At 40.9% G+C, this 144,179-nt stretch overlaps 2 protein-coding genes across 3 annotated transcripts; both read right to left on the bottom strand.

Annotated features, from left to right (window-relative positions):
* Nucleotides 1-666: 666 nt before the first annotated feature.
* ntng1a (netrin g1a) lies at nt 667-111,038 on the bottom strand. 2 transcript variants are annotated; one of them, XM_083936106.1, is made up of 10 exons: nt 110,819-111,038; nt 101,264-101,931; nt 58,075-58,718; nt 34,298-34,470; nt 20,144-20,170; nt 16,219-16,263; nt 15,065-15,124; nt 13,218-13,385; nt 10,612-10,746; nt 667-2,251 (listed from the first exon to the last, which is right to left on the bottom strand). In XM_083936106.1, the coding sequence occupies exons 2-10, from the start codon at nt 101,510-101,512 to the stop codon at nt 1,995-1,997; spliced, it is 1,758 nt and encodes a 585-aa protein (XP_083792232.1). In that variant the 5' UTR covers nt 101,513-101,931; nt 110,819-111,038; the 3' UTR covers nt 667-1,994. The 2 variants fall into 2 exon arrangements, with proteins under 2 accessions (XP_083792232.1, XP_083792233.1); XM_083936107.1 differs by lacking the exons at nt 10,612-10,746; nt 13,218-13,385.
* A 15,777-nt stretch (nt 111,039-126,815) lies between these two features.
* Nucleotides 126,816-127,874, bottom strand: prmt6 (protein arginine methyltransferase 6; the record flags this gene model as incomplete). The annotated part of the gene is made up of 1 exon (XM_083936521.1): nt 126,816-127,874. Exon 1 carries the CDS (start codon nt 127,869-127,871, stop codon nt 126,816-126,818), a length of 1,056 nt encoding a protein of 351 aa, XP_083792647.1. The 5' UTR covers nt 127,872-127,874.
* Between the last annotated feature and the right edge of the window lie 16,305 nt (nt 127,875-144,179).

Here is a 144,179-nt window from a genome sequence, read left to right on the forward strand (position 1 = left end):
ATATATTTAAGTTAAGTTGTCGAATGATAATTCCACTAATTTCCCGTAAGTTTAAAGGTGATGTAATTTGTATTTCACAGGTCTGTCATTTTTTTTATAATTTGCAATAAGTTTCCTGGAATATCACAGTTGGTACACGTTATGTCCTTCGGAAAAAAGGCTGCATTTAAACCCAAGTAGTTTATTCATTATTCATGTATGACTTGAAACGCTATTCTCTATATTGAATGGCTGACCTTCTGTGCACCAACTAAGTCACTGTACGACACTAACATTGTCTCTACTTTCACCTAAAGTAGTAATGAAAATGACTTTTTAGAGGACAAAATTATTTTGACTTTATTTCAAAAGTATGTGGCTGTACATTTAAGTCTTATAAAATAATTAGTGGATTGGATTTGCTGGTTGGCACAACATTTCAAACTGTTTTCGGAGCAAAGGAAGACAACAGAAAAAACGTCCATCCATGATCTCATAGATTTAGAAAAAAAAAAACATTTCAGCGATGTATCTTCCTGCAACAAATCAACAAATGATCAACACAGTCTCATTTTCAAACTTTTATTCACTTAAATTCTCAAGTGTTAAAGCAAGAACAAAACATTTATAATGTCCTTTGGTGGGATTTTAATACACTTTATTAATACTGTATATGTAAACTGATATTCTTTGATGCCAGCACGTTGCCAATACAAAGGAAAATCAACTGCACAACTAAAAGTAATATCAACGAATAAAAGAAGTGAATGAAAGAAATGGAAATCAAAAGAAAAGAAAACCATAGATCATTTCTTCTGCATTTGGACGTTTTAAATAGATACATTGAAGATTGCCTTTTTTCAATCACAGTTCGGCAAAGATACAAAAGGACGACATGACTTTTTTTTTTGTTTGCTCTGTCGAGAAAAAAAACTTGCAAATACACGGATGGTTTTCTACGCACTTGTCGTCTGCTCAGGTGAAAACTCTCCTCAGACCATGATCGTAGGGAGCGTGGTGGCTCTAAGATAGGAAAAGTATCAGACAGCTTTATTGGAGTATCTTTTTGCAAGAGAGGAAAGGGGGGGAGGGGGGCAAGGGGCTTCTTACACATGTGCATCACTAACATCGGACAAAAGAATCTTTCAACCAACAAGGGTTTACAGCAACGTTCACGAAAGCACAGGTCTGTGGCAGCATGGTGAGGGGGTTTGGGACCGGAGGCGGGAGAGGGAGGGACGATGAACAGGAGGGAGGATGAGAAAGAGCTCGAAGGAGAGACAGATGCTAGAGAGGGGTGGACGTGAGTGAGGTTTTTGTGTCAAAAAGTGGCAGTCCGGACAGATTTCCTTCTATCCACAATGCACTGACAGCAAAGAATGCTTCCTGTGTTGTCTCCTCTCTTTGTTTGTCGTTGTAATGAAGTATAACAGCTATGTTTTGGCCAGTCAGTCAGCCATTCGGCGTAGACACTTTCTTTGAGATTTCTTCGGCATCAGTCCAGCCAACATTAAGTCGCAGAAGCGTCCCGGGGGAATCGGCGGCCGCTGCCGGCTTGTGCGAGAGCTGATTGGTCGCAGCTGTTGTTGCCGTGGCAATAAGAGAGGAAGTGAAAGAGTCTGTCATCTTCAGTTATCCCTTCTCAAACTGGAAGGAGCTTGAGTCCCTGGTATGGCTTAGAGGGGAGGGGTCTCATTGTTCTTTGCACATTTTACTCTTATTAGGCATTTTTTTTATAATAATATCTGGCATTTTTAGAAGTATATGTTTTTTTTTCATTTCTATATATTCTTTGAAATTAAATGAAAAGTTTTTGCACTCATTTGTCTGGCATATTCCCTTCATCGTCAGCGCAAGTGTCCATTGAGTCTGGCAGCGGAGAAGCACAGTACAGTACAGTCCAGAAAGCTCATGGTTGTTCTTGTTTAATGGTTGTTGATTATTTGAAAGGGGGATGGGAAGGTTAAGGTGGAAGTGGTGGGGAGTTTATCACTCCCACCAGGTCATGGGTCTCTTTAGAGTACGGCGGGCCAGGAGGAGGCCTCTCTCAGCAATGCCGAGCCCAGCAGCAGCAGCAGCAGCACCGTGGGGGATGATGGAGGCGTCAGGGAGGCCTGGCCCGAATCTGGGCCCCTGCAGCCCCCCAGCTCCGTCTCGCAGCGGGACTTCTCACACAGCAGGCCCGAGTAGTCTGAGGGACAGCTGCAGCGGACGTTGTTGACACACACCCCGCCATTTTGGCAGCGCAGGAGCTCGTTGTCACACACCCGGGCTGTGGTGGGAGCAATGTGAAGACAAGAGAGAGGAGTGAGAATCAGACATGCAACGCAGTTTTGGGTGACACTTTACTTGAAGTGCACTGTGACGCATTAAAAGAATATCATAATCAAATCAAAATAATTCCATATCATCTAATTATCTACTCAGCTGCCCCATTCAAGTTAAACTTAAATGATCCCTGTGGGGAAATGAGGAATTCGCTCATGCTCTGATGCCAACAAGTCAAAAAGTCCCAACATGTTTTCTTCAAGTAAAGTGTAACCACATTATATTCCAGATTTGATTTAGCTGAACTCAGAATGAACAGAATTAACAGGAATAGTTAGACATTTTGGGATTGAGTTAATAAAAATATCAATGCTGCTCTCAGTCCTGTACAGTAAATATGGAGCTAGAAACAGCAGTGGCTGTTTTACAAGTTGTTGTTTTTTTACGTCTGCTTGGATTCTCTGCTGGTTGCTTGGTATCTTCTCCAAGCCAAGAAACAGTCACAAACCTACACATAATCCTCTGTAAGATAGCCGTTTTATAGATTAAGCGGCTGCTGCATCCAGTTTCACATTAACTGTACTGATGTAAGAGCGGTATTAACATTCTCATTTTACTCTCCGCAAGAAAGCAAATAAGCCGATGGTCCAAAATGTAAAACTATTCCTTAAACATTCCACTATGCAATATACTGGATTTGCACCAAAAAAAAATTATCTGAATATAAAAAAATAATAATCCCTGAATATATTATTCATTTAGGCAAATTCTACAGCCCATGCATCCTAATTACATCAGGCAATATTTGACTATATCAGGTTAGTACGGTTAGTATAAATCTGTGGGTAGAAGCCATAGGTAAAAGCACTCAGTTAAGCCACCATGTCTACAATTTAAAGATTTCTAGTTCAAACTCTTGCCATCAGGATCATTTTAAATATGGCATTATTACATCAAAAACATACACTTAGTGGGTTTAAAGTAAAAGTTAAAGTTTCTAGTTTAAGGTGATGGCATTGTAAACTTTAAACTTCACTTCAAACCTTTCATATCTCCACATTTTTATATTGTGCAGATTTTGACTCATGTAAAAAATGAATCTCTACACAGTTCTACATCATCCGATACTAATGTGACATGCAATCAGACATCATGGCACCTTCAAAAGATATTGAATAATAAATAATGATCATCCATTGTAATGTAAATGTAATCATTCTATGTGTGCTGTAAGCTAATTTCTATTTTATTATTTCCATTTCTTTAATTACAAAGGTACAAATCCCTGTCTCATCAGCGATGTTACTGCACAGAAATCCTCAAAGCCTGACAGGCTTTCCCCCAAACAGCACTGTCTTTATACAAACTGAACATCAGGTGAAAATTGGTGTATATTTAGAGCTGGGACACCGAGGCCACTCCATTCCCAGTGGAGGCAAGCTGTCAAGCAAGCTGGAGGCAAACAAAGCAGCACCGCACAAACTAATAAACCAGCAGAGACAAATAAACAGTGATAAACACAGGGGCCACTTCTGCCCATTTCACTCCTTTATGGGAGTGGAAAACAATGTGGTGAGCAATCTATGAACTCTATGGGATATAAATATCACAATAACAAATATCAAGCCTCTCTCCTAATACTTGGGTTGGAAGCATGCTGTCTCCCAGGAATAGCCAAATAGGGCTTTGATGGGAGGCTTGTTAAGAAACATTGACTCTATGAATCCTATTTGTGCCATGTCTGTTTTGTTGGAGAAAGGGGAGCTGCTGTTTGGCTCAGTAAGTTTTGCTTCGGGCCACAACTCACCAATTACCATGTACAACTAGATCCGAATAAGACATCTGAACTCTATCTTTGTCTTTCTGTCTTTCTCCAATTGACACATCAATTTCAGGACCAATTCAACCCCTAAAGTTAAGGGTCAATAGAGTACAGCAGGAGTGAGTTCTAATGAGTCTGGAAGTGAGTTAGCATCTTTCATTTACGGTTCCCTCATCTCAAAGTCAACGTAGAGAGAGAGGGGAGGAAACGTAGCAAAGGGATTCAAACACAGGCTGTTGCCAGTGAAGGAGTCTAAATGGGGAGCATGTTCCACCCTGTGAGCTATAGAGGCCGCACCAATGGGTTTTTTAAATAGTTTTTTGGTTAGATGCCTGGAATAATGCCTGTGGCTAAGACATGCTTATGAGATTTTAAGGTTTTGTTCTACAACATGAAATACATCAGTAAATAGCCCATTCAGGAATTCTGAATGTTGTACCTCTCACAAAAAAGGTGGTTGCTAACAAGTGACTAAATGAACCTACAGACGTTAGTGGATTGTAATCATGCTTTAAAAATCATGGTGTCCATTTGTGAAGATGAAACACATCTTATTTTCCTGCATAATCCAAACTCCAATGGAAATAAATCAATGGAAAAATCACGTCCTTCAACATTTTTTGTTGACGGAAGCAGGGCGATGCTAACCTCCGGGTTGGCCTATAAAAATATGTTGTACTGTTTCTGTCTTTGAAAAGCAATTGCTGACTTGGTTTTCTCTGCATGATGAGGCAGCTAAACTTGGTAATAAAATGTCTCCTTCAAGATGACAAGGAGGAGTAATGTATTAATTAAAGAATCATCACCTCCCAAGAGGCCTTGATATTATCAGTACATGGGAGGGACTCCTTTAATTAGACAATGACCTTTCATCTTGTCTATCTTATACCTCCTTTGTGTATTTTTAAGGAAGTGGTTTCCTTATGTGCCCTACTTGTATCATAAAAACACACATCTTTCGAAGTAAAATCAACCCAAGGTCAACCATGTGTGGCTAGCTAGAGCATGAGGGACCTGGAAGCTATGCTAGTTTGATAAGAGATGCAAAATGATGGCAGCTTTAAGAATGTGCAGCCTCCCGCACCTCAAAATAAAGGAGATGTGACACACAAAGAGCTTTTTGACAACAGCATGCCATTTGAGTTCACAGTATTTGATTTCCACCATACTCAGCATGGCATTTCCTACTTGGAAGACGATACACCCTTGACTTGTTTATTAAAATCTATAACAGCTTGAAGAGTTGCTTTCAGCAAATATAATAGTCCATACAAGTCTTACCTAGCTAAACTGACCTACTGCTAACTTGAGCTGCTAGTCAACAAACGACATGAATTTAGTGTCAAACAAGTGCATAATGCCAGTGAAAATGAATTCAGTGGAGTTGATTTAAAGATGAATGTTGGCCTACAATAGCTATGTGGAAAGGCTGATTCATGGATGCATTATTTGAATTTGACCCAGCTCCACCGTTGAGCCTTGCGGCCATTTTTCCCCAGTGGCCACTTGCTGTAACCCAAGAAAAGTCCCCCACTGGCCCAAAAAGCATTTTTCCATTTTCCATTGGCCACTATTGTAAAAGATACACCTGTAAAACTGTTGATAGTTCACCTGGAAATGCAAACAAGGTCAATAATGACGTCGTCCCAATGTAAAGTCTATGAGCCGAGAGAGAACTTGCAAGCAGGGTCAGCATGGACATTGTATTGAATGGGTGCCATTTTGGGACCTGGTATCCAGTTCTAATAATACATTGAAAGGCTAACTACTATTAACTATGTTCATCAGCATGGACACTCTCTGGTTGCATTTAGCCTCAAATTAGAACTGGTTCACTGTCTTTCTGAATGTGGACAAGTAGTTTTAAAGGAGTCATTCAAATATGCAAATGTTGTCATTTGCTACTGTTTTTTCCAATGAGGGGAAGCAGCCTTTGATAGTTTGATGTGTATTATGTTTACATATACATGTAGACACTGAGAGTGCCTCTTCATTTAAGGCGAAACCACTACTGTTAATATTCATTTATGCATGATGCTCAACATGGCTTAGGATATTCAGGTGACTTCAAAGTAAAGCTCAGGCAATGGTCTACCTCTGCGGGCACAGCACATTATTTGCTTGCCACCAAGCAATGCTTAAGTAAATAATTAAACAAAGACAGATTTTTAAAAACAACCTTAGTGGCAAGTTTGTCAAAGATTATAGAATAGAGAATATCAAAAATATCAATTAGATTAAAGGGACAACACTGAACGGAACAGAATTAACTACTAGCAAAGGACATTGTCAGAATTAATTATTATTAAAGATGCGACTTGCTGCTGCTCAAGGGTGAATTGTTGGGTCTCTGTTAATCATAAATAAGTAATAGAGTGTGGTCTAGATCTATATGTAAAGTAAACTGTTGTATGATTTGGCACTATAAATAAAATTGAATTGAATATATAAAGATGAGTATTCTAAAGATGAATGAAGAATTGTGTAAAAAGCCAGAGAACTGGGGTAAAACATTGGTAGGATGAATTATTCCAAGAGCTCTGCACCTTTATCGCTCCTCAATCTCTCACATTAAGCAGTTCTCGGCATGTAAATAGAGCCAGCACAGGCAGTAAATGACAAGATTTGTAGCGTTTGCTTTTGATATGAGTGATAATATTTAGAGAGGGGACTGATGAACTAGGTGTGCTTGTCTGGAACCGTGATGTGTTTGACGAGAGATTTGAGTTTTAATTGCGTTTTTCAGACTGCATGCAGATAGAGTTTTGTCCATTCACATAAATACTGCAGCAGCAGGGAAGCAAGGGGAGGAAGACGGAAAAGTTTTCAATCTGTCAAAGAACAAGAGAACATCAGTAGCTCCTTGGGTCTGGCATTATTTAGTGATTTCCCATTTGAAACTTTTTGGAGAAAACATTTCGCCTACTACTACCTACCAAAACAACAAACACGGAGAAATCCATAGCAGAGGCATTTCTCCAGTGTGGCCTCAGTAGACCAGAATGCAATGCAGTCTGCATTGTCAGTTTAGTAGAGTGCAAAACCCAATGCACTATTCACCAGGGACAAATATAAAACCCTAACATTAGGCTGCATTCTCCAAAACCTTACTATGCTTTTGATTTAAATTTGTTCTTAAGAAAAGTCCTAAGAAAAGTCTACGTCGGATCCATAAGGTATTCTTAAACTGCTGAATTGTTTGTAGCTCTGAATGACGAATCCCATTTCCTCGTAAGTTGAAAGCACGCAGTTTATCCTAATTAGCCAAATAATCTAAAAAAACAAAAACAAAAAAAAAACAGACCTGTGGATCTCTTATTTTTTACTACTCTTTATTTTTAGTTTCTTCTCCAATGCTGGTAAATGTAGTAAAAGATGCAAACTGAAATAAAAAAAAGGGCACAGAGAATAAATTCTGATTAAATCACTAAAAAAATACGTATCTTTTATGTAAACAGAACAAGTATGATTTCCAAATTGTGTACATATGAAGTGTTTCACAATCCCCCTCAGTCTCATGTAGGAACAGTGAAAGATTTTTGAATCACTGCTTCATAACTAATCTGTGTCTTTTTGACTCAGCTCTTGATAAAAAAACTGTTTCTCTTCTCACTTTCTTTTATATTTGTAAACATTTAATTACTGCTTTACAGCTCGGCAGTGTCAATATTCCACTGAGCAGCGAGTTTGTCCTTTGGCATTTATCATATGATGGCGTGGAGCCATAACAACCCACTTTCAACTCTATGTCTTGTGCAGAAACAGATGTGCGTTAAAATAAAATAAAAAATAATGTAAAAAACAGATGCATGTGCTGACAGTAGGTTATTACATGATGCACACTGAATATATTTTTCAAAAACAGTGCATTTTAATGAACATCCATCCGTGTCAGGTACTGCTAAAACAAGATGATTATTCATTTCACACTGAATTTAAATCGCAAAACACCTGACTTTAAAACACTTTTATTTACATGCACACTTACAAAAACCAATGTGTTAAGCTGCATACTGCATCATATAGTGCACTGGTACTCAAACTGTGGTGCTTATACCACTGCTGGTACGCAAGCTCCCTCTAACGGTACGTGGAGGAATCTCCGAAATATTTAAAATAAATAAATATATGATGCTATCATAAAACTATCCTCAAAGCAATTTCAGTCAAAAGCAGCTGGACTGGTTATTTGTCTAGAAAGATGTTTCGGACCAGTCCCAGCCTGGTCGGATGCGTGCATGAACTGATGAAGCCTCTTGGATGAGAGGTGAAACGTCTTCCAAGACAAAGAACCAAGTCCAGTTGCTTTTGACTGAAATTGCTTTGAGGATAACGATGACCTGGACGAATGAGAACATTCACAGGCCTATCATAAAACTACATCTTAAATGAAAATACTTAAACCATGAGATCCATGAAATATAATTCCTGTATTATTTTGCTTCAATATAGGCCTGCTATGTTGTCAGTTTTGTTATTGTAGAGCACACACGTCTGTGATAAGTAATCTACTAAACTGTGATGGCAAGACACTAAGTGAAGTTAAAATCAGTGATTCAAAAAGACAAATGAAAACTATTACGAAGAGAAGTGCAGATTGACAAGAGAATATTTCGAGCAGCTCTGTTGAATTTGAAATTTGAAGTGGATGACTTTCACCCGAGCGCAAGTGCTAGTGGCTACTAAAGCAGTGCCAGTGAAATCTCTGCCACACCCAATGAAGGGCTGGCCCTTGCGGTGTAACAGGGATGTGTGGATGAGTTAAAGTGCCACTTCTTGTGCAACCCCTTTGTACAGTGTGGCTGTGGCTGACAACAGTCCTCTGAAAAGTGTAGGCCTAAGCTACTATGTTTTAACTACGGTCATCACGGGGGTACTTGGAGAGCCTAATATTTTGTGAGGTGGTATGCGATGTAAAAAGGTATTGTGCATTATTGTGGCTGATGAAAAGACTCCGGTGTCATTGCCTTTTCGATGATGATTTACTCTGTTGAACAACAATAGCGAAAAAAAACACTTCCTAAAAAAGCTTTGCTGTGTAATTTTGAGGGACTACTCTCCCAACATGTCATTTACGTATTTAGATTCACAGATCAATGGATCCACAATTGTTCAACAATATCTTGATCACGTTTTTATATTGTGGTATGGTATTTTAAAAAAAGAAATATTCTAGCTAAATTATGGAAGCCCTCCTTTTTTTCAAAATGTATACAAAAAAACAGTTTTTCAATTTAAACCAATGTACTCAAAGGATATTAGCATTTTTTTGTGCCAATGGCCAAGTGATTCCCCTTTACGTAATTCCTACTATACTTAGAAATATAAGTAATTTTCCTTCAATAGAAGCTATCTCTGTTTGAATAATTCATCACCAAACAGATGAAGCAGTCTTTTATCTTTTCTCAAAGTTAACGTTGCATTTATTCTGCTGTGCCTAATTTGAATGTTTTCATATGACAGGTCTTATTTACATACTTGGATTGACTTGATTGGATTAGGAGGTATTCCGTGCTCTGTGATTGGATGAATACATCATAGCAGACAAAACTTTTCACCAATAGCTGGCATTCTTCATGGTAATATTGCACTCACTCTCACCTTACATCCATAGGAAAATATAGGGCCCCACTAGAAATGAATCTCAAATCCAACCGAAAAATCATTTCAATATACAATGTTGAGGCACCTTATTTAGGACGTCTTTATTACCCAGGACAGAGATAAATGCTGGGGTACAGAGGAGGGCAAATAGATGTCACCACCTTGTGGAAAAGGTCTTTAAATCTGAAGCAACTTAACCACAGTTATAAACAGTGAAACAAAGATGGTTGGTCAATTACTAATTAGTAGGTCTGATAATATGTTATGTTGTTTTTAAGACAAGCCAGTGCTCACATGACGGCTACCTTCTGTAGGTTTGTCACTGAAGTTTGATTAGAAAAAAAAACGTGAAAAATTGGTGACATTTAAAAACAAGGCATGCATCTCAAAATGACTGGGGGAAATAGAATTAGTAGGCAGTAATAAATGAGCTGCAATGCAAAATGACCTGCATTCTCCTTTGAAAAATGTTAGTGTTGGATGACATTGTCTGTTGTGGACTGGAGAGGGGGTGATGGCTACTCAAACAGATCACAGGCAGCCTGTCAAGCAGTCAATATTGAATCAGCTGTGGTTTTGTTGGTGAGCGACATGGCTGGATAACTGAGTTACAGAGCAGCATGCGTCCTGCCGTGGCTTTGCTCTTTCTCTGTTTGAGCCATATAGGGCACCTGCTGATATTACATTGTTAACGTAGCAAGTGTGAAATACAGGTCCGGTTAGTAAATCAAATGACTTTGTTTATGGCTTGTGTTATGGGTTAGGTCTGTGTTTGTCGAGGCAGCTTGGCAGTCGTGCTCATGTGCAGCACATTCTTTCAGCCAAAGTTAAGGAATCACACAGAGAAGAGATCAGAGAGAGATACGTATCAGACAGAGACAGAGCTGAGGGGGGAGAACAGCCAGGAGCTGCGTGGGGAGGTTTGTGGTTTTACTTACATTTGCAGCCATCGTCCCACAAATAGCCGGGTAGACACTGCTGACACTTAGGCCCTGTAGTGCCCTCCTTACATATACAAAATCCTGTGCCATTACAGCGATCACTGACTGAGCCAAAGGGATTACATTTACACTCTGGAAAAACAAGACACACACATACACACACAGGCTGGAAACAGGGTGGTGCTTTGACTTCCCAGAACACCGTTCTAAGATTTTCACAGCGTTGACTACATAACTCCAACTCAATTGTAAGCTGAACTATTACAATAAGACGCTTGATTATTTTTTAACTGGTCAAAATGTCAACAGAAAAAAATGCTACCATTTCAACTGTAATGGAGACGGAATGAGAAAAGAATGACTTATGCTAGATGCTTTGAATTAATTACAGCATATTTGTAATCATTATAGAAATAATTGTACTGCTATACAGCTTTATAACGTGCAATGAGCAAATATGCAAAGCATTATCTGTAGCTTTGATTTAAGATGAACAAAGTGGGCTAATCTGCACATGCTTTTTTTTAATAAAAAAAAGTGTATTCATTCATAAAGGTAAAGATAGGAAAAGAGGGGGAGAGGAGACAGAATGTGTGATGAGCAGGTATGAGGTGAAAAAAGGAAAGAAACAAGGACAAAGAGGGAAGGTTAAGGAATGAGAGTATAGCACATTGAAATGGGCATTGTAGTAATATTTCTTTTTAATTCTGTCTAATTTTCAGATGTATGTAAATATTGTCTAAGAAATTGTCATTCTTCTTTATGGTCATTAGCCACTATTCGATTTGGAATAGCCTTAAAAAACCTTCTCTATATAAAAAAAAACAACCTGTCAAGTCTCTGGTGTCCTACGCTCAACTGACCGTCCAGCTTTCCACAGCGACTGGAGCACTCTGCAGTCAAAGTGACACCTATTTTGACGGTTCCTGACCATCACATTGCACCTTCTGTGGCTGTGCTGGTTGCACCCAAGTGACATCTGGGGGTCGGGCAAGAGGAGAGAGGTGACGGCATTGAAAAACGAGGGGGATCAGTGAGAGAGAGGCAGGGTGAGGGAGAGTTTGGCACAAGGTAACGCCTCGGTGAGTCTTAACGCCTTGTGAAGGGTTTCAGCTGCTACTCTTGAGGCCATTTCATGTATATGACATATGCACTTCTGTGGCACCTCTGACTGGCAGTGTGACATTTCTCTCAGAACTCTTGTTGCTTGTCAGCCTCCCCCCTTAGGACTCACAAATGCACCTGGCACTGAGCACTGAGAACTAACACTCCAAATGCTAGCTAAAGCATCCAAATAGAACCAAACTATTGCCTTAGGAACTAAATGAAATGCATTTTTTGACACATTTCTTCACATAAGAAAAACAGATGATGCAGTGTATGAATGCCTGCATAAAGGTCATGGACAAAATAATAGAAACACCAGATGAAAATGGCCTTTTAACTTTCACATCACAACTACAAAGGTGAACTAACAGGTGTATGACAGGAAAGTCATATTTAATTGACTACTAGTTGTTAATTTTGTGACAGTTTTTAGACAAGCATGACAACTAGCCTGGCACTATCTAGACTAGGGATCAAACAAAGGACATATAATGTGTTAATTAGTTGACTTAGGTGCTGGTAGGCAGATTCTGTTTCCAGTCAGACGGTTTCCAGTCAGTGCAAAGCTGCGCTTACCTGCTGCTGGCTCTAGCTTCATGTTTAACATACCATGGTGACTGGTTACGGTGTTTCCATTAGTTTGTGCACATGCTAAAATATATCCTCTATATCTATCTGCAAATCAGATCACTGTATATTTTAATCAATGTGTAGTTCACTTTATGATCTTTAAATACCATCTAGTAACTTGAAACCAACTGTAACACACAATCATTACATCATTCATACAAGCAAGCAAGTAGCTAGAATCAGTTGTAATGTACAACATTAATAAAAACAAACGAGCAGCTGGAAACCACCTGTAGCATACTAAATCAATAAATACAAGCTAGCTGCTAGACAACTGTAATACTTGTAAATTAAAAATTAATTTTAACACTTTTTCAGTGTAGATTGTTGACACTTTAGGGAGTGAAAATAGTTTTAAAAAATCACTCTAGAGAAGTGTTAGTTGTCTAATCCCTTAGTGTTACTTTAACTCTGTTCTGCGAGTTAAATAAGGAACTTTTGCAGAGTGTCAAATGTTTAACTCTTTTGAAAGTGTTAATCTAACTCTGGAGAGTGTGGAGCTATATAAACCCTCAAAAAGTGTTAAAATCAACTCTGTGGGAGTTAATTCAACACTGGACTTTTTTCTGTGTATCCACCTCAAATCAGTTCGCAGTTATTAAAGCCATGCCTGAAAGGAATGACTGAAAATCAAGCATTAAGACGGTGTGTGTCTCAATGATAAACACTCCACCATTGTGTGAAAGCAGAATAGGAAGATGTGGAGACCAGTGAAACACATGGGGACAGGAGGGTTTATGGATGATGAAGTGGTGGGGGATGAAAGATGACACCTTCTCTGGTGATGAGTCAAAGACAGAGGTGAGACAAGGAAAGTGTTTGTGTGAAAGCTTGGTCGGTGTGAAAGGGGCCGGTGGGGGACTAACCTATGCACACATTTTCATCGTCCAGTTCTGCTGAGGTATTGCGGTAGTAGCCCAGCTTGCATAGCTGGCAGTGCTGGCCCCTAGTGTTGTGCTTACAGCTCACGCAAATGACGGTGTTTAGCAGCTCGATGTAGCTGCATCGGTTGGAGTGGCCGAAGCATTCGCAGTCTTGCAAAGAGAATATGAAGGAAGGTAAACAGAGAAAGGGAAACAGAAAAAAGGGAGAGAGAGAGAGAGAGAGAGAGAGAGAGAGAGAGAGAGAGAGAGAGAGAGAGAGAGAGAGAGAGAGAGAGAGAGAAAGAAAGATAGAAAGAAAGAAAGAAAGAAAGAAAGAGACACGCGTGGGGGAGTGTTGATAGTGTATATATTGTTGCTGTTGTTGCGGGTGCTACGGCGGTGGAGTTAGCAAGAATTTGCACCATGGCATGCAGGGTTAAAAATGGAGACTGCGTTGTGATGGAGGAGATATTGGAAAGTGATGGCAGGGAAGGTAACTCATGATTAGTCTGACATGGACACAGCCAGAGTTAGAAGACATCACATAAAAAACACGGACTTAGTAGGACTCGAAGAGGTCACAACACTTCAAACACACCACAACACGAGGCAAGGAAGGCTCCGAAATGATGACACAGAGACACGGTCACATCGGGAACATCACACAGCGTAAGGCAGGTCAAACCATGAATGCAATGGATCTTTCAACTCAGGGAATGATTTTGGGAGTTTTGAAATAGTTGTCCAACTGTTCTCTTGAATATTACAGGTGATATGGTTTGAGGGATGAAACTCTTAATGGCGCTTCATATCACAACTCTCTGTAATGAAATGCATGATGAATTTCTGAATTTGAGAAACTCTTAAGTCATCCAACACATATTTCCAAATTGTTTTTACAAGCTTATGACAACCTAACTTTTACTGTCTTTTAAAGCAGTCAATATGGCAAGTGAACGTGTGCCGAGTTTCACTGGTAGAGAGTGTTTCACTGCCTGCTATGCAGTGTGATGTCATGCTAAATTAGATATGGGGTTGTAGCTGGACTGTGAAACCTCATGTTGCAGTCTATGATACTCACTGGCAGCTCTGGCCTGAGGGGTGCAGGATGGAAAGGGTGCAGCTTCAGTTTGGCTCTCAGTCTGCAATCACACTGAGTGACCACTGACACCATGTGTCACAGTGTAGACAGATGTGACCCTTAAGCCTCACTAGCAGCCGCTTGGACAGAGAGCCAACGGATCCAGAATAGGGGGGTGGTGGATGGGGCTTTCGCCCAAGGGATTGTGGTTATTAAGGATCTGTATTGAGGTCAGGTCTCTCTGTCCAGCGGCTAACCACCTGACGAGCCTTGGAAATGGAGGAGCAGCAAGTCTAGTCCACTCTACCTTTCTAAAGCAGAAAGTCTTGTCCGAGTGTAAGCGAAGATCTTCTTAGATGCCTCACTCTCGCAGACATACTCTCAGAAGACAAATAATCTCTCTTTTCCAGAAATAGGCTAAGGTTATAAATCATGCACGCATGGGGAATAAAATGTCTTGAGTCTCAGAAACATGTTTTACAAAAATAGTTTTCTCAAGCACCCACTTTATTTGCACTGACAGAGATATGATTCCAAGGGACTTTTAGAGTATTTAGAAATGTTTCCATAGATGAATGAATCCTCAGTGTGCCCTGTACAGTGAAAGCCATCAGTCCAGCACTGAGCTGGAGATATGTATACACAGTGCTCTAGCATTGGGTTAGTGCTGCAATGGTTAGGGGGCTTACAGTTAAACAGAAACATCAGTTCATACAGTGAGAAGACTTAGGTGTCATCTGGGGGGCAATATATGAATTCCAGCTCCTACCTCGCTTGCTGTTTGCAACGTGGACAGAGGGGGCAGTGGACAATGCAACCTGAGGAGCTACTAGACAAATTAAAAGAAGAAACAAACAAAAAAAAACCATGATATTGCAATTAAACAAAAAACATGTTATGTAAGAGAAGTACTGAGCATCATGCGTAATAATAAATGTAACTGTAAAAAACGAAAGAAAGGTACGGAATAATGATGAATGATGGCATTGGGAAATAAGGAGTGACATTGCCAAGTGAAGTTGGATGCATGTACAGTAGCAGCATCTGTTACAAATGCCTTAGATGCTGAACAATTCAAATATTGTGGTCCCTCTTTTATGCTTCATTTCATTAACAATTGCTTTGTATAATTCAAAAGCCTGTGTGTATGTTTCCCCAGACAGAAACTATCCCCTGACAAACTACTCTCCACCTCAGTGGAGGCCAGCCAAGAATTTTCACCCTATAAATTTGTGCACAGGAGCGTGGTCAGGGAAACTGGCTAACAGTGAACACATCAATCCCTCGATTCTTTTACGGTCATAAAACAAACAGTGGGAAAAAGAAATAACAGGCCCAGCCTCTGCTATTGTACTGGGTGACATAAGCCCCTGACACACACACACTGTGTGCGCTTGGCTGCAGTCATGGAAACACAGAGCTGAGTGGCTGTGTGCTAGTTGTTTGCAAGGAGACTGCACATCACATCTGCACGATGGATTAAGCTGAGATGAGCCTTACATCAATCTGCATAAAAACCACAGTGAAACCTCTCCTGCTTTTCTTCCTGATACGCTGAGATGGGACCGAGAATCCCTGGAAGCTCTGTACCTAATTAAAATCGAGTGCGTATGTATAAACGTACAGTGCACACATTGAGAGGATAATGTATGGCACTGCAGCATGTTGCAACATGAGTGCCCCATGAATGCACAAGCCTCCACTGAAGGTGCCAAAACCTTTTATCATGAGTAAGACAAGCAGGCTGAGGATGTTTTTTTTGGGTTTGTCAGGAAAATAACTAAGATTAGAAACGGGTGAAGATACTACCCACAAATACTCATAGCTATCAAAGAGATTTGTTTTTGCTTCTATGCAAGCACCCCTGAGATAAATTATGTTTGTGTGAAAAAACAGAGTTGTTGCATATTCTTAGAGGCCTACCTTCTTTTCGGTTAGCGACACCTAGGGATGACACATTCGGCCGAACTGCGTGCAATTGAGAGAAACCAGGAGTTATTCATGTGCACTTGTGTGATGCACTTACAAGTATTCTAGAGGAGGGGGGAGGGGGTGGGGGCTACGTGGTAGTGTACACACAACTGGAGACACGGGACATGTCCAGCATGACTCATATCAGTAAATCAGGAAACAGCAAATACAATGGGGCTGAGATGGACGAGCAAAGAGAATGCATCCAGAGACCCATTAAAGACATTGGAGAGACGTTGTATGTAATTTGTGTGACTTCCATGGGCTTGTGGTGTATGTGTTTGTTGATGACAATGGCAATGATGAGTGAAAAACTGAAGAAAAAAAAGATAAAACCCTCTTTAGCTTAGTATCTAAGTCATGATTAATGCAAGCGAGGCTAAGCTATGTATAGCAAATTAAGAAGTTAGGGGGCATTTTGTTTAATTCATTACATCGACTATGTAATCAATATCTAATTACAGTGTATTTCTGGTGGAGGAATAACAATGAATAAATAATGGCAGGTGTTGGGACTTGGAATGACGGACTGCTGTGGGTAGCATAACCTCATAATTACATACAAGTCCGTATTTCCGTGTCAGGGAAATACTTTGCGGTTGGAAATGGAGACGACTCAAGCAAAGGAAGAAATACGGATACGTTTCCTCATCGCGCCCCCTTCGTCTCTTCACTTGATCTTTCTGTCCTCTTGCTATTGACTCCATGAATCATGCAATCATGGGTAATTAACACCCAGTGGGGTCATGGCAAGAAGCCTGTTAACATTAGTATGTGGGAATCGAACATAAGACTGTGTTCACAAGGCTGAATCATTTTAGAAATGCCTTTTTTCACACAAAATAATTATTTTTTAACGACGGCACTGGAATTAAATGATACATTAGCTTTGAGTTTAGCATTTCTACACACTGTGACAATCACCTTTAAGCCCCCCTAACATTACAAGTCAAGTCATTGATTTCAAAACTGTATGAACAAAAGACTCTCATGCAGTATCTCATGTCTCATCCTTTTCTTTCATTTTTTAATCTCCTCAACGATGTTTCACAATGGATCCTGCTCGGGGAATTTGGCATTGGTGGTGACTGCAACATCTCCAGTGGGTTAAAGTCACTTGAGTCATTCGATGAGAGGCTCTTTGAATATGACAGATTAACAACTAAAGAGAAAAAGGGCACACCACATCACCACTCAAACTCAAGTTCTTATGTCTTGTAAAGTCCCTTTATTTTTTCTGAATTTAGATCCTCTGTTAAGTGTTTAGCAGTGAGGCTGTATGCTCAAAAAACAAGTGAGGACGTGAGCAATTAATCTATGACATGCTTTATCAGAGAAAAAAATGAAACACACGTGAGCAGGCTGCACTGTCCAGATCTATAACCTCTAATTGGTAAAGTAAGTTCATTTTTAATTATTCTGTGTTGGCAATTGATTGGATGTAATACACATCTGGGTTCCATTAATTATTTTGTTATGGGGAATATTCAGGTAAGGCGAGCTAAATGAGTGGTGACGGATTTTAATCAATGCCATAGCCATAATGAAATGCAATCTTGCGGAGACAGAATTGTTCTTTAAAATATTAATTTCACTTTAATGGTCCGCATTAGCCAATTCTGCCTGGCTTAATAAACTAGAAATAGAATTGAGAAAAGTCAATAAGGAATTCAATTATCATCAGAAAACAATGTAAAAGTGCTGTGCTGACTTTCTTTTTCCACAATAGCTTTGCCTCTACTCCATTAAACAACCTCAAGGACCTCCTAACCCTTTTTTGTCCACTATATATTTTAATAATAACGCAGATATAAAATTGCCTTGTGTTTGCTTGCTCTTAAATCCCTGTGGGCCAATCTGGGTGAGAAGTGAATACTTTGGTTTGTCAGAGTGTCCTTTCTATACAGCCCCCCCACAAACCTCCCAATCCCCACCAAACGCACGCTCACACGCCCAACCACAAACTCATCAGCATGCACACTCTCCCTGTGAAGGATTTGAGGACAGCCTTTGGACATGGTCTGGCCTGGCATTCGGATGGGACGGAGAGGACTGACGTGAATATGTATGCATGTATACAGTATATAGCATGTATGAGGAGGAGCATGCATGCACGCGCACATGCACACACAACCACACACGCACACACATTTTAAGTTTGTCAGGCCATGCGTGGAGTGGAAACATTATTTTTAAAAAGTGAGAGGTGGCGGTGAAGGAGGCAAGCGATCTTCTTGGCCACATGTCCATTTCTGACTCATGACATAGCATCAGACTGTACAACCAGAGTTCCCTTCCACTCTAAAGCCTGATTAAAAAGCACCTGGGAATAATCTGTTTTCACCCTGTGTATCCCACAGCACGTTTTGGGAAATTTGCCCAGCGATAATCTTAGCCCTTAAATGATGAACACAAGTGTGCATGTGTCATCCATGTGACCCTTGGTGCGTATAACTTGGCTTGGTGACACTTGGGCATTAACTACATACTGAGTGAAAGTAAGTCACTTGCATTATACTAAAAAGCAGCACTTATAACAGAGAAATATAGTTCAAGATTTGGGGAATTTTACATTTTTTATTGAAAGAAGACTGTCATGACTCATGACTTGCTATTTCCCCCTGTTTCAAATCTTTGTGCTAAGCTAACCGTCTCCTAGTTTCATCTTCATTTGTTTGATATTTCTTTTCCCAGAATGGCAAAGGCATGACCCGCCCTTCTCAGCCCAACTCTGATTACCTTACCCTAATATTATCACCCTATCCTTAACCAATCTCAATCCTCATGCCTTACCTAACCCATCCAACTAAGGTACCAAGGTAACAAGTGCTAGCCAATCAGAGGCAGAATAGGGTTTGTCATGACTTTGATGTCCTGCAGGGAAAAATTGGCATTGGGAATTGGTAAAATTCACACAACATATGACTCATAAGGATATTGTCTTTTGTACATATCTAAATCTAAAATGAGTTCACAAGGCTAGTAACAACAACTGCCTACTACTAAAGGTCAATTGTCTTACTCTGGATGAAAATAATGGACTTCACTCCTTCCAGTGTATGCTAAAGTATTAGTATTGAGTGCCAGAGCCAATATTGCAGCAATGACTTTAAATTGTGCTGTCTTAATCATCATTTAAAAGGTAAGTTGATCGCTGGGGCAAATGAATCAAAAACTTGTGTCTTTTTAACCTTCACTCCAGGGGCATCCAGGATGAGACTGGGAGGGGGCATTTTTCTAATCAATCTGCTGCCCCAAGAACAGAGGATACTCACTAAGAACAGGCAAATGAGAAAAAAAGATGAAGAGAATTGAGCCAGGCTGTGAATGCACTTTGACTTGTTCAATATAGTCCTATGGTTCCTGCTACACACAGCCTTCCAGGCAGCGGTAACTTGAGACATGGCACCTCTCTTCTTCCTCCCCCTCCTAAGGGGCTACTGGTTGACGAAGATAATACCAGCCGAGGCGCTTGTGGCTTATATTAAAATGACCTCCTGTGACATTATACTGCCAGAGAGGTCTTGGCACTTTAATAAAGTCTAGATGCCATTTATTTATAATGCATGGGAGAGAAGGAAAAAAACCCAACTGAAATTCTGCATGCAGAGCCAGGCAAGTGTTATCTGGTTGAGTTGAGTCTGAATAAAGTAAATTAATATGCCCACATCATGACAATATAGCCCCCCAGCTATTGCTTATCTGTCTTCCAAAAAAAACAAGCTAATTCAACAGTTGTTGGGTGATCCTTTGCAGGAAGACTGGAATCAGAAATGAACACTTTGCACCAAGTTCAGGGTTATATGGTGAAGGGTGGCAAAATAGGCAAAGCAAAGCATCAAGCATTCATAAAGTTCCTTTTGTAGCATATACTTACTAACTGGACCAATGTTATTAGGAATACCTGCAAGAGAGAAAGAGAAAAAAAATAACACTTCAATTTAGGCATAACATTGGCTTTAATGGAACAAATATTTGTCCTTGACAGCAGCAGTGTATTGTTAGTCCTGCCATCCTCCCTCACAGTTGATTTTGTTTCAGCCCAATACTCATGATTCATCTTGATGAGCTGTATACACTTGAAATGACGGATAGTCTGAGACAGTGGCATTTAAAGCATTGCTAGTCTTCACCGCGATTTGATAGCGACGTCTGCTGCATGTTTAGCTTCATGGTTCTTTGGTTTCTTCTGGTCATTGCTGCCCTTCCACATGTCAAAAACGTACATACCTAAAAATGTCCTAACATTACTGAAATCGAAAACAATTTCCGTAAACGCCAAAGGCTCAGCAAGTTGCATTTTTCTTTAAGGCCCTTCTCGATACGTCAGACTATAAAACATGTGGTGCAAAAGACACATGAGACAGAATCATCATGCACACAGACACACCATTACACACAAAATATATCAGATAACACCATAGATGTCAAACTCTGCCTCTGATGCCATAGGAGGACATGTCTTATCCTGCTGCCTGCCTGTCCGTCCAACCCTCCATCAAGCTCTCCCTTGTGCCAGACAGCCACTGAGCAGATAATACAGTCTGTCTCATCCCCATGGTGACCAGAACTCTCCCACACAAGGACGTTGGCTGGCTGTAGATCTGAGGAGTTTGAGACATTCATAGGTTTCTTGAGCCGATCACTTCGCCATCTGATCTAACCACTGACATCTTTGTTTGGTTATTAATTAGGACTGTGGCGGTTTCAGACACCGTGAAGCGCAGACAGCATTAGAAAGCACTTTGCCTTTGCATCTGTCTACTTCAAAGGAACGTGAATACATACTGCTTTTTTTTTGTCAGCATTCGTTTTTAGAGCAATTTGCTTTCAGGACATCGACGCCAGCTCCACTTTTTCTGAACATCTGTTTGAACGGGGGCCCTCCCTTCCATTCGCTCTACCCCCTGCCCTCAATAAGGCAGCCTGCCCACAAAAAACAAACAACCCCCTCACCATGGGAGGGGGAAGCATGCTGGGCAACAGGAGAAATGCGCCCACGTAAACTAGTGAATAAGAAATTAAATGAAAAGGGTGCTTTCTTCCTTTCTAGCTAAAGTCTCACCCACTTACCACCACACCTAGCTTCTGTGCAAGATTTTTGGGTGGGGGCCTTTCATCTAATGGAGCCATCACAAAATATCTCCAAATACTCAGGGGAAGCATGAGGATTTCCTATGTGTGTGCATGTGTTTGTGTACATGGACTTTGATCAAACTCCTGTCATTCAATCACTCTTCCTCTGATCTCTGCCTGCAAGCTGTATTTAGGAGCCAAATCTGTGACCCGTCTCAGAGCTGTGAAGTGCAGGAGGCTAGGCTGACATATGGAGGAGGAGTGTAATGGGTGTCAAACCTCAAGGGGGTGGGCAGATGCTAACCAGGAGACAGGAAGGACAAAGGCAAAGACATTCAGAATCACAATCACCTTATTCACAAAGTAGAGCTTGATCTGGCAGCACTGGCTCTGAGTACCACAATACACAGTGACACAACAGAACAGTGAAAATGACACTACAGAAACTAAACATCATTCTACAACAACAGGATATAGTTTTTGGATATAGGATATAGTTTTTGACTAGGCTATTAATTGTTTGTGAATATAATATGAATATTAGCTGGAATACGTTGGCTGAACCTAATCTTAAAATAGTGTCTAAAACCCAAGAAAACTAATTATTGTATTATTGTTGTATTATTACTAATACTGCTTTCTTTTTTTTACATACAAACATATTTAAATTATGTTTGATTAAGTCCCTTCTCTCACAGCTACTCATAAATACTACGGTAAAATATGTAACCATTATGTGTACTTTGGCAAGCTTAGCAACCATAACAGTTGCCTCAAGCAGTAAACTGAGTTGTGTCTTCTTTTTTTAGGATTTCTAAAACCAGAAACATATGACCAAAACTGTTATGAATGGGTTAAACAGTCAGTTTATATGCTCTAACATAAGATGCAAATATTAGCATTTCCGGCTCACTAGCTTACTAGCTACAGTAGTGCATCTTTAGCCTCAGTCTTTAAGCATGATATTGTGTAGGCCTAGATAGCTGTGAGGTTCATATTCAAGACCCTTTTTATAGGCTCATCATATAAAATGAGTCGGCTGGAAACGTTCAATAGTCAGCAGAAGACACAAGTCATTGAACCAATGTCAGCTTTAGCTAGCTAATAAAATATGCAAGAGACAATTGTAATAAAACTTGATACTGCAGGCGTACAAACAGTAACTAAGAGGTCAGGGTTTAGCAAACAAGGAATTATGTACAGTATATGCAATATGCTATTTCTATAGTAATATGTATAATCAATCAGTTTGCATTATTATATAAGATATGGAGGGGTCATCCCTATGTTCCCCGGTCACATAAGCCTCTGCCTTCGCGGATTTAATTCAGCATTTTGTTAAGGCTAGAGGTTAGGGTCAGGGTTAGGGGGTAGTGTAAGGGCCTACGTAGACCTATTTGCTGGGGAATTCAGCACTGATTGTGGAAAAAATAACAGATTGGGGAACATAGAACCGTTTCTGTGACAAGTGAAGAACATCAGACCTTTTTTCAGGAAAGGGGAACATAGGTACGCTCCTGATATGGACACCATACACATGTAGGCTACTGCCAAATATATTTATGCATGCTCCGATGAGCCAAACAGGAATTATACAAGGTTCCTCAAGTCAAAAATGAACTGCAAGTGTATTAGCTGTGAATTGTGGAAAAAAAGAAAAGAACACTAATGCAGTGCTAAAAATGGCCTTGTTAAGTAGCTGACAGTGCATTAATACATGCTATCTAGATCTAGTCTGGCAGATAAGCAGTTGACCCACTACATTAAATAGCAAGGGATACAAATATTAAACCAAAGAGAAAGAGAGCAAGAGGAAACTTTTATTAGTGTCAATCACCAAACTGTAAGATCACCATTTGAACAGAGCAGATATTCTTCATATAGAGAAAATAAACACAATGATGCACTGTATCAGCTGTACATGACTGCTGTTTGCTTTCAGCTAAATGTCAAACACAGCACATGTTGGACCACTGTAACAAAGAGTTATGAAGTGAAAATGACTACTGATTTGACAAATGGCCCTTCATCAACTAGTCTAGTTCAGGGACAAATAACCTTTTCTTCCAGGTCATGATTTGGAACACCAGTGGCCTGTCAGTGCAATTATTTGCTGCTTTATGAACAACCTGTGGGGTTCGAGCAGATGTCCAGGATCCCATGTCGGGTCATTCGATTAATTTTCAATCACCGTCATTTCCAATCCCCTTCACCTGCCTGGCCCCGCCATTATGGGGCACCGCTGCAATCTAATTTTGCCCTATCACACAGGAAGAGCATTAGGAACTGCTTATGTTGACTGTGTGCTCCATTGATTTTTATGAGCTGTGCAGGGATCATGGTTGCAAGTTGCTGGGGGGTGAACATGATCTCAGAGGGGTGTGCGATTCACTGAACATGATCTGTTTTTTGCATGTGGGTTCGGCACATGCAACAGAACACACCCACACACACACACACACACACACACACACAAATGTGGGGATTTAAAATACAAAAGAAACTTGAGTCATGTGGGGCATCAACTGATTTACAATAAGTCTCACATCAGAGAGCTGTGTGAAAGTCCCAGTGCTTGATGTTCATCCTCCACCGGTTCAGTTCCAACGCCACTGTCATCCATCCAAGACTATCACTGTAACATTGCTAATGGATTATCAGAAACCAATAATAAAATGTTCCCTCATGGGTGTATGGGCTTGAAATCTTTGGCATACATCCTATTTCCTTACTAAACAAGCAAATCTGTCATTTACTCACCCTCAACTGTCATGAGCACATTCAGTTGTTGGCATGGACGTAAGCTTGTGTTTGTGTGTGTGTGGGTGTCATTACATTGTTTTCTGTCAGTATCCATTCAGCTTTGACCTTCGATCTGTCTCACCTGTTTGCCTTGGCACTACCTGGACTACTCTGGAAAAGGGCTTATCTGCTAAATTTCCACCGCAGGCAAAGTCGGTAATTACTTTGTTCTGGCTGCCATCATTTTACAGCAATCCATCATCATCCAGAGCTCTTTGGCTTTATAGAGCCCAGTGATGGTGACAGGCATTGCTAACTGGTTAGCAGTGGAAAGGCTGCCAAGACACAAGCACGAGGCTTGCAACATGATTGAATTCCTCAGGAGCAAAATTACGGCTTGCCCCGCCGGAATGCCGGGCTCGCTTGCTCCCTCTCAATGTGTAGATCTGAATTGAAGGTGGCAAGTCTTAAAGTGCCCAGGAGCCAAGTTGGAAGAAGAACATTTAAGATTTCAGGAAAGGAATGAGGTGTTCGTCAGTGGTGGTAGCTATGGGGGAAGGAATAAAAAAAAAAGAAATCTGGAGATGGAAGAAACAAATATTTGAAAGAAAGATTACCGTCACAGCTGCACAGAGCCGAGATGTGGAAAAGACAGAGTAAACAAGCTTGGTCTCTGGGGTGGTTGGGGGTATTGTGGGGGAGAGAGAGAGAAAACGCAGGCATGAAACAAAACCAAGAGATGGAGCGAGAATAGGCAGAGACAGAAGAAGAAGAAAAAGAAAAAGGGGTTGGGGAAAAAGGGCAGAAAGAGCAACAGAATGAGAGGATGCATAACAACAGGCAATGAGTTTTACAGAGAGAGAAAAAAGAAAGCGAATTGGGGTAAAATGAAAATTCAAAGAGCTATGGAAAAAGGAATAAAAACATAAATGAGTGGGTGTTGTGTGTTCAAGAGCGGGAGAAGATGGAAGTGAAGCTATATGTGCGCAGCAAATGTGTTTATGTGAGGAGATGCATAAACACATGGCACTAAATGAATACACAGTAGCGCTGAGAGCCTGATGGGAGAAACTATTTTTTTTACACAGAGCAGTCTGTCTCACAGCATTTAGATGTAAAGAGCAATGACACTCAGATTAAAATGAATACCTCCTTTTAATCAAGCAATGGTAAAAAAAACACCAATCAAACATTCATTTAGTTGGAATTCTAAATGGAACTGGCACGCATCTGTAATGTGACTACGTGAGTGCTTTAGTAGTGCTTCATTAGTAAAGAAATGTGATTACCCTAATGTGCTAGGGCTTATTAAACCGTTTTAATGCATATAAATAAATATTTAAACAATTCATTTTGAAGGCAGTTTGCTATGTTTGTGCAAACCACACAAACTCCAGTCAAATATGAACCTCTTACACTGAAGGAACACATCTCAGAGACCCATATACAGTAATGGTTGTTTGTTTGTGTTCACTCACAAAAGAATGAGATTTATTCTCACAGTGGTATTATCAGTTCCTGTGGGATTTAGACTCGTCACTGAAATATGTATGGAAACCTACGTCCTATGCACAAGAGGGAACATTAATCAGGAAGGTCTAAATTTGTGTATGTATGTCTGCACAAATGAGTGTGAGGCATCGTGTGTGTGTGTGTGTGTGTGTGTGTGTGTGTGTGTGTGTGTGTGTGTGTGTGTGTGTGTGTTTGGTCACAATTCCATGAGCAGCACCTCCCACGTTGGACTAGAGAGCTGATAATAAGGCTGTAGCATCTGGTGGCTCTGCGTTGAGTACACTAATTAGAGGACAACTACAGAAAAATGCCATTTGTACATCATAAAATATTTGTTGTTTTTGTGACTGTCACCTCCAGACATGACAGCGCCTATTTTCATTTTCATCCGGGACCAAGAGCTGCAAGACTTTTCAGTAAGATAGTCGAGGGATAATGTGGATCTTCTCTACATGTTTCCGCGGTCCTTACTGCGAAATCAGCTGCATGTCCACGTGTTTTACTAGTTTGATTAAAGGAGATCTCTGATGCTGGCTTCAGCTAAATTTCAGTGTCTCCTAATCCTACCCTGACAAGGAAATCTATTCATTTGATAAAGCTGAACACAGGACAAATAAAGACTTCATCTCTAAAAAGTTTTAGAATATAATATTTGTTTTACTGAATACACTTTATTTGCAAAATAAAAAATATTACCGTCTCTCAATTTGCCTATGTCTGTACTTATAAGTGCTTAAGTGTGTTTGCACAAGTGTGGCAAAATGTTGAGTGTAAAACGTGAGGTAGTTGTGGTGATTCAAACTGCCAATACTTAACTGTACAAATATAAGGTAAACATTTTTTTTCCCATTAAGAACCAATATTCTGTGGTAAGAAAAAAAGTCTGCAGACATTTTGGTGGGTGTCGCTATAATGTTCGGCCTTTTTGCATTTCACCATTAAAAAGAAGAAAACGAAGAAGTGCTCAAATATTGCAGTCGTCATTTCCAGTAAGTGCATAATGAGATCTGAGACAACACTAGTGTACATAGTGCAAGTTTGAGTTTCTAACGAGGCTTTGCGATTTCAAAGCAATTTTGAGTTTCTAAAGCAGCTTTGAGTCACTTTAGGAAGACACTCTAATCATGAGATGTTCAAATAAGTGCACATATTTTGGTTAAATGGTCGCTTCAAGTGTCTAAATGAAGTATCTCTAATCCTGCAGAGATGCCTGATTTAGAACAGATAGGCAAACAGGCCGAACATTATAGCGACACCCACCAAAATATTTGCAGACTCTTTTTCTTACCACAGAATATTTGTACTTAATGGAAAAAAAAATGTTTACCTTGAATTTGTACAGTTAAGTATTGGCAGTTTTAATCACCACAACTACCTCACGTTTTACACTCAACATTTTGCCGCACTTGTGCGAACACACTCATGCACTTAAAGTAGTACGTATAAGTACAGACGTAGGCAAATTGAGAGACGGCAATACTCTTTTTTTCATATTTTTTGTTTTGCAAATAAAGTGTATTCAGTAAAACAAATATTATATTCCAAAACTTTTTAGAGATGAAGTCTTTATTTGTTCTGTGTGCAGCTTAATCAAATGAATAGATTGCCTTGTCAGGGTAGGATTAGGAGACACTGAAATTTAGCTGAAGCCAGATGCCTGGTCTAAATGCTGGCACCGAAAGAGTCCATTGTGTGTGATCATCATCTGCAGGGGACTGTTAGGATCTTATAGTATCAATGACATATCAGCCATCTTTCAACTCAACTCTTGAACATTAACAAGGCAGTCACCATGCAGTTTGGTCACACACCCCTCTTATATAACTTATAATAACTATAACTATATATGTCAAATAGAACTGCTTATGTCACAATTGATAGACCATAGATTCATGAACTTCAAGAGCTTCACACCACAATCCCAGCTTCTAATTATGAAGCACAGTTTATGGATCTGCAAATCAGGTTGACAAATACCTGCCCTATGCATCTGATACCGGCGCACAAGGCAACCTTTAGCATCTGTATGACAGCTTTCAACTAACTTCAATGTAAATCCACCCAATATTAGACATTCAGAGCAACTGCTCCAGGCGTCAGGTAGCGTAGAACCGTATAAAGAGGGCCAAAGTCTTGCATTGGTAGGAGGTTGAGGTGGATGGATGGGTCAAAACAAACAGAGGACTTTTAACGATTGTGACTTATTTACGGAGTCAGCAGAGAAGTCTCACAGCCATTAAGGTGAATTTATCGAATCAAGGTCAACACACTCTCATCCCAGAATTCCAAGTGTCTCTTAACAGAACGCCCCCTTCTTATACTAAGGTTTGTGTGTTGACAACGTTTACACGCCCCATCAGGTTTTCCAATACACTCATATATTGACCATCAGTAGGGTCTACTTTGTGTCCAGTTGTCATACATGCCCAAATATAGTTATATTATTCTCAACACAGGATGTGAGGTTATCAGGCCTATGTTCCAAGTACATTGTGACATCGTGGTTGTGAAATAGTTTCCTGTTATTCACTTTCTCAGTCATGTTTCTTACACAATATCAAAATTTCCAGATTACTTAGGCCCCTTCTGCCAGAAACTATACGGCCAAAAATCTGTTTTCATAACAGGATACGTTTAAAGGGTCAGGTCAGGAAGACCTTGGCTTGGACCATTAGGAACTGTTTAGAAAGTATGTGTGCAAGGCCATCTGTGTTGAGGACAGTTAGCGTCTCTGCATATTTGTGACAGAAACTATGAAGCTGGAATGGTGAATTCTTCCATGAATAAATCCTCAAATCTACAAACCCCCTTTTGAGTCTCTTTTTAGCGCTGCGACACTACATGTTTGAAACGGTGGTTTATGTGGACCATTATTGTTTGATGTGTAGGGGGTAACCAAAGTTAAGTCATGACCAAGCATCCGTAAGTGACAAGTTTGGAATGAGAACGAGTTGGAGAGTCTGTGTGTATGCCCACGTGAGTACTTGTTTGGGTTGTAGTTACTTTACTTGAAAACTTAATTTCGAGCACAGTTGCTACTGACCTCATAGACATCCAGCACTTAAGCTAAACTAAGATAATCTCCTCTTTCAGCATATCACAAATTGCAGACACATGAGTGTAAAAAATACAATTCTCCATCATCCATATCATTCAGAATACATTTTTACTATTTGAGATCAACTTCTCAAAGGCCAACCATTACTGCCCTCCTTCTACCGCCGGCTTCTATCTCCCTCCGTGTCCTCAGCCCTACAGTGAAATGAACTGCCATGGCTAATTCTCAAACTGATCCCTCTCCTTCTGTCTCCACAGAGGGAGAAAGCAAGAAGTGAGTGAGACTTGGGGGAGGGTGAGGGGGTTTAGGGTGAGAGGCATAGATGGAGAGAGGGAAAGCGAGAGAGACAGAGCCACCCCAGAAGGCTGAGTTAGCTGTGACAGAGAGTGATGCCCACTTCCCCTCCTTCTATCTTCGCCATCCTTTTCTCTCTTCATCACATTTTAAATCCTGTTCTTCTTCTGCGTGCCATTGACAAAAAAATTGCCCACTCCCTAACTCCACACCCCTCCGGATGATGATTCATCGATCTCCTTATCGCATCAGACGACTTGATGGGCATAGTAAAAAGAAATTAAATCTTAATTAAATTTTCATCTTTGACAAATTTGTCTCCGAAGAGCTGCCATATGCTCACTGGGTTTGGAGGAAAACACTGAGAGGGAAGAAGCCTTTTGGAATTGGAGCTGAATGGGATTGAAAATTACAAAACAGCACCAGGTGCATTTTTTCTGTCAGCCTTGTGCTGTTTTTTTCTATTCAGGAGGGACAGCCTTGCTTTCCTATAGATTTTTCACTGCTTTATTACATTATGGATTTTTTCCCCTCCAAGACAAAGTATAATAATGCACTTTATACTAAGACTGTTTTTCATCACTTGCAGAGCAAAGGGTGTGTGTGTGCGTGTGTGTCCTTCGGTAGCAGTTATGATTGTGTGTCAATGCTTTGAGGAGCAAAGGTCTGGATGAGCACCTGTGTGTGCGCGTGTGTGTGTGTGTGTGTGTGTGAGATGTTTTTAATAATGTGCTGTCAATCTGGGCTCTGGGAATGGCCATTTCACTAACCCTCCCTAAGTCTCATAACACGGACCCTCTGGGAGGGAGAATAAGTCATCAGCCGCTGGCCGAGAGTCCTCGAGCACCGCAGAGAAAGGCAGAAATCACAGCAGATGCAATAAGGGGACAGGGCGGTATAAAACTTAAAAATGAATGCCGGCACTCTCGAACTTATAGCACTGCCGCTCTCCTCCCTGGTGCTTTCACTGATGTATGGGATGACTTTGACTTCTTTTATGCTAAACGTGAATACTTCTTCTGCTCAAACGTCCGTCATTTATTCATTCATTCATGTATTCATTATAAGCGTATCTGCCCACTAGTGGCCATTAACAGTCATTGCAAAAGTCTACACTTAAGGATGTGGATCATAACTGCACTTCTCACTTCAGCACCACTGGACTACTGCATTTAGGAAATACTGTGTCATGGTGTCCTTGTTTTGTTAAAGAGCAGAATGTTGCTTGTTTCTGTTGGTGATCCAAATAAATCATAAACAGCAAGTGTGGGGGTATGTGTTGCAGAGAGAACCTGGAAATGGAGAGTATTATATATCCCAAATTCTGCACAGGGTGTAGAAAGCTTTGCATTCATCCTTCATATCAAAGCAGTTTTATCTGTGTAGCAGAATGTCTTAAAGGAAGGGCCTCATGCAAGAACCTTTTATAGCGTTATCTGAGAAGGTGGCGGCATTCACAAGATTTAACCGTAGAAACAAAAATATGAATTCATACAATATCAAAAAAAAAGTGCAAAGATGAACTTTACGCTGCAGAGTCTGAAATCAGAACATGGAAAGGAACACACTCAGCAGTGTTTGTAGTCATATTAGTCCTAAACAGTTAGATCCTAAACAGTTAGATCCTAAACAGTTATTAACACTGCATGAAAACCCAGATTATCGGCCCCGTGTATGCCCAATAATTCCCGCACAAATCCCTGATTCCGAGCGGTTATCAGTAGTTTACTGCAAAGTTCGCCATTGCCCGTAACGGGGGGACGCGTTCGCACCCCCACTAGGTGCGAACGGCTCTAATTAGCATTTCAATGTCACACTCGTCTGGCCTGCCTGAATGAACAACCATTGGATAAAACCTCAGACAGTTCAAAAGTGAAATCACCTGTGATTGGACAGCAAATCCCTCACGCATTGGTCAGCTTTGGGGCATATGGTCGTTTGCCCCTGCCATTTAAAAATAATAATAAAAAAAAAAAATAATTATAAGGATACTACTGTTACTACTAATAATAATATTAATAATAATACAACTAATGAGAATGCTGATACTACTAATTATCATTATTTCTATTACTATAATATTATTAACTACACCTGTCACAATAGCAGTTTAGAGACATAGGTAGAAACATATTGAAATAGTAAAGCTTTATTAAGAAAAATAAAAAACACTTTCCACTGTGTTCCCCTGGTCTAGGTCACACACTATAACATTTGTATGAAGGATCTTTCTGGTCTTTCTGATTAACTTGTATTACAATACAAGTTAATCACTCACATGTGCCACTGAACAAATCTGTTCATATGAGTGCTTCTTGAACAGAGCCTGTTGTCTCCTTGGGTTTAATAGACCCACATGAACAAAGGTTCCTATCTAAGCCTTAGAAGAAGACAATGTGATTCCTCATACGGTGTGACGTCAGTACGAGACATTAGACAAAAAGGCCAATGTAAAGCTGGCCTACTTTCTTCAGCTCAAGCATTAGTTAAATAACTGGTTCTGTCCTACAGTTGCATCGCAGCTGCAGCTGCACAAAATTATTTATGAACTCTAGTGTAGATTTAGTGTATCAGTGCAAAGCTATGCTTATGTCCCTATATCACGAGGCACTTCACTAGAATAACGTATGTTCATACAATGATTTGTGAAATATCTTAAGAAAATGTAGGCTCAATTTCTGGTGTGTTACAAATGTCCAGCAACATGAGCAATCAGTGCCCCTGTACGAGCCCCTGCAGTACAATATCCGATTAGGTAAAAACTAATTAAGTTGATTTGTTATGTAACGTACATTAGTTACAGTCAGCTCAGATTAAATAAGTATTTTTCTTTTATACGGAACAGCAGTCTCCAAGGTGAAAGTCCTGTGTTGGTCTGACCCATTCATCCATCCCGACCTCCTTCCTATGCCTCTTTATACTTTGTTGCTTGGCTTCTTCTTAGGGAGCCCTACACATCCTAGCTCACCATTACATCTATTACTGTACATACAAATTTTAACAGTGCATTGCTTCTCATAGGTATAAGTATGAACAGTGAATGAGAACGGCAAATAAAAAAACAGCCATTCTGACAATAATGATGCAAGAATGACTGGATCATACATTTAACCGTGGCTTTTGGTACATGCATTTGTAGTGGAATGTGTGTATTGTAGGTGGTTGCGCTCAGAGCAGAGCAGAAAATAGCAGTTTAGTGGCAGTAAATGTACAGTGTAGGTTTCAGTTTGTCTCTAAATAAATGCTGCAGCTCCTCGAGGCCCAGGTAAAGTCCCAGTGTCTTGCTTCTGAATGCAAGAAAACGAAATTCATGGTAGCACGGGGACAGTAGGAGAAACTAAAATCCAGACATTAGAGAGAGGATACAGGAGAAGCCCATCTATAAACCAATCAGCTACTAGTATTGGGAGATGCAGCTCATAGTTCTGTCATAGTTCTTTAGCGCACTTGCATAATTGCAATGTGAAACCAAAACTAAAACATAAACCTTGGTTCAGACTTTGTACTTTCAGGTGCAAAAAGGCCCTTAAATACAGATTTTAAAGAAACATGTGATTCAAAGTTAGAGTGAAGTGAATCCCTGACACTGCACTCTCAAGTTTGTACATATGGAGGAGAGCGTGCATGGTCTTTTCAGTTGGAGCACTGACGTGATGCTGTGGGTGTTTTGTAAAGGATAAAGATGTTAGCAGGGAGTGAAGTCAGAGGGCAAGGCTGTTACTGCTGTTTCTGGGCAGGTTAGATAGGAGGACTCAGTGTCTCAAATGCAATAAGCCTACTGAACCTACTGTACACGGCAACTTTCATTTCTAATAAATTAGCAGTTTTTTATGCATATTTAGTTGCAAATATGAGAAGGGCTTTTGTAACTGATCGGTCCAGTTCAAGTATTTTAATTCATAGACTTTGTGGTTATGTATACAGCTTTTACACTGTATATTTAGTGACTGCTCTTGTTGTGTGCTGTTCCACTATCAATGACTTATGGTATGACCTGCCAAAACACTGCTGCCTTTTGCTAATGCAGTTTTCAGTTTTTTTTTTAAATTGTTGGTCCAATTCCAGCTACTCTTGATATTTTCAAAACATCCCCGCATCCTGTTCATGCTGCATTCACTACATGTTAGACACATGTGTTTCGATTGTCAGGACTCTCAAAGATGACATGCAGGAGGCTTCTAATTGGGATTCAACTTTTCGCACTTCTCTGTGTAGATGCCTTTGTTATTTTGATTTAAAATGTAATGGGAAATCTCCATTATTTTGTTCTGTGAAGTAAGACATATACTTATACATGCTGTGGGTGAGCCATCCTTTTACAGCTTTTATCGATTGCTAAGACATGCTTCATGAAACTAGGATCAACTTGATCTGCAGAGGTCTTCTCTTGCTAATGTGTGTTTCATTAGTTTCACACATTCTTGGAAAACGCCTATTCAATATGATATTAACTACTTTCATAATTATCAATCTCTAATGCACCTGAGTAAAACTTCTTTGTACAATTCTTCAGTCCGCTATCACTCAAGTACAAATAAACTAAATGTGAAATTCTGAGTATTTCACTCCTTTATTTTCTGTTTTGTAGATATTTCTACCCAGAATTTTCTTTGGTTGCTTGAAGGTTCATTTTTATTCACAGTATTCAGCATGTCTACGTTTTAAAAAGATGGGAACTAGACTACCAAAACCTACTAAAAAGAACGACACAGGAAAATATGATGCAGTAACATAACAAAGTTTTTGAGTAGCCCTTTTTAAATTTGGGTGAAATTATTTTTTGGTGAAGGGAGAATGCAGTGCAAAAGCTGTATCAGCATAAATGTCTGAATTCGTCTAGTCTACGTAGGTGCTTACTGTAGGTCATACATGGAAATAGCAGTTCATGGGCTCAAGACCTGCACACATTTCAACAGGGCATCTCAAAAAAGTGTAAAGGGTTCTAAGTGCAGCAGGGTTTATTATCTCTAGGTAAATTAAAAATACAATTCATGCTGTGATAGGCTTTGTTGCCTTTTTGGCACATACTATGTAAAGTATCAACAAACACAGGCACAATGCTCAAACCCAGGTTGAACATATTGATAGCTGTATTTTATATTTGTTTGTCCATTGTGTAATGTTTGAAAGAATACATTCATTTGACCCCAAGCTGTGTTGTTTGATGGTCATATTCGCTTTTGTTGCTTGTGAAAATGTGTTATTTTTGCCAGAAACTTTCAGTGTAGGTCTGTGTGTGAACTGTTTTGAAAACATAACTTCTGAGTGGAACAATGTGTTCAAGCAAATGAGAAAAACTGTGTGTGTGTGTGTGTGTGTGTGTGTGTGTGTGTGTATGTGTATACTCACAGATATTAGCTGTACCCTTGGGGATGGGCAGGTAAGAGCCAGCACTCCACACTCGCCCCTGGTAATTCTTCTTACAGCGGCCACAGTCAGGCCCGGTGGTGTTGTGTTCACACTCGCAGCTCAACTTTTCTTTGTCATAAACACAGCTGTTGGCATGAAGGTTGCACTTGCACCTGTCAAAGAGGGACAAAGCGGGGTGGGGTAGGGTGGAGTTGAAAGAGGACAACCACGTCAACATGAGCACATTTTCTGGCACTGAATGAACAACAGACAGCTTCTTTTTTGTTGAACAATGCGGCTGAAGGGCAGCATGTCCTTGACTGGTGGTGGCATTGGAACACAGTTAGAACACCCAAAACAGTTGCTTCTTCAACTTCAAGAGGAGCTAGTTCAAAGGAGGCTGCAATTGCGCGAACAAATCTGGCATCATTATTTCCTGCCTTTTGTCCACCCCCCCAACCCCCCAAACCCCCCTCCACCCGGGAAGGTAGCTCAGTTTTAATTGTCCCACTGGAGGATGCACGATTGTAGTAAGGTCACAATTTTCAAGGGAAGATCAGGAAAGGGAGAGGGACAAAGAGGTGCGAGGGGAGGATGAGGAAAATAAGCCAAGTTAAATTGTGGAACAAGCACTAGGGAGAATGAAGGCATAGCTCTTCTCTGCCGATGAATAGCTCAGAGTTAGCCAGAGGGCAGCATGGAGCCAAAGCGAGGCTACATTCACTATGACAAATTAATATGAGATGAGATCTCAGAAGCATATTTCCAGTTTGGTGAGACGGACTCCCTTGAGGTGCACTAAATCCTCACTCACATCCTGCTCACCAGAACCTTCATTTAACAATAAACTCAGCATATTCATTTTCTGCTGTGGCTAGATGAGCATTGAGGGGATATCTATCTGTGAAATTAATTTATGATCCTCATGCAGCATGAAGTACCCTAGGAATATGGGGAATTTTGAAGAACTTTGCAATAGAGAACAACACAGCGTGAGTGTTGTGAGATCTGCAACGCAAGGGTCGTGATGGAGCTTTGTGACAAGGCATTTTAGGATAGTCCGATAGGTTTTCAAATGGTTTCACTAACATTACAAGATCCTTTTCTTTACACATAAACAGAAGAATTTAATATTCCTTTTTCTAAAACAAATTCTACTCAAAATGTCTAGATCTTTCCATCTTTATTCAATAAAGTCAAAATGTTGAGAATAAAGTCGCTACAAAAGACGATATCTTGAGAATAAAGTTGTAAAGTTGAAAAAAAGTCTAAATGTTGAGAACAAAGTGGACATTTCCAGAATCAAGACGAAATGTTGAGAATAAAGTTAAAATTGTCAACATAAACACTATTTTAAAAATATTAGGAATCTTCCTCCTCTCCTATTTTATGCCTATGACTGGCCCTAATACTCTTCCGTAGTGTCTTACTTTTGTAATTTTGATCAAGTGATATCAAAGTTCTGTTCCTCTTCGCACGATGTTTCCCACATGTCCTCCTAGAGTTTAGACGAGAACTGAGCTGGAATCACTCACTGCTTGACATCGAATGCTTAAACGTTTCCAAAGCACCCCAGACGTTGGACTTCCAACAAGTGTGACTCATTCTTAAGTAACGGTTTATTTTAGGATAAATGTTTCGACGCAGACAATATGACAGCATTCAAGCCTGCCTCCCTCCTTTGTAAGTGCCCTTTTGTTCAGCTATTTTTTTCCAACCACCGTAGGAGCAAAGACAGAGAGACAAAGGGAAAGGTGTGGAGGTGATGACACAGATAGCCCTACAGTTGTGTTGGCTACCGTTTTAGATAGAAACTGCGGTGACAGCTGGCCTCTGTCAACCTGCCCATTCTGCTTCACCACGGCTTAGCTGGACCCTCAAAGAAATATAATTATTTGTAGGAGAAGCAGTCTTAAACAGCTCATTACTCATTTACCCTGACCCTCAACATTTCTGCTATTCACCCCAAAGGCTTTGTGCGGACTCGGTATTTAGTTAGATTATAGACCCTGTTCCAGGTCTCTGAAAAAGAGACACCACTCTTTAACATCACTCTTTCATCTATGAGTTCACTGTGTGCTTTTATACATCAGCTGCACCAAAGGAGTAACATCCATTTCAGTCAGATGTTTCATGCATATCATATCATTTTTTAAGCTCATCAGAACATTGATTCTGATTTGGAGCATGAAATATTTGGAGTAAGTAGCTCATAAAATATAAGGTGTGCAAAAGTAAGTAGGCTACACCTGTTATTTCATCATCTGTGATACATTTTTAATCAGCATTTCATAGCTCATGCTGCTCATGTCACTTTCAGGTTGTAGCTACAGGATGTGAACAGTAATAAGGCTGACACTCAACTATAGTGCTTCTGCCTCCCAGGCCAACAGAAGCTGGTAATATACAGCACAGCGTGTTTGATTTGCAGTAGTTTTATTTTTTACTTTGCAAATGTTGAACGCTCCATTCATGGAGCCGAAAAGAGGTTCTAAGGATTTGGATTTCAAATAATCCAGTCCAGACTGTCCTTTTTATTTCAATTGTCCACATTTCACTGGTCTTTGTCACATTCTCACTCCCACCTTGTAACATGTGGATGCTAGGTCAGGACCCCTTGGTATCATTATTTTAACGCTCTGGGTAACCCTTAGGTATCATTCTTCAATGTGCAGGATGGGGTAAGGTTTAGGCAACAAAACTTGGTTAGGTTTAGGAAAATATTGTGGTTTGGGTTCAAATAAGTACCATTCAACTACTTTGTTTATGCTAGTCTGATTCACCAGATGTGAGTTAAAGATGTGAATGAGATAAACGCCTGCCATGAGTTTTAAAGCTTTACAGTAACGGTTGGTAACTAAAATTTAAAATAAGTAAATGTTGAATTAAGTTTTCCTGGGTGAAAGTCCTCTGTTTGTTTTGAACCATCCATCCAACCCAACTTCCTCCTTACTTGGAGTTTACGCTCACCGGCCACTTTATTAGGTGCACCTGTGGAACTGCTCGTTAACACAAATTTCTAATCAGCCAATCACATGGCAGCAACCACATGCATTTAGGCATGTAGACATGGTCAAGACAATCTGCTGCAGCTCAAAGCGAGCATCAGAACGGGGAAGAAAGGTGATTGAAGTGACTTTGAATGTGTTATGGTTGTTGGTGCCAGACGGGCTGCTCTGAGGATTTCAGAAACTGCTGATCTACTGGGATTTTCACGCACAACCATCTCCAGGGTTTACAGAGAATGGTCCCAAAAAGAGAAAAGATCCAGTGAGCGGTGGTTCTGTGGGTGCAAATGCCTTGTTGATGCCAGAGGTCAGAGGAGAAAGGCCAGACTGGTTGGAGCTGATTGAAAGGCAACAGTAACTCAAATATCCACTGGTTACAACAGAGGAATGCAGGAGAGCGTCTGTGAACGCACAACACCAGCGACTTTCTAGCAGAGAGGAAACAGCAGCAGAAGACCACACTGACACTTTATGAAGCAACAGGTGCACCTAATAAAGTGGACGGTGAGTGTATACAGCCCAATGGTCAGAGCTTTGTGTGTCTTGTCAGCCTCTCATACAGATACTAGAGTATCTTTTGCGTCGATATCAGACGCAGAGGGCCACTGACCAAGCTGTTGTGTTTTGACGAGTTGGGAGGGAGAACAGGTTGATTAGTGATGTTTGTTTGTTCATGGGATGGCATTTCTCTGACAGCTTTCCATTGCCTAATCTAGCTACTGAGCCTAAAAATTACACTACACAGCACAGATTGCAGTTATGTCCGCTGGTACCACGGGTCGATTGTGTGGGTGGGTTCATAAAAATATCATTCTGATTAACAGCGGCTGGATTGTGGTTTCGTGAAATAATACATGAGATGACCAGTCAACATTCATGTGAAGAAGCTGAGTGGTGTTTGGCTTCCTTAAGTGGTTCTATCTCACGGAGCGCTCGACAGGCTCTGTGGAGCAGTAAACACTCTTACAGGCTCCTGGTAGAGGGGGAGTGAAATGTCCATGTGGATGCATGGTTTCTTGAGTGGAGAAAATATTTTTTTTTCGGGGTCGTTATAGGGTGGATTATACGATGGAGTCCAAGTGGATTTGGATGGTGTCAGAGCTAATCCACGCATCTTTACTACTCAGTGTTTCATCTACCATTGCTTAAAGCAGTCAACTGAGGAGAAACAATGATACTATATTATTTTTAAAAAGAGCATATATATATATATATATATATATATATATATATATATATATATATATATATATATATATATATATATATATATATATATCTCCAATGAAAAAGAGTCTCTGCTCTTGTGTGTTGTCCTCGGTTGACTGCTTTGGACAATGGAAAGAAATAAATAAGAACAGAAACTCTTTTTCATTTGAGCTTCTCAGGAAGTCTATTTTGAGGAGCTAGACTGTGATGTCCTTTTTACTCAACCCATTAGATTAAATCTAAAGCACCTATCATAGTGATATCCAGTCGACACTGAAACGTAGTGATTGATTGAGAAAAAGTGGTTCCAGTTAAGTCAGCGTCCATTAGTGGCTAAAATCCAGCCCAGACCAGAATCAAGTCCTACACAGCCCTGTTCAATGCACTTTCTTTCCTACTCTGTTATAAAAGCCTGCCTTGTGTGAGAGGAATGGGTAGAGGATGTGGTGTGAAACGACTTCATATGGAGCCCTTTGTGGTTTAACCTTCAGCTTCTTTTAACATCACCAACATTTTAATCAGCGCCCAGAAATGATAGCGCCGTCGGCATAATGATGGAGACCGCCAGTGATGCCCTTAGGGTCTCATGCCCACCAGTGTTGCTGTACTGCCAATCAGCAGTTGCTCCTGAACGGGATACCAAGGGAGGTTCCCTCATCGCTGCAACGGTGACAACAGCTTCAGAGAAGAAGCAAAGTAAACATGTATTAGACAGCATTTTAAAACCACATTCCCACAAGGGTTCCCTGTGCGTACAGTGTTGTGTCTTCATTTTCTGTTGGGCCCATTTCCTTGAAAGCTCTGTCGGCTGTCTCACGTTGACTTTCCATCAGTCTTTGTATCATTCTGTTCATATCTCTCTTCTCGATCCACCTATTAGTCTTTCATTTTTCACTCCAGCATCGCCTATTAATAAATATTCTCGGAGGATGACGATCTTTGTTTTTGTTGGTTGCTCTCAAAGTGATATTGCTCGAGGCATTATTGAGTGTGCCAGCCACCGCCTGTGAGCTAAAGGTCCTGATATGTTTTCATAAAATTACCCATGAGGCTATGAGCTCAAATTGCTAGACAGACAAAAAAAGAGGGGGGGGGGGACCTTGACTGAAGTTTTGACTCCATTTTGTCTGAGAGAAAGCAATAAACATATTCTAATATCTGAACAGAGTTTAAAGTTTCCTTGAAATGTGGGAGACAGAAGATATTGTTGGTTGCCAATTTTTTATTTTCTTTATCCTGGTGGAAATGCGGGCAGAGCAACCCGTTGAGACTTGGCTTACCTGGAGGAGTGTGTCCATGACCTCTGCAGTAATGGGATTCTGATTGACACCTTGGGTGCAGACGACATATTGCACTTCCCACTGATGATGCCAGCAACAACAAACAAAAACAGAGTAACACAGTACCCTGTTTCTCCCAAAAAAGCTCCATTTCCTTCCTATCACTTCAGCCATTATCAACATAATTCCATTCAGCCAAGTTCATTCCCTGTATTTGCTCCACTTTGCTCATTGCGGCTTCAAAGCCAAAAGTATCAGCCACTAATTGATAGTAATTATCCATAATCCAAGCCTACAACATCCCCGACGCACAAGGCTGCTGATCCCAACAAATTGAGCAGACTAAACTCAACATGTTCCTTAAGTGGGTTAACTAAGTGAAGCAATTAAATTTCAATCTGACGCCCAGGTGTTTTCTTCTGCAAGCCAATTGGGTCATACACTGTTAATAAACGCTTTTTTTTTTTTTTTTGCGCCTGTCTGCATATAGCGTTTGCTGTAAATGAGTGACAACACACTGGAGGTTGCAAGGGGCGAGAAGTGGGCTAGAGGGAGGTGTGAGGGTAAGGGGCTGGGTGTTTCAGAGAATACTATGGCTCAATTATGTGTGATGAAAATGAAATAGAAAGCAGGGGCTGTTAAAAAGGCCTTAGGGTGTGTGTGCATGTGTGCAGGTGATTTGCTGTCTGCAAATGGATAATTGCGAAACAAATACAGAATGAAATTTACTGTACAATATATTTGTCCCACCTGATCTCCCCAAACTCGCATCCGTATTGGCTTGAGATAGATCAGCCTGTCTGCTAAGGTGTTACCTGCTAATTGCCTCCTCTACTTCTTTCCCCCTCGGCCTGCAATGCATTGTGGGAAATGGAAGGAGTGAGATATCAGCACCAGCTCTCCTGGGATGGACCTCAGCCCCCAACCTCCCCCTAATTATATCCTGCCAGCTCCCCTTCTCCTCACACTAGAAAGCGGGCAGTTAGAGAAAAGTGGAGACTGTGAGAAGAATCAGTGCTTGTTCTCTCTATTATTCCTCTCTTAAATGTCAATTTTTTGTTCGATTTGTTGGAATGATAAAAAAAACCATTTACAGGACCACTGCATGAAGAGACATTACAGGCCTATTCAGACTATACATATGCAGTAACAGACTAAGGAAAAAAGGAGATAATCTCGAGGGGAAGTAACTGAAAGAACTAGAGTTCTGTGGCTGAGCTTAACGGTAAACACACACACACACAATCAGGGCAACTAGCTTACGACTACTGGTACATAAATAAACCCAAATGGTCTAATTTGTGAGAAGGACATGTTTACAGAAAACATGTTCTGCGTTCTGTCTGAACACAATTACAGTTCTATTTGAATACGTCAGCACAGAATTATTTTACCCAGACCAAAACACTGGCTGATAGACAGGCAAACACACCATGTTGAGTATTTAGCATTATACTTTGTAACAGTTTGGTCTGGTAAGGCTGCTCTGACAGCTGGAACTGATGACAGGGATCTTTATTGCTTTTTTGGACTTCGAGCGGGTTTTTCTAAGAGCAGCCAGACTGTGCAGATGCGGTACATGGTTTTTTTTCAAAAGTTATTTTGAGTCAGGTGTTACTCACAGTTTACAGTATAATAGTTTGTGTAAATGCAACATACATAAAGAATTACTCAGACTATGCAGAAGCCACAGCCATACCTGCTCAGTTGCACTGCCTTATTATGACCATATTTACAACAGTACGTATTGGAAAAGTGATATGTTTATGTAGCCAATTAAGCCTTGGAGTGGCACGCCGAATGGAGACCCTGCTGCTGAACTACACCAGCTAGCTTAAAAACAGCAGCACTTTATATTGTTGTTGTTCATCTCAAAATAATTCATTATAAATTAAAAAAAAATCTCGAGATCTTGAGATTTATAGGTTTCCAAGGTTACAGAACAACATATTCTGTAATCCTTGTCAAGTCCAGTCGATCTAAGGTCCCCTGCATTGACGTTAATGTGCCGCCTGCCTGCATCAATCCGTCCGTGCCATCCATCTATTGAATCCTCAGCATTACTAATGTATGCAGTTGGACATGCTATCCACACAGGAGTCAATCAAGAGGTCTTTACTGCCTGTGACATGCCAGTTCAATAGAATCGACATGCTGAGCCCCACTGATACTGCTCTCAGCTAAAGACTATTGGCTGTGGACTTGGCGACAGCAAATGTACTGCAGAGGAGGGAGAGAGCTCCATCACTGGGAGGATGGTGTCATACAGATTCAAGGCAATGCCAGGTGGGGAAGAGATATTAAGCGATCTTGTCATTTCATAAGCGAGCCACACTGTTGACTGGAGCCCTTAAAGGAAGTAACTCCCCAAAGATCATGCAGCATTGATCCGCTTGGGTCGGTAGATAGTCCGCAGACTACAGAGGTTAGACTGCATTTGACCTCTGTGTGTGTGTGTGTGTGTGTGAGAGAGAGAGAAACAGTGTGAGTGTAGAAAGAAAATGAGTGAGTGTAATGTAGCAGGATAAAACATTTGACTCATACACAGCCACACATTGTCTCATTAATAATAGCACTTTAAAGGTTAATTTTTGGGCAGTTTTTCAAGCCTTTTTTATGGAAACGGGGGAGAGAGAGGGGGAGACATGCAGCTAAGCGCCACAGGTCAGAGTCAAACCCACGGCTGCTGCCTCGAGGACCTTCAGTCTCTTTAAACGGGGCAACTGCTCTAACCACTCAGCCAACGGCCGCCCCGCCCCGATTTATATAAGCCTTTACCGATTTTGCCCCTATAATAGCACATTTTTATACCTTTTGTACTAAGTTTCACCAATCTATTGTTTTTAATTATCAATAATAAAAAAAAAACTAAGTAGACTCAATAGTGGTGTCACTATTTGACTGACAAGGATTGTCAGTGAAGAGCAGTGAAATAACACCACAACATGGACCTAATAGCAAGAAATGTGGAAAATAATAAAAGCCACCACTTATTACTTAATTATTCTGTTATCTTGCTGTTCTTGTGGTTAATGGCACCAGCCATTAAACCTTGGCAACACTCTTCCTTGTTACATAATCCTTAAGACTGAAGCAGGCTTTAGCCATGGCTACGCCCACCAGGGGCCAGAAATTGAAACCAGGGTAAGACCCAAAGAGCAGGTGTAATTACAGAACATGTTGGCACTTTCCCAGCTAGCAGAGGGGCTAAATCTTAGCATCTCTTTTCTTTCTTTAACCACGGGTGAGGGTCGAACATAGCTCGGGTGGTAACAGTGTTCACTGTTGTGTTGAAAACACGGACTCCTGATAGAACAGAGTTGGCAACGTTTCCACTAAATTAACTTGGAGGTTGCATGGCCTCTGTTGATTAATGAGAACGGCATGAGATGTTAAGAATTGCTTGAAGAAACATATGCAGGAGTGTGTGTGTGTGTGTGTGTGTGTGTGTGTGTGTGTGTAGAGAAAGATGAAGATTTAGAGAGAAAAAACTTGGTCTGTGTGTTCTGCTTACATCTAGACCATATGGCCACTGTAGTTGTGCATTTTAGGTCAGGTTTTGTGGCAGTTTTTTAGGCTCAAACGAGTCACAAAGAGTATATCTTTAAAACGGGGGAAACCCCAAACTGCATATTTGGGTTTACATGATATGTACTGTAGGCTATTCATACAGACAGAAAACTATCAGTGAAAAAAATGAAACTATGTAGAAATTATCAATGAAACTGATCAAACCAATGTTTCTTTATTGAGCAACCAGGAAGAAGAGATATAGAGAAAATACTTATATAAAGAGAGAGGAAGAAAAAGAGAAATATTAGAGAAACTGGATGTTCATTATTTCAGTAGCAGCTATATTAAAATGCAAACTAAATCATAGAAAGACAGAATAATATAAACGATATATACCAATTGCATTTCACAGGAGCTGTCCATTCAGCACCACAAACCCCAATAGAAGCTAACAGGCCAGCAGAGCATGTATGGTAAAACAGTGAAATATGTGTCATTTTCAAAAAATGTAATTTGTTTTATTTGAGGATTAACCCCTTCAGAACCCAATTTTACTGGGTTTTTAGACTCTAATGAGTATATGCAGCCATGCAAAACCCTTTAGCTAGCAAAATGAGAGAAAAGCAGCACTGCTAGAAATGTTTCTGTTAATGTCCAAAAATACTTATATACTATAGTTGTTAGTGGTGTGAGTTTGATGGCAAAATATGAGCGATGGGAATTTTATACAAATGAACATTGAAAGTGATCTGTCATTGTAGTGTAAAGGTTGTGGCATATAATCACAAAGTCATAGAGATAAGAGACTATAATTTTGTAATTTATAGGAGCTGTCTGTCTAGCATGACAAAACAAGCCAAAAAGCATTAGCAAAGCATTAGCACCAGTCTGATCTGCCTTTTTATAGCAGATTCATTTTATATCCTAAATATGTGATTAAGTACAGGCACTTAATAGCACAGATAACACATAAAAAGTGTTCCTTCTCACAGCCTTCTTTCTCACCCTAAGCCTGTGTGATTCCAAAATATATTTTAAACCAATTTTTCAATTTCAGCAGCAGAAGGTTTCCTCCCAAATGTGTAGAATACACATCTTAAAGTCACAACCCTTAAAAGTGTCATCATATGAAACCCAACTCTTGACATTTATCCTGCTATTGTATGGCTATAAAGGCACAGGTTCTGAATGAGGTCTGGATGCATTTCTCTGTGGAGTGAGCATTTTAATTCTGACTTTCACAGTATTTGTTTAGCACCTCCACCTGCTTTATAATCAAGAAAAAGATGGAAATCTCACTTTTTAAAATATCTTTAGAGTTAATAAATAAACCAAGGTAGCACATTAAGTATTGTCAGTACATTCACATGGACTCAGCTGATGTACAGCAGTGCCAGTGAATATCGTTGATCATTTGCGGACAGCTTACTAAATCAAACCTATTGAACTTTAGCCCTCCAATCATCATCATCTAGCAAAATAATCACCATCATCAACACTGAGCCATCATGCTCCAGTAAGTTATAGGTCTGGGGAACAGCACTTTTTCTTTGTTTGATTGTTATTCTTTCCCTCTTTTGTCAGGTGAAGCTCTATTGTATGCGCCTGTTCTGCTTGAAAGCTAAAGCACCGTCGGATGGCCAAACATAATGAGCGTCTGCATTCATTGGCCTCCGCAAAAGATAACTCGCTCAGAATCGCTTTTCATGACTCAATGATCCCATTATCAAGCAGTCTTTATTCATCACTCCCTGTCGTCTTCAGATCAGATCAGAATATCTTGCTTCGGGAGGTTTGGGATCTAACCACATCGGCGCTGTCACTGTGTGTGTGTGTGTGTGTGTGTGTTTGTGTATTTGTGTGCACACAAGGTGAATTAGACAAACAGGAACAGTAGGATGACGCTGTCAACACTTCTCCCTCTGTTAGAAATATTTGCTTCGGCTCATGAAGGGGGAATACTGCCATATGGTGTTTTCCTCACTGACAAGGCTCTCTTCTGATCCACCTGTGTCGATATGGCTAGCTCAGTGGGATGTCTGACACTTTTTGCAATATTTTATTATGTACTTCTTTGCATCTCATCACTGCTTTATTTCACTTGGGTCAAGGTGAGCCCTTCGGGTACCCTTGGAGTTTCAAGTTCTTTAGCACATGAGTTCAGGTTTTTTTTTTCCACAACATTAGTCATTAATCACATTCATTTTGAGACACAAAACTGTACTGAGGTCCTAGCTGAGAGCTCTTCCTTTTGGGTCTCACGGTATTTTTAATCAACTTATATTTTTCAACTCTATTGCCAGACAAGAACATCAATATTGGATAATTTTGCAAAACCCTGGATTATTTTTCATGACTTATTCCTTTTGTTTATTTAATTTACATCAAATTGCAACTTGCTATCTAACTTGCAGATATTGTAAAACATGATATGGTTAGGGAGAGATTGTGGTTATGGCGAATAAGAAGAATATTATAATAATAATATAAGAATATTTGTATGGTATACACTTGGTTACACTTTTATCAGATTTCTTTGGCCACTTTTGTGAGGGAACTTGTGCAGACATATTAACACATGCAGCAGTTAAGGAACTTTATTAGCATTCATTTGTTTGTGTCCACCTGGAGAATATAGGGTCAATATTCACTTTCCTTTTAGCTTTAACGTTAACGTTTGAGGGCAACCTTTAGCTGCTAAGTGCTCCACTGTGATCACCAGTTAATTGTTTTTTCACAGAAAAAAAACTGCCTGCTGTGGCTTAAAACAACACTATAAGAACAATAATGGTGAACCAAAAACAGCAAAATGTTGGCTGCAAAAATACAAAACAATGAGCTGATGGGAGATGGTGGAAGGGACAATGTAAAACAATACTTTTTAACAGTGTGGATGATTTTATTTGGAGAAACATCTGCATTGTAGAGGCTCACAATCATTACCCCACGCAAAATCATATCACAATCAAATCTGAACCAAGACATTGGTTTAATATCAAGTACCTTTACAAATCCAATCATTCCCATGATATAACCAAGGTTAAAATACATAATAGGTTAAACATAAAACTATGTTAAAAATTGTGGGGTGTTCTATGATTTTTTTCCAGATGGCATTTGCTATGCAAGGGTCGCCAACATCTCCCATACTCGCTACCAGTTACCAAATTAATAGTGTAGTGATGGGGGCTGCAAGTGAAGGAGAGGTCAATGAGGGGATTAGTCATGCAACCCTGACAGGAGGGTCCATTATGAAGGTGGTTGTAGCCGACAAAGCAGAGGGGAAGAGACGACGAAACAGGCCTCTCCATTAATGAAATGGGTCACCACATGAATGTTGAATGTGCTCTGTCGACAGCGAGAAAGAAAAGAAAGCCTCTGAAATGGCTGGTTTCTGCGCCCGAGACCCCTTTCTGGCACAATGGAGGGAAATTGGCTACCCTAACTTGGAGATAAAAAGGCTTTATGAGGAATCAGATCAGAAAACAGCTCATTGTACCCATTGACATTGTCAGGATTTTAATGGTAACTCCATGGTAAACAGTTAGAAATTAATCATTTGGTTTGTATGGGGGGTAATTAATGTATGGATCATGACGGGAATCAAAGATGCTGCCTGCATTATCTTAATATGTGTGTGTGTGTGTGTGTGTGTGTGTGTGTGTGTGTGTGTGTGTGTGTGTGTGTGTGTGTTTGTTTGTGAGGATTTTAGATTGAATTGCTGCTGAACTAGATTTGGATTTATGGAACAAATATGGGATGGATATTGCCTGGAGGATATGCACACACAGACATGCGAGCCCATTTACTCTCTCTCTCACACACACACACACACACACACACACACACACACACACACATACACGTGAGCCCATTTTCACACAAGCCCTAGTTATGGAAATACTGTATATCGGATGCCACCACATACCACCATAGATACCAGTGGAGCGTGTGTTGTCTCGTCATGACGTGCACATCAGCAGTGCAGTCTTCCAGTCTGTGACATAATTCCAATCAGTTGTCTGCGCTGTCTGTGCTTGCTACTAATAATGTAAAACCCACTGGGAGAGTAATCGATGCACAAAATATAAGATCTGCATTGTCAGCAATGCAGCAGTCCATAAGAGAACAAGTGTATAAGTTGAAGAGGAAACTTTGGCTACTGAAGTGAAAAATGAATGTTGCTTCATCCCTGAGAACGAGAAAAGGATTTGTAGAGGCGACGCCCCTCCTGTCCCCCTGCTCTGTTGATAAAATCTCCATGTAGCTCTGCTTCTCATATCTCTGGACTCGGTCGATTCTTCTGGCTTGTGATAAATAGCAAGGGATTGGCTTGTACACCTTCTGTGGCTTCAATGTCAGTGACACGGCGGCTCATCGCTGGATTTTATTTGTACATAAAGCTCTCAGTGTACTTGATTTTATCTGTAACTAAGCTGTTCTGGACCATTTACACTGTAGCCAGGGTTTGTTTTTCATGTTGGTTGTCACTGTAAAATACTGACTCACTAAGAGAAGGTACTACTATTTTCTTTCAAATGTGGACACATCCTTTTTTTTATGTACCCTATGTTTTTATGAGTGGGTTCCCATTTAGGTTGTTATAATAATACATTAGCATCCATGAGAATTAGGGCACAACCAATATGGGATTTTGAGAACGAGACCAAGACGGATTTTTGATATTGTGGCTGATATAGTGAATTTTTTAGGCTGAATAAAAATAGACCTTTTCTATGTGGATTGTGCACTGATTTTGTACCGATATGACTGAAAAGGTACTCAGAAGGCTGCTTTCTTAGGCAAATGCCTTGTTCAACTGTCAAAGAATATTTAAGATCATACAATGTATTACACTGTCAACCAATTCAATAAATGGACACTGGGAAAATAAAGAAATAATACGAATGAAAAAAATAGCTAACTAAGCTTTATTTTCAGTACCAGTCAATCCCTGACCATTTAAATAAAGAATAAATAAAATAAAAATAAATAACCGTATGAAACCATTTCTAAATCACCCCAAGCGTTGTTTTCTGTTCTGTAAAAGAGCCAAAAGCTAATAAGTCGCTTGTGCAAGCAACTGATAACGACCTGTATTAATGTTTGTTAGGTAGCGACCATTAGTGGCCTTAGTAATTGTAGTAGGCGCAAACAAGAACGTTCGATGACACTGTAATAATAACAGCCCAAAACTCTGCATAAGGGGGACGGTTAGGGTGGTGGATGTGTCGGACAAAGGACATTCACACAGGAGACTTGGGTTTGTGTCCCACGTAAAGCCAAAAGTCAACCGTGACATTTTTAAGCTCACCAACTTGAGCTGTGACAAGGTTACGTTTGGGACTCATTATAAGCCAATCCATGATGTTTTTTCTAACCCTGACCAAGTGTATCTGCTGCTGAAACTCAACTGGCACCGTTTTAACAGCGTTTAATGCAACGGTCATTGTGAGCACATGTTTCAAATGTACGTGCTGCCGCTTCAATGCGTTAAGCCGAATGGTCTCATATGCTGTCCTTTAGGTCGTGAGGCTTTTTTAGTCATGGATAATGTCACCATTTCATTCATCTTTAACCGCTTGTCCCTGTCGGGGTCACGGGGGGCTGGAGCCAATCCCAGCTGACATCGGGTGTGAGGCGGGGTACACCCTGGACAGGATGCCAGTCCATTGCAGGGCACATAGAGACGAACAGAGACAGACAATCATTCACATCTACGGGCAATTTGAGAGTCATCAATGAACCGAACACGTGCACGTCTTTGGACTGTGGGAGGACCCAGAGAAAACCCACGCAGACACGGGAAGAACATGCAAACTCCACACATAAGGGCCCCAGCCGGGATTCGAACCAGTAACCCTCTCGCTGTGAGGCGTCAGTGCTATCCACCACAACACCGTGTGCTTTCTTTAATTTTATATGATTGAATAATAACTCATGTTACAGTAATAAGTTATTTTTATAACTAACAAATGACAAACAGGTTTTTTTGACTGACTTTCCCTGAAAATGTCAAACAAAAACATTTCAATGCATTCATTTGTGCTTTAAAATATTTCAGTAATATCGTGGGTTGTTTTTTTTTTATAGTATTTATTTAACGGCACTATCACAACTTTCACGTGGATGCCTTTCCTCAAACAAACTAAACTTACAGAGGTTTCTATAGGCATCATCCCTCAATGCACGCAGCAACTTCAATCAGACAGGAACAACTGAAAGCAAACACTGTTTTTGTTATGAATATTAAAAAAAATAGCACAGTACAATAGGTTTAAGCTGGATTGTTGTTGGAAAGTGGCAACTCAGCAAAGAGAGACTAAGCAGTCAAAATCCGTCCTTCTTTCATCCTTCCATTCGTATGTGAGAGTGGTAGCCATTGCGGGGAAAGACAGAGGAGGTTTTAAAAGGCAGCGAGAAGGATCTGTGCTAGGAAATGGTAGTTTTTACATGATGACGTGTGTGAGTTAAAAGTCCACCTTCGCACTCACCCTCACACTAACGTTCTAAAGACACACAGGATAAATAAAATGTGCTACTCAGACAGATGGCCTTGCACGGTGAGAATAAAGTTTATGTTTGCTGTAACAAAGCACAAAACACAAACAAGCCATCTTTTTCTCTCATAACTGCAGCAGCACTCAGAGCATTGCACGACTTGTTTCCCTTTGCAGAGAACTCTTTTCTGTCTTTAATAATACGTCTAAACACCATGTAAGTGACTAACTCTATTCTCCAAATTATAAGGAGCTCAGAAATAAAATTGAGTTTCAACTAAATTTGTCAAAAGTGCCTGATTTTATCGCCCCTTCGTGAGACGAGGTACTATCTCGGTGAGGAAAGCGAGACGCCTGCTTTAATTTGCCTGATTAATTTTATTATCTGTGCTTTTTACGCCTTAAGTTATGTAGATGGCATTCATTTCTTGAGCTCAATCTTTAATGTTTATCTTACAATAAAGTGTGCACTAGAATGGCGTACCACTTGGAAAATGACATCTTCGACAGGAATACTTTGAATGAACGTCTTTCATTAAATCATGTTCTAATCTTCATGTGATATGAAATCACTGTAATTAACAAGACCCTTGGATGTAACTTTGGCTGCAATGTAACCCTTTCTGAGTTCAACAGTTGAACAGCAACAGCACCAAGTTCAAACCTTATCAGTGTTTTAACGACAAAGTGACAAAGGCCTAATTCATACTTGCCAACATTGGGTTGTGAAAAATAGGGAGATTATTTTCATCGATGTATCGGCCCAAGGTGATCATGAATCCGGTTAAATAACAGGAAACATTAAATGGTCAGGTCGAGATGACCTTGCTTGGACAGACTGTCTGAGATGAAGACAGGTGACATAAATGGATATTAGTCAGTGTTTGTGAGACACTATTTAAGACTCAGATGTTGAATTGTTCACTCGTTCTTTCGCAAATAGATCCTTAAGTCTGCAGAGTCTCTTCTCTTGACTATAACATAATTGGTTTCGCTTCAACAGGGATCACCAAAGCCATTAGGGTTTCATCCTCTAGCTGCTGGCATGGCTAATTATAAGGCCACTCCTTAATGACAGCTACAGTAACATAGCAACTGAACAAGGCTTGATTGACAGGAAAAACATCATCACGCAAAATATCTCTGTCCCACCATCCAGGAATATGCCCCCATTTTTGTTCATTGCCTTAAAGGACACAGGCACGTCGGCGATGGTCGGATGTTGCCAGCAGCCATATGCAGAGGACTGTGTACAGGCAGCTGCGGCCTCTAGATATGGTGCACTAAGCTCTACTGCTGCCAACGCGATGCGCCTCACATTCTTCCTCCGCCAATCGCACGTTTCAAATCCACCGTCTGCTCACATTCATTCTTTTTTACCTTCACGGTTCACATGTGTACTGCTTGGGGTCGGTTTTTGCAGCTGGGAATATCCAATTAAGTGGACAGAGGGTCCAGCTTCTATATCAATACACTCACTCACACTGAAACACACCCACTACAGATGGGGACAGATGGGGACGTGTTTGAGCTGAATCGTCAAAGTCAAAAGCTCAAAACAAGTGGAAACAAAGTCTACATTATTTCATTATCTATATAAACAAGCATTCCAAAAAGCGAGAGCTGCATCAGGACAATAAGAAGACCTCGTGTGTTGAGAGGGGGTCAAAACTCCAAAAGGACAAATGGTAGCTTGCCCCCACTTCTCTGCAGCTGGAGGTCGGTCCCAAACACTGTAAGAAGCTCTGTTGTTGTTCAAACGCATGCATACTTTTCAAAGCCTTATCAAGCAGACACTCCCAAAGAAAAGGAACAGGGTGAGTAAAAAAAAAGAAAAGTTTCTGCCCAAACTGATAAAAATTTCTTTTGAGCTCTTCATCCTGGCAGACTCAAGCAGGGAGGGCACCAGCTAGAGACCAAACCAAGGGAGGAGGATCAAAGGTAGAGGGGTGGAGAAATGGCCTGGATGGAAGTCAGGAGCGACAGGTGATGTAGGTGTTGATGGAAGAAAGAGACAAAGGGAATAAAGAGGCAGCTGGGCCTGTTTGGGAGCATCTCAGGCAGCAACTGACTGGCTGATTGAGATCTGTCAATAACAAGTAACACAGATGCAAGGAGATATAATGCGGCATCCTACTGAGATCATAACAGGTCAACAGCAGAACACGTCCCCAGTGACATCAACCAAGGTCTCCAAGGTTTATTCAGTAGGGATGTGCGCGATGAGTCGACTAATCGTTTAAACACCGCAGTCACCAATTGAGTTTCATCAGATATTAAGTGACATCACACCACACACTGGGTTTGTGAGGTGCATTCTTCCAGTGACTGAAGCGCACAATGGTGACATTATTATTTCAGTGGTATAAAAAAAAGGATTTGGTTATTGAAACATGTGATTAACCGTTTCTAATGGCTTTTATGATATATACAATGTTTCACGGAAATCATAGGATCTTTTTGACTGTTTTCTGAGTGTTTTAACTACATTAACGCCAGGCAAATTAGACATTAGGGACATCCCTATACTCAGGATAATAGTAAATCCATTCAAAGTTGAATAAAATCTTGAAACAAACATTATATAAGTTAACTACAAACCTTCAATGAGAGGAGTTGGGATATTTCAGGAGCAAACTAGAGGTCAGCAGTTAATAAACCCTCCTACACTTCCTCTCCCGGTGGACCCACAAGTGTAAGAAGGCAGCTCACAGCTTCAAACTGAGCCGACTCAAAACCCAGCAGAAATAAATAGAAGAAACCTTTCACTGCACACTTTGAAGTGAGAGTGTGGATAAACAAGAGCAGAAGGCAAGCAAGGGTCAGAGAATAGCCTCAGGCCACGGAACGATTTAATTTTTACAATTTATGTTTGTTATGTGATCACAAACTTAATGAGTGTCGCTACGATAGTGTGTAGCAACTATCAAAATAAACTATGAAAAAACTATCTTTCAGTACTGTATGTGTCGAAGAAAAGTGGTGCATTTTCTTAAAAGACTAATTTTGAGGTATTTGTACTTAACTTGAGTATTTCTATTTAAATATATTTTATACTTCAACTCCACCACATTTATGATGGAAATATGTTACTTTATACTTTACTCAAGACTCCTTATATTTATCTTGTGACACCTTGGACACCTAGGTTATGGACCACAGGACTAAATATTCTATTTATATCTAATGAAGCCACCTTGATCTCATTCACTTTCATGAATGACAATCTGCTGCGCTGCATAATTATTTTATGGTACAAAACTGTAAGCACAGTTTCTTGAGCCCGATCAGTGTATGGAAAATGCGGCAGTGTGGACGGCAAAGCAACACATTGATACTCTGGCCTTTGAGTGGCAACCATGAGTCATCTTCGGATGCTTCACTTCCTTACCTATCATTCTGCAGTAAGTATGATGGAGACATATAGTGCACTCGACTTATATTTCTTATGTTTCAAATAACCCCCCTTAACTCATTTTTGCTGGACTAACAAAAGGCTGTGGGTCATTTGATTACAGCCATAAAACTAACATGTGGCGTGGATGTTAACAGTTAGTCTAAGTTATCTAAACCCCTCAGCTCCGCCTGTCCCACAAACGTAGCATTCTCCCACACAATAACTAATGCTGACTGCTGATTAAAAGAGATGCTAAAATGCAGAGCACAGCGGAAGGTAAATAGATGCTTGGTACAGAGAAAGAGAGAGAGAGAGAGAGAGAGAGAGAGAGAGAGAGAGAGAGAGAGAGAGAGAGAGAGAGAGAGAGAGAGAGATAAAGACAGAGACAGAGAATAAGGAGGGTAGACAAGTAGAATGACTTATTCAAGGGGGAAGTGGGCAGGGAGAAACATGAAATTAGCACAAATAGATTATCTGTCGACTACAGGCAGGCCTAAGAGCAAGCCAAGCACTGTGGAGGGAGAGGGGAGAGGGGAGAAGAGCAGATTGACTTCTTGTTTGTTCCTCCCTTAGGGGAGAACCGATAGAGCCATCACTCACAAAATAGCTGATCTGTAGTTGAAACGGCTGTATCCAAAGCACACATGCACTGAACTACATGCCAATTAGAAAGAACAATATTATGACCCTTGCACTGTGGGAGAGATGGACTGCCTAATCTTCCCCATCTATTAATGTTTGTGTATGCCTAGAATGAAAGCTTTGCTTTATTGTAATTTGGGGTATTAGTGGGTTTTAACAGAGTAGTAGTAGGAGTCCTTAAAGGAGACATATTATGATTACTTAATGGTTCAAACTTGTTTTTCTACTTTCAACTAGAACATGTTTACATTCTTTAATAATCAAAAAACACTTTTTTTTCATACTTACTGAATATACCTGTATTCACTCTAAGTCTGAAACGCTCCATTTTAGCGCCTGTCTCTTTAAACGTCTGTCGCCGGTGCAGAAGCTTAAAAAATGTAAGAAGAAAATGTATCAGTACTTGCCTGTGAATTGACTTTTACTGCGGGTTGGTGGCAAGGATTTCAAGAGATTAAATGTAGGTTACTGCATGTGAGCTCAAACACAGTGTACCCAGGTGGAATTAAAACCAGACTGGAAGCTTGTCCTTGGCAATATTCTGAGATGTTGGGGTCAGAGTGGGGATTCAAAGTCACTGAACAAGAGGTAGATGGGAAATCCAAACCAGGGAAGCGTTGGTACATCTTATGACCAAATCACCCTTATAATTAAATTTCCTGTAGGGATTAAAGTTAAAAAAAAAAAGAATAAATAAATCCTCTGACTGATATTTTTGTATTTTGCAGAGGAGGTCCTGACAAGTATATATATATCCAGCAGTCTTGTGCACACAGTGACCACGAAAAAACCTTCTTTTTAAAACGAGGAACGTCAAATAGACCCAGCTCTAGAGCATAACACAACAGTTCTGGGTTTTGTCCTTTTTAACTACTTTTAAATACTTTAGAGATGGGACTTACGACTCTTTGAATAGTGCCAGATCTTGTGGATCCATTCCTTTCAAAGAGCCATTCATAAAACTGGCTCATTTTTATATTTCTATATTTATTTTGGGGGTAACTCCTTTTTATCTGTGAAATAATCACTGGGAGGAATGATGGGGTAAGATTTGGATCAGAATAATTCAAACTTAGACATTCCACCAATTGGTGAGATATCTGAGTTTGAATTGTTCTGAAATATTGATTCTGATTTCATTTAGCATTTGTGAACTAGATTTTAATGTCTGATCTGCATTCATTGTAAACATTCCACAAGGAAACATATATTTTAAAAAATGAAAAAAATATTTAAAATATTTGCATATTGCATGTGCCTGACCTCCGTCTCACTCAGTGGAGTAGCAAAGGAGGAGCTGATTTAAAAAAAAGAAAAAAGAATGGCTCGCAATTGCGACTCAGTTTCCATCATTTCTGTTAAAGAGCCGAACAAAGTCAAAGTGGCTATGAACCATTAGGTTGTTTCTGACTCCCTAATAATGCACATACCATACTGTATATGCGTTCAAGCTTATCTTTCCCTATCTCCTTTTTTGCTGTACACAAATAGTGTAGAAACAAGTTGAAAATGTAGTTCAAGATTTGGGGCTTCAGTTATTTTTTATGCCCTGACAACGGGGAACAACTTTGGGACTAATTGCAAAAGTGCGCCGCTAGACTGGTTATTTAAAACTTTGGCCTATAAAAAAGGTTTTGGGAATCAAAAACCATGATATATCATGATAAAAAAGTAGTGCCACCTAGAGTTCTTGCTATGAGGTGTATTCTTTGGTTTGTGGTCGGATTAAGGGTGTTTTTTGGGTATGTAGTTTGGATTTATACCTTGAGTGGTAGTAAAGAGATGGAATAGGGCTTGGTCTTTGTATATAATTCAAGGCAGGGACCAAAACCCCTTCAGAGACAAGTCTACCCTGCACAGGAGAAATAGAGCGAGACAGGGAACGGGGGACAGAGGCCGAAACAGGGAAAACCGAGAGCCAAACGAGATAATTTAGGAGGCTGAATCTTCTTCAGCTTTAATTACACTGTATTGATCACAGGCGGGGGATGGAAGAAGAGGCGGAGATGGAGCAAAGCGGGGGGGGGGGGCAGTTGACCAAATAGCAGGCTGTAGTTACTGTAAGGACTGTAAAAAATAGAGGCAGAGCAATTATGCCAAAGTCATACAGTAGATAATTAGAAAATGCTCCCAACGATCTACACTTTCTCTCTCCACACACCCACTTAGCATGGCTGATACAATAAAACAGTGAGGGTGTCAAATTCATTTAAGTCACCATGCAGTATGCATTGTTCACGTCTCACAGCTCCATGCTTGGTTTGATTTGAAATTCTGTGCATCGATTCTTTCTCCCAAGTGCCTTTGGTCCGGTTCTCCCTAATCATCAACCATAATAGAATGGTCATGCATGACACCTCAACCTTCCCTGTAACAACTTTAGCTTCATGTTACACATGCAAAGAGGTCTACTTTTACAAAGTTGTGCTTCTTCCTTCTTTTTCTATCTTTTCTAGGTTGACCTACTTTGTCGAAGAGCTTAGGTTTTCGTCTTTGTGTCTCACACTGTTGTGGCAAGGCCAGAAAATCTGAGAGCTCTCCTACTGTATTTCCCTCCACACCCCTCTCTCTCCTGATCCAGGGGGATGGCAGCTGAGTCCGGCGCAGTGAAATATGCCAGATTCAACCTCACTGCCCCTGCAAAATCGCTCCCGTTGAGTCTCACATAACTGTATTCTGGGGGTAAAGGAGCTTATGTCTCGTATACGACGCATGGAGAAAGGGGCTGAGAAGTGATTCGCCATGGGAGGGGGAAAGGAAGAGTGAAGCCTCTCTGCGTAGAGTGTATCTCATTATGGCTGAACTGTGTGTTACCTTTGGTAAACATTGGGGAACATTTCTCAGGCGAGCGTCACTCCAAAAGCAGCAGGCTGGTAAACGACAGCAGCCTGATGGTGGCGCACAGCCATTGCTCAAATCTACAGCCCCACAGGGATGCATGAGTTTGGTCATGATTAGTCAGATAGAATAAATAATCTGTGCGTATGACAGCCCCCTTCATTTCAGCGAGTGTTGAATGAATAACCCGTCCAATGCTTTTGTGTTAGTAAATTCCCTCAAGTTATTTTTAATGAATGGCCTTCTCAATCATGAGAAAAGTCAAAAATTCAATTTCTGAGCGAGGCATTCATTATCATAGCCCCTTGTGCTCAAGGGTACCTGCCCATTTACAGAGCATTAAAGCCATGTGTGGTATGGTTGTACTTTAATGGCATATTAAGGAAATCAACAAATTAGAGATTCCTTAAATAGCTTGAAGGCATTCGTCAAAATTAATGTAAATAAAGACACAGCAGCAAACATATTATGACGGTGTGACTATAGCCAGTGTAGCATGAGATGACAACAACTGAGGTCTTTAAAGTAATCCTGGCACTTTTTTTTTCTTCCCACAACCACATTGGTTAGAGCAACTGATGTTTGCAGTGACTGAGCACTGAACACTCCTGTTTCTATTCACAGTCATATTCCCAATTCTTCGCATTGTTGTGACGTTCTGCCACTCCGCACTTTTGTACTGCGAGCCTCTCATGTGTGAAAAGCAAAACAAGAGTAATTAAATCCCCCTTCCTTCACCCTTACAACCCTATTCACTTCTGTTCAATTGAAAAACCACAGTGTAAAACAGATCCACTTAAGTCTAAGCCCCAGTGACTCTTGTAGTAGCGTCAAGAAGTGGGGGAAGCTTTTGTTGGCCTTTCCTCTAACAACATAATGGCGTCTTGTTTTCTTGTTATATGACCCTCTGTGAATTCTGCAAATCAAACACTAATTACAACGTGCAGTGACCTGACGGCTGAAATGCTACCTCCAATGTCTTCCACGGGCTAATAGACAGCTGAGTGATTCTTTGCGTTCAAAATAGAGTGCTTCAGCAAGCCGGAAGCAGCTTGGTTAATTAAGACATGCTGACAACGGGTGAACACTACACATCATTATAGATCTGCTGCCTAATTGGAATAAATGGTAATGGTAAATGCATTTTTCTTCACTATTGGGTAGCTGTACTGTGGCTGCAATAAAACCACAGGAAAACCACTGAGGTAGTGCTAAACGTGTTCCTGCTTCAGTTGACTAGTTCAAATTCTATAAGAAGTTTGGAATTGATCGAATTACCGTAAACAACTGACAAGCATACACAAGACTTTTAGGGTCCCTATGTATATGTCGCCCTGGAGGAGTTGCCTGCTTTGCAAATAGCAATAGTACAAAATAATTCAGGTCTTACCTGCCCTGGACTTTGATGTCGGAAATAGCATAGAAGTATCTGGACAGGTTGTTCTCGTCCACCATGGTAGCTCCTGTAGCAGGCCGGAGCAGACGGATTCTCAGGTCTGTGATGGTAAAGAAGTCCCGAAGATTCTTGGTAGTGTCCAGTTGGCCATAGAGTGAAGCCATGTTGTGGAGCCGAGGCCCAGCAAACAGTGCAAAGCGGTCCTTGATCTCAAAGCGCACTGTTTTATCATACTTCCACACATAACCACGTGAGTAGTCCTCAGTGCAGATGATGTCTAGCAGGGTATGCTGAGTCAGGTCCTGAACCGTTTTGGGCTCCATGGTGAAGGCGTCCAGGCAGTCAGTGGCATAGAACTGGTAGGGCTGCCAGGTTCGTCCATAATCCAGTGACTTTTCCAGGACCATCTGCTCGGGCCGGCCTGACTCAAAGGTGAGGACGATGTCATCGGTCAGCTCGATTGTCTTGCTCCAAGATAGTGTGATGTTGACCAAGAGGGCCTTTGGGTACTTCTTCCAAGATGTGGACTGCCAGAAGGTTGTGGGGTTACGGCCCTCAGTGTCAAACATGAGTTCAGGAGGGTGGGCAAGTTCCTCTGTGGTGGCGTCACATTCATTATTACACATGTATGGGTTCTCCTACATAGAGAGAGAGCAGAGGAAACAGAACAGAGAAGGAGGAAGACATGGAAATGAAAGGTTGTTAGTCTTGGTAAGAACAAATCTGTGGCTGTAATGACATAACATTTTATAATAGCGCCAAGAGCACTCCTCCTAAGAGCATTAAAAGTGCTTAGTTATGAAACATTTCTTAAAACCTATTAACAAAGCCTCAAAGACCAACTTTTACTAAGGAGTTGGAGGGACTCCTAAGCTAAGACTAGAGGGCGGGGTTGACCTTGTTACTCTGGATGCCATCATGTTCATACCTTCTTTGTCCACAGTGACTGGCTAAGAGGGAATGCGTCCCTAAAAGTGAATTCATGATAGAAATACTTCAACAGGGAAGCGGATGAATTGCAACATTATGTGGGCTCTACATAGGGCATCTATCGTCTGGTGCAAAATCCTGCTGACCGATAGCTGAGAGATGCCAAGATCGTCTGCATTTCAGAGCTGCATTATTCCGTGGCCAACTAGCAGAGTTGTAACAACTTTAATTAATGGTTTTTATTCGCTGATGATGTGATGGCATCGATGACCAACTCTACCACGTATATAAAGCCATCTTGATTAATGCAATACCTTTCTCTAAAAGCTTACTATCATTTAATCTTTCTGAAATGTTGACTGCAGCAGCCATGTTAGGTCTTTCCTGATTTACTCTTGAAGCTTTTATAGATTTAGGAGCTACTTTTAGCGCTAAAATGCTTTGTGAATTACCCATACCCCAAAAAATCCTAAAATTAGGAGTAAAATGCCCTTTATTTTTGAGGGTTACTCATAAATCAGAGAGTTAGGACCTACTCTTAGCCTTAACATGTTTTGTGAATACGGCCCAGGTCATTTTCAGAATTGATTATGAAGAGAACTCAATGTAAGCATGAACCGCCGTCATTAGGAGTCATTTAGGGATTTGTGAAGCTGAATCACAATGAGGACATCATGTGCATACACATGCTCTGCTGGGCGTAGTATGCATTCATGTATGAATATTTGACACCACGTAGATTTATGTTGCACATTCATCTTCTTCTGCCAACACCTCTGTTAGCACTTGTTATTACAGCAAATTTGCTGTACTTCTTTGTTGCATTGTTACATCATGTCACTACAAATACAACATCATACCCAGCCCTGAAATTGTTGTTGTCCAATGTTGGAATCACAAGTAGTGGAATCAAAAGACTGTGCTGTATGTGTCATGGACCAAGAAGCGTTCTAACTCATTTGTAGGCTGTTTCAAATAAATCAATAGCCTTAAAAAAAAGCAACACTGTCTCTTTTTAATCATATTTTTGCAGAATGAGCTCATTGGCTCCTTCATTATCTGCAAGTATCTTGGGTTTCTCTTGTACCTAATTAATTTTTTTCCAACTTCAATCGGACAACACTGAGCACATTCATTCTTCAAAACAAGTTGTGCACCTCAACCTTTTGGACCATTTAATCATTTTCGTCATAACTAATGATGGGCTAATAAATGTCTATTTGCATCCCTCGTGTTTGAATTTCGACTTGTGGTTTTCCTCACAATGTTTAAGTTTATTATGTCTGTACTTAAGAGGGCTTTCCAAAAACATTTGTCCGATTTACCACAAATCCTTATCAGGCGATGTTCTCTCCTTGCTCCCTGGGGGCTCCATCCCACTGTCAGGGGGAGGAGGCATTCCTCCAAGAGGACCTTTCAAGTGCTACAAGCTCCAATTTATCAGGACAAGATAATCCACTACTTGATTAGGTGGAAGATGTCACCCGGTGCATGTGCCTGTGTGTCTGTGCGTGTGTGTGGATTGTGGGGGGCTGATGGGTTAGTGAGTGTAGCGATGAGGTGAGAGAGAGAGGAGTAGGCCTCTGATGTAAGACACTCTAATGAAGCGTTGAGGCAGAGATCCAGTTAGTTAGAGAGAGAAACAGTTCCATTCGGCTAATAAGCTTTGCAAGATTTTAGTAGTCCTCCAAGGCAAGGTGACAATGAAACAGAGCTCTCTCAGGCCTTCAGACTGTTTGAGGGCCCCATTAATATCCTGTCTGGACTGTCCCCTACGGGCTTTTCCCAGCACTGGACAGCAGTGGCTGAGAGGAGGCAGAGAAGGAAGAAGACAGACCGGCAGTGGAAAATTCCACTCGGGTTTTAGTGTACAATCTCATGGTGGGAGGTTAGGTGTGCCATTAACTCTAGCATCTGGTGCACCGTGTATCCACAGACAGATGTGTAATAACTCATATGCGACAGTTATGCCTGCTTAGGGGGTGTGCACAGTCTCTAAAAAACCCACTTGGCATGCAGGATGACTGACTGTGTTGCTGTGGCTTGTTGGAAATGCGCATTCATCGAGAGAGACCTAAAACTGTTATTCAATGACGATGGAGCACTCAGCTCGGGGCACAGGTGTAGACTATTGTCCCCATTAATTATTGTAAATTATGCTGTGTTTTTACTATATCATACTAACTGAACAACAGAAGAAGTACTCTTACTCACATGCATTTTTATGAGCACATCCCTTTCAAATGGTGCTAATATGCTTAAATTCCTACTAAATGCTATTAGATACATTTATATTTTAATGGAATCGTGTTTTCTGTTACACAACACTCTATTTTTACATTGAGAAATTATCTCCTGACTCTCATATGTGCAGAAGTTTCTACTGCACTGTACTCAGATATAGTTAAGTAAAAGTACTTCACTACATGTAAAAGTCATCCATTCCATATTGTATCTAAAGAGTAATTTAACACCCCCTGAAAATATTGACATCCAGTGGTTTAACTTCTCACCTTTCTGTAGTGATGTACAGTTGGACTCCAGGACCCTGTGCCATCACTGTTGGGTGTGGTTATGGGCTGATCTGACCCAATTACACCTTTTTTTCTGCCTGGCCTAAAGTTACTCTTTAAGTAAAAGTACAGATTTATCATCAGAAAAAATTACTTTAAAAAGTATCAAAAAGTATGTATGCATGTGTCTTTGAGTATCATATAAAGCGGTAGGTCAATTAAATGTATTACTGTTAATATTAAAAATACTTAGGAAGAGCCGAGTGATGCCTGTCTGTTTCATATTGTTATATAAGATATTACTGGATGATTATTATTAGTTATGCATAAAAACATAACCAGCAATAATGTTTTAACTACTTTATATACTGATGGGGAAGTTAATCATGCAAAAGTAAGTCCCAATAGCTGTCATATAAATGAAATGTAAAGTACAAGATGTACTTAAGTACAGTATTTAACATAATTTAGAAGATGTATTCAAGCCACCGGCAACCCATAATAAGCCAAAATCTAATACAAAAAGTGAAGCTGTAGTCTTTGGCTAGAAGAGTAAAAGTAAGCAAACAATACATTGGGTGTTTTATGTAAGCAGTTATATCAAAATCGTCAAAATCAGGAAGATCTAGTGATCAGGTAACCCCCCCCCCCCACACACACACACACACACGGACTACCATCCTCACCAGCACATCTCTGTAATCAGACAAAGATGTATCCCTATCGATCCTTGTGGCTGAGCAGCTGAAAATCTGCTGTGTGTAGCACCTGGCAAACGCTGCCAACCATCCTGCGCTCCGCCGAGCACACAGGTTAAAAACCTTTCATTACTGTCTCCTCCGCTTTTCGCCTAACGACAAAATACTGCCTTTATTAAGATCAATAACCTCACTGGTAAGAAGAGAAAGGAGATAAAATGCTGAGTACGGACTCATGAAAATCAATGGCAGATTTCTGTGTTTTATCGTAGGGCACCGCTGAGGGCTCCGTTAGCCGATTAATGGTTTGGCACACATTAAAATAATTGACAGCACCCGGCGTGGCAACGCAGCATTTCTGTAATTACAAAAGATGTTTCTATTAATCCCAGTGTGATGATAAGTGGCCAGGATGGGGGGCAGCCATCGCAGATTACAAAGCCAGCGCTGAGGTTGCTGTAGCGGATAGGTCACGCTCAATTGGTGCTAATAGAGATGGCGCCAACCTGCCCAAACACAGGCTTAATCCGATTATTAGCGTTGTGATGCAGAGAGATCAAGTGAGAGAGCAAGTATTTGCAGGTGGGTGTTCATGTACCAACATGTAGTTGTTTATGGGTGGATTTCACAAATCATCAGGAAGCTCCTGTAAATGCCTTTGGTGTTGTTCCCATTATTGTCAAACTGTTCAGGCTAATTTTACCAGCCGACTAGAGAAATAAAAATCAACAATGCATTAATGTAGGGGATAATAAATGAGACTAATCCCATTCAGCTGCACTCCACAGACCAGCACATTTTGTAGTGTTTGGAGCCCTATGTGGACAGGATGAGTTTTACAATGGGACATGGGGTAAGGTAATTTGACCAGGGGTTTGAGTCCCGTCCAAATGTGGCATGTCAGTAATTATTTTGGAGAATGCCAGTAAAATGACGGCAGTTTTTACCTTCTGTAAAGAAGTCCGGAAAAAAATACCTCAGATGATACTAATGCCTTTCGAATAGGACCCTCTGTAAAACGTATGTCGATATTCTGTCATATCCTGTTAATATGTAGTTTCTGTGTTTTTTTTTTAGCATAGAGGCGCTTGAAGAAGAACTCTTTTCACCTTTTTTTTAGATAATGGATTCTGTCCTTTAGTTTCGTGATACCATGAAGGTACACAGCACGCACATGGCGAAAGGGAGATGATAAATTGAGTAACCCCTCCCACCACTGGTAGAATACAGGGATTTTTTCAATCCCCTGCTAATTGGCCATTTACGGTATATTACAGATGTCCTGAGGTAAGACTATTTTACCCCACCTTCCCACGTAAAAAACTAATCCTGTCTGAATAGGGCTTAGGTCACAGGTATGTTGATTTCCCCTGCTTTGCCAACCAAGGCTTTTCGACATGTTGCAGATAGAACTATTTGTCATCATTTCACTTGTCTGAAGTATTTTAAAGGTCCCATATTGTGAAAGTGAAATTTTATCTTTTTAAATCAAGCTTTCCGTAGAGCGCCGCCAGCTCTGGTTCTGAGTGAGTTCTTGAATGGCCTGCGCTTACATGGATCATTGCAGGGAGTGTTAACAGGAAGAATGGAGCCTGCCCCTTCAAGACCATCTGGCTGTGCTCTGCCCCCGGCGTGGAGACTCGTAGTGTCTCGTCAGGGAAGATTTGGGAGGCGTCCTTGCAACAGAGCCGCTGCCGTACAACCTCAGGTGTCTGCGCGGATATTCACCAAATCAGCGACTGTGGTTCGCCCTCTATCTCCACACCGGTCAGATCAGACACAGCCCGCAATCCCGGTTGAGCGGCAGCTGCACCAGAGACAGCCAAGGAAGACGCACGGGAACCAGGTGGGTAATCAGGCACTAAAATAATGTTGTTTGTGAAATCAGTTTGTATTTGGAAGACGAAGGAGATTGGATGAACTTTCTGTCTATCAAACTCTCGCCAAAGTCAGTTTGAAGAAAAGCAAAAACTTATTTAGCATTAAGAAAATCCCTCAGTGCAGTCTTTCAATGAAGAAAAACTCTCTGCTATTGCAGCATCTAATCTAACCGTTGTTGTTTTGAACAAGTGTCGATGTCACCCCACGCTCCCTCCTCAACTGCAAGTAGCTCTAACAGGAAGCTGATTGGCGGGATGACTTCTAGCAGAAAACACAAACCTACTTTTGATCATGACAAGATGGTTTTTCGTATGACATCTCGTGGAGTCTTGTGTTATAGCCAAAATGTGGCTGCTATGCAAGGTAAATTCTCTGGCTACTTAATTTAGTATCGAGAATTTTCCTCATGCTTCTGATTAACCATTGTTCATTAAAGTTACAAATATGCTTTTTTGCTGTACCTTTTGTAATCCATTTGAATGAAACGAGAAAAGTCACCTGAACTTTATCCACTGAGAATTTTTTCTTCTTTTTATGCAAATTCTCACATTTTCATGATTTATTACTCCAGTTGAATATGTGAATAACTACTGTACATACCTGGCAAACATACCACGCTGTAATGATTCTTTTTTCCCTCCATGTTTTCTCATAATGACTCTATATAAATGACAAGAGGTGTTCCATCTTCTGTGATTCAACCTTTACCTTGAACAAAAACAAGAACAAACCGTTATGTGAAGAGTTGTTCTGACAAAGGGGAGACGAGTATATGCGTGATGTTCAAATGTCCTTCAATATTGTATTTGGACAAACAATGAGATACAGAGGTCAAAGTTGTAATCCATGAAAAGTAGATATGGGTATACATACAAAGGAAGTGTAGCAGACAAGTCACAGAGATTTTGACCGTGTCTAGTTTTAAAATAAGATATGACCATGGAGGCTGACGGTCCTGGACACACCGTTACCTCTGATGGAGACTTGGGGGGAATATAAATTGCAAACTTCCGACCAGCCATCCAGATAGATGGGCTCCCACCAATCAAACAAAAACCAGTTTGTGCGACAGATGTCTTGGACTTGTAACCCAGATAGCAAATTGAATCCACCCTCCATCTTTTCCTCTTTCGACCTTTCCCTCTTCTCTGTGTCTTCTTCTATAGTTTTTGCATTAACACACATTTCATTTTAAAAGTGGCCAGTGTGCTCGAGAGAAATCAATCAAACAAATCATTTGGTTAAATATGGTTTTTGACTTGGCAAAAACATTTAAAAATGTAATTAAATAATGTATTTATCAGCTTCCTTATCACTGAAAAGAGAACTGGCATCCGGATTCAGAATGACAAAATACTTATATCCAGTCTCAGCGCATTTTACAGTTTCACCACTTTATAACTTAATCTGTAAAAACAAGAGGCAAGTTTCAATGAGCTTAGTGTACCCATCTGACGTAGAGTAATTCTGCACACAAAGTTATGACAACACTAACATGGGTAACAGTTACTCTGGCGTTCATGAATATTGCCAGACTGGGGTCAATAATAACATTTTCGTGGATATTTTAGAATTCATTTTTTTGTTTCCTGCCTTGTGATTGAACCCTGATCCCATATCGTACATACGTTTTGGTATAAAGTAGATAATGTCATTTACAATATAAAGTCAATTGTCAATAGTGCCTATTGTAAGGAGAATATATATTTCCACCAGACACCTTCATTTTGTCTCTGGATGGCGCTGCACAAACCACTTGCATTGTTCCTTCTGATTTAAGGATTTCAAGAGATGAAATGTTATGTTTTGTTCATTCAGATGCAATTTGGACCTCCAACCACAACAACCAACCAATCAACACCCACATGCAATCCGGCCTTTGCTGTTATTGTACTGCATAGGAGGCATAGGAGAGAGACAAAGACAGATGGAGAGTGATCGCAGGAGTTTATCTCTAATCACATATCAATACCAGAACCCTGGGACTCTTAATGAGAGCAACACATTGCTTCCCCACCACAGCTTTTGCAGGTTTGGTAGAACACACTCAGTTAATTGGAAATAAATTCAAATCATTTGTTGTTTCATTTGCTTTGCATCTTAAACGCCTTTAAAGATTCAATCATCCGTTACCGGAGTGGTTTTTAATTGACACAGAGGTTTAAAGTATATAAGTACAGTATTTTACAGCTATGAGACTTTTTGGAATACTTTTTATATTGTTTCTTAACACAGTTAGCACAACATCTGTCTATACAAGGCTATACAAATAATACATTTCCTGTTGCTTTGACACAACAGGCATAGAGTTTACACAAATTTGAAATACTTGAGCTTCTTTTACACACAAGCTCAACCAGGACCAAAACAATGGAAATTTTACTGCCAGATTTACAAATGCTTTCAGAGAATATGTCAGAACGAATACCACCATGTTCTGAACCTTGCTTTTAGGCTAGGGTTAAAGCTATTCATTCTGTAAATTGAAACACAAATGTATCCACTGTAACTGTATTTTTCTCAAATGCTATTGAGAAACAGCTGATTGAAGTTAAGCAAATAGATCCGTCACAGCTTATCAGAGAAGATATCAGGTGTGATTTTGATGAGAACATGTGGACCGATTGGAAGAGGACTTCTTTTATTCTTCTATGATTTTTTCTGTTTGTTTATTTTGTATTGTAGCATCGTCAACTTTTAAAATAATGGCCAAAGTCATATTTTTAACAAAATGATTTGTCATGATGCTGGCCGCCTCTGTCTGTATTATAATGGCCTGTGTCAAGAGTGTGAACTAGGCCGTTTTATTTTGCCCAAGTCACGAGACAGAATGACTCAGGCAATTGCATAAGCTTTTCAAGATGACGTCTGCTTCAAAAAGAAAGAAATTCTACCTATTTAGTGAAGGTATTGCCATGATGCAGGACTAGTTCCCCATTGGTCAGTGATTCCCCATGCTTTGTCACAGTAGAGGGAAAAAAATAAGTGCACAGTTTTGACACTTATTCCAGAAGTCATGGGAAATCAGGTTCAAAATTGCAGAAGTCATGTTCGTAAATTGTCATTTTATCCCCCTATGCTACCTAATAGACCGACAGCATTATTCGTATGTCAACAATGATCTATTGTCATGAACTTATTGTGTGAAATGATAAAAATATTATATACTCTATATTTTGTTCAGTTTTTTTTGTTTTTTGAAAAACTTGAAGATATAACTTAGGCCATGGGGGTCAAACTGATCCAGTAAAGGGCCGTGTGGCTGCAGGTTTTCATTCCAACCAAGCAAGAACACACCTGACTCGACTTACTCAATCACCTGAACTGTCTTCACACAGTTGACTTGTTGGACCAGGTGTGTTTTTGATTGGTTGGAATGAAAACCTGCAGCCACACGGCCCTTTACTGGATCACTTTGACACCCATGACTTAGGCCCTTATTTTAGTAAGAGGGTGACGACATAATGCAGTAAATGGCAGCTATATGACATATTTCTGTTATCTTGCAGTAATGCCCTGTTACAAATAAAGCTTTACTGCAGCACTTCTTTTTTTCATAACACATACATTCTATAACGCTACTCTGGGATGGGTCATTCATTTGTTGTATTGAATTTACCAAAGCGTGAATGCGTGAATTTACTAAACCCAACAAAACAAAAATGTAGAGGCTGCCAAAGAAAATGCAGTGCAAAACACAATCTATGATCAATACAATATAACGTCTTTTGTACAGTATAACGGCAGACATGACATATAATATAATGCAGTTCCTGTAGTTCCACCTGATGATAGTGTTTTTATGACATTGTGCTGTGATCGACTAAATGCTCCTGTCGGAAGAGACCATGTGTTATTGTTTTAGAAGAATGATTTGGTTTTGAGACATGATACAGTGTTTTGGTAGACATAGTGTATTGTGATGGTGTATTATTGATTTTTGAAAATTAGTGTTGGAGTTAGAGTTTGCAATGTGTGATTTTGAGCGTGAAATGAACTGTTTTGCCAAATGTGTGTGGTAGGTGTGTTTGTTGGTGCGTTAAGAGTTTAGGAAAATTGTTCAAAGTATGGCATTTTTTTCATAGCGATCGTAAAAAAATGTAAGATGAAAGATCATGCGCTGCAGTTGGATGTCCATGAATTATTATAACATTAATGTAAAGGAGACATAGGCATAATGCTTTGTGGCACAAAACAAGGCGAGCAGGCTGGCATTAAAAAGCCTATTTATCCATTACTTTAGGTTTTCAGTTCCTTCCAGTAAAATAAGGGGATATTTTGTTTCAGTTACACTTATTCCTAAAAGAAAAGGACAATAACAATACTTGTTTGAGACTACATTATAGCTAAGTATAGCATGATACCAAAAATGGTTAACTTTTATTAAACTACCCCCCATCCATCCATCCATAGTCATGGAGGACTGGAATCTCAGCATGACAAGATGCACACCTCACCCCGGTCGGCGGTCTCTTGCAGTGCTATCCATAATGTATAATCATACAAAATGTATCTATTAATATCAACTTCTAGGTGAATAAAAACTGCAAAGTTCAACATCAATAATACAGAAATTCGTCAAGCAAGCACATGCGAAAGTACTGTCATTTCTGTATTTCTGTTCCAACTTTGTACCACGTGTGAACATTTTATTGCAACAACAGTCTAGATTTTCTCCAACCTTCTCCCCGGACATTCATAATCTCTTCCCTTACATCCATTTCTCCTCCATGTATTTAACTCTCTTCCCTCAGCAAGGTGTGTGTGTGCGTGTTTATGTGTATGTGTGTAAAATGGAGGTTGGGGGTTAAAGCTATCCCTGCTGCATTAATGAGACCTTGTGTTCCACATAGATTTCTTCACTCCGACCCAGGGGCTTGATTGAAGCAGGGCTCTCTCAATTTCAAAACCTCTCTCCCTCTCTCCAGTCATGGCAACACCTTTACTGGATTCCCTCTCTCACACATAGTGATGGGTGGTGCAGACAGAAAGAGGGGCTTAACCTGGACGTGGAATGAATATTGGATGCCAGTGTGACAGATTACATTGGTAATAGACACCCAGGCCAAATCCTCACAAAGATTACAATCATATTTTCAAATGGCTCAGGGTCGGCCGGAGGTCGACCAGCCTCGACCATGGTCAACAAATATTTATACACACACACACAAGCACACACACACACACACAAACACACACACACACACACAAACACACACACACACACACATGCACACACACTCTAGGTCCAGCTTGCCAGCTGTCTTACAGCAGGACATGGTTTTTGCATTTATTTTCATTAGTTATTTTACATTAAACTTTAGGTCAACCAGTCAAAGCACAGAAACATACATTAATAATTAGAATGTGCTCAAGGAAAATGGTTGAAGATTAAACCCTGATTTAGGCATTTCAACCTTTGAACACACTCTCTTAGACGCTCTCCTTTACACGGTGCAACACTGATCAATCAGGACTGATATATTAATGTAAGAAGAGAGGATCAATTATTTGAGCTGGTCAGTTGACAGTTATTTGATAAAGTGTAATAACAAATGTGAGGATTTATTGTTTTTATATATACTGTATATATCATTGTTAATAGAAGATTTTGGCTGCTGGCTTAACTGGGAAATAATTGATGAGCAAGCTAGAATTAAATCTAGTGTATAGAGTAAAGTTGGTCTCACTGTGACATTTATTGCACTCCTATACACCGACACACAGACACACCGACACACACACACACACACACACAAATATACAAAGAGTATTGGTGCTCTTCCAACCCTCAGCATCTTTAAGTGGACTGCAGGCCAACGGCTCAAAGGGTTCCACAGATGAAATATGCAGTTTTGTGGCACACTGAGGAAATCCAATGGTGATATAAGGCAACCACCTTAAGCACCACAGCGTGGACCATCCAGTCCACTGAGGGGAAGTTATGTGGTGAGACGATGTGTAAATGTCCTTGTGTTGCGTTCATCGCAATCAGTGATGCCGATTTAGAAGATTCATGGGCCTTAAAACAATGATGCGGAAGGCCTTCAGCACGCAGCTTCTGCACATTCAGAGGATATAAAAAACAATTTTATATTCCATTATCTTTTTTATGGCAGTGAGAGCCCCACCGGTTGCCACTGCGATATGGTTTGGAGGACAGGACGATATCCCCTGCTTAAGAGATGGTATATGTGTGAGAGCAAAGCAAGTACATCAAGAGCAGCCAAGTGTTGTTTGATGGCTGTAAGTATACTTTAAACACAAGCTGTTAACTTGGCCATTTAATGCTGCAGTATAGTACATTGGCACAGAACTTTTTTTTTTATTATCATGTTGTTGCTGGTTTCAACCTACAGTTTTACATTTTATTATGTAAACATTTGTTTACATTTTGCTTTGGTTGCATTGTGCAATGACAAACAGTTTGTCAAAATAAAATGTATATGAATGAAACAGTCAATTACATTTTTTTTGGAGGAAAATTAATTGTTTACATTAACTGACTAATCGATAAAATTGTTGATTAAGCGATAGAAAAGAGTTGTTAGTGGCACAGTAGACCACAAATTTTGACAATGGTGTCTTCGTATACAGTATAAAATCAGTAGCAATAACGAATTATCTGTTAGAAATGTATATTAAGAAGAAGAAGAAGAATTACTTTATTAATCCCGCAAGGGGAAATTCAATTTTTTCACTCTGTTATTATACATGTTACACACACAGGCCCGAAATACACACACATGCACAAACAGGACCTATATACATGTAATTAAGGAGAGATGTTAGAGCGTGGCGGCTGCCAGTGGATAGGCGCCCCGAGCAGTTGGGGGTTTGGTGCCTTGCTCAACAGCATCTCGGCAGTGCCCAGGAGATGAACTGGCACCTCTCCAGCCACCAGTCCACGCTCCATTCATGGTCCACACAGGGACTCGAGCCGGTGACCCTCCGGTTCCCCAGCCGAGTCACCTATGGACTGAGCTACTGCTGGCCCTGAGTCTCATTCGGGGCGGATCATTATTCGTGATACTCCAGATGTCTCAGCAGCAGGAGCGGTAGCGTGTAGCAGGGATGGCTTCATCCTTGTGTTGATGTCTTTCCTCTCACTCCTCCGTGGACCTATTTGTGACTGTTCCTTGTGTGTTTTGCTCCTGTCGGCCGTTTCCCTGTCGACCTGTGACTGTTCCTAGTGTTTTGTTGTTCCAGTTGCCTGCTCCCTGTCGACCTGCCTGCCAGCCTGCTTGCCTACCTGCCAGCCTGTCTCCCAGCGTGCTTCCCTCCTGTGCTCATTCTCTGACCATTGTGACCAGTTTCCCCAGTCCTCTCCGTGTTTTCCCTTTGTTCTCTGTGCACCCTTTTTGTAAAGTAAGTTCATTAAATCCGTTAAAACTGACTCCCGAGTTTGTGTCTGCATTTGGGTCCAATCTGTGTTTTCCCCGTCGTCGTCCGTGACAGATTATGTTCTTTGTAATTTCAAATATATTATTTATTTTGGACGGCTACATTACTGCACCCATCAAATCAGGAATGGATCACTGTTATTTCCCACCATGTTCAAGACAAGTGTCATTCATCGTTTATTAAGATGACATTTCTCCACTGAGCCAATACACCAGAGTATAATCGATCTGTTGGCTGCTGCAATGCTACATCTCTCTATCAAACTGTCCCATCTGTAACATGAAGAATTTTTCTCTATACATTAAGACTTGAAAACAAGACTAGCCTGTAGCCACGATCACCCCTCATCTTATAGCTGAGGAATCCCTCAGGAGTTCACATTATGAGGCAGACGCTACATCAAACTCTCTCCATCCCCCACCGCCATTCCTCACCTTCTCCCCATCCTTTCATTTACGAGTATTTTTAATGGTATAATAACGCTACATATCCTGTATAGAAGCCCTCCAGAGATACATGGATCACTGTCACCTTGACCAAGCTCAGGGGCTAACCCCAGTGCAGGGAGCTGGCCCCAGCTTCCTCCCCACGGACACAGACCGAGACCTGCCTGCAACAATAAAACAACCTTAAAAATTAGTGCTAGATCATTTGCTGTCCTGATGTCCGTGGGGAAAGAAGTAAAAACAAAAGACAGCTATAATTGATTTGGCCAAGTGTGAGACTGAACATGCCGTAGCCTTAGCAAGTCCAATTTTTCACTTTGTTATCAGACATTAGAAATTACAACAAGCTGTGATAATAAAAAATACAACACTGTGATATTAAAAATGAACTAACCATCCCTTCATTTTGATGGGAAAATAACTGTTGTAGCTGTAAATGGCTGAGCAGGGAGATTGATTACATCAAAGTGAAAAAAGACAATGAAAAAAAATGGGAGCAATAAAAAAAAGATGATACAAATGGTGCAAGTACACCTCCTGTCCGGTTGTCAAATTGTTGTTGCTGATGTTTAGGATGTTTTCAGCACCTCCTTAAGGTTATATTTTCATGTCTACAGAGAGTAGGTGTTCTAAATCTAACAGACATTGGGCCAAACGTTTACAACCCATCTGTTCCTGTGCAGATCGTCTGTATTTATTAGTTTACTTTCATCACATCTACAGTATTTTTCCATATGAGTAGTTTAGTTATAAAATGAACTCATCTGTGTAATGTTATGCTATTTCTTGTATTAATGTACATTCGTTAGGATGCACTTGACCAAAAAAAATATTAATCAGTCAGCACTCATTGTCCCTATATTGTGGCAGGTTTTACTAAATACCCCCACTGTACATCCAGTAAGCCAGACTACTAAATTACAAACATTTACACAGTGTATACAGGCAGTTTGGAACTTTAGGTTAGAAACAGAGGCTGGTCAGACACAGGTTCCAGATGAAACGACGAGAACGTGAGGACCATGTTTGGGTGTGTATACTGACAAGAAGGAGACTATTTGATATTTGATTCCACTGCATATAGCTGCTTCGACCTTCAAACCAACAGAGAGACGGAGACAGTTGGCCTATTGGTTTTTGGATTTGCCACAGTGTTTAGGTTTCCGATGAGGGAGCATTGAGAAACAGACTTTTTACTGATGGAAATGAATGCTATCAGGAGAAATAACTTCTTATCTGGCCCGCTGCCACAAAAAAAGTTGCTCCAAAAGATCTTACAGTCATATAAGTGACTTCCCATTTCACTCCTATCGATGCCTTTTCAATCAAGCTCCCGTCATCGAGCTTCACCCCTCATTAGTGGCTCTACAGACCGCCGTGTGAACATGGACAATCTATTCCTGTTAATGAGCGCTTCTGTGACTCGGTCAGCAGCGGCCAGAGCATGGGGTAAATTTAGTACCTTATAATTATCTCCAAGGGTCCTGCAGGATGAGGTGAGGGAGCTAAGAATGTCACTGATGTCAAAAAAATTCAACCAGTTGTCATCTTCCGGATTCCTGGGTTTCTGCTTTCTTTTCCGCAGTTTATAGGATCTCTTATTTTATTTATTTTCTTCAAGTCAAAGCTTTTAAGAGATGATTAAAATCAATAGTGTGGTAATGCTCGGCATTCCCAGTGTGGATATTTAACTGTGCAGAACGTAGTTGGGATTCAGACCCAGGCCTCTCTGTCAGATCACTGAAGGTCTATTTAGTCATTCTGCAGGGAGACTTTCTTCTTTTCCTTTTTCCCCTTTATTCTTCTTTCTCACCCTCCAATTTTTTCTTACCACTGAATCTGAGGAAATGATTGGCAGATGACTCCTGGGGAAAAGAGCTGGGCCCTTTTCCTCTCTCCGAGCTCTCAGGATCACGACACTCAAACACACTGACAGGCAAAGTAGGCACACAGACACACACACACACACAGACACATACAGACACACACACACACACACACACACACACACACACACACACACACACACACACACACACATTTCAAAGGCAAGTCACACAGAACCCTTGGAAAAAATAAGGACAATATACACACACATATCAACTTGGCACTATGCCTCTGATCCTTGACAGCTTAGTATATTTACAGAAATGAGTGAAACCCCTAAACATGGCCCAGAATTGATTTTTTTGAACATTTTTCTCTCTGATTTTACATTAAAAAAGCTTAATAACTCGGTTTCATGAGCAGTTGTAACCACGGAAGATAATCTTGTACTCTCGCATTAACCACATCTAACTTTTGTCAAAGGATAAAAAAATAAATATATAGTGTAACATGGCAAATTATTTTAGTTTAAAAGTAAAGAAGATACTTAGGATCAATCGCAATAACAGCCAATACAAGGGCAGCAATCGAAAGTCATTTGAATAATTGTGAAATATATAATTCTCCATTATCACACGTGATTTAAACTGAGTGAAATAAACTTGTCAATTGCATCAGCAACAATGCACCAAGAGACACTTGATACAATGCTTCTCTGAAAGCCTGTCACAGTCTTTCCCTCCATCACCTGGCAGACAAACAAAAAGGCAGCAGTCCATGAAATAAAAATTAAAGGAAGACTCTAATAGCACACAGCCAGCAACACTGAAGCACAAGTGGATCCACTTGATTCCACGACAATAACTTCAAGCATCCGCCGCCATCGTAATCACAATCCACAAAAGGGAGTCAAGGGTGCTCCGCCAGCTGATTGCCTCTGAGCTCTTGATGAACCGCCATTATAAATGATGAGAGAAAAGTGAAGGGTGGGAGTGGGGTTAAAAAAAAATAAAAAATACAGAAAAGGAAATCAAAAACTTAACAGGGCCAGAGGGAAATACTACACTAATCAACTTCACTCTGCCGAAATTATAGATGAATTAAGCACTTTGTTCCTGATTAATTAAACCAAAGGATCCAAAGTAATGAGGCCACACAGAGCAGTGTGTGTGTGTGTGTGTGTGTGTGTGTGTGTGTGTGTGTGTGTGTGTGTGTGTGTGTGTGTGTGTGTGTGTGTGTGTGTGTGTGTGTGTGTGTGTGTGTGTGTGTGTGTGTGTGTTTGTGGTAGTGTGTGAGGGGTTTGGCCTGTAAAAAAATTGTTTACATTTCTGGCACCAGACACAGCAGAAGCACACCGGTTTCAGGCAGCAGCCCACTTTAAAGAGGGATTAGATGTGGTGGTTGATCTTGTGATCGCTGTACAGAGGCTGGGCTCATTAGGTAGTCAACAGATAAGATGAAAAAAAGAGCTGAAATAAAAGGATGTGTGCGAATAGTGGAATTGTTTACAAACACACAGACTATAAAGATGTAATACTGCTGTAAAGAAAAGTTAGATATAAGTATTTGAAGTTCATAATTTGCCTATTAAAAGAGAGGGCACTCAGGAAGTTACTTGTGCAGTTAGCAGGAGGAGGCGGAGGAGGAGGAGAAAAAATCACTGTATTTCATGTACTTATGTGGTAAGTTTTACATTCAACTTATTTGATACCAATTTACATCTACCTATGTATACTGTATATTGGGGGTGTTACACAAAGCTACAATCTATATCTGTTGATTTCACAAACATATATTTATATTCAGATAAATGCCAGAAGTGGGCGAAGCACACAAGAGGGTTCCTGGTTTAAATTCCAGCTGGGGCCCTTCCTTAGTGGGGTTTGCATGTTCTCCCCGTGTCTGTGTGGGTTTTCTCCGGGTTCTCCGGTTTCCTCCCACAGTCCAAAGACGTGCATGTGTTAATTAATGACTCTAACTTGGCCGTAGGTGTGAATGTAAGTGGTTGTCTTGTTTGTCTCTATGTGCCCTGCGATAGACTGGCGTCCTGTCCAGGGCGTACCCTGCCTCACGCCCAATGTCAGCTGGGATCGGCTCCAGCACCCCCGCGACCCCGATAGGGACAAGACTGGAGATGGATGGATGGATGGATGGAGTTTATGTGGGGTGGAGGGGTTACACAAATGACTTAATAGCTTATTGGGGTATATAGATTTTTAATCTGATATATCATAATTCATTATTTTAACACAGATCCTCTTACCCCTCAAAGTCTACACCTGCTGTTAAGAAATGTATAGTGCTGGCTTCAGTATGGGATCATGAGGTAAAAAGTAACACCTGTGCAATATCATCATATTAAAACCGTTTTCACCAGATTTGATGTGCAGGATACAGTTGACTAGAGTATGAACCACATTAAATGTCTGAATATTGATCCTAAAACAATCATGAGGTGTCAGGCTGCTTTGGAGTTCTTGTTCTTGTTGCGAAGATCATTAACACCTAGATTACTTTTGATGATTCTGAGTCTGATAAGAAAAGGGTTTTTGCGTGTCTATCGTCGACAGATGCCACAGATCCTTCCACCACATAGAGTGAATTGTCGCTCACTGAGTGTGTGTGTGTGTGTGTGTGTGTGTGTGTGTGTGTGCGTGTGTGTTAGTGCGCGCGCATGTGTGTTTTGACTGGAATTAGTTACTTGCAATCATTTACATATAAACTGTTTACATTTAACATGGCTGAAAAAAAAATAATTTGACTTCAGGGATCATGAAGTTAAATCTGAAAAGAAAAGTGGAAATGTGTTTTAATAAAAACTACATTAAAATAGTTTGGATTTGTTAATCTATAGTCCAACTGAACTGTCCAAGTGTAGTTGATTTAAATAAGCAGCTTCTCTACGAATGAACTGCTAATCTTGTGCCGAGTAGCCACGAAAGAGGAGAGTCACACTAAGAGAGAGCAGATGGGCAGGTAGACGCATCTAATGTCTTGACATTTACTAGAACAAAATTCAAATGGCTTAAGCAAGAGTGTTTTTTATAGTTGGTGACTGCAACATCGTTAGGCATTTTACTATTTCACAGTAAAAAGACACACAAAAAAAAGAAATGTTAAGAAGATATTCTTTTAAAGACAGATGTCCTGGGAATGTACTACCAACTGCCTTTTTCAGCTTTTAATTAACATACAGTCGGTGCAAATTACAGTATAGAGTATGATCTGGGAAAGAATAAAGTCATTTCCTTGTTTAAAGATGTGTTAGAAGGAGGTTTTTGTAGAATGAAAGAGAACAGTGCTGACTGCAGGTTACCGTGTCCTATTTTGGTACCTGACTATTTATGAACTTCTACAGAGGTATGTGCAATCCAAACGGATTTTGTGCAACCACAGTGAGATTTCAACGTACATTAGAAATTCCAAGGAAGGTGCTGGGAAAGTCGTGCCATCTTTAGGTTTTCAATATACACTGGAGATCAAAATTAGTGAGAAAATTATAAATACCTGGTTATTTCTGAAATACTGTTAATACTGACACGTCCAAATTTAACTGACGTCTATACATTACACACTTCTGCGTTCAGTCATTTCCAGTCCGACACCAAACAGTACAGTATATACAGTACAAAACAGTAATGTTTCCCAGCAGACCCAAATAAATTGAACATTAGCAATGTTATGTAGTGGTTTCGGAGATGTTTTCTGCAGCAGGAGTTGGGCCTCTTGTACAGCTACATGGCAGTGTGCAAATGCAAATGCAAATGTGTATGTGAACCTCCTTCGGCAACATGCAATACATTCACTGCAATTGTCTCCCTATCCGCCTGCAATTTGCATGCAAGACAATTCCCCATGTCACACTACAAAACAGGTGAAGCAACAGTATTTCAGAATAAAGTTTTCGTAATTTTTTTTCTATTTTCGCTAATGCTGTCGCCTCACAGCAAGAGGGTTTCTGGTTCGAATCCCGGTTGGGGCCCTTCTGTGTGGAGTTTGCATGCTCTCCCCGTGTCTGCGTGGGTTTTCTCTGGGTTCTCTGGTTTCCTCCCACAGTCCAAAGACATGCATGTGTTAGGCTAATTGATGACTCTAAAATTAGAGGTGTGAATGGTTGTCTGTCTCTCTTCGTCTCTATGTGCCCTGTGATAGACTGGCGACCAGATGTCAGCTGGGATCGGCTCCAGCCCCACCCGCGACCCTGATAGGGACATAGCGGTTGAAGATGAATGATATATATATATATATACACACACATATATCAGCTATTATGCATCAACCCTGTGTCCACACATCAGAGCCAAAGTAAGACTATTTTGCCTGTGACTGACAACAATAACAATGTATAGTGAAACTAGGGTGCAGTACCTTTGTTACCAGCTCCAACAACGTCTCAAACTACTTGCTATAAAAGTTCTCTCTCTTTCTTCTGTACGTGCCTCTCCCATCTTCAATCTACCGCCTCTTCCTTTACATCCCTCTCTGAAAGTTGATTTCATCTGACGGAGGAGGTGTTACAAATGCTCTGTCACCATGCTAAACATGGCAGAAAGCTAACACATCGACAGCTCTCGGATGCGACTTGGGAAATCCGTGAGGATGCTCTGCCTCGCCACCGCCTGTTTGACTTCAGCACTTTAGCTCTCATTTCAACTATACTGGCAAACTGTTCTGCGCCTACCCCGTTCAGCTGGCCTAGTTTCGATACTGGCGAGGGAGAGCATGCTGGCGGGGAAGCGGTGGCAAGGAGAAGGGAGGGGAAAGGCGCTGGTTGCTGATTGGAAACATTCCTAGTTCAAATGATGCATAAAAAAAGTAAACAGTTCAGTATTTGGATAAACAGTCCTTTTGTATGTTTGGAGTAAAGCACTTAAACACATCTACAAACAAGACACACTGTCAGAACGGAAAGCAAATAACAGCAGCATTTTATGATGCAACAGGGATCGACAATGTCAATACGACTCAAACTGGCGTTTCATTTCAACGTAAATAAGGAATCATTTAAGCGGTGGCGGAAAGAATAATGTTAATGCATATCACTGCGGAGTATCAGACTTCAACCTTTCCTCTGACTCGACAGTATTGGCAGAAATGAGGGCCGGCTGTAATTCAGCCTCCTTTATAGATCTAATCTCTGTGACATTATCAGACCACTGGCAGGATTTGTATAATACCTGTGTGGCTGTGTTTGTGTGGCGGAGTAAAACTGCTGTAGTGTGTGTATGCAGATCATTTGTAATTCAAATGTTACTAAGGACAAGGTTTTAGCTTTAGTTGTAGGAATACATGATGCACTCATGGCTTTGGACAGTTCTGTGCATGTGTGTTTGTGTACCTTTGGCCTGGGACAGTTTTTAACATATTGGGTTAAATGTTAATGATATACAATAACATTTTAGACAATAGTATCCTTCAAACATTTTGGCTGCAGATGGGGAAAACATTTTCCTTTCAAAATGACAATGAACATAACCAGTCCCATAAATAAGTAGCTTTCGACGTTTGGTATAGAAGATGTGTCTTTGAGTTCCAAGAAAAACGCTATATAAGACCGATCTATTAATATTATTATTATTATTATTATTAATAAAAATGGCTGACTTGCAAAAAACTACAATTCTGATGTGGATAATAATGATCACAAACAGTATGAGAACAAAGTTACAGTTTGTAGTCTGGCAGTGCGGTAATGCACTAAAGACATAAAACGCACTGGAGAAAAATGAATAAATAAATAAAGGAAAAAGTATGCACTCTGCAATGCATCAGTGTTTCCATTGGCTGAATGAGCACATCTTCTCAGTCAAAGGTGAACGAAGGTGAACTCTAACCTACCAGTCTGCTGGAGCTGGTTGGAGAATGATTGCAAGTAACAAGAAACACATTTGAATGTGTCTTTCACATGGGACTTAAATGGGAGATAAAGAGCGATTATTATAGTATCATACAGCATAGTCTAGTAACATTCATCGCCCGACATCATTATCCGACTCATGCTCTTGTGACTGAATGGGAACAAATCTCTGTCTATCCCATTCCAAAGCCATGGCCACTAATATGCCACTGTAACAATCAAATACAGTTGGTTCCTTTGTCCACATACTTTTGACCATGTAAGGTAGATGGACATTTTGGGACAATCATGTGTTATTGAATCATTTTTGTATTTTGGCAATAAGTGATACAAAAAAGCTAAATGGACATTCATTGACTAAAATGAACTTAACATAATAGGTAGTAACATTACTCCTCTAAGCCACAAAAAAAAAGCCTGAGCACATAAGGTGCACAGGCAGAGAGTGAAAGCCGTCTCGTCTCACTGACTCCACGCGATGGAACTGCAGGCAGACACACACACGCTCAGACTGAAACCCTTGGAGATAGTCTGTTGGCAGTGAGACAAAACAGCCCTGCCAAACCTCCTCACAGTTTTACCTTCTTAATGGGAATATGACAGCCAATCTACCTGAATTAATAAACCTTCTAAAAATCAATAAACCCCTGAAAACAAGTTGTGGTGCTGTGTGGACATTTAACATCATTGAAAACTGTATCAATTTAACTTGCAGACAGTCAGTTCTACTGACATACTATAAGTGCCACAGTACAGTTTGAGTAGTATTGCACGCTGTCTTCAAATAAACTCCAACCATGAATTTGTTGATGCTCTGAGTCTATCCAAATGTTTTAATGTGTAATTATTTTGTTGTGTTCATGTACAGTACTGGCAAAATGATCAGACCTCCAAGCTTTCCAAGTTGGCTAAAGAGCATTCCATTTATCAAATATTTCCCCTAACAATGAGGCAAGTAAACAACAAACCAACCATTAGGCTGACGTTTTGCAAGCTAAAATGGTTGAGTTGAGCACTTTCAAGTGCAGTTTCAAAAGAGGGGGCACTTGGTAAGTTTCTACTGTGGAGTTTCTTCTAAAGCATCCTTGCATAGAGGACGGAAATCTAAGCGATGGGAGTTTGTTGTGCATTGACCTTGGGCCTGAGCTCTGTAGAAAAAAATTGAATGGTTTCAAATGCAGCCAAGCACTTTCATGTGGGAGGAATAAAAGCTACTGTGTACAGGTGGTGTATCGTCATTTTCAATTTTATGTCAAGGCCTGGAAGTCCATTGTAAGCAGCTATGTTGCACTTTGTATAACACATGAACACAATCACAAAATGGTAGTCATTCCACGGACATTAAGTCTATTATGAAAGGATGGGGAAAGTCAACACTGAGCAGAGGCATGGATAGAGTTATAAAAATGATGGCTCGAATCAGGCAATCTGATGAGTTGTTAGCCGTGGTATAATTCCTGTATACCACAGCTATGATGTCCAATTCCTTGTCACAATTCTATATCGCTCCGCTTTCATCTTTTATATAATGTGGGGACTTAAACATAAAACTTGCAGATGATTTCAACATGTTTATAAATTGATTGGTTAGTCTTGTTTTTTAGTACACATTTATATGATTGGCAATCCTTATTTCTAACAATGCTCTCTGTTATTGGAAATGTTAATCAGCCAGGCCTGTGTGTCTGTGACATGGTGGGGACAGAGTGCTTTCTTTAGCTTAAGCCAACACTACTAGCAAATCCGTTTGGTGTTTATATGTTATATGACTGCAACTTTGACTTTAGACCAGAATCTTTGTTGGTCAGTGATGCAATTGCTTTCTATTGCCTCACGAACAATGGGCCACACCTCATTTTAAGGCCACCACGCTCATGGGTGCACAGATGAGCGATTGTGCATTTGCAACCTACACAACGTGGGCATGAAAATGACAACTGACAAATGCGCTGCGCCACACACCACGCGCCACGCACCATGCGCCACTTTGCGAAAGGTGCAAGATAGAGCCCTAAATATGTAAGTTTTATATCTACGGTATGATTATATACCTCTACAAACTTTTACAATACGGTAGAATTTCTTCCAAATAACAGTACGGTAGAATTTCTTGCAAATTAGAATATGGTAGAATTTCTTCCAAATTACAAAATAATTGGTGCAGTTGAGTACTTCTTACTTTTCTCTTTCAATTTGCCTTGTAGTATTGAAACAGCGTGAAGAGACGACTTGATTGGTAAACTGTTCAGCTAGGTAACATAAGGTTGTGTGTTTGTGTTCAGGAGGAGTTAAGATGTGGAGGAAAAAGGACGGATAAAAGATGGGATAGAACAAGGACAGACTGAGATCTTCAGAGTTGTGTGATTTTGTGTACACTGTTACGGTAATTAAGCAATGTGTGGGATTGGATATACCAAGTGGGGTCGCAGGTCTCCTACTTTGCTAAATTTTTGCTGAATTAGAAGCTGACCTTGTGTAAATCCTGTATTTGAATTAAAGGAAAAATGGTTTAACAAAAAAGAGATGCAGAGAAAGAGAGGTGGATAGGAGAGCTACTGAGAAATCCTGCTGTGTTTGCCTCAACCTGAATCCCCTCACAGCAGGATCTCTCAACCAAGGGAGGAGGAAGGGTGTGATCCGCAGCCAGGCTGAATCTCAATAATTCAGGCTGGTCTGCTCCTCACCTCAGTCTGCTTCACACAAACCAGCACACTTCCATATGCTCAGCTTTGGCTAGTATACTGTACCATCACCAGTAAAGGTGACATACTGTACCTCCAGTTAGCCTCTACACTGGGCGCATGAACAACCAAAGCCATAGGTCATGGCCACTGTTACAACTCAATGCTGCAAGCATGACTGGGGGTAATTGGAGAGGTGAGTGATTACAAGTTGGCACGCATCAGACCTGCAGCTCTGTCAGCCGTTTAAATTTGATTGTTTGTTGCTTTCAGAACATTAGCTGATTACTCCACAGGCTCCACTTAGGCTGTGTTTTATGGCCGACGATAAGCCTAAATCATTGCCATAATGCTGGCGTAATTCACCGTAATGATTGTTTTGCAATTTTACATGCAGCTGAGGTAAAATACTTCACCGTTAGTATTTTGATGCTGAACATATGGCATCAGACAGTTTGTACAGTGTACAATATACAACAAATGTGATGTACGTGTCTACCAGACAAATCCAAACCGAACAACTCAGAACTTCAATAATTGCCGCAGAAAACTGCAGCAAATGTCAAATCAAACCGCCTGTCAATTTTTAGCAACAAGAACAAAAGTCGCTCTATGCCTGGTTGCATTCCCTGAGGGTGTTTTTTCCTTTTCCAGAAGAGGAAAAACAAAGACCATTGTGAGAATATCCACTTGCTAATTTGAAAAGCAAACTACTCAGTGAAAACGGCTGACTTGATGACAGCTGTCAGTGTGACAAGAGGTATTATCAGGTGGGATTTAAATTGTTATGCTGGAGGCAGCCAGGCGGTGTCCAGAAGGGATTTGAAAAGACAAGGTTTGGCGGGTGGGGGTGTGTTCAGTGGCTGTCACTCAATGTATATCGTATTTCTACCAAGCCTTCATGTAAAAGTTTTGGTGCTGAATATTCATTCGGGTATGACTTATAACGTCCCTGAAAGAATTATGCCACAAGCAATTATATAACAAACGTAAACAGTAGTTCAGTGTACAGCAGCTGGAAACAGGACGTTTTAATTTTCACATCTACTGTAATTGCTTCAGGGAGCAGCCCTGGTGGTGAGAGGAACAACTGGGTCTGTCATGAGTAAATGATTTAGCTTAATACCTTAAAGTGCAAGGGTAACGTGGATATCATGGAAACATTAGGGACTTTCTCACAACTCAACAAGTTTCAAATTCAATTGTTGTAAACTGCAAAGAGGAAGCAATGAATTTGAAATGTTATAGCTTATTAAGCTTTTAACAGGACTGGAGCAAGTGAGTTAAAGAGATGAGATCATGAGCTGTGCCAATGAACCAAAGTGTGAGAAGCCCATTTGTTTGTGGACTCACAATGTGCTTTTCTAACCACAGATACTCATCCACAGAGGGCATAGCGGAGAGCAGTCTGGAAGAAACATTGGATTTACTAATTAGTTTCCTCACCCTTAACAATCATTTTAGCAAGACAACACAGGTACATCAGCTAGGAACGAAACCAGATGTGTATAAAAAAAGTAACTGTGGGCGGTATGACTCCTTCACAAATAAAACAGAGTCAGCAGCGTTTCCATGTCTCCATTTTAGGCGTTCTGAATGTGTGGATGCTGTTTTAATGTAGCATGAACGGTGTAAACATGTAAAAATGAACGTTAAACATATTGTATAGTGTGGATAAAGCCTGAGGTGAAGCAAAGCCCTCACAGCTGCTCTCTGCCCCCCCCCCAAAAAAAAAATGGAGATCAGCTGTCTTATACTACGGCACCTCATACACACAAAATATATACGTGGAATACACACAAATTGCTGTGCATTCTCTTCTATTTATAAATATGTTGAATAAACAAAATGAATACAAGCAATACGCACACATACTGTATTTGTGCATTACTTTTCATACAATATAATACCAAGTGTAAATGAGAACAGCCTGACAGCATCATCTTTGCTTCGACAAAGGCAAAAAACAACCTCAAGCGAAGGTTAAAACATTTTTGCGCAATTAAGAAAGTTTTATCGAATTCTGCCAATGTGATCCTGCTTTTCTAATGAGACACCTCAAAATTTGCATAAATATATGTGAATGCAAATACCTTTTTAACTCTAGGGGATTTAATTATCTCAATTTTGCACTCGTGAAACAAGCTAAAAAGGCAGCCCAAAGAGGGTAAGCACTGGTGAGGCAAAAGCCTGTGAGCACCGTCAGCCATATGCCAACCTCCGCCTACACTTCCCAGCAGGCTCTGCCCTCTCGTTGCAGGCCTCCTTGCTGACTGCTGCCAACGTTTCACTGGCAGAATTCTTCTGCAAGACATGCATCCAGTCAGCACAACAGTCTAACACGTTGACTTCAGGAGCCAGTCTCCCTGTGTTTCACTGTGCAATATGATACAATAACACAGTGGATTAAACAGCATCACCCACATAATCTTTATGGTGCTATGATAATGTAAAGTACTTAACATCAGAGCGCTTACATAATCAAAACAATTTCACCCAGCCTTTTACATGCTAATATTCCTAATCACCATGTGAAACTATCCTTCATCAACAATGCTATATGTTTGTTTCCAGCCCTTGCAGGATTTAAATTCTTTTTTTATTCTCTCTCAAGTCAATATAGCGCTCTGCAAAAACTGCCACTTTAGAAATAGAGCAGCCCTACAAGGTCCGACAAAGACAATTCAGAGGTGAAATCCAGTAGGCTGGCACAGCGAGCGGCTTACCCTGTGTTCTTATCTCTTGGCAGAGCAAAGCTGATTTGCTCACTGCCACATGGCACCCGGATACACAGCGAGACACAGTCACACACACCAGCACTCATATAGACATGTTGGCTCTTATGATATGTTCCCCAAAAGCACTTCTGCAGGTTCAAAAGAGTCAGTAGCAATGAAGCAGGGGCGCAAGCCAGGTTTTGCTCCGTTATATCATTACCACCAGGGTAATAGCTGGAGATATGGTTGTTTTCCCCTTAGTTTTATTATCTGATCTTTCATTTGTCTGTTTCCTCTCAACTCATTGATAATCTGTATCGTGGTGAACAAAGACGTTTTAAATGATTAAAAAAATTACAATATAGTGACGGTGAAAGCTGATATAGAGGAGTGAAGGGACAAGAACAGCTCCTAAAATAATAGATGGGTTTAAAATGAATGGCTTAACTAGTTTTCTCCATCAACAGTTAAAGTCTGGGTTTGTTCTGGAAAAATTAGCTCAGCTTAGCATACAGATGGAGCTTGTCACTGTGAGGCTGCCACCAATGGAGACCTCAAGTCACTACGCCTGACCAAGAAATCATCCAGCACATAATCTCCGGTAAAATCACAATTTGTCGTTTTTATACTTTGAACAGAGCCAGGCTAGCTGTTTGCCTCTGTTTCCAGTCTTTATACAGAGCTAATACAATAAGCAGATAGTATGCATGATAGTGGTGTCAATCGTCTCATCTAATTCTCTTAAGGAAAGGGGGAAGCGTAATAAATTACATCCTTTATCTGAGGCAGTGATAAAATCAAGCTCAAACCTGGCATTAAGTGAATAATAACTCAACAACAATAGAGGTAAACACATCAGCATGAAGTTCCATCTTCAACCGCTTGTCCCTATCGGGGTCGCGGGAGGGCTGGAGCCGATCCCAGCTGACGTCGGGCGTGAGGTGGGGTACACCCTGTACAGGACTCCAGTCTATCGCAGGGCACATAGAGACAAACAGAGACTCACATCTACGGGCAATTTAGAGTCACCAATTAACCTAACATGTATTTGAACTGTGGGAGGAAGCCGGAGGACCCAGAGAGAACCAATGCAAACTCCACACAGAAGGGCCCCAGCCGGGATTCGAGCCAGAAACTATGTTGCTGTGAGGAGACAGTGCTAACCACCACCCCACCGTGTCACCGGTCAACGATATGTAATCCACAACTGATGTATAATTGACATTAATACATGCAGAAGGAAGCCCTTGATGAGATCCAAGAGAATTCAGTTGAGGAGTGGGTAGCAGACTCATATCAAATGCCAACGTTTGATGCAACAGCATCTGCAGCTTGGCGTATAGCCCTTGTGTTTACGGTGGGGAATAGTCTGAAGCCATGTTGAATGTCGTTGAAAGAGAGCCTTCAATATGAAAACAATGTGTGTCCCAGAGTAATAGCTAACGCCAGGCACCTCTAACTAAATAATTTCATTTAGAGCCTCTGATGTGAAGACAGAGGAGATGTTAAATGCATTTCCACGGCAAGCCTCTCAATTGCTCCCTGTCCTTGCGAACATAATGAACAGATTACCGCTTGCACCCCTGTCACATGATACTTCTCTGACAAGTGCCTGGCACTGTGTGGGAGATGTTTTCATTGCATGTCCTCTCATTCCAGAGTGAAAAAAAATGGATGAAACTAGTTTGGCAACCACAGGAAATAAAACAACTTGCTAATTAGGGGAGGAATGGACTGAAGCAGACAGTATAGCCTGAGTGGATGGCCTGGGAGATGGAGAGGTTGAAATGCCAAGTGTCTACATCCCAGCATCCTAAGGCCAAAGTCCTGCAGACACTGCAAGTCTACACCCAATTTACCAATTACTCTCTCTGGCTTGACTGGGGTTAATAAAATGCTAACATTTCAATATCCATGACGGCACTTTGCTAACTACTTCCCTCTAGTTAAATTCAGCTTCCCTTGTCCTTTTCTCTCCCCGAGATAGAAACTGTTACTCCTGCCTGGGCTTAATCAGGAGGATTGCTTATTAAGGCAAACCTCTTGGGTACTTCCTAAATTGGGGGAGAGGACAGTCTCACCAGTGCGATAACTACAGATTTATGTCAGAATTAGGTGTAAATAGCTGAACTGGTTCTTCAACTTCTTTAATTAAGCATGCACATTTTCCAGGCCCCCATCTTGTGCGCTGACCATTCTGGTTCCCTCTGCTGAGCAGATGTTATCTTAAAAAGCAACTAAGCCATGTGTAGGACAGTGCACAGAGGAGCCATTTTACTGAACTCCCAGTTTCAGTGGCAGTTCTTATATTTCTGTAGATCCCTGTTTGGGTTTTGATGGGAAAGTTTCAAGTAGAAATGTCACTTTCATTTCCCATGTCCTGTCTCTTAACTAGTAATCAAGTGGGTTTGCAACAATCAGTCCAAAATGATACATGGCAGCAAATGTCAAATTACTTCCCAGTGTCAGATCAAGCTGAGCGCAGAGGAAAATGAAAATGTTCTACGAGAGTGTAATCATTTTTTAAGACTGCTGACTTTACTTTGAAGACAATTCCATCTGTGGCCTCTCATCTCTCTAGTTCTATTTTTGATGCTCCAAAAAGGTACACATCCCAACAAACTTTACACCTTTTCTTAGCTACGGCCCATATCTGCCAGAGAGAAAAATATCTGAGATGAGCAGCGGAAAAATGCTCTTACGCTGTTCATGGGGGGGTACTCAGCGTTCAGATTCAGCATTCAATTTCCATCACTGATAGTGTTGCTATTGATTCAGAGTTTGCCCTATGCTCAGTGTGGGCCAGACACAACAGATCTCAGGGTTTGGAAACTGTCAGTCAAAGTAATCCAGTCGACATTTTCAAAGCCTGTCAGGGTAAAATGTACAGCTTCACGTTTCCCTCAAACAAGGAGGACGACAGAATGGGTCTAAAAGCTGTCTAAGAAGAGAGGAACGCTCCTCAGAGACATAACTGGAAAGAAAAACATTAAACCTCTGTGAAAGTGGCTTCGACTCATTTCCCTTTACTTATCTTCGTTAAATAACTACTCATTAACCAACAGCAACAAATATACTATTTAGCATCACATATACCCTAGCTTGGGGACCAGATGGATCTGCTAGCTCATGTTTTATTTACTCTGGCAGAGACGTCTGGTCCTCCTCCCATTCAGACAGATTTACAGCCGACCGATCCTGGCCAGGCAAATCACAACCATTTATCTCGGGGGACGGGTTTCACACAACAGGAATCGCCAAAGTACTAGTTTTGAATTCTGAGGGCAAAAATGGCACCACTTACTCACAGACACGGATCTCTGCGTGCTGTAGTCTGTTTACATTTGTCCATCGCTCAGCGCTACGTCACATGATTCCTTGCTCTAATTGGTTAAAGGTCTATCCAATTGTGTCCGGAGGCATTTTTGTGTACGGCCGTTGATAACAATTCTTTGACATTGATAATCAACTGAGAGGTTACAAATTAACACCCATGTGTGATTTGGTCTGGAGATTGTAAGGCTGGTGATACCCCACTTTGCCTTTAAACCAGTCAGATTTTCTCTACCTCTGTGTGCAAATGATCTAGTTTTGACATGAAGAAATTATGCATTGAATCTCTTACCCTGCATTTTTAAAGGTTGCATCGATCCTGCAGATGAAACACTCTTTAATGTTTCTATTTTTTTCTTATACAGATCTGATGTTTTTCATTATGTTTGATATAAAAAAAGCTGCAATTTCTTTTATTTCTTCCAATCAATATGACATGGAAAACTGATGGCATGTGGCCTTTATGTTGTGCACAGGTGAAATGACAGCGTTGCAGTTTGGCTGAACTCAATGTTATTTTGGAATGCAGAATTTGAAGGCACACACTGGCGTATGTTGTTCTGAACATACTTTTGTTTTTCCACATCATAGCAGTTCACATTAATACTGCACATACAGTAGGTTACATCCTAAAATAGATGTGAGCAGTCATCTAAAACAGTGTGAGCTGCAGTTCAGGATTCATGAAAGCCTGCCGTGTGGATGTAGATAAAAGACATAAATAGAAGCAGACAAGGACACACACGGATGTGGAATACCAGCCGATTTGGACATTATCGCTCTACTGAATGCCCGTTATCAGTGGTCATCAGCCTTATATATGTAGGTTAAACAGGGGCCTGCTAAACCTACCAGGAGGTTTAGAAGGAGATTATCATCTGTTAGGAAACAAAACAACTTGAAAAGATCATAATTGCCCTACTTTTCATAATATATCATAGGAGTTTGAGAGAATATGTGAGTGTGTTTGACCCGTCCACAACCTCAACCTTCCGCCTTATGCAGAGTTTTTAGTCTTAATATTTCTTCCCGCCGTTTTAAACCGTACTATGTCGTCTTACTGCGCCGTGGTCGAGAGGTTGAGAGCAAAGAGAATGGGTAATTCAGCTTACCAATAGAATAGGCGAGCAATGCCCTACCCAGCCAACTAGAAGTAAGGGACATTCTGCCTGATATCGTTGGTAGTGATTAGCAACTAACAACAGCCTATCAATCGTCTGTGAAAAATATTTAAATTAAATAAAATTAAAAAAAAGGGTTTTATTGTTCTGGTAAAGGGGCATGTGGCCCTGCTGCTTTGAAATGCTGATTAGAGGACGGAGAGCGTCTGCCACGGGTATAGGAGCATCTGACCCTCCTGCCATGGATAAAAATGAGAGATGGAATCACTGGAATTGCTCCATTCACAACAACACTCCCACTTATTTGCTGCAATTAACTTTAAAAGCCCCCCCCCAACACAAATAAATGAAAACATGAGTGCATCTGAATATGAATGCCACGGAATGCCCTGCTTTGGGCTCTGTAAGCTTGTCTGTATTGGCCTGTGTGTGTGTGTGTGTGTGTGTGTGTGTGCTTGCCATTTGTTATCTGTGTCCCAAAATGGAGGGGGATATTGTGAAAATCTGTGTTCTAGTGAGTGAGCTCTGAGGGGAATCCACCCCAGAGGTTCAAAGAGCAATTAAAAGTCAACGGATCTCTCCAGCAGCCAAGTACTGTAACATTCTCCACCTATTCTCAGAGCCTCATGAACAGGGGTGGAAGGAGTACAGGGGGATGATTGAAGGGGTTCCAGACCATAATTTTCCATGAGTGACGAACTGTGAAATGCAACAAAAGCCCCCATTACCGGAAGAGGGATTTGAAGCCCACAGAGCAATAGAAAGAAAAGGGGTAAAAACGGCTTTGTCGAATAAAACACATAAGAGAAAGGGAACAAAATGTATGTGTAATAGCATGGTTCATATTATTCACAGGTCTTCAGATCCAATGTGCTGAAAGTATTTAACAATGAGACAATGTGATATTTCTGGGTGACTTGTAGTCAATAGCAAGAGCCTTTAAGATATTCAGAGGCTAAATCTGAGCTATGAGACATCATTCCTCCCTTGACTTATATTCAATACTAATTTTCTGGGAATTCATCTGTTCATGTCGGTATCTGGAAACCAAATCTGAATATAAGTGAAACGTAATGTGTTTGTTTCCCAAAATTAAACATTAGCCCTTCTCCTATTGATGTTCATGCGAAAGTATATTTTCCAAGTGGCACTTTTACAGTCTATCATATAGTTTTACATATAAATACAGTAGGGGAATAACAGAGGTTTTGATTTCTGCAGCTTCCCCAAGCTTTCCCCTCCATACTTTATGGCAAAGGAGGAAATGTTTTTCTCCAAACTTTTTAAAAAAACAAACGTCAACTGAAAACCCTGTGGGAAGCTGGAGTCAAGGAGGCCCCCTGTTATCTTGTTATGGCAGCGTAAACGGTGAGGCAACACTGAGCGCCTTGATGGAGCCCAGATAGACGAGTCACACACTCGCACAACATCACAGCAGCACCTGATGTTGTCTGCATACCAACTTTTCAACAACTTCACATTTACCAAACTTTTCTCCCTGGAAGTAAACATTTTCTCCTGTTTGCACTTTTTTGAAACAATACTCTCTCATTTCCATTCATATTTACCAGAGATATTCAGATATTGTTTTTGCCTCGGGAACCATCACCTTATCGTGGTGGAGAGGTTTGTGTGTCCCTGTGGACCTGAGGGCTATGTTGTCTGGAGCCTAGTGCTCCTGGTAGGGTCTCCCATGGCAGAGTGATCTCAGGCGAGGGGCCGGACTAAGAATGGTTCACAAAGACTCTATGGACAAACGAGGAAGAGGAAGAGAGACCCTGCCCGGAGGAAGCCTGCGGCCCCCATCTGGAGCGAGGCCCAGACGGAGGGCTCGCCCGCGAGCGCCTGGTGGCCGGGTTTGCTACGGAGCCCAGACTGGCACAGCCCGAAAAAGTGACGTGGCACCTCCCTCCTCTCCATCCTGTGGGCCCACCACTCGCAGGAGGAACCGCTGGGGCCGGGTGTGCTGCTAGGGTGAGAAGTTCAGCCATCCGCGAGGAACTTGGAGTAGAGCCTTTGCGTTGAAAGGAGCCAGTTGAGGTGGTTCGGGCATCTATTAAGGATGCCCCCTGGGCGCCTCCCTAAGGAGGTGTTCCATGCACGTCCAGCTGGGAGGAGGCCTCGGGGAAGACCTAGGACCAGGTGGAGAGATTATATCTCCACACTGGCCTGGGAACGCCTCGGGATCCCCCAGTTAGAGCTGGCTAATGTGGCCCAGGGAAGGGAAGTTTGGGGTCCCCTGCTAAAGCTGCTGCCCCCGCGACCCGACCCCAGATAAGCGGTTGAAGATGAGATGAGAATACCATTTCCGATACCTGAACTTGCATATCAGCCAGAACACAGTACTGATCTGACACCTGTTGGGGGATTGGTCCAGAGACTTGTTTACTTGCCGATACAGATTAAGGCAGTATCGGAACAACTAACACAATAATGATACAGTGGTGATCATGTTAAAGGTAATGCTACTGTTGGAAAATCGAGTACAAGGCAGCTAAAAGGCATTATGCACTGCAACAACAACATGTGGCACAAAAATTAAAACCCTCCTGGAATGCAATCAGCATCAACAACTAATAAATGTGATGTAAGAATATGTAAGGCTGGATGTTTCCTAACTCAGTCTTACTCAGCAAGGCTGGAACCCCAACATGCCCAAACAGGAAGTGTGGCTTTTTCCTGCCAGCACCTGTTTAATGGACTCCTCTTGAGCCTGGCCTGGGCTGGCTGACAAGTCTGTGTTGGCACCTGAAGACTTGGAAGAACGAGCAGTTGGAGGAAGTAAGAAAATCTAAAAATTCAGACGATGCCCAACCCTCATGCAAAGTTTATGGCACAGGATGGGTCAGAGAGAATATGATGAGATCCTCCCGTGACCGCAGTGTGCATAACCTTCACATTGGGCAGAGAGATAAAGTCTGACAGTTCTGTGCCGAGTTAGACAATATTCAACCTGTTGTTGTGTGTACTTTTAGTGTTTTAGCTAAATATATCAAGTTACAAATTAAACGCTTGTTATGTGTTCAGATCAGGGGACCCGCAGGGGGGCTACACCCCTAAAAAAAAGGGATAACAACTAAAATTTAGAGCAGACTGATCCAGTGTTTGCCAAAAAAAAATTAAGTTTGGAAATTTAGCATGAGTAAGTCATTTAATATCACTACAATGCATGATATTTTCGGCACTGGGGTGCAATGCCTGCCCACAGCGCATCGCCCTAACCCCCTACCATTACAAATCCTAACAAATTTCCTTGCATGTGCGTTGCCCTTATTATTGTGAGCAACACAAGCTTTCCAGATGGTTTCCTATAATAATATTTTGTATAATGTCTGTAGGCCTATTGATCTGTTGTGGCAGGAAGGTTTGCACCGGATTCAGAAAGCCTCTCCAACATGGACAAAACTAGGGCCGACCAATTTGGGAACTTTTGGTCCGATTCCAACTTTAGGAGGGAAAAATCATCTGGTTTCCGATATGAGTAGAAATGAAAACATAACTTTTCAATGTGGATTGTGCACACATATGACAATGCAAAAGCTACTCAGAAGGTTGCTTTACTAAATAAATACTCATTAAAAAATATTTGACAATATGCGTGGATTACATTGTCGACCCATTTTAGAAATGAACAATAAATAAAAAAACAGTTGCTGACCATTAAAGTAAACTAATAAAAATAAAATAAACGGCTATATGAAACCATTTCTAAATCACCCCAATAATCTTTTTTCTCCATTTGATGTTCTTTAAATTATTGTATTTGAGCTGATATTCTAATAAGTCTTGAGAGGGTATCTGTTTGTGTCATGCTTGCACCTATGCTTATACAGGTATGGCCTAATAATGACTACTGAGTACTTTTAGGTTTATTAAGTTTCTGATCCTGTGGCATGATATGTATTATTATTGGTGGTTGCATCACTGGTACTGTGACTGTAGCTTTAGTCTTGTTGAAATGCTATATGGTATTTTATGGCTCCTCAGAAGATGAAAAGTGCTCTACTGATAAATGATAGGAGTTATCTTTCAAGCACAATAATGAAATACACTCCACTGAAATTGAAATTGTTTGTTGAGGCTTGATTTGACTAATTAAATCACATAAAGAGACAGACTTCCCTTGAGCACAGATTAAGATCAGGTGTGAACAATTCAGTCAATTCTCAAACGCTGCCTGTATGTGAATTATGCAGAAATAATAACTCTCGCCTTGTTTTGCATTCCGGATAGCTATCACGAATGAAACAAAGAACAATAATTTATGCTGCAAGCATTAGTGAATTACACACACCCTTCAATTTAGCTTGTTTTGGTTCATATCCTGTGCCTCTGACACACTTTTCAATAAGCCTTTGATTAACTTTGGTCCATCAAAGATAAAAGAAGACACATAAAATGGATCAAGTTGACCCAATCTTCTGATGTTAAACAGTTCTGATGAAGGAGTAATTTGTTTTTCAATGCTGGTTAATTGCTACTACACCTGAATCTGACCTTTTCTTTAAGTCAATCAGCAGTTCTGAAAAAGCCACCTTTGTGCTTGTTTTTGCAGTACAACCTTCTCACAAAAAGGCCAATTTAAACAAGTTTATGAGACAGAATGGAACAGAAAACACCGTAGCCCTGCCAAAAAGCCAGCGTCACTTTTCTCCCTCCTCTAACCCTCGTACTGACTATTGCAATATACAATTAGACATGTTGCTGCTGACAGCGCACTGGTTTCTCAAGGAAATGTCAGCGCAGAGCCTGTTGAGAGATGGCACAGTTTGTGATTGTATTGTGGGTGGGATACGGGGGAGTTCAAACACTTTGTCTGAAACCTCTAATCAGCTTGGGAAAAGGTTAAATTGGTATATTGCCATGTATATCCATGGGGAAGCACCCCTCACATGCGTTTGTTGGCTTGTGGTGCTTGGATGGGTTCTTGGGAGTTATGCTGGTCATGGAAACATATTCTTGAAAGTTATGCTGGTCATAGAGACAGCAAACACATATTGAACATGTTGTGGCTTTAAATTACCATCATGAGAATCACTTGTCTGCTAAGCATGCTAGCCTTTGTCAGGTATAATCTATCACTCAATGCAATGTTATTATTTTTATTGCACTTCACCGTCTCTTACATGCAACACCCTTTAGAAATGTTTTTGTGTGTTTGTTGGAAAGGGATGCGAACAATGCAGCATCTAATGGCAGACAGTACTACAGAAATGTATGATTATTTATTAAGAAAAATTAAACTTGACCAAGAGCAAGTAAAATCAGCAAACAGGCACAGAGTTCTACATCAGGCTGCAAGCCTGTGTGCGAGTAGCACTGCTAGCATCTGAGCCTGAATTAAACTGGAACATACCATCTGCTCAGAGAAGCACAAGGGTGAGGTAAAAAGGTACTATTCTAAAACTTTACAATAACACAAATAAAATGATATTTATATTTTTCTGACATCTAAAGTTGGCTATAAGCACCGGATTGACAGAGTGGCATCTATTGTTTTTGGTTTGTCCTTCACTTGACAGTGCCAGTCACAGCTGAGGGATTATAACGACACACAACTGTTTTCATTATCACTAAATGAGCAGATGATTAGCAGCACCACATGCAGAACGCAGCACACCTCACATCTAATCTTCAACAATGTATTTGTTTTACCCTTTTGCCTGTTACAAAACTACACCACTTAAATAACCACATGTTCTGTTTGTCAACATTGATAACATAACTGTTTAACTAGCAAAACACAGAGATGACATCATTTTATTGTTATGCTCAAATAAAAAAAAAGATTATGTTGGACCTTAAACAGAAGGTAACATCAAGTATGCTATATCATTCTGCAATACTTGCTGTATTTTATTTAGCTCAAAGTATATGGTACCATCCATCAACCACATACACCATACTGTATAGCATCTTCTCTATCACAAAATGGTTTACGGATATGACACAAAACATTACCAAATTCATTATAAGGAACCTCAGTTTAAGTAAAAATAATAAAATAAATGTACACCGCATGCTTGAATATGGCTACCTTTACTGCTCATCCAGCAGTGCTGATGGTTGTTTGTTTTTTTTAACTTAACTTTGTGGCCATTTTGTGTCACTTAGTGGTCATTTTCTGTCTCTGTCGTTGTTTTGTGTCTCTTTGTGGTCATAACGTGTCATTTTGTAGCCATTTCATGTCTCTTCGTGGTCATTTTGCATCTCTTCATCGTTTTACGTCTCTTCATAGTGATTTTGTGTCTCTTCATTGTTGTCTTGCATCTCTTTGTGGTCATTACGTGTTAGCCATGTTGTGTTTCTTTGAGGTCATTTATCTCTTTGTGGTCATTATGTGTCTATTTGTAGTCGTTTTGTGTCTCTTTGTGGTTATTTTGTGTCTTCTCAAGATCACTTTGTGCCTCTTTGTGGTACATTTTTGTCTCTTCGTGGTCACTTTTGTCTCTTTGTGCTTAGTTTGTGTCTCTTTGAGGTCACTTTTGTCTCTGTGTTCATTTTGTGTTTCATGAGGTCATTTATCTCTTTTTGTGGTCATTTTGTGTCCCTTTGTTGTTTTGCGTGTTTGCCTTAAATGTCTCTTAGTCATTCTGCATCTTTTGGGCATCGGCACGTTGGGGGTTGGGCACATCTTATGGCTGCTGCACCATCTTTTTAATAATCTCCTTCGTTTCCTCATTTAGATTTGATTTGCTATGAATTGCACCGGTCTGCTGGGACTCGGGTTTCAGCATTCATCAGCATTTCCCTGTTGTAAATTGATGGCACAAATGGAGACATACAGTACTTTCACAGGAATGCATAAGGACATTGATACACACACCCACATACACAAACACACACACACACACACACACACACACACACACACACACACACACTCCAACATATATCTTTGTGAGGACACTCATTGACATAATGCATCCCTAGTCTCTTAGCGTAACCTTAACCATCACAACTAAATGCCTAACGCCAACCCTTACCCTAACCCTAACGTTAACCTAATTCAGACTTAGTCTTAACCCCAACAGGCTTTTGAAAAAGGGAAGACCAGCCAAGATGTCCTCACTTTCCAAAAATGTCCTGTCTGTAGGGAAATTATTCTTCACAAAGATAATTATACAAGAACACACACACGCATACACACACAAGCATGGTTAGTGCAAATTATGGAGTTATACCTAAAGGAGCTTCTTCTATGTTTAATGCCAATGCAAGGTTATGCTGGTTGTGTGTTGGAGTGTGGGATTAACTGAGTGGATGTTTAAACTTCTGCAGTAGAATAAATTAAACTGATTATTCTCTTGAGAGTGCCTTTATATACAGTATGGTATGAGGGCTATGCATTAGGTTTTGAGAAAAGACAATAATACAGTAAGCTGACCATTTGTTGATTAACAAAAATCAGCTGCAATGGTAACTGATGTTTGAATGAAGTTAAAGCAGCTCACCTGAGTCCTGCTCAAACTCAGTCAGCAACTGGTCAAGGCTCTGCGGCCTGTCCAGGCTTTTAAAGGCCAGTCTGAGTCGAACTGGAGGGGACAGTGATATCTCATATGATGGCAGATTTGTGTGCCAGAGTTCAGTGAATGCCAGCTTATTGCTATCGAAAAGGTCACTGGGCTAGAAGCAGAATAAAAAGCCTTTACTGTGGAGAGTGGTGTGTGTATGAATGTATGTGTGTGTGTGAGAGATGAAGGCCACAACCTGAGGTAACCATGCTCATATAAGCACCATGCCCCGGAGCCGCAGCATCTTCTCTCTCTCTCTCTCTCTCTCTCTCTCTCTCTCTCTCTCTCTCTCTCTCTCTCTCTCTCTCTCTCTCTCTCTCTCTCTCTCTCTCTCTCTCTCTCTCTCTCTCTCTCTCTCTCTCTCTCTCTCTCTCTCTCTCTCTCTCTCTCTCTCTCTCTCTCTCTCTCTCTCTCTCTCTCTCTCTCTCTCTCTCCTCTCATCAAGCCTGGTGTCTGTTACCTTCAGCACTCCAGGAAGCAGCAGACACGAGGCTTTAAACCCACCTCTAGAAGAGCAGAATCAATTACCAGAGGGATGAAATTCTCCGATAACGCGGCCTAATGATAACTGCCCCGAATCTGCAATAATCTGACTGACGATACGAACCACTATTGGCATTGCAGCAGCGTATTGGCAGCCAGAGTAGCTGGAATATCAATGATAATTGTTCTGATGTTGATTTGGAGCAATGTTACTGCCCGGAGTAAACATAAACCAATTGCAGAGAATCAGGCTCCATGGTGAGCGGCGGGGGTCATATTTCACTGATGTTTGTGTGATGTGATGAGTACAATACAGCAGAGAGAGGAAATGGTTATGAGGGAGCTAACCACTGCCTGTTTAATTGAAGCACTCCTATCACACTGACTGCCGGAGACATGAGGGCGACAGCGCGGCGCAAACTCCCACTAATTCAATAAGTGTTCATCAGACTGTTTAAAGGCTGGCAATAATAATAATAAAGTCAGTTACAACAGTGCATCCAGAAATACAACAGCTGCAGTGAAGCATCAGACACGGATGACCGCTGTTCATCCAGGATTCATCCAGTTGATCCACAACACGGTCGCTGCATAGCAAATACCAGACACACTTCAGGTTCAAATGTGGATCAATCGGAGGTCACGGGGCCGCCCAGAGGGAGAACAGAGAGTGACCCCATTTTGACAATGACCTCCCAGATATGGCTTCCTTCCCTCTCAACCATCCCCACCCCATAACCCCCTTTCCCTTCAACCAACCTTGGGTGATCACAGGAGTCAGCATTTTTCAAAAGTGCCTGAGAGATGTTGGGCTAAATAATGTGTCCTATAAATAAAACACATTAGCTACAAAACATGTTGAATTATTCACATTTCAGAGCCTCCATCCCACCCCACGCAAAATATATTAGTTCTTCAGACATCGTATGCTTCGCACATAGTCCTCCAAGTCTCTGTCTCCTCCATGTTCCCTCTGTCTCACTTCTTTCTTGATCATTCTCTCACTGTCTTTGTCATCTGTATTTTGTTAATCCCTCTCCGTTCCTCTGTGTCTCCTCTCAGCTGACTCTCCGCCTATGGTGACTGTCTATTTATACTCCTCAAGTTACTACTTTTCCTGGAACATCTCGCTATTTATCTAAAGAGCTCTTGAAGCTGAGGAGTGCATTTGTTCTGAGAGAATCTTTGATGACTTGGTAACACACGACGGCCCAAAATGGATTCATCATTTAGCGTTAATCCGAGGCGACCAGCTGTGAGTTTCAAAGTGAAAAGAACCCGGAATAAGGAGGAGGGTGCTTTGCTAATTAAATACTCGACCTAATATGCCTCTTTTGCTCATTTTATTTTCACTCCACCAGGAATTTGTGATTTTCATGATTGCAATGTAATTTGCAGAATCAACCACACCACAGGAACCTCAAAGGGTAAAGCAATCAACCAATCACTGCTTTTTAATGTGCTGTTTGACTATGAACTCCCTCTCATCCTACAAAATATCACTTTTAAGTCATTACGATTAAACTAGTGGGCCACAATGTGGATCCCGTCATCAACAAGTTGATCGTTCTTGAGACAGTTAAAAATCGATTAAAATATGTGATGATTCAAATGCTGCTATTTACTTTTGACTTTGTTTGTTGACAGTCAATTTTCAGAACCAACCGGAAGTTGGAGCGAAACTTTGTGCATACACACCGCAGACTGTAAGTACACAAGCAGACTGCAGTGAGATGCGCATCTCTCTCTCTGTGTGTGTGTGTGTGTGTGTGTGTGTGTGTGTGTGTGTGTGTGAACAAGAATGACAAGGAGAAAGAGTGCTATGTGGATATTAACGGAATAATATATTTCAAAATTTCATTGGAAAAAAACAAAAACAAACCTGGAATCAATGCGTGGTGCTCTGTGCGATAGTTACAGGACGTTTCCATCTTCAGTCTGACATTGCCTGCACTTGAACTGATTTCTATGGGAGAGAGGATTGGGGGTCCCCTAACCACTCACAAGAGACTTCCCGTCCAAACCAAATTCAAGTTTAGTGCTATGCTAACTTAAATAGGGGTATAATAATCAAAACTTGTGTCTCTTCTAGACTTTCCAAAATGTTATCACTCTGAATAAGTTTCTGACTTTGAAACGAGTCATTTGGCAGAGATTGCAAGACTCAAAAAATGTATCCACTGTTTTATAGCTGCAACAGTAGTGACCATAGATTCTATGGTAGCAATGGAGTCTGCAACAGAGTCTGCTAAAGAGGAGCACATGAAAACCTTAGTTTCATGTCACAATGTCAGACAGTCTGGAGCCAGGCAAGGTTGGAGGACTTGGTTGACAAGAAAGTGTAACATATTATATCTGGTTTGTGTGGGAACAGGACTAAGAGTCTACAGCAGGGGTGTCAAACTGATCCAGTAAAGGGCCGTGTGGCTGCAGGTTTTCATTCCAACCAAGCAAGAACACACCTGACTCTACTTATTCAATCACCTGAACTGGCTTCACACAGTTGATTTGTTGGATCAGGTGTGTCCTTGCTTGGTTGGAATGAAAACATGCAGCCACACGGCCCTTTACTGGATCAGTTTGACCCCCATGGTCTACAGCATAGTGGCTCCAAATGGCTGCAATTGAGCACAGTGGTGCTCTGAGCTAATTGATAACGTCAGCCTGGTCACAATGCTAACATGCAGGTATGTTTACTATATTAACAATCTTAGTTTAGTTTTTCAGTATACTATCATTTGCTAATTAGCACTAAACACCAAGTAGATTTAATTTAATTTTGAAAATAATTCATTGAGTTTGCAAAGGAGTGTATTGTTATGTAATTGTATTGTTATTGTTTAATTGTCTTTTACACGTTTGAAATTGAGCTGTTAGCAGGAGCACTGATAACCACTTTAGCTGCAGAGACACAAGAGTTGCTCCTCCTACTGCATCTTAAAGTTGATCACAAGGAAATCCGACAGACAGACAAATATCAATTTATCACAGGAAGGTAAATAACCCGAAGGCAACAGTCTCCAGATGGCACTTGATTGCCCAAATATACATTTGAAAAATGAAAAATTACCACAGAGACTAATATTAAATGCAGACAGTGAATATTATTATGTTGGGCTGTGTTTGAATGTCCAACTGTGCTTGAATTAAAAAAAAGAAAAGCAATGAACACTTGCAGCACTGCTTGTGCAAAATGTAGGAAAAATAAAATCCTTGTGTACCGGCACCTTAAATAGTGCTCCACTTAAGTTTTCATACATGCTGTTGTATTTTTAGTCCACCTGCACACTATTTCACCCAGAGATTGTTTGAATTTTTAGGCCGCCCACACATCCAACTGTGCTTAAAGACACACACTGACGCACCAGAGAAGCTGAAATTGCAACGAATGAGGGAACTGTATTTGCATGGGACTCTGATATATGTGGGGAGTGAGATGTGTGTCTTCATTACTAACGTCACATTGTACAGTGTTTCCTGCAAGTAAGCAGTGTAAACAGCACATGAGACAGTGTTTGCAGTGCCCACCGAGAATCAGCTCTCTAAACAGCAGAATGTGACGTCAATGGGCACAAACCTCTATTTCTTAAGCCCCAGCCACGTATCTGAGTCACACAGGCTTTCAAAGTGTCTGTCACGGCTGTGGGGTCAGAACATGCTGATAAACAGACAGATAAAGCTGCCTTAGTAGTGTGTGTGTGTGTGTGTGTGTGTTTGTGTGTGTACATACATTTTAAAAGGAAGATTTTAGGGTTTCTGCACTTTTGCATGTACTCACCAGGGCACAGTATGTTTCCGGAGGGTCTCCACAGGTGATGTTGGGGGGATCCAGAGAGACCTTCAGGTACTGGGTCATGTCTGCTGCCTCTGGCTGGCAGGCCATGTAGTCCCAGGTTAAGCCTTCATCTGAGTAAACCTGGGACTTACACACATCGTAGTGGCCCCATGCTGCAGGGTAGTGCTGCATGGCCGCCTGGCAAACACCAGTCCACAGCGCCTGCAGCATCAACGCTAAATGGAAATGCATGACTGCTCCTCTCTCTCTCTCGAGCTCCCTGTCGAGGAGCTGTATCTCCTACAGAAGCTTTACTAACAAGGGATTCCTCTTCTACTTCCACTCAACTGGAGTGAGGAGGCATGCCAAACTCCCTTCAGGTAGAGCGAGGGCCAGTTTAGAAGTGTTGCTGTTGTTTTTCTTTACTATTTCTGTCTCTTTCAGGTTTCTGGTGTGGTGGAAAGCTATGACGGATGATGAGGTTACCAGCCCATTGAGAAGATAAGAGGAGAGGATGGGGGGAGGGGGGGTGGTGGAGATGAAGGAGGAGGAAGAGGGGGAAAGGCGAGAACGAGATAGCCCTATGACACGCTGATAGGAAGATGAGTGACAGGTCTCCTCAGCTCGCCTGGCTGTCAATCATGGTCCTCTTCCTGTGCGGCGATGTGGCGCTGCAGAGAAACGAGAAACAGAAGAAGGGGTGAATATACATCGCTCTTGGGAGTAGAATTTGACAGCGAGAGAATATTAGCTGGCGCCATGGAACGGATGAAAGGCGTTTGTGTGAACAGAAAGCTGGATCGGTATAAGATACGGCTGCCATGTTGGTGTTTGTCATCAAAACACAGGAAATTAGTGAGTGAGGCCATCGGGGTAAATTGGATCCTGCTGCTCTCACACCAAACCCTCATCTCACTTAGCGGCATGAAGCCTACAGTGTTACATACAGTGTTCACCATCCTCTCACACTCCTCACACTCACACTCACACACCCCTCACACCCTACACTGCATGAGCTGGAAAAAGAGTTTGTTTTAAAAAGATGATGATAAATTGTGTGTTATGCAATCATGGACATCTAGTAATGAAGTTGTTGGTTGTTTTTTTTTACTTTTTATAACAGAATTGAATGTATGAACGAATTTGAATCTACTAGCTCCATTGTGGCACTTCAACTGTCTTTGTAGCATATTACAATTCAATAATATTGTTGAAAGGAGCTCAGCCAAAAGAGATACTCTTTAGCAGTGAATGACTATGGCTGTGTCTGAAATGGTTTACAAAATAAAACGTGGCAACATCAGTTATAGGAAACTACGATACTTGATCGGCTAGTGGTAGCCTAGGAACCAGACAAATCTGCAAGCTCATGTTTTATTTGCTCTGACAGAAGTGTTATCCCGGACGAGCCCCCATTTCCCATCGGCTGGAAATCTGTCAAAAACAGCGAAACACAAACATTATATCTAAAAGGGGGCATGTTCAAGACAGGATTTGGCAAAAGTTATATATACCAACTCATTATGTACAATTTCATCTCTGTGCGCCATAGTCTGTTTACATGTTTCCGTGACTCAGGCTTTATTTTTTTCCCACCCTAATGTGCTGTGATTAGGCATCTACACCGGGCAGACCTGGTCACTTGTCACTTAGTGGTACGTCATGTTATCCCGTTGACAACGCCCATTGGAAAAAGATAATTAAGTCAAAGGTTCAGGAATTTGCATTTGTGATTTGGTGTGCCGATGGCAGGTAAAGTGAATGGATTACCATCACTCATAGCAATGGTCCTCATGGTCCAATGGACCAATGGATGAAGTGATGATGTGGGACTTTTTTTTCAAAATAAAACAACTTAAAGCTGTGGAGTAATTAGTATAGGGACTTCATTTGAAATGATACTGTTGAAGATACAGCAGCATGAGTACACAAAGTTACAGACAGACAGGACATTGATACATGTCATAAAAAAGCATGACTCAAAAAATCATTGATATTTTTCATTAATTAATTAATTATTGTACTTGATTAAATGTACTGAAACCTGCGTTCTGATGATGAAGCAAATTTGTCAGTTTCTAACTATGAGCAACACCTTTCACCTAAAATACAGTCATCTGATCCATAGTTGATATAAAAATATTGATTATAGCAGCTTGAAATTAATAGTTGGTAAATTTCTGTTTTTTTCACATTTGCTGAAACTGTTACTGTATCCCAACAGCCCAATGAAACAGATGAACACTGACAACTAATGTTGCCCTACCACGATCTGTCTGCTCCTAATGGCATCTGCTAGATCCACTGCACCTGACTGAAAAACTATCAGTCTCCGACGCAGTGTCAATGACTGCTCATGAACTGCAATCAAACTGTGAAACTAGACAGCGCTGATCAAATATGAATCAAGATTATATTACTGTATTGCATATTTCTTGCATACAGTGTTTTCAGAAAGGTATTTTAAAGAACTGTTCGGCTGTAAAATGAGAAAGCTTGTCCAACCAGTTGTCGGGTGGGTGGGGCTTGGTTTTGTCCAAACTTTTTCACAAACTTTATACAACCCTATACACTAGCACTTTATGCAAGAAATAGGAAATGTGGTAACAGAATCTTGATTCATATTTGATCAGTGCTGCTTACTTTTACAGTTTGATCAGAGTTCAGAGCAGTCATTGACACTATGTCAGAGACTGCTCAACACTGAGTTGTTGTTTTTCTTTGGCGCGGTGGGATCTAGCAGCTCATGAAGCAGATGCCATTAGGAGCACACAGAGATGGCTCTGGAGCAGACAGGAACAGAGGGTGGAGGTAGAGCTACATGACTTTTTCACCGATTTTCTGTCTCATTGTGTCAGATTTGTGACAGTTTCAGCAAATATGAAAATAAAAACCATCTTTTTATTATTTTAGTTACCGATTTCAGCTTTAATTAATAGAGTGAACAAGTGAAAATAACTTTCTAAAGTGGCCACTCCTACTTGATATAGCCCCACTTAACGTAGGATAAAAACAGTCATGTGTTAACATAAATATCTTGTGACTGGTGCTGCTTTCAAGTTTCTTAAGTGGCAGAGCTGCCCGTAGCAGGAGCTACTGCAGTACATCACATACAGAATCCATTTATGTCTGCCAACCACTGTGAGCTGTGGCCTCACTTTTCCTTTTGCTAAAGTTTGTGTAGCCCATCATCATGCTCGCAAACATATACAGTACTCCTGCTGTCTGTATTTCTCTCCTGCTGCTCCTTCCATTGGCTACAATGTGTAAGTAAAGTCAGAAAGAGCTTCTTTTTTTTTTTTTTAGTAAACATTCTTCTTTTTCTCTTTGACCTTAAAAAGTCTTTTAAATCGGGCTGTAACAACCTGTCTAGCCAGAAACGCAGCAGTGAGCCAGTTGGCCAAGCCCGTGGATACAGGTATGTGGTATGTTTCCCACCTCCAACCAGCAGCATAACTGCAGGTGATTGATGGAGAGAAGAGTCAAGGGTTAGAGACAGGAGGGACGGACTGGTAGACATTTTAGTGCTGCTGCCGAATCAGTCAATCAACATATTTTCCTGCTTCAAACCTGACCAAGCAGCACCCCAACTCAGTTTGGCTACGTTCACACAGAATGCTTTTGACAGTGTGAGCAGCACAAGTCGCATTGAATCTGACATTTTCAAATCAAAATCAGGCCACTTTTAAATGTGCTACTGAATCGGATACGTAGCAGATTTTTTTGAGTGCGATCGCAATCTGAACAGCCAGGTTGCATTTAATGACATTATTCTGACCTGCGCTGCACTGTTTTGTAAATGAATGACAAATAAAGTATATTGACAATAAAAAAAGCGTGCCACAGGCGAGAGCCAGGAACAGAATCAAAACAAACATGGAAGACAGCAGTGAAGCAGGCGGCATTAGTATTTAAATAAAGTCCTACAATACCAATTGCCGTCGCCATGTCCGCTTCCGTAAACACGGTTGTGGCGGGGAGTCATCAATGATCAACTGCGCAAGCGGGTCATTTCCGGAGCGTGAGTTGTTCACACAGCAAATCCATAGACAGGTGTGAACAGCCAAACAGAAAATCGTATTTGAGCAATAAATCGGAATTGTGCATTAAGACCTGCAGTGTGAACATAGCCGAATTGGTTGCAGGTCTTATAATTGCATCAAGAGAATTTTTCGTCTGCATTATTAATAACGCCTCTTTGAAATCCAAAAATCAACTGAGAAGTTCCAGACTGATTCATCTGTAAATTTGATGTGTTGTACCAAAGGATAGTAGATATAGAGCTGCACCTGTGTCACACATTGTCACACTATGCCATTCAGAGTCATTTCAATCTGATGGAATGTAAATCACCATTTTCAGGAGCAGCCATGGTCGGGGGCAAAGGCTCAGTAGCATACAAATATGTCACAAGAAGGAAAAAAATGCCTACCGTAGCTATCATACTGGAAACAACAAAAACTAGGTAAAGGCGAGTCTTCTCGAGAACATGAACACGATACGAATACATATATTTTCTAAAACTGGATGCAAACTGAAAAAGAAATCTTATGGCCTGTGCAATATTTCTAGTGCAAAATAGTGATCTATCACATCACTGGAGCATTATCCACAGTTATGGCTGGAAACAGATTCAATTTTGAACAAGACAGATGGAGAAAGACGATGTAGTCAGCACGCGGAAAAAATACAAGAGCTGGTATTGAGAGTCAGAGGACAGAGGAAGGAGGAAGAAGTTAAGGGGGGGAAGAAATGAGGCACCTCAAATGTAAAATGTAAGAATGTCAATGGGGGATATGTCAGCAGGTGAGGAAGCAGCCAATTATCCAGAGGAACTCTTGGCACCACGCTCCCTGTTCCCATTAAGAGACATAATATTACCGTGTTAAGGGGGAGACTAAAGAGATGGCCGTAAAGTATCTGCATGTGTGTGTGTGTACAAGTGTGTGCCTGCGCTTTATGTGCAACCTCTGGATAAAGGGATGTTGAAGTCACGGGTAATGAGACAACAAGCAGTGGCGAGGCTTCGATAACAAGCAATAGAGATCACAAAAGCAGGGCCATTATCACTCTACCGTCCTGGACACTGCAGCCCCTTCCTTTCATTACTCCCTGCTCATAACCCTCCATCACCCCCAAGGAGAAGAGGTGAGGGAGAGAAAAGGAGAGCAGATGGAGGAAGTATGGATGTGCATTTTAAGTGAGAAAAGGGTTTATTTTAGGGCAGGTTGCTTCCTCCAACCATCGATCAAGGTCCGAGGACATCAAAGGAAGTCTGAAACTCTTCCATGTACAGGAATATATACTGCACCGTAGGCACAGAGCTAGGAGCGCTTACAGTAACAGTGGGAGGTCGCTGGGTGTGAGGGAGCGGGGAGGGGGGGGCGGTGGGGGGGGGCTGCTCGACAAAGTTTTTTGTGTTGAATTTTGGAAAGAAAATAAATCCATATAAAATGCTTACATGTTTTTTCAATGACATTACCTGCAGTGTTGTTCAACTTAAAATATATCAAAAAGTCACATGTAAAAAATGAAGGTTTATAAAAACGTACGTATAAAAAATGAAAGCTGAAATTGTGTGTGTAACAAAAAGGGAAATATCTACTTTTTGGAGATATTTACAACAGAAGAGTTGAGAAAATGAAAATTTTATTCCCTTCTGTGTTTAGGTTTTAAACTATTAGAAATAAAAAAACAACCTTCCACAGACGTGTTTTAAGACCAATAAAAACACATTTTAAATACTAATTAGTGCTGATATCATTTTTCCCACAAAAATGTTTGTCTACTGTGAAAATGCATTTTTATTTTTATTTTTAAAAGCTCAACTACTGGACTTATTACCAATTTAAAAATGTGTCTCAAGTTTCCACATCATACGTGTGTAAGTGGCATATTGGACCATGATGTGATGTGATGTGACAAAATCCTGCTCACACATGCACTTGTTAAGAGGAGATTGAAGGTGAGCACAGAGAAACGCATTAAAAATAAAGATGTTAAAGCAGAAATTTAAAGAAGTAAAGAAGAGGAAACTAAAAGAGGTTTCAAAAACATTTTAAAGATATTTACAAAATGGTTTTAACACTAACATTAACACTAAACTATATATATATAAATATATATAAAGGCCTTCACCGTACACAATAAAGTTCAGCACTAAAGTAGACCCGTTTTAAGGTGTGCACTCTGCTCGACATGACTGGGGACTAAAGGTACCAACCCGCTAGCGCTGCAAGCTGGATTTTATATTTAAACACATGAATCTTTCACAAGGCCTGGTCGACCCAGGAGAGGGATTGTTTGGAACTCTGCTGAGTTCATCCCACCCACCCAAACAGCCACCCGTGAACCCGACCACTCCCCTGCGTCTGGGGCTGAGAAACACCCCTCAGTGTCCGCTTCTATTTCATCCCTGGGGCCACTCGAGCATGACTGAGTGTTTGTCCAAATCACAAGGGAAATGCTACACGCGTGTCCCCAGAGCTGCTCCATACTACTAGTGGGGAGTTACATGTGATTCATCCATATCATCAAAATGAACGGATGAAGGAGCATGTCCCTCCTTTTCCAGCTTTTCTCACTTTAAGCCTAAAAGTAAGTGATTCAACCCTTTCAGTGGCATTTTTATCAAACTGCAAAATCATACCTTTACATTTAAAATGTCAAATTCACATTAAGAGCCAGGAGCCAGTGGTTTCCTCCCTGTCCCAAACTACTTCATCTTCCATCCTTCAATTTTTCAATTCTTCCCCATATTGATCATTTTATTTTTTATTGACCAGTGGTTTGTGTGGGTTCAGCATTTTCTCCTGCTGCTGGCTGTGTGGTGCCAACATTTTCAACTGCTCCAGACTGCATTTTTACTCTTACTTTAATCAAAAAAATGCCCTAACCCAGTCGGGACACCGCAGGAAAGAATTGTCAGGTCATAATCTCACACGAATCACCTACAGTGGCCCACAGGGGGCAGTACCCATCTGCCTGTCTATTTAAAAAAAGGCAACACATTATATTATTATTACGAATGTCCCGAAATTGTAAAAGAAAATGTCCACTTTAGCTCTAAAGGATGTGCTCAGCCCAGGGTAAGGTGGAATAATTACAAGGTTACCACTGATACCCATATATTTTTCCCCTTTCATTTTTAATTTCACGCATTTTATACACTTTATACACTTTCAAGGGCAATTTCTGACCCTGCTTCCGTCCTGTCTCTACCTGCTTTCATCTTTTCCGACTCTTCCTGTTTCATATTCCCCACCAGTGCCTTACTAAAAGTGAAACAGGAGCACAGGAGAGAGCATGCAGGGCAGACAGACAGGAGGGCAGACAGTCAGAAACAGATGAAAGATAAATAAAGATAGAAGCTGGCCCTGCTTCAGAAAAAAAGACCCTCCTGCCTCTCTGTGCTTCACTCACCAGATTTCTCTGTCTGTGATTCCAGGATCCCTTATCTTGCCCATTAAGAACATGCCAATAGGGCTGCTGTCCTCCTGAATAAACATATGGAGAGTGGAGCATGGCCCCACAAACATGACAGCCATGCGCTACAGTGGAATGGCAAGCACGCCTATGATGCATCCCTGGGGCTTGCCTCCGAGTCAGCCCATCACTTAGCGCTATTTTCCACTTCTTAAAACGTCGACGCCTTCAATCGGCAGGCTTATGATCTTTTAATAATGACGACAGGTAGCAAATGGCTGGAGTGCTGACAGCTGGTTAAGTGATTCCACTTTGGGGATGGGTGGGCAGCTTCAGAAGGAATCAAAGCTGTGGCTCTGCTCTATAGTCAAACAGACAAAACTGGTCTGTATTGAGGCGTGTTTTCCACATCTGATATGATAAACGACGACCTGTCTGTGAGAACTGCATACAATAAAAAATGAGCGTAAGAATTTCATTAGCTGAGAGTTTTTAGTTTATCATGTTTCAGGGGCTTTACCACCCACACAAGAAACTGAACGATTTAGGAGCATCACTGAGAAGGCTCTATTAGTGCTGGCTATCAAAAAGCCATGCTTGAACCCTGCTGAGGTAATCATTCCTTTAACGGGATGTGGCTGCATTCTCTCCTTAAATCCAGCGTCTGCTGCAGCCAGACAGGTCAGGCCTCTGAAGGCAAGCAAGTCCCTGACTGCTGAAGACGTGCTCCACTTGCCTCCACCAGCTGCATCTGCCACAATCCTCTATCACTCCCTATGTCCCTTCCTTCACCCCCACCCCCTTGCTGAAGCTGCCACATGCACTCTGTGTGCGTGAGAGCAGCACTTTTGACAGGGTGACTGTGCCGAGGCTTCCCCAAGTCGAGCTGAACACCCTTGGGCGTCAGTTACTCCAGCGCAACATATACAGCAGTGCACAGGGCACCCAATGAGACAGTGAGACAAGATCACGCCTCCGCCATCAAGCCTCCACCCTCCATCCATCTCTCTCTCTCTCCCTTTACCTCTCCTGGCCACCAAGCAAGCTTTCCTTTGCGACACAGGAACACCTTATGCATTATTAAAGACACTTTTCCTAAAAGGCTGCTCGCACATTATTCTGCAACCACAGTGACATGTCTGGATACTCAAAATGTCCACTTTAGCTCTAAAGAATGTGCTCACCCGGGTAGCTCTCTCATGCTGGAAATATAAGCAGGAACAGCCACATGGTTAAAAGCGGCAGCTGCTAACAACCGCACCAAAGATGACTCAGTATTACCTGTCATTCATTTATAGGATGAGTAAAATAATAACAAAGAGTGAAACCACAACAAGTAAGGCCATAAAAGATGACTACTGACTGTGAGTTGCAACTCCAATAGTAACTAATTCAGTTTTCTAAATGCTCAACTTTAAATGCAGTGTATTCATACCCATTCAGTATGCCTTTTAGCCCGTAACCCATCATGTTTTTATGATAACAGTTAAGAGCATGTCCTTAAAAGAATAATTGCTAGGTATTATCCAATACAAGGACAAGATAAAATCATTTGAATCTTCCAGATTATAACTATTATGAATAACATCTTTAGATAATGCACATCCACTGACTTCAGTGTAATAATATCTGCCTTAGGTCCAACCCACAGGGCAAAAAGCACAAAGGAGCATTGGAAACAAGCACATTTACATTAAATGAGAAGCCTAGCATGTGCAAGGAGTGAAGCAATATTGAAAGCATGTACCAATATAAACCTAACTGTAACAGGCTGCAAATACAATGACATAGGCCAATTGGCTGCAGCATGAAACAAATGAATGCGTGACAGGCAACAATTAGGTAATAAGATCCACAAGGGGGCGCCTCTACAAAATGACCTGAAGGCATGCTGTTAAGTTTTGGATGCATTCAAGGTCGCCTCATCTGTAAAAAATAAATAGTTCTTGCTTTGAGTATCTTAGATGCTTAAAAGTTGTTTATGCAGTTAAAAGTAAAATAAGCACCTAATCTGTTCACTACGGGAGACAGATGCAGCAGGGCCAGGGCCAAGAAACTACGACAATAGAAGTGCAGAGTATACACAAAAAACACACAAAAAAGTAAACTCCACAAGCAAAAATAAAAACTTACATTTCTTGTACGGGGTACTCCCTGCCCCCTGCTCTTTAACGTCGTTCAACAAGTTCCGAGCATCAGAATGAACATGAATGAAGAAAGAAGCTCTTTAAGACGCGCTCCTTGACGGGAATGTGATGAGTACGCACGTCAATCTCCGAGGAATCGCTGTGCGCACCATCTCTCACTCTTGTTTGGCGATCGAGTTGGGGGGGGACGATCGAGAGGAGGATTTTCCTGCCACTTCAAAACAAATGACTGATCACCGTCCTGAGGGCTCGGTCAGCACCGCGCCTGGCGTAAACGGAGGAATTTCTGAGCAGGAGCTTCGGTGCCAAAGTGTCCATCATCCTCTCTCCAAGTGTCATTCCATCACGGCGTCAATCTGAGGCACAGTGATGTCCGCAGAAAAGAAAAAGCCCACTTCTGCGAAAGAAACTTTGACCTGCCCGCGTGCGTCCCTCCTGTTTATAATCCCCTCATTTCCAAACAGTCCGGTTTGCGGATCTCTGCGCGAGTCTCGTTCCCACTCCCCGCTCTCTCCTTCTCCCTCGCTATGACTAGGTTTCAGCCACTCAAAGGGGACATGAATCACACCAATGAGACTCGGCGGCCGAGAATATCCGCTCGCATCAACAGATCTTCTTCTGGTCGTTTTCCTGGCACGGCACGGCACGGCGCAGCACCGACCGCCCAGACGGAGATGACGAGGATGATAATGCGCTCCGAGGCTCTATTAGATGAGAAACACACTCAGCTCCCCCACCCCATCCCAACACACCTATGGTTACTCTACCCTTCCCTCTAGCCCGTCTCCACCTCGCCTCCAACCCCCCCCCCCCCCCCCCCCACCCAGACGAATCCACACACACACGCACATCCTTTCACTTTCGGGACCCGTAAGACACTCAGGAGGGAGGAGGATCGCCTGTAGTTGAACCTCTTTTGATGGAGTTCACTCGAGTCGCCTGTTCGCGTTAATTATCAAACAAATGCGCGCGTTAATAGCCTCGAAGGAATTATTGCATCCAGGTAAAACAGAAGGAGGATAATATCTCTGACTCCCAGTTGGCGATTATTTCTGGGCAGCCAACCAACAACATGCTTAAAAATTCTAAGCTATTAAAAGTGTGAATGCATTTGTGTTTCTGTCGCCCGGGATGCCCAACCCGTACTGAACTTGTCGAAATGCCACATCCTACTGCCTAATTCTGTTAATTACTAATCGTTGAGTATCTTATAATACTCTCTAATAATACTATCTTAAGTATCTTATAAATCAAATGTCGTATTTCAAATCATTTGTCACAATTCAAAATGTTGCGGAATTGCTACCCAACAAGTTGTGTAAATAAAAAAAGCAGCGTTTCATGTAGGTTTACCACACATGCATCATTCATTCATTTGTTTTAACTCCAAATATGTGTTAATAGGAGTGTCAATCCAGAACGAAGGCGTCAGTAAAGGTGCCAAATACGGATGATTGGGTATAGGAAATCTAGAAGAAAGAGGGTTTTGCATGTATGATCATTTCACATAAAAACTCACAGATCTGCTGTTATAAACTCACGTGTCTTCGAACTAGAGGCGACGTTGCTTAACATAATTTCTGCATCACCCTACAAGACAACTGCTAATGAGTACAATTGTGTCAATCCTGAGAGCGCACCTTCTTTTCACACTTTAACTGATTACCACAGAGAGTGAAGAAGTGAGGTCATGACACTCGGTTAACCCCCGAGCAAGTTGACAAGCCTCTACAGCTGAATGTGTCGATGCTTACAGTGTGCAGCCTCTGTAGGCCCAGAGAGGCCCTAACCAGCCTCGCATATAACACCCTTCATTCATCAGATAGACAGAGCTCATTGAAAACGTGCGTAAAAAGTATTTTCGTAAGCAGACAAGTGTTTTTTTTAAAGATAAAAAATGGTTATCCTGCGTGTGGGAGAGAAAAAAACAATTGAGTGACAAGGGCGCTGTCTTCGTGTCATCTAATGACAAGTGACCGTGCGTTATTATGTGCACAGAGCATGACGGATTCATTTCAAATGACTTAGATGTGGATATGCAGAGCCCATAACGCCTTGGTTCTGTGCGCTCACAGCGCGTCCATGTGCCCTTTTATAGCATGGTGACTACACACAGGTGAGTTCAGCACAACATTGGAAAAGCACAGCAGTTAAGTCCAAGAAACAAAGCATCTCTTATCTTTACAGTGTCTGGATACTACAATATTTAAGCACCTGATTTATTATCGCGCCAACGTGCCATTTGGATGATTAGTACATTTACGCAAAAACGGCAGAGTATTGTATGAAAGCAGACAAAGAAAACCAGAAAAAGATGTTTTCAAAATAGTCAGCTTACTTTCTCTGATCACGACGCGCAATTTGGCCACCCACTCGCTGCGCGTCGTGGCGAAGCTTCAAAAGTTTACGCGCTCCGGCATTCGGCTGGAGATGAATGAAAAGAACAGAAATCCGCTGCCTGAGCCTCTCACCTTAGTCTTCAGTGGTTCATACCGTCGAGGACAGCCACTCATGTCGCCTGTTGCAGCCAAATAAATCCGCTTTAAAACGGGACATCTTAGCACGGCGCAGGAACGAGAGACTCGCCGTAGAAGCGACCAGTTTGTCTCTGCCGCTCCCGGGGAATGGAGGAGAGCTCCCGGTACCGGCGCAACGTCACTTAGAGCCGGACACACACACGTGGAGACGACAGGAGAAAATCCTACACCAATGCCAAGTGTAACGATTGTTGGTTAAAATGAAGCGGATGGTAGAAATACAATTCCAAGTGGCTCCGTAAAGAGAGAGAGCAGAGTGACCGGACTCACTGCTCTCAGACACAATGAGGAGGACAGGAAGGATGACTTTCACAGCAAGTTTATGTCGTCGCTGGAGCCCGTGAGCCGCAGCTGAGTCCAACCGTGTTCAGAGACATCTCGAACTGCTGCAATTACCCTAGTTTAGAAATCGTCCACTTGAATTTTACCACTGAAACACATTTTACTCTAACAAGTCACTGAGATCCCAGGTAAATCTTATCATCAGCAGCTGCATTAGAGGCAATCATTTATTGGATTGCTCCATGGCATAAAGGGAAATTGCTTTATTTCAAAACACAGAAGGAAAGATAAAGCTCTCAGTGAAGGCTGATGCTGAAATAACTTCCCTGATGTGAACTCCACCTCACAGAGACACAAAGAAGCAACAGGGGTGCACAGATAAGAAGCTGCCATGCTCCTTGATCATACTCTTGGATAGAGTCATTATACAGATGTGAAGCACTTGATCTGACAATAAAGTAGCAATGGTTAAAACTCTCTCTTTCTCTCTCTCTCTATATATATATGAGCCAGATGCTTACTTGTCTCCATTTCTGAGCTGCTCCTGGTGAGAGGGTAGCAGCAAGTTTTGAAAGTCAGAAATCTTAACAGCAAGCCAGATTGATCTGATAATTGGTATTAATCAATAAAGCCAACCAAACCCTGCAAATATAAAATACAAGAACTTGGTCATCCTGGTTTTTGGGCAATTCAGACCTCAGTTAACTCAACTGGAACTTTATTAGTGAAAGAGTGGACAGGTTAAGGATGCAGTACCTCAGCTGTGGAGACAGCTCTTCACTCTGCTGCCTCTCTCTCTCTCTCTCTCTCTCTCTCTCTCTCTCTCTCTCTCTCTCTCTCTCTCTCTCTCTCTCTCTCTCTCTCTCTCTCTCAAACTCTCTCCTCTGTGAGCCCAAGGGCAACTTGCCTTACATGAACCTTTTTTTTCTCATTCTCTCTGACAAGAAAGCAGAGTACACAGCGGAAAGCTACCAAAGAGCACATTTAATTCCCTCTTATTGACGCAATACAATGACACAGTATAATGTGTTCATACACAATACATTTTAGAAGCTCATCTGCAGACTGTTAAGCAGTTTTCTGTCTTTTCTTTAAGAAAAGAAAATCACTAAGCTCAGGCAGACCTCAGGGTTTGAACAGGGGCTTCGTGCATGGAGCGAGGCGCCAATAAAACGTTATCTACACCAGTAGATATCTTGTGTATCTTAACATACTCTTTATGGTCAGACTGAGTCAAAGAAGATATGCGAGAGGTCAAGAATAAACAGAGGATGAGTTTGAATGTGGAGGATTATTCACTCACACACACAAACACACACACACACACACACACACACACACAGGACAACAAGACCGACCATGTGTCTTCAAATCCATCAGTGAACCGTTCAATAGATGGCTCATTACTTGAGAGACCGATAATCACGTGGCCCCATGTTCCGATACCTCACTCCACTCTTGTGTGTTGTTAAGTTTCTTTTTCTCTTTTCATTCTTGTCATATCTCATGATCCTTATTAGAAAATTGATGGGTTAAGCTGTTTTTGCACATCCCTGTCTGGCGGACGCCAGACACAGAGGTATTGGATTTTACGCCTGCCCAATGAAGGGTAATGTTGCCTTCATCCGGAGGAGTGTGTGTGTGTTAGTAGAGGGGGTGGGCAGGTTATTCATGAAGAAATATTGTGTTTAAGCTTGTGCTCAATACACTTTTATGTGGTGAGATACAGCTGTGTCATCAACCTGAATCTGAGAGTGCATGGAGCTGGGACAGACAAATGCAAATTCTGCAAATCTGCAGAACGGACAGTGGTGACTTCTAGTAGTGAAAGAATATCCAGATCTTTCACAACTATGTATAATACTCTTTTATAAGTCCTTCATTCAAATTTTACTGGAGTAAAACAACAGAAGTATTAATATGTTATTTAAGCAAAAGCCCAGGACAGGCGTGGAGAGTTGGGATTATATCACTGCAAAGTGGCGTTGTTCGGCCCGACACACAAAAATGATTTTTGTTTGTGAACAGATTTAGCTCCTACATCTGTGAACATGTAGTGTTAGCTTAAGTTAGAGATAGCACTCTGTTGCCACAGTGTCACAGACAAACTGACCGAGCTGATCGATGTTTCCAATAACAGAGAGCGTTGTTAGAAATAAGGATAACCAATCACTTAATAAATATGTGGTAACATATAAGGATAACCAATCACTTAATAAATATGTGCTAAAATATAAGACTAACCAATCACTTTATAAATATGTGGTAAAATATAAGACTAACCAATCACTTAATAAATATGTGCTAAAATATAAGACTAACCAATCACTTTATAAATATGTTGAAATCTTCTGCAAGTTTATGTCCCTACACTGTATAAAAAGATGAAAGCAGAGTAATATAGAATTGTGACAAGGATTTGGACGGCGGTATGTGGGAATTATACAACGGCCAACAACCAATCAGATTGCTTAATTTGAGCCATCCATTTTATAAATATACATTTTTCATACATACAAATCCTGTATATGTCACGTCTATGGTTTCTCAATGAAAACTCATTCAAACATTTCACCACATGGTGAGATACTGTATATATACGGTGTGTATATATATATTTTTATATATATATATAATGATCAGAGCTGGGCAATATGGCTACAATCCTCCATCTTGATAGATAATTTAATTTCTCATTAACAATATTGCATAGTTGCTGGTACTTTAAGAAATAGTCCAAATGAAATAATCACATTATAAAGCCTATTATGGTATACTCTGGCGTGATTTATATACACTGGTGCAAAATGAACCGAACAATTTCAGGTGAAATTACAGAGACCGTCCAATAACTCCAGCTATACATCGACAATGTTTATGCATGCACATAAATGCATAGTAATTAAGACAGATTAAGACAATGGTCTGATTCAACTACACTGGAGAATTCTCATGAGCAGAATTCTTGGGTGAAGGCATGCAGGCACACTGCTGTTGGAAAACACTACTCGCTATTTATTTTAACCAACATCTGGGATCCAGGGTTCCTTCACACATGGTTCTCCACCAATATTATGCAGAGAGAACCCAGTCCTGGGCTGTACGTTGGAGGTTTTTAGAAGCTTGTGACTGGAAAGTTCCCATTTTCGTTAGGAGTCTGTGGTGGAAATTTAATTGGCGAGAGAAATAAACTGTGGACAAAGATCTGTATTTAAGAGTTATTCCAAAAAAGGTTTTGAGAGCAGATTCACACTTGAGTAGGGATCAGATGAGTGTACAAACTGTCTGACAAAGAGTCGTTGGAAAAATGATAAGATACAGTATTTCATACGTGATCAGACATCTCACATGATATGTCTAAACACAGGAAATAGCACTTGCAAAAAGAGGAGCTGTAACAGGGGAAGCTGGTTTAAATCAGGTTGATGGTTTCATTTGTGGTGTCAGATTTGATCTATGCAATGAACCACATGGTCAGTGAAAATTACCTGAGATGCATACATGGTGATAAATGATCTTACACAATGGCTTTGCCTGATTTCCCCTTCACAGAGTCCAGTTTAGGGAATCACATTGAACGGAGTGCCATTGTGACTTAAACACAAAAACCACAATCTTAAAATGGTATTTCAAATCAGATCAAATTTGTTTATTAAGAAGAAGAACTCCTTTATTCATCCCACAATGGGGAAATTCAATTTTCACTCTATTTTATCATTTTTACACACACACACAGGCCCGAAATACACACACATGCACAGACAGGACCTATATACATGCAACTAATGGAGAGATGTTAGAGCGTGGGGGCTGCCAGTGACCGGTGCCCCGAGCAGTTGGGGGTTCGGTGCCTTGCTCAACAGCACCTCGGCAGAGCCCAGGAGATAAACTGGCATCTCTCCAGCCACCAGTCCACGCTCCATTCATGGTCCACACAGGGACTCGAACCAGCGACCCTCCGGTTCCCAGCCAAGTCACCTATGGACTGAACTACCGCCGCCCATATTACGATATCTCAATGTGATTCCATCATTATACGATTCCATTGAAAGACGATAAACCATCATAAAGAACTATTGCCCAGCCCTCATCATGATTTACAATTAGCAAAATCACCTTCCATCCATACCACAGTCCCCTACTGATACAAAAATGTGTAAGAAAAAGTTTAATGTTATAGTTGAGACTAATTTGAACTACTTTATGTACTGTTTAGTTATCTACAAATTATGCATTGTAATTTATAGACTGATGTGGAATCTTAATCTACTATGTAACTAGCAACTGAAGCTGCAAAATAAATGTAATGCAGTAGAAGTATAAAGTAACAGTTAAATGGATAGTAAAGTTAAAGTACCTCCAAATATTACTTGAGTATAAATGTATACAGAGTTACATTCCAGTAGTGTTGCAACGGCTATTTATGTCTCGACTGACCTGCTGATTATTTTCTCCATTAATCGATTAGTTGCTTAATCTATAAAATGTCATGAAATATTGAAACATGTTCATCAGTGTTTCCCAAAGCCCAAGGTCACATCCTCAAATGTCTTGTTTTGTCCAAACTTAAAGATATTCCATTTAGGAGGAGGGAAGAAACCAGAAAATCACATCTCATCAATTTCTTAAAAATACGACTCAGTTTCTCAAAATAGTTTGCAATTAATTTAATAGTTGACAACTAATCGATGAACGATTAATTGCATCTTTGCATCTTTACAGTCAGTCAGGTTACTTCTGACTTGCAGAGGTATATCCGCTGGTGCAAACCTTATATGTCATAATGGTGATGCATAAAAATCGATACAAATACAACTCTCAGCTATTAATATTGAAGTACAATGATAAATTATTGAATATTTTTTCCCCTTCAATCTTTAGATTCAGTGAGCTCACATTTTGTGGAAAAAGTGAAACCTGCAGAGTTGAGAAAAATGAAAGAGACGTGTCTTTGTGAGCTTCTCCTGCTTGCGTGATGCAGACAAGGTGAATCAATGGCTTCAGAGCTGCTGTCTTTACTTTTTAAACGGCCTGACTATGCAAAGCCTCCTAACTTCTCATGGGAGGTGAGTCACTTAGCAAGAGTCAGGACAAATACAGTGTTCACATTGTGATACGGGGCGGCTTTAAAGGACCGAATCAGGTCAGTCTCAGCACCTTTATGCACCTTCTCCATTTGGACTTTGTGTCAAAGGTTTATCACCCTTCTTTCAGCCTGACACTAACCCTCCGCTCCAATCTGCTGCCTGCAGACCCCTGCTGCTTATCCAATCCTGCACGGTGTCCTAAACCCATAACCCAACCTGTCCACATTGAAATATCATATTAAGTTATAAAACAATACCTGAGAAGAATTACATAGAGGCATAATCCAAAAAGTGCATGATTGAAAAAGGATTAGCGCGGAGAAGTGAGGGGGGCGGGGGCATGTGGCCACACAGTTTGGTGGATTTGTACTTTGCTCACAGGCTGAGAGCCGTCTGCCTCAGGCTGATTGTGAATCGGGGCCATCCCGTTCTGATTTACGTGCCCCTGCGAGTGATTTGGGATTTACTTTCTTAACAGGCGCCGTCCAGATCTGTCCTTGTTGTACGGTGTGTGTCCGCCCGTGACGTCACGCCTCAGTGCTTTCAGCCGGATGCATTTGTGATAGGCCAAGGATTTTTTTTTTTCTTTTTCAGCACAGATTTACAGCTCAGGGCTAGAATAAATACGGTTTCTCATTTAAATAAGTGTACTGTTTTGTTACTGTTGAGAAGAAACATAGAAACATACAGAGTGAGTTATTTTGGGGTTTAGCAGCAGGCACAAGGGTCAGTTCCTGTTGCTAACGATAATGATGACAAATGGTCCGGCCTGCTGACTCCATCTCCCAGGGGGTTGGTCACAAAATTAGCTTTTGTCAATACCACATTCCCAAATTGTCCTCACAGGATATGCTGACAGAAATATTGGTTACTGTAACCGAGGGTGGGAATTGAATCCTATTGGCTTATTCGTGGTGTCATTAGCATACAAGGATGAATGAGCGGCCGTGATTAGATACTGTGTGCCACCAGAGTCCAGTCAGGTTTCAGCAGAGATCGAAAAAAAGAGATCTGTCGAAACATGTTCAATTAATTTCCCCCAGTTTTTAGTTTAGGGTTCATGCTGTATGACCCTAAGGACTTTTCATATGCAAGTTGGTCACTAAAAACATCAACAGGGCGTAATTAATGTACTAATTTAAACAGGCTATCTCAAATCGAACTAAATTGCATTATGGAGATGTAGATTGTTTCTCATAACTTCTGTCAAAGAGGGCACTATTTGAAAAGACCCTGAGATTAAACGCTTTAGGGCACCACTTATGTTCAATGTGTGAGCTGGTTTACATGTTTCCATTTTTGTAATATGGTAAATTGATAAAATATTGTAACATATTGTAACAAGTCAGGTTTTTGTTGTTGTGCTACAGTTTTATGAGCGTTGCTATTTTTAAATGGAGTGCTGTTAAGATAGACATCCATAAAATATTGTAATTTTCTGGGCAATACAGCGGGAGCCTTGTAAAACGAGCTGAATGGCTGTGGTCAACAGTGATGAGAGGAGCTGTACACTGTGTTCCCATCGGTCTAGAGGCTGACATCTCAAGGACAAAGCCACATCACCACAGTCACATACTTGACTTGAGGTTTACATCGTCACTTAAGTCTCAGGTGAGTTACTTGAAATCACTCATGTAACCACTGTAGTCTATTACAACCCTATTAGCAGTTCTGTGCAGTGTATATGATTCTACAAAATAGTAATGTAATTTCTGATTAAAACACTTAAATGTCTCTTTTTTCCCCTACAAACTAAGCATGACTTTCCCAGTCCAAAAGTTAAAACACAGGTTTTAAAAAAAAATTGAATTTCCTCTTGCGGGATTAATAACGTAATAATTCTTCTTCTTATAGACAACTGCACATACTGTGCTGGTCTGTACTGTCTCTCAGTCTCATTCACCAGTCCTGCATTGAACTATGAGTCTTGAAATCAGTTAGATTAAGCACATTTTCTATTGATTGGCTCTAAAATTGCTATACGATACAAGACAAATAATCCCATTTCAAGATTCAACACTTGTTTCTAATGGTTTCCTAACCATCTCAGGCAGGAATGGATCACAATTAGTTTAGCATTTAGCAGCCAAGAGTGGCCATGCATGCATGACCGTGATTCTGGGCTTAACAGCGGCTTCCTGCGCTGCATTTGACATTTCCATTCTCTAAACACCTTCCCATATGCTGTCTGCGGGGCTTTTTTTTCCAGGCACCTGTAGAAGGAGACATTCAGTACCTGTACGTGCACATTAGATCAGCTGCAGGTGTAGAATTTCATTTCAAGGAAAATCGTAGGGTTTTATTTCTGTCTCTCTCCCACATAAAAGTGCTTCTTGTGCAAGAAAGACACTGAACCTCATACTGTAGCCCTTTCACAACAGAGCAATGGACCAGTAAAAAAAACAGGTGCGACATTAGACAACATGACCCTGGTCTGATATGGTTACAACCAGGGCTTTAAGTCAGTCTGACTGCTCGACTTTTGTTAAGAGTGTACAGGGGTTACACACTGTAGAACGGCTGTTACTCTCTCAGTCATAAACTGAAAGCTCCTGTTTTCAAACATGCTTGAATTTAGAAAATTCTGTTTCATTAAATCAAATCACTGCTGTTACAATGACACTGAAGGACGTGTTTAGCAAGGGCATGCATGAAACAGTCGCAACGGGAGCTAATACTTACACACGCCAATACTATGACATTATACATGACTGGTATAAATGGCAAAAAAATGGGTTATTTCCATGTTGAATAACCATGTGAAATATCTGTTTTCCTTTCCACTGTTCTCTTCAGCATTATTCATCTCAAACACTGTCATCTTACACCAAGTTATGATTTGAAATCCGATATTCCTATAAGTTTCCAATGTCTGTATGTCTGCTTTAACTGACTATAAAAAGTACTTGTAAATTAAAAGGATAGTTCATATTTTTTGAAGTGCGTTTGTATGAGATACTCTACCGCTACCCTATACTTTGGTGTTTTAAAAGGGTGAGGAGTGACACGGTGAAACAAGAGGGTTCCTGGTTCGAATCCCGGCTGGGGCCCTTCTGTGTGGAGTTTGCATGTTCTCCCCGTGTCTGCGTGGGTTTTCTCCGGGTTCTCCGGCTTCCTCCCACAGTCCAAAGACATGCACTTGTTAGGTTAATTGATGATTCTACATTGCCCATAGGTGTGAATGGTCGTCTGTCTCTGTTTGTCTCTATGTGCCCTGCGATAGACTGGCGTCCTGTCCATCACGGCCAATGTCAGCTGGGATCAGCTCCACCCCAGCGCGCGAACCCGACAGAGACAAGCGGTTGAAGATGAATGAAAAAAAGGGTGAGGAACTAACAAAACCAGCTAACTTATCGAGTTCTTTCTTTCTCTTTAAAGTAAAATTACTGTTTTTGTCAATGGCATCTGGTGGCTTTGATCATAGATAGATTGAGCATAGATAACAGCTTCAGTTACCCCAGTGTAAACGGTATAGGTAAAGCTCTGAAAATATTGTAAATATATCGTACATTTAAAATGATATTTTTTCGCGCATTTTTTAAAAATGTGTTTAGCTGCTGCCCCCGTCCACAGAAGTACATTACTCAGCTTCTGTGCTAGCTCCCGTCTGCTTCTCCAAAGTGGGGGCATGCCAACCACCATCTACCCTCGGTAATGGTGGTAGGCATGACCCCACTTTGGTGCTCCGATAGATAAGTATCTCAAAAAAACCCTTTGAGACAAAAAGTGCTCCAAAGGCTCAAACTGTCCAGTTTGTTAGCTCCACACAGTGTTTCCTGGACACTATACCTGAAGCTCAGTTTAAGGCCAGATGCACACTTGAGATTTCTTCCAAGAGGATCTGATTTGGGTTAGGGATACTTTAGCCACCTTTTCTCGATTCATCATGACCCACTCACACTGTCCTTCCGCACCGGGCCAAAACCGGTTTTTCGGGTCAAGCCTAGTGCGTTTGGCCAGTGTGAGTGCACCCGCTCCGCACATAACTGCGGCCAGCTGGCCGTCCACGGCCCGTCTGAGAGAGGTGGGCTTTTGTACAGCGGTTCTGACGTCATTTATGTGCGCCTCTTCGGACATAGAAAATAGAAGGACGGACCATGCGGCGGCGAAAGGTTCACGTTGGTGTGGTGCGGAGGTGGAGTGTTTACTGCAGATTTGGTCGGATGAAAATATTCAAAAACAGTCGACAAGATGCACAAAAACTACGAGGTCTATGGAAAGATTTATAAACAAAGCGACGCATCGCAATGACGTCAATCAATGCGTGTGACGTGTTACGACGTGATGACGTATGGACAGCAAGAAGCATTCGCCGAGGCCCAGGTAGTGTGAGTACAAACGGGCCTGGGGCGCGGGGGGAGAGGGAGGGGGGGCAAGTACCCTAAAGCCCGGGGCACGGTACGGATGGACAGTGTGTGTGCGCCCTAACTAATAGTTCATCAGCTTGTTTTATGTCACTCAGAAAAGGCAGATGGTGTATTTTATCAGCTGACTCAGTCTTTGGATGTGCTTTTGTTTACTCTTTATTGGCTCAGAATCTTGCAATTAAGTTAATCCAAGTGGAAACCAAGGGCTAGACGTCTGCAGTTCAAAATGGGATTCAGCAATTATTCACTCTTTCTCATACTGACAGACAATGCCCTTGATTTGTAGACGCTTCTGTAGCTTGTGATTAACTCTCAATGTGTTCATTACAGAGTGGATTCACATTTGTACTGATGACGGAAACAAATGAACACCATATTTCAAATGATGATAGGGTGTGAAGGATCATCCAACGTTTTCAGGAATCTACGTGTATTTATTAACTGCAGGATAATTAGAATACAGGAAATGTGCATTATTCTATAAGACTCACTCCCATCTCATGGCTCGCATTCAATGAAAGCTGAGATGGACCCATTCAGCACAGCCCAAAGTGTCTACTTTAGTTACATAAAGGTTTAATCAACACTTTGTCCTTGGTGTGACCAGGGAACTTGTGTGTGTGTAAAATTAGACTTTAGGACAGATGGTTCCAAATACTGCTAAAGAACAGTGCAGTATTCAGGCAGGTCAGTGCCAATACTGAAAAGCTAATCATGCCTTTTATTAATTAGTAGAAATATAATTTGTACCTTTCGTTTTTCTAACTTAATGTCAGAATTTTTTTTTACATACATTAGTAATGTAAAAGGTAGACTAAAATCTTTATAAGAGTTAATATGTATAGATATGTAAAAGTTTGTTTGGATGTATTTATATTCATTTAACAATGAGTTATGTTCTCCTTTCAATAAAACCCAACATCCACATTCTTATAATCTCTATCAGTATTTGTAATAATGTCACATAAAAACACTTGCTGCTTTTAAATTCTAATAAGTAATAATTATTCCAATGAAATGCAGTTCTCCTGAAAAAGGACTTATGCTCAAAGCACAGTTCATCCTCAGTACAGTTATTTAATATGAATGTTTAAACCTGCAGATGTCTCGTGGGAAAGTTATGGATGTATAAATGAGGTTATAGAAATATAACCATAGTGATGTTGACATGCTCAGGATTCTTTATGTAGTCAGCTACTTTGTTTTCAGTCAGGCCTCATCACACATGAAACAGTCAAACATTTTATTAGTCTAGTTCCCATTTGTTCCATAATGAATGCAATTGATAAACACTTCTCTTTGACACAGTTATCAGTTCACCAGACTCCCTACAATATAATCTGCTAAAACCTTAATATTGTACACTGACTCTTGAGCAGTATACAAAGTAAATCAATGACTGATCAGTGACCGGATCACTTTTTACATGAGTCACAAATAATTAAACGTGGCAATCGAACTATTAACTTTTATGAAACAGATTTATCCTCGAGTGTTACAGATGATAGAAACTCATATTTCCACAACTGAGTCACTGGATGACAACAATGTCTGTAATGGCTAGGGAGGAAATAAATCATACAGTCTTTGATATTTTGCTGCGGTAGGATAACAATTTAAGAAAAAGTCAGAGGGTTCTGAGAACAGAGAACAGTCAGTGCTAGTTTTAAAACAAAAAAAATGAGCCAATTTAGTTTGTTATTAAAAACTGAAAAACAACCAATGTAAAACCCGTCCTGCCTGGCTGCAGCTAGTCCAAGTCAATATATCAGTCTACTCCTCATTTGAATGCAGACTTTTGATCAGATACTAGACAATATGCATGATCACATTTATTAGAATATCAGACGTCTGCAGCATGGTTTTGAATTTATTTAACAATTTGTAAAAGCTCAGATGAAACTTGCCTCACTCTGCTTTACAGAGCTACAACTACCCAAACTATGCATCAGTCAGGAGACATTTAGATTCATGTGATCGTCAAGTACTGATTCAAACGCTTTTCCACCCCAAAAATAAAACTGTTATAACCTAAATACTACAGCTGAATTGATTAGACCATTGACAGAAAATCAATCAGCAATCTGACCACTGTTCTATACTAACAACAACAGAAATAACCCTTTATTCAAAACGGGGCATTTTAATGCCACTGCCACTGCTGGAGCTGCCCAAGGCCTTGCAGCCAAACTCTGAGTTTCAAATGAGCTGCATACTTGAAATGACACGGTCGTCACGGGATACCTGCACCAAAACACGTCTAATATATTCAATTGAATCAGCAACATGGACCACAGAAGCCATGGAAGCCCGTGCAGCTCAGTTAATTTTACATGGCTCTTCCATGTTTCTCCCTCTGTGCGGCTACCCTCCAACAGGTGAAAACTACATAGAACTGAGTAAAAACACGAGTACCCTGTTTAGAAATTGCTAAGACACATGCCTCATTGTACCAAAGGGGCATGTGAGGCAGCACAGCTTTCAAACACTGCAGAACGAACTGCATTAAAACTCAATGGCACACAGTGATGCTGGCAGCAGCCACGCGCTACCAACAGAGTCTGTTTAGGTGGTAGTAAACCCCCCTGTGCCCCGTCTAGGTTTACCCTGTTCTAATTAGTTATGTATTAGGGGTGAAAACAAGTATAAAGAAGACATAAACAACTCCAAACTAAGAAAGAATTATCGTAGTTGCCGTTTGCATATTGATTGAAGTTGCCCCTGTGTGTTTAAAATGCCCTTAAGACAGAAGCCTAAAGTAGGGGGTCAAAAGCCTGACTTTAGATGAGAATATCGCGTTACACTGTATTAAATCTCAATATATTGAAATCTCTAAAACAAATCTCTCAATTTAACACTTTTGTGATGATTCTAGTGGCCCCTGCAACATATGCCTATATGTTGCAGGGGCTATTACAACATTCTTGTTTGTATTCATTAGTGGTTTCTATTGTCTCATCTCAATCATCTCATCTTTAACCGCTTATCCAGGGTCGGGTCGCGGGGGTAATAATTTTAAATTTGCATGTAAAACGGGAGAAATCCCAACCAGGTGGAATTTTACAAAGCCCTATTAAATCAAATCAGGCTGCGCACACAGGCTTCAAACTGCTGTTGCATGAAGACAATTCTGCTTACAGTCTTGCATATATGTATATCTTACAACTGACAGGGACTTTTGGACATCAGCTCATGCATAATAATAGTCGAGACTGTAGACAACAGGGAAGAGAGTAGGGCTAGGCTAAAGCTAACAGCTCATCGACTATAACTACCCAGCATTTTCCTCGCCAATGTACCGTCTCTAGCAAACAAAGTCGGTCGAATGGATCATGGTCTGTAAGATCATGATTTTCACAGAAACATGGCTCAACAGCGCCATTGAGCTAACGGGAAGCTGTGTCCTCTGGACGTGGATAACCGATGCCTGCGTTAAGAGGTAGAACAAGTCGGGATACATCAAGTATATCTGATATATCGCCCACCCCTACATGAGCATGTGTATGTGTAGATCAGTTGCAGTCCATTCAGGCATTTATCCAAGTGAGACCTGATGTGACAGTATGGTTTTAGACATGGATTATTTGTCATTGCTTCACTTCCTCCAAAACTCACATTGAGCAGCTTGGGAATCCCGGTGACACATAATAATACAACAGCTTAGGCCTTTGAGTGTGTCTCCTTGTAACAAACTGTAGGATTAAATGCTACTATGACTGTGCTTCGCTGCTCCAGTCAGGGATGGAAAAAGTCTTGGATTGTCTCTTCTGCCCTCCTATGGTGTAGTCCACGTGGATACATATATGCCTGGCGCTGTCCTCAGAGGGGAACATGCTGATCTCTCCTGTAACCTCTGTGTCTTGCACCACATCCACGGGAACATCCAGGTACAGCACCGCCTGCTTCCAGTGCGTCTCCGATTTGAATGGGGATGTGGAGAGCACCAGCGCCTGCGGTTTGTCCGGGCACGGAAAAGTCACCGTGAAGTACACACAGAAAGCGTTCACTGCCGCCGAGCCGAACGACTCGCACTTGAACTTGCCCTTCACCGACCGCAGCTCCTCCACGGTGACCGAGTACAGGTCGAGCTCGGCGAAGCGGGCCGGGTGGGAAAGCACGTCCTCAACGGTCACCGTGTTCACAGTGATGTCGGAGTTCATGATACATCTCCTGGCAAAGTCGGACATGCAGGACATGTCTACCCCGTACTGGTCTTTGACGGTGTACCAGAACTGTAAGCGGTCCTCCACCACCGGGTCGCTGATGGGTGCGATGTAGAGCTCGGCTTTGCTGGGCAGGATGATGCCGCCCGGCTTCAGCCACTTGTCGCGCGCGTAGAGGACCGAGTTGAGCATGGACTCGTGCAGGAGGGCATAACCCATCCACTCGCTCACTATCACCTCCACCGTCTCCGGTAGGTCCACCGTCTCCACTGTGCCTCGAATGACTTCAATTTTGTCCTCCATGTTGTTCTGTTTCACTATTTGCACAGCCTGCTCGGCGATAGAGCATGCTTCAACGGCGTACACCTTCTTAGCACCGGCTTGGACACAGAACATGCTCAAAACGCCGGTTCCTGCACCGACGTCCAGTACAACTTTACCCCGTATGGACTCACTGTTCCTTAAAATTGCCATCCGGTACGTGTTGGTCCGGACGTGGTCCGCTATCATCTCCTCGTGGATAGTCACATCAGTATAGCTGTCAAAGTACAGTCTGTCCTGTCGGCTTTTATCCAATTTTCTTTTCTTTACGACATGAGACATCTTCTCGGTAGTGTGCTGCAACCTCGCAATGTTTTGTTGTGCTACTTCCGCATTGTGAAATCTGGAACTTGTAGTTTTCCACCGCACAAAAAACGAACGACACACGTTTAAAGAGACTACAATCCCCACAACCAGGCGACAGTGACGCGGCGGTCGGATTGCTGCATTCACTGTCAGGGGGGAGATGGTACATGGTAGCTTCTACTGGGTATGGCGAGTAATGACAGAAACTGCGCCTCTCTTTTTTATCTAACCTGCCAATTAACGATGTGGCACTTGCTTAATAAGGCTTTTTTGGGGAATAAAGCCATCTGTAATGTCCTCAGAATAGAACAAATTTTGGCACAATTCACCCGGTAGTGTTGTTTTTTTTCTTTGAGAATAGCTTGAAATTATAATTGGACACAGAGAAACTCCCATTATGTATGTGTTTGATTGTTTCACTATTAAAAGCCTTTATTAATTAATCTGCTGTAATATTATATTAGTGTCCCTCTGTTTATGAGGCTACTATTTATTATTGGACAAAATATTACATTGGTTTATAGAGACAAGCCGTGATTGTGCCTCAGAGGATGAAAAAATCGAAAGGAATGGCAAATTTTTAAGAATATTAAAACACAGATTCATTTAAGTCCCACAAAAAGGCTGGTCCTCAACATAAAACAAGTGCATGAAAGGACAGGATTATGTGAAGACTTTCAATGGGGAATCTGGGAATACAGACAATTTGGACTGAAAGCCCACTCTGCAATGATTAAACCTCTCCTCAGCAGAAAGAATAAAAAGGTGAGACTTGCCATTGCTGAGGAGCATGTTGTGTGGACAGAGGACAACTGGTGAGGAGTGCACTTCAGTGATGAGAGTACATTCAATTCAGTGATGTCCTGTGGGTGCAGATGTGGTAAGTCATTCAGAGCACGGGCTTCTACACTTCTTATTCATTTTTGAATCCTATAGCCCGAAGGAAACATGGCTTAAATCTTCTCTTCTGACACAGTGGTTCCTGTTCTCTAATTTTGCAACTAAGTAAATATATATCAAACAAAGTTGTTACCAATATTGGAATATTGCATCAATGTGTGACACACACACACACACACACACACACACACACACACACACACACACACACACACACACACACACACACACACACACACACACACACATTGATTCAGTATTTCAAAATTTAAAAACTTTGTGTTTTATGCCAGAATAATATACATTTATGATACTTTGTGCTACAATTGATAAAATTGAATGCTGCTTTTGGCTCCAGTGTATCTGATCTATGCTAAATAATGTTTTCCACTAACCCCTCATTGCTCTGTTCAGTGAAATTGATTAGTGTTTCCTTAAATTGGTCCCTTATTTTAATCTCTTTACAGATGGAAACGAGACATTTTAGTTTAACCTGTTACTTCCATTTGGGCTCACTAATATGCAAACTAATTTAATGTTAATACTACTGTCTAGTGCAACTTTATGAACAGAAGACATTCTACTTTTCCAGGTCATAGTTTGCAATGTGCACCACATGATGCTAGATGCTTTATTCGATTTTTGATACAGTATCTTCTGTTGCCTTTGCAGGTGTTACACCTTAGGGCACAGATATGAAAAATCAACAGAAGCAATACATTATCTGCTGAATTTCATTCTATTTTTAATATGGCGTGCAATCAACTATAGTATATCTTCTGTACAGTGTCTATCTCATAACAAGCTGCACAACACAGCATTGTCATTACCAGTTCTGAGCTCTCCGAAGTTATGGCAGGAAAAACACAGCTGCTTCTAGACAGTCCCATGGGACCCTCTTCACTCTTTTTCCGAGATCTTTGGCAAAAGATACTGGACAAATGAGCGGGAGCTATATCCCATTTCATGAGGATGAGAAAAAGAGGGAAGCAGTAGTTTGCGAGAAGAAATACAGCAAGACACTCGGTATGTTGTTGTTTTCAAGACTAGCTTTTAAAGCAGACAGCACAGTGTAATGCAGAAAATGTGAAACAATAGCAATGAAAAAAATACTGCTGGCAAATGTGTGCATGTGGTGTAAGTGGGTGTATGTGCGTGCATTCACATTTACATGCCCCTTCTAAATTTGGATCCAATGCTGCCTTTCAAGCAGAGGCACTCCTGGGAAAATGTGTGCATTTAATAATTCAGCCTTTTCAAAATTATATAGAGAATAAAGCAGGGAAATAATTCAGCATGAACCGATATGTTTTCGGCTTGAGAAATGAAAACAGCAACTATCGAGGGGAAATGAGCCATACCTTTGTCGTAAACAGTGACTTGATATTCAAAGCTCTAGTTTTCCCTTTTGGATTTATTTGATTTATGTTAAACCAGAAACACAATCACACCGAACATTATCTAAAGATTCAGTGTAATCCTAAAGTGAGCCAAATATCAAAGCTGAGCACTCACAACCGACTGGTCAAAAGCAAAATTGGACTACATGCAAAGAAGGAATGGGAATATAAAATAGCATAGCATTACTGAACCATGAAATACAGACAATGGAATTCAGATTGTGAGTCTGTGTACTTGGCAAGAGGCATTGAAGCCAGTAGTCATAACAGACAGACAAGCAGCTGTTGGCCATGTTACCCTCTCCTCCTCTCAAGCTTCAGGTAGAACTGCTGCCAGGCCCAGACACAGCCAACACCCAGCACATCCCATGGAGATGTCTATACAACGTACTGCCATCTAGTCCCAAACACTGCCTGTAAATGTGAATACTTCCCCATTCTTAAAAGAGTGGAAGCTTTTTTTAAAAGCCACATATTTGCACAACTCATCATCTTAATTAAACTTGGCCAATTCCTGTTTGCACATCTAAATCAAAGCCCATCATACAATTGATGAGGATATGATCCGGTCTAATGAAGGGCAGAGGAGTGCTTGAGCGTGTCCTTATTATTGCATATGTGGCAGGGGCTCTATTTGTGCCTGAAGCATGTTGTGTCAATCCAGACATAATGCTGAAGGCAGGTGAGATGGTGGAGAAAGCAGCGCAGGCAAAGGTTGGTCAAGCATGGTGGGACGGATAGTAGCCCAATCAATTTGGCCAAAGTGGGGCATTGCGGAAAAAAAACGATAACCAGTTTTCATTTTTTTACATCTTCCATCTCCCTCAGTCTCCAAAAGTTGTGTGAAGAATTAATGCCGTGGGTTTTTCTTACATGGAGAGAAGGAAAATTTTCATATTGTAAAGGGAGAGAGACAAAGTGAAAGGCTTTATCAGTATAAAACAAAGAGACAATAAGTGAATAGATGTCTGAAGAGGGGAGAGAGATAAAGGAGACACACAGTATGGACTCTTTGTACTGGAAGCCCATCAGCAGCTGCTCTTCTTCTTGGCCAGCTGCTGTCAGCATGCACAGCCTCATGGGAACTTCCTGCATCCTGTCAGTATCACTGGACCTGTCATCTGCTGTAACAAACACACACACAACAACCCAACCTTGCATACTTAGATATGTACACACGCATGCAGAGGAATCTGCACAAACAGCATTCAGAGGCCACTTCAAAACACCTCAGCCCACAGTAGCACGGCACACACATGCACATACTGTACGGCATATAGTGTATATGCACACAAGTGTTTTCACACACAGCCACAATTTTTTGGTACCATGATCACCCATTTCAGAGGAAGGCAAACTGCTCAGCAACAAATAAAAAGGTGCAATGGCTTCATATTGATTGTTCCTGGGGATCGATACCAGGCTACTTTTATATCTCACTCCCAGAGAAAGAGCCCACATCTGTGAATGTTGGTGTGCCATAACAGGCTGCCATATTGCACCTTCCATCTCTTTTTCACCTCCTTATTCACCTGTTTCTTACAGCAAACATAACTCATCTCAGCCAAAAGACTGTTTCACGCATGGATCCATCTGGGTGCCTTTTCCAAGTGTGTGTTATCTAGTGTCCTGCTTTGACATCTCCCTATATGGACACAGTGTGTGCCAGTACTTATCAGTGGAAAAGTTACAAAAACGACTAGAGCAAAATTTCCTGCCCCAGGCATTTTCATTCCCCTTGTTTGTGCAGTCCATGAACCACCACCGCCACACACACACACACACACACACACACACACACACACACACACACACACACACACACACACACACACACACACACACACACACACACACACACACACACACACACACACACACACACACGCCACTACCAGTCCTACCTCCTTTGAATTGCCCCAACCAATCACTTTACAGGATCTTGGCCTGTCAATCCAGAGCCCCGGTAATCAATTCATTAATTACATCCTTTTCCCTGCAGACTCACTTCCCTCATGCCACCTCAGTATCAGTTACATTACACTGCAATTAGATTAAATTACGAAGAACAACCGGCATGTGACCGCTGTTATGGCAGGGGGGTATTATGCTGACTCCAACCCATTGCACAATTTATAAAATGGAAATATTGTCTGTTTGTTAATGGAGGTTATTTGATAAGTACATAACTGAGATACTGTAGTAGTCCCATCAAGATTCTGAAAATAACAATCCCAATGTCTGAGGTAGTTATGCTGCTTGGAAATAGTATTTTACAATATCATACATACATGAAACAAGGTCTATTATCACCCATTATTATATATAATAGCTAGGAATGTAGCAGACACCTGCAACACTGTATACACAACCTGTCACATCAATATATACAACGATGTATATTGGTAAATGTATGTAAAAGTCAAATTCTGCATATCTTTAAGACTTGTTAATTTTGGATGAATCATAACGCCACTGCAGAGCTACCCTACCACTATAAATTCGTAATAATGGATTATCCTGGTGGGACTAATATATGCAGACATAGATTTGTAGTAAGGCGTCTGGGACTTTCTGCTCTGGAACCAGTTGTGCTCAGTACAAGGCAGGATTACCTAATAATCCTGTTTTGTACGTGAGACTTTGACTCTTTCTACTTCTACAATAACATCAGGATGACAACTATGGATCACTAGCGAGCGAGCCACACCATCTGCAGACCACTGAGAAATCAATTCTGCCTCCATTCTTTTTCTACAAGAAGCAAGTAATTCACTTGTGTTGTAAAGCAAGCACGCAACATGAGGCAAAGGGCAAGGAATGAGTCAACTTCATGCAAATGCATGCTGTGTTTGCCATGAGAGGATCAATCCATTTGGCCAAAAAGGATGACATTTTGTGTAATGCTTCTTGCAGCTTTCACGCACTTTCTCATGACAAGTAAGTTAGAGTTGTAAGTGCCCTTTCTCTCTAGCTTTAGGGATAGCGGAGGAATGAGTCAGGCATTGCTAATGGAGTAACACAATCTGTCAAGACATATTTATTGGGAAAAATTATTAAATTAATAGTTTTGACATTTTGGGAAATATACTTATTCCCTTTCTTGCCACTAGTTGGATATGAAGATTAATACCACTCTCATGTCTGTGTGCTAAATACAAAGCTACACTCAGTAGCCAGTTAGCTTAGCTTAGCATGAAGATTGGAAACAGCTAGCCTGGCTCTATCCAAAGGTAAAGAAATCCATCTTCCTGCACCTCTTATGGCTCTATGTGATTACATCTGAGCCAATATATCAGATTAAGACAAAACATTTTTAGGTAAAGTTCTATTGTTCAAGTTGCATTGTCTTCATTCCCTCTTTGACGCAACGTTACCCCCTGTGTTCTTCTGTCCGTTTTAATTCTGCTCTTGTACTTGGGTCATGTTAAAGTTATTCACTGGGCGTTAATTCCTTTGGAAAAGCTTCACCTGCTATGATTTGGTATGATTTACAAACAGCCAAGGAAATTCTAAGTCTGAGGTTACAAGGTAAACTGAGAAAGAATATATACACAGGCGCAGAGACATTGGAAAACACTGAAATGCATAGCTTACAGCAAAAGCCAGGAAATGGAGATATGTAACATCATAATGCATTGTTCAATTTTCCTTTAATTCAGAATGCCTCGCAGTTAAGCTATTTGTTGCTCTGCCATTATGCAAGGTCACAATAAGTCAGACAGCTGTGTTCTCAACTTCATTTGTGTTTATTTTCCCTTCAATAAATAGACTCAGAGAGAGGCCTGTACTTCTGAGGTGATAAGATCCTCCCGGCTTGTTCTTCGCACTGACCTTGGGTGCTGTAGAGTAAAAATCGATGCTCTTTCAAGAGGACAGAAGACAGTATTCACTTTCTGTTAAGGTGCCGTGCATCTTCCACAGAAGGCAAGACAGGGGGAGAGAAAACTTGTGGTGTTAGTTAGTTAGTGCGTGTCAGTAGAGGGTTTATCTGAGCAGGTAGACACAGACACATACACAGAGACACTGGCACAGACATTAGAAGATAGGGTTAAGAAATAGCTTGCCAAAAGTGGCATAAAGTCAGGTGTTAGGCAGTTAGCTTCATCTATCTCAAATCAAGCCTGCCTCCCGCTGCCTTAAGGAGCTACTAATGCATACAAAAGAACCTCAATAGCAGCTTCAAATGTCTTCAAATCTAAAGGTTTAAATAGAGACTTTTGCACAGGTGGTTTTTGTAATGTGACGTTAAATGTAAATACATGTTTGATACTGTTATGTTTGATAGCTGACTCAAAAGCTGTAAAAGGAGTTGCATTATGCTGCTACTACTGCTTTTGTTTATGTTTGAACTACACTGTGAGCAGCCTTGCAGAATTTAATGAAAATAAAGATCATTCATTCATATGTTGGGGTAACCTGTGCTCTCATGTGAGATCCCACTTTTTACCTCTATTTGTACAAATTAAATTCTATTGACTGGCATTGCCACTTCACTGCCTGCAGGGCATATTTAAACATTTTAATATTGAACGATGCTTTGATGCTAACTAATTAATTTACATGGAGGCACCAAAGGCTTGAACGCTTGAAGAAACTGGCACTACTTTGTTTACATAGCACAGATAAGATCAATGGACAATACTAGGCACTTTAAGTCTTCATTTCCAAAATTGTTTCTCTAAAAAAAACAAAAAACAAAAAACAATTGAAAAAGTGTAAAATGTAATACATGACAGGATAAATATCCAGCTGTACCTCTGCAGGAATAATCACATGTTGCTTAAAGGTATAATGCTGTACTCAGGGAGAGGTGCTTTAGACCTCTCTGACTGTACTGTCACAGAGATGCTGACTGAGGACAGTTGGTGAAAGACTTAGCTCTACAGTATTGCTTTTCTCCGACCAAATCAGAAAATCCATTCAAGCACATTAGCACAACTGTTAATTGCTAGGCTCTGTGTGTCTGATTGCACACATTGATCTGTCCACAACCTCCTCCAGTTGAAATGGAATTGTGAAATTAAAGACCCTAAGTGGACAGATAAGGATTTTGTGCCACATTCAGCCTTGATATGATAGATATGATGAATGGAAATAGGTGATTTAAAGCCTGAATGTAAAGGGCTAGTAGTGGTTCTGCTATAGCATCAAGTCTTTTTTTTAGCTTAGAGTGATATATGCTGTTCAAATTCTGTATGAATAACTCCAGTTTAAGGCTATGAATATCTCAACATAATAAAATCCCTTCTGCAAGAAGGGTTATTTCAAACATCCTGTTCTCTAACTGTATTGGGGAAAAAAAGTAAAATCCATCGTCCACATGAAGCCAGAAATACTCTGGAACTAATTTGTTAATCCAGCCTCATTCATCTCATTTTCATTTTAGATTCAGCACAAAGGGTTTGGAACTGTGGTCCAATGCTGCTGTACTGCACTGTCAACAGTACTGTGATCAACATAACAACATCACAAATGGACATAACTATAATAACTATCTCACAGACTTACTTCTGTAACTAGCATATTCATTTTAAGCCAACCCGTGATCTTTTGCTAAAGCTAACAAAACACTTTTGTCGCCTAAACAACTCAACCAAGAAGTTCAGTTTCACAACACTAACCACATATTTAAAACTGACCATTTCACAAAAATAAAAACATGCATATATGTTTGGCGACTCTCTTCTGTCACTCTGCGGTTTCTTTCCCCAACGAGCAGCGAAAGCTGCGGAGCTTCTCCCCCCGTCACTCACACTCACAGGCGGTAACACTTCACAGTAGCCTGGCGCAGCAGCTCCAGCTGGACCAAGGCCGTTTAAGCAGCCTAGCTCTGCTGGCCATTGAGAGGACACTGGTCAAGTCCCTGGAAAAGACGCCTAGTTGGTACGGCAAGGCAACAGATCATTTTCTTGAAAAGGAACGAAGGGTAGAATTTACATATAGATAAACAAACACATTTATGATGTAGGCCGGAAAAAGGAGCTTCCCCTCTTGAAAGACCAGCAGCCGCCACTGGTCCTCATGAGCTTACTACTGTTACTCGCTTGTGAAATAAATGAACCATGGGCTATTACAGCTCACAATCTGGACACACAGCCATTATTAACGAAACCACACTTCAACACTATCAAAATTTCAACAATTTTACAAGGTTAACATGAACATCAATACAACCTTTGACCGTCCTCCTGAATGCAGGTTTGTATTATAAACAGACTATAAAACGGGTTTACAGCTCTGTTTGTTTACACGATGGTGGACGTACCCGCTGCCGTCACACGTTGTGTCATTGCAAGGACCTTGCAAGACACTTAAACCACCTTGACTCGTGTGAATGCGTATGGCTGCTGTATGTTCGAGGAGGTGGTTGGAGGGGCCGTAGGCGCTGATTAGCAGCCATGCTTTCGTCAGTCTGCCCCAGGGCAGCTGTGACTACTATCATAGTATGCCACCACCATGTGTGTCTGTGTGAATGAATGGAACCTGGACTCTGTAAAGCTCCTTGCGTACTGAGAAAGGCGCTATATAAATCCAATCCATTAGTGTCCGAATTCTCGTTTGATCATTCCCCAATAGTGCACTTTTTAATAAACACTATATAGGGGATAGTGAGTGATTGAATGAGGGACGATTTCAAACACAGCGATAGTGACTATGAACTTGACAAGATGGAGTGGCTCTGAAAGAACAGGCCTGCCTGCAGTAACATCGTACTGCCAAAGAGGCTGCTAGAAACAACGTATCTCAATTCTTATGGAGTACAAGATTAAGTCAGGCAATTAACCTACTGTGCTTTTAAAATATTAACGGACCCACCTGGACCCTTTCTTTCCTCCTGCTCAATAATAAAAGAGGACTACGTAAATATTCCTACTGGGCTATGACCCTTTAGAAAAATTCTCAAAATCTCTAATTGGAGTGCCTCAATAACCTTCCCTTTTCCTCTGAAGTGTGATGTGCGCTCAAGTGTTGTTAACCCATCATGTGAGCTTATTGTTACACAGAGTTGAGCCAAAGTAAAGTGTGCAGACTTGCCTTGAGTGGTTTTGATGTCCTTATTTGAACCTCTCAGGGTGAATCTGTGGGCCTCAGGCAAATATAGTCAGTGTCCTCAGGCAGAGTAAACAGTGCTACTGTCCACCCAAAAACACACAAATGTTTTCACATATAAAAAAAACTCACAGTAGTTGGTTTGGTTTAAAGCCACATATTAAATGTATTTTTTTTATTTTTGTGGCATGTGAACATGAACAGCGTCCATCCAGTGGAATACCCTGATTTCCTTTTTTAACATTTAACACGTCTGTAACTGCCTTATAGCAACACATTGGGTGAGATGTACTTGCTTCTAAAACTGTAGTGTTGGAAAAGCTGTTGCCTTTACTTTGAGCTTTCTAAAAAGTTGCACTTGGGGATCTAGTGAGCCGTGACTCTTCATTTTACTTTGTGTTCATCCTCAAACAATGACATTGTAAAGCGGTGCTCTGCACAAGTACCTCCATCCTGACCTCTAATTGGCGATGCAGTGTGTACCAGAGGGAACATTACACTGCATTCCTAAATGGCTACTCTGGGCCACTGCACAGGACATTTAGTAAAAGTTGGTCATTCTCCTTCCCTGGAGAGCCAGTAAAGAGTTTGCCACATTGCCTGCAAGAAAGTGCAAAGACATACAATGTGCTGTAGATGACAGGATTCTGCTGTAAGGTCCCTGGATGCAGTCAGGATGGCAGGCGGCACAGCATGGAGCTAAGTAATGCCCCACTACATCTGGCTAATAAGCTGTAAATAATCGCCTGTGCTCCATCCCCTCTTTTTCTCTGTATTCTTTTCAGCATAATACAAAACCCTTCAGTTGGATCAAGCTTTTTTCTAACAGCATGGGAATGGGTCTGTCATGGTCCATCCCTTGTTTTTCAGCAATGCCTTAACATAACATTGTTGAAAATTACAAACATCAGGACTTCAGCACACTCTCAGTAAACCTTTGTTTTTGCAATAAATCAGTATGAAGTCATGCTGGCTTTATCCTTTTCAGAAATATTGTAACTGAAACAGGACGCAGGAAGTCAGAACTGTCTGCTATACCCGTGATACGATATTTAGAAGTTAATCTTTGTAAATGTTTGGCATTTTTATTTTCACTATTTTTCACTCAATTTGAGTGATCACATTTGTTCATACAACATTGCTCGGTAGATTCATTAAAACCAAATTTATAGAATTATTTGTGTCTGAGTTTGCAGTCTGCATATTTACAGCTGCAATAATAATCAATAATTTTGTACCAACAACAGATAAAATAAATGTGTAACTATCATCTTTTATACGCTGCAACCTTACTGTTTAGTTCACTCTCGCCATTTTAATCAGGGTCATTTTCAGCAGCTGTTTTCAACAAAATCTCTGATATACGACAATATCTGCAATTTATCAGACAATAAACACTACCTGCCCAGCACCAAACAACAAACACGCAAAGTTAGCGACAGCTTCAATAATAGTTTACTAATCTAGACCAATTAAGCAGCAGTTATACGTGATATTTATTTCTGCGTCCGCAATTACTCTGTTCTCTGTCTTATGAGCTTTATAAAGCTCTGCTTTTACAGTCCTCATCCCACTTCTTATTTCCCTCTTTTAGTCTTCATCGCCTTCTCCTTCTTGACAATGCAGCTAGAGGAAAGCAGTAATGTGTCTGTGTCATAAAGCAATAAGCCTTTTTGAGCCATCTCCAACTAGACTGGAGTGAGGAGCAAACAGAGCATGCGCAGTAGGTGCGCTCGCTATGCGTACAGTCCGCACAGTCACTTTTTTTGGATAAAGACATTTACGCCAAGTGGACCCTCGCAAACACGCATTCTGTCATATTTCTTTATGACAGAAAAATCAAACCTTTACTTTAGATAGCAGTTATACTATAAACATGGTTTCCTCTTGAGATCAGCTTATCTGGTCATAGGCATATTGGCTTTTATCTACCTCTGACTCTTCAACTCAAACAGAGTGATGATGGGGAGCAGGAGGTAGACATGTAGAACCCCTCTCCTTTGACAGGAGGCGACCGGGATGTGGTCTTAGTTTTTTAAGAAACAACTAAAATGCTGCACTTAGCACCTTTCAATGTTTAAATTGTTGTGTAAAATTGGTTCGGACCAAGTTAATATAATTTCATACGGTGGCTCATTTGCAACCGTCAGCACTAGCATTCATAAAAACACCGTTATATCCAGCACCACAACTGTCTGTAAATACAGAGTGATGATTAAGCACTTGACACTTTTGGGAATCATTTATGTTTATATCAGAAAAGCTCATGCATTCTCTCCTATACGGCATAGTTGCTAAAATCCCAATATAAAAGTGTCTCCCATGTGAAGTTATTGGATCGAATATAATCCTGAACACTGAACTGGGAAATCATGTAATCATAATGTCCTCTTGTGTTTGCAACAGATAGTTTGACCCGCCCATAAATAATGAATATTATATTCACAAACTGCATTTATTTTTAAGCCAGTTAAATAATATGCACATATGGCTTTAATCTATGGAGCGTTGATGTCTTATAGATCCCATATGTTTTTGTTATAAGCACGTCAAGGTTCTATAAAAACATTGGTAAAGTATCAAAATCCACAGAGAAATGCGCACAGCTTGTTTTCAGAAACTGTCTTTAAACGAGCCGTCAGGACTTCTGTACCGTTGTAATGTCACAACTATGCTATACATAGGGGGACAGTGCTGCTACAGTGCTGTTTTAAGGCTCATTCATGCTCTACATTAGATACGGATACGGATAGGCCCTTTACACAAAGAGCGCCGTGAGTAGCAGCAAGTCATCAAAAGCCCTGACGAACATCCTGACGTACTGAAAGTGACGTTCATCGTCAGTTTCTCTCATCTGTAAAACCAATGACTGTAACACTCCAGGATGTATTTAACGGTTTACATAGACCCAACAATTCCCCCGTAGAGTACGGTGGCAACGAAAACCTTCCCTATAACAGACAGGAACGTCGGACGGACCCAGCTGTGTGGAGGACGGACATCTGTCTTGACCATAATGGAAACCAAGTATGAACTATGAGCCTGGACATGAGCATAATATGGGACCTTCAATAAATAATAACTGAAGACGTTGATTCCCAATCTTCAACATCGACTGTTCTGTATTCAGTACAGAGTTTTTAATCTTCTAGAGAAATAGCCGTGTCCATTGTAGCAACATGTAGTTTCCTCAAGGTACAGCTCTTCAATCAATAACGTGTAACAACTTTAAGGTCTGCTGGATGACACATCTGAGACAATCAAAGCTATGAACTGTGCAAGGCTACGGTGCTTTTATGACTGCAGTACCACTCACTTTATTTATACAGTCTTAAAACATAATGAAACAGGCTCTGTTAGCAGGAAAAGTTCAATGTAATACCTATTGCGTGCGTGAGCAAAGTCTTGCTGTAGTTTTTTCATACCTCCTATGACAAGTGCAAACATACTTGATGACTCTATGAATAGAGCTGAAGCCTTTGTGTATCTAACAATGAGACAATGCTAGAAACCAAATGAATTACTTGTCTAATGAATACAATAGGAACAAATTTCACCGTTGCGACCTTTTGAACCTTTCCTCATATTTCCAAGGTATGATTGCACACTGTTGTCTGTGAATTAAATGCAACTGCTATTAAAATATATCCCCCATGCTAAAATGTTTCAGCCTTCAGCTCCTTATTTTGCATCACCTTGTCTTTGGAACCAGTGTGGCTTTTTTTTTTTATATAATGCTTTAGCGGGAAAGACTGGGTCAGGGCATTTTCTCGAAAAAAAAAAAAAAACTGCAGAAACTATTGCAGTGCTCAATAGCTACGTGTGTAATGCAACAATGTGTAGAAGGGTAGATTTGTCTTTTTATCCACTTCCAAATGTAGGCTATCAACCGCATTTAATCATTTCAATCCATTTTATTGTCATGTTAATTAAGAAATGGGAAATACCCAATTACACACCTTAATTAGCAAGTAAACACACACACACACACACACACACACACACACACACACACACAGAGCCACAAACAAATCCATTCCATCGTGAAGAGTTTACCACGTGTCACCGCATCCTGTCCTATCCTCTACATCTGTCACAGGGTCTCTGCTTTTTTTCAAGGTGACTAATTTCATTTCCCTGATTTGACTGACCTTTGCCAGAGTTGGTTTGATGGCAATGATTTCCTGTCCCTTTGCTTGAGCATTCACAGAAAACAGAGCAAGTGTAGCGGTCTGGTTTATGTTCCCGACTCTCGGATGAAATGTGAAGTGAGCTGAAGAGATCCTCGTGTGTGTGTGTGTAACCGAGGGTCACTGTGCAGAAACAGGTGAAGTCAAATAGGATTTGAGACAATAGATTGAAGGGCTGTAAAATGCTTGTGTTGATGGGTTTGGGTGTCTCCTGAAATTTGAAACCGATTTTAACAACATTATCCGATATATTAGAAGGTAGTTCAGGTTTCTTTATAGTATAAATAAAAAAATCTATACCAGTAGCAGTCCTGTTTACAGCTTATGTGGCAGTAACGATAACAACGTAGACATGTGACCAGCATGTGTCCATACTCCATACTAACAGAGCTCAAGAAATGGCACACTCAAATTACACTAAATGTATCACTAAAGTGCTGCGTGGACTATGCATTTCCAGCATTCTCTGTCTGATCAAAAGTGACAAAAGGCTGCACAATTTAAACCAGGTCACATCCTTTACTGACAAACAGGGAAAATAACAAGTACAATGGGATGAAGTAGTTTAAACACAACTGCTGTGTGCGTGTCATAAATCTTTTCTGATTTTATATTTATTTTATATTTATGTTATATAGTCTAAGTCTAAGTCTCTATTTGTTATACTTATTTGCTACATGGCCCTACAGTGTAATGTAATACAAGGATAACCAGAGCTTTTCACATCTTGACTCTTGCAGGCCAGAGTAGCTGGAGAGAGTAGCTGGAGCATGAATATTAAAAGGAAAGGTAAAAGTGGGAGAAGAGATGGAGGGAAATGAAGAAGAAGGCTGAAGACTGGAGAGACCAGGAGGGTCGGAGCAGGAGATGGCCACAGAAGGAGTTGAAGAAACAAGTGAAAGAGAAGAGGAACAAGAAGAATTAAAAGACGTGGCTGCAGATTAAGAGAGAGGGATAGAGGCAGGGAGTGACCATAAGGATGCGGCAGATGAAGATGACAGCGAGGAAGAGAGTCGAATGCAATTCCCCCTGGACCACATGGTATGTTTTTATTCTCATTACATACAAATTGCAGTACAGCATCATGATTAAACAATAAATGGTGTAAAATTATCTTTGTGTTTGTTTTGTTGAAGCCATGCCAACCTGCGAAGACCTCTTGCCACCCCATGTAAAATGTTTGAAATCTGCCACAGGGACTTGGGCTACAATTTTCCAGTTGCCTACTATTTATATGCAGAATCTGTTTATAGAGATTAGCATTCACAAACATCTGGTGCACACGACCTGATGAGTACTCGATGGGAGGGAGCGGTGCAACTCGGTGGTAGAGGGGGAGGGGCGTGAGAGTTGTAAACATTTAAAATTTGACTGAGTCAACTCGATCTGCCAGACTTGCCTGCTGCAGCTTTAAATATCGGCTGCACTGTAGATCATTGGTGTCAGTTAGCCTCAGTGCTACTTTTCTCTGTTCATCCATTGCAATGTCAGTGAAGCAAGATTTTAAAAAATGTAGATGGTTGGAGAATTTCCAATGGCAGGGCCCCTGGAGCCTGGGCTGCTTTATCCTTGCGAACGAATCTGGCAAGAAAATGCACCGATAATCTATTTTAAACTATAGAAAGGATTGCCTAGATTTTATATGATATACATGATCTGATTCTGCTGGGCCGGTTGTGGCCAGAGAAATGAGCAAATTGTGGGAGACGTGGGGAATCTGAAAAGATCTAAAAGAGGTTCTATACTTTGGGATGCTGCTTGTTGCCTCTGCTATATTAGTTGACAATGGTATCAAACAGCCATGGAGTATGATTTCTGTATTTCATTATTTATGTCAATGTGACTCTCACAGTTGGCAAATCTTCTGCAAGGATGATTTGTTGGTTTTATGTCAAAAGCTAAAATCATATTTTGTGATGAGGTGGCGTGTTATGGCTAATTGGCCATTTGTTTTGACAGTATATGGCTTATTTGGATAATTATTTGCACCAGATGTTTATGCATGATTTGTGCAAACAGGAGAGGTAAAATACTCTTTTTATTCGATTCTCCAGGGGGGTGTTTAAAAGCGTTTCACTTACTTTATCAGCCAAATTAGGCTATTGGTAATTACAGTTATCCACAACCAGCTTGGCTGAGTTTGCAAGCTATTTAATAGGGTGAAGGCCATTGTTTACTGTCTGAAAATCTAACTTGAACTAAAACCAAGAAATAAGACGCTCATATCTTAGTTTAAAACCCATGATGTCTTCATTTTTGTAATATGTACTGTTTCTTAGGTTTTACTCTTTCCCCAAAGTACTTCTGTTGTTCTTTTTCCCTATCAGATAGTCAACCCCTGTACGCTCTAAATGTAGGTGTAACAATAATCCAGCTGACGTGAATTTAAGATGACCACAGCCAACTTTCTACAGCAACCTTTTAAGGGGTGAGTATTTGATGTAAAAAAAATATATATATATTGGGAGGCTTGGTACTCTAACATCTAACAGAAGCTATTTCTCTGGGTGGTAAAAATAGAAAGAGAAATGAATAAAAGGAAAGACAGAAATTGACTAATTTCTTAATTGTTTCTACCTGAATGAGAATGCTAGCTACAGTACCTGTTACCGACCCGTTAACCATCAAACATAGTCAAAAGTGTTTTAAACATCGGTAAACAAAACAAAACGAAACCATCATGTGAAATAACTACACATATTAGGTTTACTACAGGAGCAAAAGTTGGATTCTTTCGAAGA

The sequence above is a fragment of the Echiichthys vipera genome, assembly GCF_963691815.1.
Source record: "Echiichthys vipera genome assembly, chromosome: 21".
NCBI lineage: Eukaryota > Metazoa > Chordata > Actinopteri > Perciformes > Trachinidae > Echiichthys > Echiichthys vipera.

Coding starts and splice junctions, on each gene's coding strand:
- ntng1a (XM_083936106.1), bottom strand. CDS start 101,512: ATGCATTTCCATTTAGCGTTGATGCTGCAGGCGCTGTGGACTGGTGTT. Junction 20,171..34,297: donor CAAGGGTACAGCTAATATCT/GTGAGTATACAC, acceptor TCTCTCTTGCAG/GTATTCCTAATAACATTGGT. Junction 13,386..15,064: donor CGTTGCAAACAGCAAGCGAG/GTAGGAGCTGGA, acceptor TCTCTTTGCAAG/ACTGCGAATGCTTCGGCCAC.